Source organism: Haliotis rufescens, unplaced genomic scaffold (assembly GCF_023055435.1).
Source record: "Haliotis rufescens isolate VD_foot unplaced genomic scaffold, xgHalRufe1.0.p SCAF_7, whole genome shotgun sequence".
Classification (NCBI taxonomy): domain Eukaryota; kingdom Metazoa; phylum Mollusca; class Gastropoda; order Lepetellida; family Haliotidae; genus Haliotis; species Haliotis rufescens.
Genome location: NW_025964361.1, coordinates 48,417,474 through 48,544,080, shown reverse-complemented (window position 1 = coordinate 48,544,080; position 126,607 = coordinate 48,417,474). Strand labels below are relative to the sequence as shown.

Below are 126,607 nucleotides of genomic sequence, written 5' to 3'. Positions count from 1 at the left end.
GTTCGTCTTTGATTTATTTGTTGTTTAACGCCACACTTAGCAATATTCCAGCTATATGATGGCGGTCTGTCAATAATCGAGTCTGGACCAGGCAATCCAGTGATTGATATCATGAGCATATTGGGATCGATGACATGCATCAACCAAGTCAGAGAGCCTGACCACCCGATCCCGTTAGTCGCCTCTTACGACAAGCATAGTCGCCTTTTCGGCAAGCATGGGTTGCTGAAGACCTATTCAACCTCGGATCTTCACGGGTCTTGTATCTTTGAATCACAAACTGACCACAACCAGCGAATAGCATATCTGCACTATGGGTACATGTATTTATAAAAACAAAACCCTTCAAGTTGTCAAGGACATGTTTCGCACCTCTGATTTACAACATCTAGACACGAGGGCTGACAGAATCAGATTTTCCTCTCACAATAATTATATGCACAATAATGACGGAATATGAGACGGAATCCATCAACGTGAAGGACAAGTTGCTCCTTCATTCATGTTAAGCATAGCGTTACAGGGAACAAACATCTTTATAACACCTCCATGTCGGAATGATGAGATCTGATTGGTTCACGTGATCTTGATAAAATACTGTGTAATCCGCCTTGGAGGGGAATAAATTTCTCAGCGGGAGAATAAATCCTTTATACCCCAGACCGCCTCCGTGGTCTAGTGGTAGAGCGTCCGCCCGGAGAGTGGGAGGTCCGGGGTTCGATCCCTGGCCGAGTCATACCAAAAGACGTTAAAAGATGGTACTTGTTACCCTGTCTTGCGCTCAGCATTAAGGGGCTAAAACAAGGACTGGTCGCCTCGGAGTCAGCATACTGTGTCTAAGTGGTGTATTCATGTTAAACTGGAATGGTATCTCAGTGGGCTAGCACTACAAATTGGCATCAGTCGGGACTAGTACAAGCAGCCACACACACGTGCATGCACTATGCAGTTGCAATAATCTTGGACGCGACGTTAAACCACATTTCACATCACCTCATGCCCCTAATCCCTTATAACCCGCTTCAAAGCAAAAAAGCAGCACGCTTTTTCCGAGTCAATGAAAGTCACGTAATTTTTTTAAAATGTCATATTAAAATATGACGGTAAGATAAATTCGTTGTTGCAGCAGGATCACTCGGGGTACATGGATTTTTATACGTCCCTCTTTTGTTTTTTTCCGACTCGTGGTATAAAACCTAAAGCGGCTGCATAAAAATGCTGAGTGAGTGAGTGAGTGAGTGAGTGGGTGAGTGAGTGAGTGAGTGAGTGAGTGAGTGGGTGGGTGGGTGGGTGAGTGAGTGAGTGAGTGAGTGAGTGAGTGAGTCCCAGAACTAAAGGACCCGTTAAGATGCGGGTTAGAATAAGTCTTCAGCAACCCATGCTTGCCGTAAAAGGCGACTATGCTTGTTGTAAGAGGATCGGGTGGTCAGGCTCGCTGACTTTGTTGATGCATGTCATCGGGCCCAATTGCGTGGATCGATGCTCATGATATTAATCACTGGATTGTCTGGTCCAGATTCGGCTATTTACAGACCGCCGTCATATAGCTGGAATATTGCTGAGTCCGGCGTTAAACAACAAACCAACCAACCCTGAACAAAAGCCTTTTCTTTTCTCTTCGGCCCAGCCCTTATCGTAATGTTATGGCCCTAAATGATGGAAGTCTAGATTATCCACAAGTTATGAATCTCTCATTTCGTTGGGGCTCATTTTCAATTTAAATGGAGTTGTTTGTTTATCAGAATTATATTTTTTAATAGACTATGTTTTAATGTTTGCCCGGAATAGGCCCAAGCGTCGGGTTGCTGCTCTTCGCATAGAAACAGGGCGTTGTGAGAAACCTACCAGAAAGAGAGTTTTTTCCCAAAATGCTGCAATAACTGTGTTGAAGATGATTGTCCCGTTTTACTTAACTTTCTTCTGTATTCAGACCTACGTTTCAGGTTATATTATTTGACAATATATTTTAATGACGAATATGGTGTTTTATCTGATGTACAAAAGTCCTGGGTTTTTTTAATTTCTAACAGGGACATAACGGTTAATACTGCCAAAAATATTTATCGACGGTGAGCATTATTATATTATTAATGCCTATGCATGAAAATATGTCATGTTATAATGTATATACATAGTCTCTCCTAATTCCATTGGGAACGCCATGTGTAATTGTGTCTGTTTTAAAGCGTGTAAATTGTTGCACATAAATTTTAAATAAAATATCTCTCTGTCTGTCTGTATATATTGCTGGCGAGCAAAAATAGGATAAATATATCTGATAATCTAGGTACGAATCATCACCACATAGCGGTACAAGTGGACGAGGTATTTCATTATTCTAAAGAATTGTTCAACATCTGAATGCAAGTTTTTCATTTGCCAGCATCGGTGACGCTTATATATTAGTCCTTTTCAGATGACAACAGGTGATCATTCAACGCAAGTCAATTTTTCAAAATTTATAAATGAATTTGCAACTTAATCCAAGAAACATATACAATAAGTGATGTGATATCTACTTGTAAAACGACAGGGTGGATAATTCGTTTCACCTTAACAATATACAAAACACATATTTAAAATAATTCAGGGAGTGACTCGTCTCTTTCATGGGTCACAACGAAAACACCCAAAACGAGTATTTCCCACTAGCGGTTTTCCCGACGTTTGGACACCGTGACCATAGACATGTCAGCTCCTCTGGTGGCGATACATATCTCCTGCAATAAATACTCCCGGAAATAATGGAAACACCCATACAGTGACACCTCGTTAGTCCGGAAACCCGGCTCTCTGATCACACTGTTAGGGACATCTAGATTCATACAAGTGGACAACATCCGTTGACATTCATGGAAGGTTATCGCAAATATGTCACTCAACCAAGGCAACAAAACCATCACCATCAGAGTCCGTTGTAAGATTCCAACTATACCACGAGCATGTGTTTATGAATCACTACACTTTGAATCGCAAAATGTTTTAAGTTATTGTTTAAATAATTGTCTCCAATGAGAGTTTCAATGTACTCTCATACAATCCCTGGCGTTTTCTCTGGGAACATTGCGGTTTCACCGTAAGAGCTGTGGCGGAAACTCCCCAACAACTGATATAATGATATGAAAGTTGTGCTGGTGGGAACGTATACTCGCCATCATAATGTTAAAAAGCAGTGGTTTCATAAGAGGAGGGGCGGTTGGGTAGCCTAGTGGTTAAAGCGTTAGCTCGTCACACCGAAGACCCGGGCTCGTTTCCCCATGGGATACAATATGTGAAGCCCATTTTTGGTGTCCATGGCCGTGATATTACTGGAATACTGGTAAAAGCGGCGTAAAACCATACTCACTCACTCACTCACTCATAAGAAAAAATCAGCAAAATAATTAATCATGCCTTTTAATGCACAATTAACAACGTCGTGTGTCTCGCGACGAAACACGTAGTCAATAGTGGTGGTCGTCCAAGCTGCAGCGTGACTTAGAAGCCCGATTGAGACTAACATCTGCTAAAAAGCACGACTATCACGTAAATATCTGTAAAATATACAAAACATGAAGCCAGCATACCAGGGAGAATATAGATGTCTTCCATGTCAAAAGAACAACAACAGGGTATTCGTATCATCAGCGTAGCGTCAAATGCTTTATAACAATGTCCGAATGTCGGTTTTTGTCCATTCGTGTATAATAATGACAAGGCTTTCATATAACTAGCCTCCCAGCAGCTCGTATGTTGAGGTGAGGTGAAATGGGGTTTAACGTCGCGTTCAAGATTATTGCACTTACATAGCGACGTGCACACGTGTGTGTGGCTGTTGTAATAACTTTATAGCGCTAGCACACTGACGTACCATGCCGGAGTTTAACATGAATACCCGACTCAAACACAGTATACTGTCTCCGAGCCTACCAGTTTCTTCTGTTATCCAATTAATGCCGAGCGCCAGGCGCGGTAACAACAAGAACCATCTTTTAACGTCTTTTGGTATGACGCGGTTTGGGATCGAATCCCAACATTCCGCTCTCCTGGCAGTCGCTCTACCACTGGACCAGGGAGGCTGTCTCGCAGGTTGATGGTGCAGGGTATTAGTTCTATGTAGTTATGTAGTTAAGGGGTGTCGACTTATGTTTTACTTCGAATATTTCAAACTGTTCCTGCTGACAAGTTCATTATATGCATCAATGTAAACAGCCAGCCAAAATAAGTAAACACTTAAAAAATTGGATTTGACAAACAATTACAAACGTTATCAAAACGTCACTAGGCTGAAAACAGTGCAAACTTAAAATCTAAAACATCATCGATGGGATCCAGACTCAATTATATACAGACCGCCATCATATAGCTGGCATATTGTTGAGTGTGGCGTCAAAGAACAACCAAACAAGCAAACATCGCCATCGAATAACCATTTCTTTTTCGTTTCATGTTTAGCTATCGAAATGTGAGTGCATATACAGTAAACTACGGTTATAACGAACACGCTTATAACGAACTTACTTTTTGGTCCCGACTATTTGCTGTAGTTATGCTGTATATATGCTTATAACGAACTACGGCTATAACGAACTAAAATTAGTAGTCCCTTTGAGTTCGTTATAACCGTAGTTTACTGTACGTACTTTTGCCCGGCAGTTCGCTTCACGACAATAGCAACTTTCTACTTTCATTTGTACAAACTTGTCCAGTCATTCTGTAGTATAGACTATACATGGCTCGACTTTAAACAAAATGCAATAAAATCAACCTCATGTTCCTAGCATTCAGTGGGGTTACTTTTCAATGTATCAAAAGTACAGAAATGTATAAATGACGGAAAATCACAATTCATGTTTTGATGTGTCTCTGACGCGGTCACCTGAGTGTGCATGTTATGGTGCACACATATTGTTAAATGTTTGTACTGGGTTCGGGTGAGGACACATTTTATTATAGCCCATAAACATTCTCGCTAATTATTTCATTGAGAACAAATTAGCGTTGCTGTATAATATTTCTGTCGACCTGTCTTCGAAACCCTATAAACTAGTTCCCGAGTGCGACCAAAGTTTCACCGACTCTCTCCGCGGTGCTTGTATTGTAGATAACACCAGCGCGGAAGGGTGGATGAGGATTTGAAGAGGATAATAAATTCCTGGTACAGAGGCGATGACACGGCTTGGTCCCCCCCATGTGCTCCTCATTCACGATGAAGAGGGACAAATTCCCGCCAAATGAGCAACACGTTGTAAATCTCAAACAAGTTAAATAAGTCCCCCCTCAAACGATTCGTCTCGATCAGTGCGCTTATTACTGCGTTGCGATGACAGAAGATTCTGAAGCAGATCAAACACCGCCGCCTTGGCTCACATCAGCATCACAATGGTCCAGTGTTGACCACGGACAACGGGTATAGATATGCGTGCTTAATTGCTCAGAACAAATGACGTCAGTTTGCGCGGGTTTGTATCATACAACAACGCGGTAGTTTTGTTTCTCCTTTCTCGCCTGTATTGAAGATCTCATTAGAGACAATTTATCACTTTGCGGTAACAAAAACCTTGTGATTTCAAGTAAAGGGCGGGACAAAAGGTGTGTGATGTGGGTGAGTGAGGGTGAGGATCACACGGACAATGACTACCTGTGCCCCCCCCCCCCCCCCCCCCCCCCCCCCACGGAACAAGGTGTGAAACAGACATGCCTCATTTGTACGCTGCTTTAATTTTGCCATTAAAATTCAATTTTCCCTACTTTTCATCTTCAAAGGGTTTACATGTATTTAAGTAGAGTCCTTCGTCCGTTACAGGGAATTTTTGGAGCTTGGAGCCGTTGTTTTATTTCGACAGAACATAAGAAAATTCAAATAATGATAATAATAATAATAAGTATTATCATATAAGCAGATTTCATATAAGCGAACACCTGGTGACAAAACTGTTTCTTTACGGGTTTCGTGAGTGAAGGTGTCTCAATTGGCCTTTCATTGCGATTGTACTTTCGACTTGTTTGAATTTCTTTCCTTGCAGAGATTTACAGATACACTTAGAGCATTCGCGTGCATAATTCACGACGGCAATCAACACCATTGAACAGAACACTTTCCCGACATTCCTCTAAAGGGGGGGGGGGGGGGGGGATCTCCCCACACTGACTGTCATGTGATAAAGTTTAGTTTTCAATTTACGCAAACGTCTTTACATAAAGAGGTTGAACTATTCTGTGATCATGTCACGTCTACCCGTACCAGCATCAGACAATAAGGCCTCAGAGTCAAGCAGAAATAGAATACAGTTTTCAGTCAGCGCATCAAGGCATACACTCGCCGCGAATAGATGCATGATTGCTGATGCGGCGTTAAGCAATAATCACTCACTCAAGACATAAAAACCAAAGAAAATTAGCAACCTTTAATCCAAGAGAGGGCAAACTACTATTATTACTCTTTATTACGTCGGCCGGTTTACTGTTTCTTCTAGGCCTAACACTAACGATAAATCGACCACTAAGTAGAGAAACACAAAGCTGCATGGGTTTTAAATAAAAAATATATCCTGAAATAGATATATGTGAAATGAGTCTGTGCGGAGCCATGACAGCTGATTATAACACCGAGTTTATGATTGTAACAGGATGCGGGTTACCTGCGTCATTTGTAATTATAATATCACTTATGACAGCTTGTTAAACATCAAGCTACCAACAGTTATTTATGAACACATTTGCTAGTCACATATGGAGCACGACAATTAATTACCACATTCGCATGTCATATTCGTAATTCTTTCCTCAGATAAACGAAGCCGATTAAAATTTAAAAGTGTTCAGGATACTGGTTGTATTCAACTGGAATTTACCATCTGGGGTCAATATATTCACAAGATTTGTTGTTTACCGCCACAATATATGTTCCAGCTCTTTGACGACGGCATGTTGATAATGGAGTTTGGATCAGACAATCCTGTGATTGATATTATGAACATCGTTCCATGCCGTTGGGAGTACAATGACATCTTGTGAAAAACAGAACAGTGGCCAAACCATTTCCATCACCACAAGCAGCATCCTCTAAAGGAAAGCATTGTACAGTTCGGACTGTATCATGAGATGTGTTTATGAATCACTAGCAAATAGTGATGATACCTAACAAAGAATTGATCCGGGGATGTTAAAATAGAAATCACTTAACCTGATTTACAAAGTACAATGGAAATACTTACTCTGTTTATGTCTACCCCTTCATATTGAGATCCGATTTATGTTTTATGACATTTAAAGGACGGTGACATAGGATAGTGGTTAAAGCTTTTAGTCGTCACTCCGAGAACCCGGGTTCGATTCTCCTCCCGTTTCTAGTTTCTCTGTTGTTTATGTCTGGAATAACGATGGCGAAACACTGGCGAAACAATGTTATACGAAGCATTGGATTCAGTATGGTATTCTCTGTTTTAAACTTTACAATCCTTAATCTTTAAACAAATTTATTTATTCAAATTCTTTATTTTCTGTACACGCTCGGCTTCCCTGTACACCAGGCTATTCTTACACAACCAACACCTAGGCCTGTTTGGTTTGATAAAGACAATCAACACATGAAGATCCGTGTTAGAATTGGTCTTCGGCAACCTTTTCTTGTCGTAAGAGGCGAGTAACGGGATCGGGTGGTCAGGCTCGCTGACTTGGTTGGTGCATGTCAGGGTATCCCATTTGCATAGATCGGTGCTCATGAAGTCAGTCACTGGGTTGTCAGATCCAGGCTTGATTATTTACAGATCGCCGTCATATAGCTGGCATGCGGCGTAAAACAACAAATAAACAAACAAACAAAACAATACAGTCTTTCGTAGCTGTCATTGTAAACATTATACGATGTTAAATGACAGCCATTGATTTACATTGTCCTTTTATTGACAGCATTTTTAACAGAAAAATGTCAGATTTACATACTCAGGTTTCAGAGATCGTTGCACACATTTACTGAAACGTGGGCCTCTAGTTGTTTTCACAATTAATCAATTAACACCGTCATCTCACTTGTGTTTCCTGATACTGTAAATTAAGTAAACCTCAAGTGGATTTTAATCGCTTAGCTGACATATTTCAGTTACGAAATATATGATATATCAGGTATATAGCAGGTAAATGTTAGAACCGGAGGTATTTAATGTATATTACACCAATATAAATTATTTATTAATGTTAATTTTAATAATTTAACCTATCGTTTTATGTAATTTTAAGATTATTAATGTCTCATAGGCCATGCGGGGCGTTGCCTACATTGTCTACACCTCGACATACATTGCGTGTATAATACTTGACACTTTAATAAAACTATCTTCTTCTCCTTCTTCTATAAGTAATATGGAAAGTGACCATCTTCCAACTTCCTCTCAGTTAAGCTATAGTCTATGTTAACAATCTCGCCAGTTCATCTGATAACAGACATGTTATACTTAGCCCTGTATTTGTGTTGTGACTTGTACCATATGTTTCTTCAGGTGCAAAAAAATTGATTTTCTTTTGCATGTGTTTGTGATGGGTGCCACCGTTGAGGCAGGATACGCTCACCTTTTCGTGAACACCTGGTGCTATCACTATTTGATAGTTATTAAACACATGGTTGTGATGCAGTCAGAATCGTGCGTTCAGAAGAGATTTACTTCGGAATATGGAAAGGGTTTTGTTTACTAAAAAAAGAAATCTACTGATAATGTTGACGCCGCGACATCCGTAAAGAATTGAAAAAAGTGTTGGAGTCGTTTAAACAAAACACCCGACAGTACTTGCCTATAAGACACTTATTGCTTAAAAATAGTCAATAAAAGATATTGCCAAGTGTTACAAAACAAGTGTAAAACAAAATAATGAATAAATAAATATAAAAAATATTAAGTCTATAACATGACGTGTTCAAGATACAAGATTCACATTTTGCCTTCTTTTGTACATTATTAAAATAAATGCAGTTAGTTCTCTAGATGTCATTAAAAACAAAATGATCATTGAGTGTTAACTGTAAATATATAATTGCAAGGACAAGCTATTAATAAGCATGATCATATTCTCGTTGATCATTTCCGCATGTAAACAGAAATTTGGATCTTTCAATAGATAGAGGGCGACAGAGAATGATTTTAGATCTGCAATCGCCATTTACCGAAAGCACATTGGGAAGACGCCGTTAGATAGGGTTGTATGTTGAGCCCTCTGTTGCTGTTCATATAAATAAGCTGGCAACAGAAATAGACAATGTTCATGCTATATTTGCAAGGGAAATTATTGACCAAATTAAACGTTTGCCTTTTGCAGAGGATGGATGTTGTCTTACTTGCTGCTAATGTTGTGATTAACAGAGAAATTCAAACATTGTAAAATTATTCTGTGACATATGAGGCATTGACGATTATATGAAAAATATTATTGTTTATAGTAATGGTGGATGTTTGAAGAAAGTTGGAATATGGTATAACCAAGACCATGTCAGTAATTTAACAATAAAAGTATTTAGGTGTCATGTTCACTTCAATGTGTATCTGGCTCAACGCATGTGATACTATTACGTCACAGCTCGAAAGGCATGTCACCGATGTTTTTTTAAATTGCCTCGACAATGTCCTGATATTTCTCTTAGGAAGTAACCACCATTTCTTACACCACAATTTCACCCATACTGTCTTATGGTCTTGATATTTGGGACACGCCTTTAGGGAATCCATAGTTAAAGACCAACCCGTTTGTCTTAAAAGATACCTTGATCTAAGTACATATAGTTCGGTAAATGCTGTTTTAGATGAAGTCAGCCCACAGAATCTGTGTACACATAGTTTTACAAGATGTGTAAGCTCCTGGTGTAGATTTATCAGCAAGGGCCCAAGAAGGCATGCTACACAACATTGAAAACTCAAGATGGGTAAGTCAGGGTACGCTGAGAAAGATTTGACACGTGTGTTGTTTAAACTTCGTTACCTGTCACATAATTTAAAAGTGCACAAACAACGTTATAGTAAAGCCGGTGTAGATTACAGCTTGCTGCTCTGTGGAAACTGGAATATGTGGTCACTGAAGATCAGTATAATCTTTTACTGATATGTCCATATGCCAGTAGAAACCATTTTATTCCTTACTAGTATTTTCATTACCATACTCACCAGGGGCCTGTTCCACAAAGCGATCTTAGAGCTACGACTGTCGTAAGCCTGTGTTAAAATATGGGAGTTACGATCATCTTAGCGCTAAAATCGCTTTGTGGAACGGGCCCCTGAACAAGAAGGAAATTGATGATGTCTATAAACACTGTACATTATAAGATATTGCTCTTATATTTGAAAAATATGCTTAAGAACTGACGATGAGAAAGTTAAGTATATACACAATGTGGCTACATTGTCATATATCAGATATAAGACCAATATACATTGACAACTAATTGTGTATTATAGGTAATGGTGCACTTGGTCTCCCATCTGATATATGACTAAGTAGCCACACCAAAAGACGTACACCGGCCTCTTATACAGAAGAAAGAAAATCTATTTTCTATTTTTTTACATAATGTGAAAACGTAAAAGAAAGGTATCAAAGAAATTCATTAGCGTTTAACATCAAACACTTCAAGGGACAATAGTATACATGTTTTCACCATATGAATATCGCATCCCACCTTGGTTGACGCCCCCTGCGTGCGGCACATTGTGGCGGTATATGGTAGCGAGGTAATTACAAGTACAACATGCATATCGCCACTTGTAATTATGACGAGCTAGAGGCGTGACCCAAGGGGTGCAGGTCATTAGGGTTAGATGCTGGCGGTACTGTTAAAAGTTCATTAAGGAAACTCTCTCTGAAGGAGTATACATGCTTAGCCTGCCTGTTAACAGTTGATTGGAATACCAATAATGAGCCGTGGAGAGAGAGAGAGAGAGAGAGCGAGAGAGAGAGAGAGAGAGAGAGAGAGAGAGAGAGAGAGAGAGAGAGAGAGAGAGAGAGAGAGAGAGAGAGAGAGAGTCTTAATCACACTATAACAAATAATATATTAACTTAGGTATTATTTCATTCGTAATGTACGCAAAATATATGTTATCTCCCCGAAACCAGTCTTCTCATTGATATAGCATTTATAAGACATTAAACCACAGTCTTATCACGGACTCACGGAGAGAGAGAGATATTACATATAACCATATACCATTCTACGCATGAAAACATCAGCAATTACACAATATATATATATATATATATATATATATATATATATATATATATATATATATGTTATCCTATCATGAAGGGAGGTATATAACGTCATTCGTCCTATCAGATGCCATAATTATTGATGCTGATGTTCCCATAAAGATCACAAAGGGCCAATGTCTTTGTTGTTGTAATATAGTTCCGTATGTCCCCTACTAGAGTCCAAACACAGTCGTAGTGACAAATCCAAGAACCAACACTCACTGAGGACTGTAGAGGACGTCAGTGGCATATCGTTATTCATGCAGATGTGTGGCTAGTTCTACCGAACAACGCAAGTGAAAGTCGACAAGTTCGAGTTCCGCATCAGTCGAAACTACAGTGACATCAGTTGTTCGCAAAATGAATGAACATGTCATTTTTGTGTCTTGTCAACAAAATAAAAGCATTATGGAATATCTTAAAAGATTCTATCATCTACTGATACCACACGGACAGGTTTGGTTTCTGAACACTTAATAACATTTTATATGTCATATTCATAAAAACAAAAAAATCTTTTCGATATTTGTAAGAAATCTCTGCCAATGGCAGAGTCCGACTATACCAGTGTGTGAGTATGCTTGATAGGCTACACACGTTGTACCCATGTCAGGAATTCAAACCCGTGACCGGGTGAAAGTGAACGCTTTTACCACAGGGCTACCCTTATTGGCTTACAACTAGGTTAGGTCTTCGGTCCCTTTTGAAGCATGCAAACTGTATCCAACTTACACAAAAGCTAAGTAATGTGTATACCACAAATAAACATAGGAAACTGAATTAAACCATGCATATCTATTCTTCTCCAATATAATAAAGATCAAAACGTATATTCTTAAACAACGTATACAGAAATAGACCTTCAGCAATTAGTAAGTGATATAGGGTCCTTTATTCATCAAGTAGTGTAGGCTATAGGCCCATTCTCCATCACAGAATATACAAGGTGGGTGTGAGTGAGTACGGTTTTACGCCGCTTTTAGAAATGGGCGTCGCACATTGTACCCACGACGGGAATCGAACCCGGGTCTTCGGCGTGACGAGCAAATGCTTTAACCACTAGGCTACCCGACGGCCCCTACAGGGTGAGAGGTGTTTATTGTACAATATACACTATATAGGTAATTTTCACAAGTTGCAACGGCATTGCTTTGTAAGTAAAGGTAGCTGAGTTTTGAACAGGTGATACATCAGCTGAAGCCACACAAACATTATATAATGTAGGGTACCTATAGAATTTATGTGGTATACATTTACATCTGAAATGATGACAGTGGCTACAAACTTTTACAAAATGATATTCATGTTGTACTAGACCCATGTGACAAGCCAAACGCAACCTGTGAGATATTAGCTCTTTTTATCTCCAAGTCTTAATTCGAAGCAAGTTGGAACAACATCTCAAGAGAACAAGTGCAGTCATGTACTTTCTAAAATCAGATCGTTTTTATGATATTATATATACAATTCATATTGTATTACTTTGTGATGTCGTTTCAGGTTTTATGTAAAATGACGTATGTGCGGGCCAGTGGTCTTGTGTTATCAGCTCATCACCTTCCCGAGGAACACGACATATTGCACAATTTCCGACTAAAGCTTTGACCACCGTAAACTTGATGCATCGTGATACGTGTGCTATTGCACGTTATGGGATGGGAAGTTCAGATGGTCAACTCTTTTGCGAGAAAAACAGTAACCTGAAAAATGAAATTCGTTAAAATATATTTACTCATATTCTAATCAAATATGTATTGAAACAGCATTACATCTATGTTAATGTTGGAAGACGTGAAAGCCCTACATTAAACTACATAGACGTGTGCCTATATCTGTTTAAAATGTATTTAATCTTTACACATTTTTACACGTTGCACAAAGGGAAATTTCATTTACAACATGATTGTATATATTAACTGTAGCTTATAAAACGTTTTGGTTTTTTTTCGTTTCATTTTGTCTCGTTGTCCCTCATACTGAAACTGCAGCCATAATCTTAATTTCTAAGTAGATTATACTTTTGTTTTCCCTTTTTTGAGTACACTTGATTGTTGAAATGACAATAAGACTGTTTACACACCAATGTCTGTATAAGTTTGTCGTTTCTTTAACCCAATGTGTGTTCGTTTAATATCTCATACACCCTCACGGAGCAGCCCCAGACATCAAGATATGATAATCCGTGCATGTAATATATGTTTGCATACGATGTTTTCGATTTGATGTGCATATTTTTGACACCGTTCAAACATGTTTATATTTCATAAATTAAATCTGTACTGGTAAACAAGCAAAAAATTGCTTATATAAATACCTCTCCGGGAAAAACGATTTAGCTGGCTAATTAATATAAAAAACGTTAATGTTAAATATAAATGTAACATACAATAACAAATAATTTGTAACCATAAACTCGAGCTTGTGGTCACCAGGCAGTGTTACAATTCGACTTGACTTCAACAGCAAATTGTGAGATAAATTAAATAACACTTCTGTGTGTATACCTCGTTCAATCAATATTTTAGTAAATCATTTACTTAGAATAAATATATTTCGTGTATAGAACTACTTGAATATCTTTGCCACCTGGTCCACTATTTTAAATTCTGTCTACCGCCGATTTCTCGCTGGACGGTCTGCAATCTGTACCTGTCAATCAACAGTCCTACACGCTAACAAGATTACCTGGTCAGTTGATTGCTTCAGATGGGGGTGATCGGGTAAAATAGTTCCACAATAAACTCCTGCGATCGTGTTGTTTTAACACCTGTCATGGAGCTGTGAAACAACAAACATTGAAGGAGCAATAAAACGGTCATGAAAATGAAGGTGTGTTTTTCTTACAACAGTGATTGTGTATTCCAGTGTGTCAGAACAAAAGTATGTTAATAATTTGAAAATATAGTAAGATTTAGGGTATCAATATATGTGTTCCGTCATTAGAAGATAAAACAAGGATGATTTATCAATAATTGTAAGAGTGTCTGTGAAAACAGTAAATATTTTACAGTGGATATTAATATAGATATATTTATTTTAAACAATATTCCGTTCAAAGAAAAGGGTTGATTTAACAGAAAAACTAAAATTGGAAAGAACGATTCTCCTTTCAGGAACATTTGAATGATTAACATGTTTTGGAAAGGCATTTAGAAGTGATACAAATAAGGAAGAGAATTTATGGATGTCAACTTCTTTATTATGAGAGACACAACGTTTTGGAGTATTTGCTTACTCCTTCGTCAGTTGAATGAATGATGTGAAGCAGAGAGCATATATGTATATATGTAATATTGTGTTCCTCGTAATAAAGAAATTGGCATCTATAAATTTTCTACCTTATGTGTAACACTATTAACATGTTGCTTGTGAAGAATCACCTCGCATCCGAATAATCATCTTTGTAGGTTTATTCTTATTGCACATTTGGAAAGCAGGAAATATAACTTAAGGGATAAAACTAATCTTCAAAAAGTGAAGTGTAAAGCAATAGCATGTGCAGATTCGTTTATACCAGCGCCAACAAAACTCTGGCATATGTTTCCAGAAAACAAGACATGGGCAGAGGCCGTTACAGTTGAAGAACCTGCTCCAGGGAAGGGGGGATCATGGGGTATACTGGACATTAAATTATGGAAACAGGTCATGTCAATTTATTCACAGTCGCCTCAGGCTTGTCTGCAGTGATCTCAACAACGCATATCAGCATAATAAAAAACAATATACACTAAAGATGCTTTACATGTCTGTGTGTGTACAAATTACTTAATTCTTCGAAATGAAATTTATTTTATCAAACTGGTTACTCTTTACAAACAGTGCTATACGTAAATTCATATTTGAGTAAGGAAGACTAAATCCAAATATTCGACTCTATTCTTTGTCTTAAAAACTTTGTCTTCAAACTGACAGATGATCTGAATAATTTAAACTGCAAATAAATATAACATATGCACACATAGAATGGCATGTATTATTTCATTTGCAACATTCGACCTTAACGGATGTATTAATTGTACAGCAAACTGCGGTTATGTACGAACTCAAAAAGACCACTAAATCTAGTTCGATATAACCCTAGTTCGTTATAAGCATATATACAACATATATACAGCAAGTGTCCGGAAAAAAACCCAACAACAGTTTATTATAAGCGTGTTCGTTATAAACGTAGTTTACTGTATCATGTTTACCAATCCAATTTGATATTTTTTGTGAATAAAATATGTTTAAACAGAGACCATAAAATAAATGATAATTTTAAGGTCTCTGATTTTTAATCATTCTTGTGAAGTTAGGAATAAAGCACCCGAACGCATACGTCTGACCAAGAAACGCATACACACAATTCCTGGTCCCAACAAGCGAAATTTGACAAGTGTTAATTGTGTGACGACAAAACATGTCAGTGTATTTTAACAGTTTATGAATATGTTTAATTAAAAGTAATAATCTAGTTAAGGTCATACCCATACTTAAGTCACGTACAAGTCACGTATTGCAAAACATGCAAAAGACGAACTATTTGGTTAAAAAAAGAGTGGCCCCCCAAACCTTTTCAAAATGCAAAATAGTACTTGTTGCGGGGAGGTTGGGTTTTAATTTTCATGCAATATATGTTATTTATAAACTGAATATAAAGGCTCTCATGCACGATATATAACAAGTCTGCACTATGATACTCATATCTGCCAAATGAAAATTAATAAGGAGGAAACAAATATTTTCACATTTAGTCCTTCACAGTAGTGTTCTCTAAACAACGTGTTCAGTGAAGAATTTGCGTCATTAAAATTCTTCAATTCATTCTTCTTGCAAATTAATTTCAATTAAACTGACATTTATATATATTGATATAAATAGTTTACGATCTCCTTGCAAAACATCGAGTTCATTAAACGTTTTACAGCGTGTTTTTATAAGACTGCCAGTGAGGCCTGACGGTCGCCATATATTCTAAACAGGCGTATTCCGTCAGGACTAGAGCCATGATACGGCCAGGAGACCGACTGTCTGACAGAGTACCTGCATGCCAATGTTATGATACAACAGGACTGTGTACGACCATCGTCTTTGTCACCCATTAGATTGATGCTAACAATATTTGTTTTATGTGCAAAGGTTCGGTATTTTATTTATTCGTGAGGAAATAAATGACACAATATCTGACATTATTTGTATGAAAGATGCACTGAATAAACATAAAATGAACATATTGAACATAACGAAGCATATATTACGTAAACATTTGTTTGTGATGGGTGCCACCGGTGGGGCAGGAGACGCTCATCTTTTCGCGGACACTTGCTGTCATCACTATTTGATAGTGATTCATGAACACATGCTCATGATATAGTCGGAATCCTATAATACACTCTGCTTTTAGCAGAAATTATCTTGCTTATCGAAATGTTATTTCTCGCAATCAACAAGGAAATTCATAAATCTTCCCACGATTTCATTGGCAAAAGTATATGATTCGAATAGCAGTTATAATAAGCTAAATACGTTTTGGATAACATGAAAGTGAGACTACACAATCCTTTAGCCCGGACATCACTAGCTCCAGCTTGCGGGTACAGATTAAGTTTATGTTTTGTATATATATATTCAACATAAACATGGTTATGTAAAATATACATATTGAAAATAACGAAGCATTATATATGACTAAATATAAAATCACCAACTGTATTCTGTTTTTTCCTGAAACGGTACTTCTATAAGCAATATTTTACTTGCTGACAATCTGGATTTCATTTATGAAATAAAAGTATGTTTTAACCAATTATAAACTTTGGCACTCTTGGTGTGGTAGATAAAAACAGAATTGTTTTTTGGAGGCATTCACGTCAGTTGTTAACCAACAACCGATCAACCAGTTTCATGTTAGTAAATGTCAAATCCAGTAACTTAATAACGCTATAATTATATCATCACTTATTGAAACATTGAATAGATACTTGATGAGCACTAGCAGATTAAATAATTAATAATTATCAAAAATGCAAACTGATTTTACAAAGACGTTCTATACTACAAACTTTCAGAAAAGATATTTATCTATATTACTTGTTATTATTATTAATGAAAATTTATGTTAATTGTAAAAAAATGGAATTAAATTCCTTCCTCGAGCCGAGGCCGATCTGTCGCGAATTCTTTTATAAAGGCAAGCATACTTTCCATATACAATATGTTTTTATTTAACATATGTCTACAGTTTTCTGATATTGTGATGCAAAATTGTTTCTTGGGTAAAAAGTGATATGGAACTAACATTAAAATTATTATGACACACAACTTTTGTTATTTGTTAAAAAAATATTTTAAACATATTTTTTTGCACAAAAATATAAAAATGGACTGGTAAACAAGCGAAGCGCTTACGCCCCATTACACATAAGACATGGTGCAATTAATACATCAGTGAAGGTTAAATGTAACAAATGAATTATAAAAGCTAAGCTAGTGTGTATATGTAATAAATATATAAAAATATATTTTAAGTTATCGATTCATTGACTCATTTTAGTATCACAATTGTACGAAACAAATATTGTTCATATGGTAATTTGACGGTAATTCGTTAGACATTTCATCGGTCTATCATAATATTTTTTTTATGAAACCTCATTTATTGCAGTATTAATAACTGTTTACATTGTACACTCGGACATTACCCGAGAACACTACACTGATACAGAATGTACACAAAATTGCCTAATTTCGCTGTATATACATTCACACACCTATGATATAACAGACAAAGGTACACGTGCAGATAGACAGAGTTTAGTCAATACTGTATATCTCAGACCCATAATAGTGAATGAATATGAGAATGTATTCAGTGTTAAACTACATTTTATTCACGAATTTGTTACATGAAGAGGATTGATCGTTTTGTTTAGGATTTTACAAAACAATTTACTTTAATATTTATTACAAAGAACAACATCTCCTGTTGAAGCAGAACGATTATCAAAACACTGTCTTCTCACTTGGGAATATTGCTCACTAGTACGTGTATATGAAATTCTTCTTCAAATTAGTGAAGGGCTCTTGCATGGCAGAATAAACTGTATGAAAATGTAATGTTTAACTAAGAGTTTGTTTCGGTAACTGTGACGGTAGAAAAAAAGGAATAAACTATGTAAATGTAGGCGATAACACTATTTACCTTGAAAGTAATGCATGATGTAATTTATCTAACCTAAAATGAGTTAGGCGATGGTAACACATGTTACTATCTATTTGACAAATGTTTCATTTTTTAATTAATGGCACATAGTGCATTAACTATCTTTTTCTGTGGCGTTGGAGACAATGCGCTTGATAAAGATACAACATGTCACACAATGAATATGAAATCATATTAAAAACATAGCTGTGGTCATTATAATTTCGTATCTCTGACGAACTAAAAGAGGACTAACATATCCGTGTATGGATACCATGTTGACAGACATTTGAACTTGACTCCGCGATTCAAAAGTAACACTATAGGTTGATCTATTTCGAATTCGTTTCTCTTCATTTAGAAACTAAATGGACACGGAAATTCTGAAATCAACCTACGACTTTATTTGAATTTGAATAGTTATAATGATATAAATAGATTCTGGATAGAATATTGGAATTGTGATACTGCATTCCTTTAGCTCGGACACCTCTGGCTGAAAGGTTACAGATTAATTTTATGTATTGTACAGGTATATGTCACATTAAGATATATATTTGAATTCAACAGTTGTAATGTGTTTTCCCGGAGCGGTATCTATATAACAATGGTTTGTTTGTTTACCAATTTGAATTTCATTTATGAAATAAAATATTGTTTAAACCAAGTTTAAAATAGTATTTTAATATTATGGGATGATGACCTCATGTACTTCAGTCTGTGTGCAAATAGAAACCATAGTAGTTTATTACATACTGTATGTAATTACAGTATTATTTGGACAACCAAATGGAAAAAGGTGTTGAAATACATGGTTACACCAATAAGCTGGTTACATAATCTCTGATCAAATAACTTAATGCATTTATGAAAAACAATGTTTGTTACAATTTAATATTACAGAGACAAATGTTTCAATAAATTTAAACACCATTTAAAGTAGAGGTTTAAAAGATTAAGATTTTCTGACATGACAACCATGGTTTCTGATAATGAGTTGTGTATTTATTTGAGATTATTTAACAAGATTACACATATACCATTTGACACTGTAATTGAACTTTTCCCTTAATAAACATGTTCCGTGTTGTTTTACAAGGTTAAGACACCGATTACTACATGACACATCATGTTCTAGACAGGATTATCATCAAAAACGGTTTCCGAAAAAATGTCCAATCCGTCGGACAGACCGACCGACAGACAAGTCACGAGACGATGTTGTGAGTTTCATCGCCATTTCACAGCAGTATGTTGATGTCATAACGCGGCTCGGTCATACATGCGTGACACTGATTACGTCACGCCTCGGCACCTCGCGGTCACCTGGCCACCAGTCGGCTGTGACGGTGTTTGGACGCCAGGTATTGTTCCCTGATTACAGGTGGGATTGGATCAGAGACTAAGTGGGTTTTTATTGCCCGTTACGGATGGCCTGGCTCAGCGTTTGTTGACGGTCCTTCTTGGTGTTTGATGGGACGGGTCGGCGGACGGCGCCGCGACATCATCAGTTGTCGATGTTCATTTAGTGCCATGAGTGGTCTTGTACACATATACAAGTGTCATGTCGATTGTCCAGTGTCACGTATAACATGTTTATACCGCTACAGACATGGTGGCTCAGCGATTGTGATAACCGTGACTGTTGAATTTAATAATTAATCTGTGACGTACGAAACAGTCATACTGGTTGTATTCTGTCAATTTCCACATCAAATTGTTCGTGGTAAATACAAGAAAAACATTATTATATTCATTCTAAGGATGAGTTTTAGAATAGATAAATGTTGAATTGGCGCTGTTTTATAACTCAGTGTCGCACTGATTGACTTGGATTTCAACATCAGTAATATTTTATTATTTCTTGTCAAATAAAATAAGCTGAAATAATTAAATCAAAATTTCAAATCCATAATCAAATCTGTCTTAATTGTGTCAAAATGCTTCAAGACATAGACGAAACTCTATGTGTACGTTGTTAATGGGTTGTATACATGTGATCACGTGTATCTTCACAGTGCTATATATAAATTCATATTTGAGAAGGAAGACCAAATCCAAATATTAGATTCTATTTGAAACTGGTAGATTTTTATTAATTAAATAACTTGATTAAATATACTGCAAATATATTCATCACATAGACAGATAAGATATAGTTTATTAACGTGTCACAAAGTGTACATTTAAAATAAACTTATATATAAAATAGAATATAAAACACTTTCCAGCAAATACTGGTTCATGCGACACGACAAAAATCGTTAAAAATCTTTATTATAGAATAATTGTTTTGGAACACTATTTCCGTTTTTCATAAGAGGCATTAATCAAAAATAATAATAACAAACACATCCAATACCATACCCTCCTTGAAGATGTGAATATTCCTTATTAGGTTTAAGGAAAGCTATAAATATCACGCGATAATAACTTAGTTGTATTGTTTTCTTCGTTTAAATGAAGATTAACATATACAGGTAAACGATGACATGATGTACGATGGAGGTGGGTTGTGCGTGTGTGTGTACATATACCCTTACTGAACTACAGTAAACTACGGTTATAACGAACTCGAAGGGGCCACTAACTTTAGTTTGTTATAACCGTAGTTCGTTATAAGCATATATACAGCATATCTATAGCAAATAGTCGGGACAAAAAAATCAGTTCGTTATATCCGTCAGTTCGTTATAAGCGTGTTCGTTATAAACGTACTTTACTGTATTTACTTAGCTATTTTATGTCATGATTGTCCCGTGACAATTTTTACTGATTATAGTATTTGGACAAATATAAAACGGCAATGACAAAGAAAACCAGTGTCGATTATCCGCGGAAACAACCCATTGGGCTACAGACAAATTATTATGGATCAGTGATGACACAAGGTGTTTTTACTGCTTATATGCAAAATGTTAACTGATTGAATACGTACGGATTTGCATGAAGCTTTATGTTATGGATTGGTCTGTTGCTGTACCATATTGTCACCGTTATCATCACTTGTTTGTATCGGAAAGGTATATATATATATATATATATATATATATATATATATATATATATATATATATATATAAATGTATATTAGTGTGCTTTTGTTAAAAGTGCATCAACATATGTGCAGGCACCATGCCTGTATATGTATATATATATATATATATACAGGCATGGTGCCTGCACATATGTTGATGTACTTTTAACAAAAGCACACTAATATACATTTATGAAATAATAAACATTTATGCAAGGTCATATATTTGAGATTTATAAAGTTGATGACCTTGCGGGTATGGTTTATAATTCATATTGGTATATTCCCTTAAGTATATTTATTTATTTTATGATGCAACTTTGTTGCATTATGTATCCGACTTTTATGATTACTTGGAGAAGTAACTATATCACACAATTAGCTCTCTGTTTATTAAACTATTCCCTGTCATATTTAACATTTTGATCAATTATTTTGTTTAAATCAATGTTAGGTAAGCGCCATGACGTGGCCGCACACAGATCCAGCCGGTACCCGCCATGTCCCACCTCGTGCTGCACGTGAAGCACCTGTCATGTAGATGTCGATATACATGTCACCTGTCTGGGAATGATATGAACACGCGGTAATGACTACAAGCCCGTATTTTACAGCTCTCTACATTTATTGCCCTTCATGAGTGTTTGACATCTTGGCTGGACCTCACGGTGTTGCAGTCAAGGAGAGCCGGGGCTGGGAACCTGTGTGTGTGTGTGTGTGTGCTTGGAACCTGTGTGTGTGGGGCTGTGAACCTGGGTGTGTGGGGCTGTGAACCTGGGTGTGTGGGGCTAGGAACCTGGGTGTATGGGGCAAGGAACCTGGGTGTGTGGGGCAAGGAACCTGGGTGTGTGGGGCTAGGAACCTGGGTGTATGGGGCAAGGAACCTGGGTGTGTGGGGCAAGGAACCTGGGTGTGTGGGGCTGGGAACCTGGGTGTGTGGGGCAAGGAACCTGGTCGTGTGGGGCTGGGAACCTGGGTGTGTGGGGCTGGGAACCTGGGTGTGGGGGGAACCTGGGTGTGTGGGGCAAGGAACCTGGGTGTGTGGGGCTGGGAACCTGGTCGTGTGGGGCTGGGAACCTGGGTGTGTGGGGCTTGGAACCTGGGTGTGTGGGGCTGTGAACCTGGGTGTTTAGGGTGGGAACCTGGGTGTGTGGGGCTTGGAACCTGGGTGTGTGGGGCTGGGAACCTGGGTGTGTGGGGCTGTGAACCTGGGTGTGTGGTGCTGTGAACCTGGGTGTGTGGGGCTTGGAACCTGGGTGTGTGGGGCTAGGAACTTGGGTGTGTCAGGCTTAGAACCTGGGTGTGTGGGGCTAGGAGCCTGGGTGTGTGGGGCTGGGAACCTGGGTGTATGGGGCTAGGAACCTGGGTGTGTGGGGCAAGGAACCTGGGTGTGTGGGGCTAGGAACCTGGGTGTGTGGGGCTGGGAACCTTGTTGTGTGGGGCTTGGAACCTGGGTGTGTGGGGCTTGGAACCTGGGTGTGTCAGGCTAGAACCTGGGTGTGTGGGACTAGGAGCCTGGGTGTGTGGGGATGGGAACCTGGGTGTGTGGGGCAAGGAACCTGGGTGTGTGGGGCTGGGAACCTGGGTGTGTCAGGCTAGAACCTGGGTGTGTGGGACTAGGAGCCTGGGTGTGTGGGGATGGGAACCAGGGTGTGTGGGGCAAGGAACCTGGGTGTGTGGGGCTGGGAACCTGGGTGTGTGGGGCAAGGAACCTGGGTGTGTGGGGCTGGGAACATCTCCAACTTTCACGGTCCTCAATCCTGTAATACTCACGCTCCATATCGATCGCTGCCTTTTGTGAAACACGTTGCTATAATTTAAGACGCGTTTTGAATATTTTCGTTTTGGATTATACCAGATTTCAGTATCATGTTACAAGTGATTTGTAAATACGTTCAAACAAGTACATTCTAACTTCAAGTGTATTGATTAACGGTAGTAAATTGATGGTGGTGTTTAATCTATAAACACAATAAAAGTACGAAACCACAAAGATGAATAAGACTTTCTCATGTAACCATTAATGATACATGGTCCGGCATGGGACGTTTTCTTTGCAAGTTCAGTGTGTGTTTCTCGTTACTAGTTGCAACAAAGCAATTGGAAGTACAGAGAGATGGAGAATGGGAAGCACGTGCATTCTATCTTTGGATATATCTACCAGACCTCGCCATGGTAGACACTTGTGTCGTCACGTCATCTTACGTCACGCCGCGTCACAGTCCTTTTGTACTTCTAAGTGCTGTGCGGAGATATATGGATGGGAGGAATTTAGAAAAGGGGCTACTTCACAGAAGATGAGGATACATGTCGCGTACTGATGTTTATGACCCTCTCCCCCTACCCCACCCCCTACACCATCCCCGCTGCACAACATCAGACACCCACCGCAGCACCGTACAGTTTCTGTTTTCCTATGTTCTAGTGGATAGATACAGCAAGTTTGATATTTCATAGTAAGAAGTGGTAAATCCATAGAATTATCTCCCTTGTTCATCATCTAAATGCCACTTAAAGAATTTGCACCTCGCGTGTCGTATTGATACGTTTCCAGATTGTGTAGGTCGATGCTCATGATGTCAATCATGACATAGTCTTGTCCAGACTCGATTATTTACAGGCTGGAATATTTCTATGTGCGGCGGTAAACAACAAATAAACAAACTCAAAAGTACGAGAATCTGTACTTTACCAAGAAAGTGTTATCCCAAACATAACATTTGTAACATTTGATACGTTGAACTCATGTTGTATTAACAAATAAAACACTTGAACGTGGGGTGTAAAGCAAGCAGATCCAAGTCCTTTTATGATTCACAACAACCAGATATGCATGTCCATGCACCAAATGAAACATATAAAGATTGAGTCCTAGAAAGTGTGTGAATGTGTAAAGTTTTCCACCGCTGTAAGTCATAGTGCACCAGGAAAGGGCTCAACATATAGTACTCAAGTGGGGATCGAACCCATATCTTCAGCTTCAACCACAAGGCCACCCCATCACAACTTAAAGTTCCCAGTAAGGATACTTCCTACATTTATTTATTTAGAAATGACTTAGTGAACATAATTATCTGATATCAATACAAGGTCGGCTTTACAATCAGGACTCTTATCTAAATAAAATCAGATATCCGATAAAATACTTCACATCCGCTTTCGTTTGACTTTCAATACATCGCCCGGGTACTTGGTAACGATGGATGAACTACGTCTGTGTGCCTATAAATACCATTGACTTCCTACAACATCGGCAGACATCAGTGGGGCTCGCTTTGTTTCGTTAAGAGAATATTTTTTCTCTGTGACAGCTTCTGAGGCTAATGCACACTCACGCCCCGAGAGGAGTGTAGGTTGCGTCAGTTACCTGTTAATAACAAGCTCGCAACTCGGGTTTCTAATCATAAACAGATGCCGCATCACCTTGTGCTAAATATGACGAGTTTCGCCGAGTTAGGGCACTGATCATGTTAACTTCATCCCACGCGCAGCCACCTGGTGGCGACATCTTCTCCACATCCGGGTACTGCTGATTGATGCCGGATATTGAAACAAAGACCTTCTTTCCTTACTTTCAATTTCTATATTTTTCACTCTCACTTCCAAGCTGTTCAAAACGCCACAACATGTATGTTTGTCCGTTTGACAGTCAGAAGTGTCGATTGCAATCTAACGCTTCTTAGTTTAAACCGCTGCATTCACGTAACCCAGTACATTACACACATTCGTATCGGTAGTGGCTGAAGATATCCACACGCGTGTATGCATTCATATGTGTGCATACACGTGCAGTGTATGCAAATGTATGCATTATAGACTAGTTGTGCATTCACCTAGGTATTGATATGATAACTGATAACTATATCGACAGTGGTTTGAGATATTAACGTAGCATTAGACGTAAAAATACATATAAAGGCAAATGTATGCATTCACCTAGATAGTTATACATATACATGTAGACTCTCTGTGTCGTGTAATTAGCACCCTCTTCCATTTTCACTCATCCCTCTCCCTTCTCTCTATCCTTCTCGCGCTGTTACCAGCACCGTCTCCCACTTTCACTCATCCCTCTCCCTTCTCTCTATCCTTCTCGCGCTGTTACCAGCACCGTCTCCCACTTTCACTCATCCATCTCCCTTCTCTCTATCCTGTCGTGTTATCAGCACCGTCTCCCACTTTCACTCATCCATCTCCCTTCTCTCTATCCTTCTCGCACTGTTACCAGCATCGTCTCCCACTTTCACTCATCCCTCTCCCTTCTCTCTATCCTGTCGTGTTATCAGCACCGTCTCCCACTTTCACTCATCCCTCTCCCTTCTCTCTATCCTGTCGTGATATCAGCACCGTCTCCCACTTTCACTCATCCCTCTCCCTTCTCTCTATCCTGTCGTGTTATCAGCACCGTCTCCCACTTTCACTCATCCATCTCCCTTCTCTCTATCCTGTCGTGTTATCAGCACCGTCTCCCACTTTCACTCATCCCTCTCCCTTCTCTCTATCCTTCTCGCACTGTTACCAGCATCGTCTCCCACTTTCACTCATCCATCTCCCTTCTCTCTATCCTGTCGTGTTATCAGCACCGTCTCCCACTTTCACTCATCCCTCTCCCTTCTCTCTATCCTGTCGTGTTATCAGCACCGTCTCCCACTTTCACTCATCCATCTCCCTTCTCTCTATCCTGTCGTGTTATCAGCACCGTCTCCCACTTTCACTCATCCCTCTCCCTTCTCTCTATCCTTCTCGCACTGTTACCAGCATCGTCTCCCACTTTCACTCATCCATCTCCCTTCTCTCTATCCTGTCGTGTTATCAGCACCGTCTCCCACTTTCACTCATCCATCTCCCTTCTCTCTATCCTTCTCGCACTGTTACCAGCACCGTCTCCCACTTTCACTCATCCCTCTCCCTTCTCTCTATCCTTCTCGCGCTGTTACCAGCACCGTCTCCCACTTTCACTCATCCCTCTCCCTTCTCTCTATCCTGTCGTGTTATCAGCACCGTCTCCCACTTTCACTCATCCATATCCCTTCTCTCTATCCTTCTCGCGCTGTTACCAGCACCGTCTCCCACTTTCACTCATCCCTCTCCCTTCTCTCTATCCTGTCGTGTTATCAGCACCGTCTCCCACTTTCACTCATCCATCTCCCTTCTCTCTATCCTTCTCGCGCTGTTACCAGCACCGTCTCCCACTTTCACTCATCCCTCTCCCTTCTCTCTATCCTTCTCGCGCTGTTACCAGCACCGTCTCCCACTTTCACTCATCCCTTTCCCTTCTCTCTATCCTGTCGTGTTATCAGCACCATGTACACACACGTCGATGTCGTGGTCAAGTAGACGCTGTAAATCTGTCGTCGGTGATGGTTGGAGAAGTTCAAGAGACACCTGTTATAAATCCCGACCCCTTCTACCTGTTCCCTGGCCCCCCTATATCTGCCGCCCGGGTGCCTGCTGGGGGAGGGGGTTGTCAGGATGGAACACACGAGAGAAGGACAGAAAGCAACGCCGGGGAATATATGTTTATGTGTTTATAGGATTTGTATCAAACAGTTTCCTTATGAACTCAGAGAAAGTAAGATAACATTATCAACCACTTTATAAAGAGAAACATATTTGAGACCAACCATTCAAATTTTGGTGGGCCGGAAGGTGGTGTTTAATGGGTCGAATAATTGAATTCTTTACAACACATTTGTCCATTCCATGCCAAGAGAACAATTATTTAATGTGTAAAATCTGAGGATACCCCCCCCCCCCCCCCAACTCCACCCCACCCCACCCCGCTCCCACCACCACCACCGAGTTTGTTCCTGGAACAAATTATTTTCAAAAAAAACCCCCCAAAAAACACAGGACAACCCCCACCCCCGCCCCAGAATATCACATGGTCCGGCCTTTGAACGTGGATATCGTAGTGCAGATCTTATTCACACTTTAATTAAAGCAACACTACCTTTTCCATATCCAAATGAAAGCTCTGCATCAAGCAGTCCATTGACGCAATGTTGTGTTCTTACTGTATTCGTGCTTTCCCCATCTACCAGGATGGATCGAAGGAAGTATATGTCACCGACATGTGATCACCTCAATGGAGGGATATGTGTCGTGAAACATAAGTAAATAAAAAGACATATGCTGCTGGGAAATGTTTGTTTGTTTGTTTGTTTGTTTGTTTGTTTGTTGTTTCTCGCCACACTCAGCACTAGTCCAGCTGTATGACGGTGTCGAGTATGATCATGCCCATCATATAGTCGGAATCGTGCAATAGACGTTGATTTTGGCTGAAATTTCACATGGATATTGAAAGGGTTTTGCCGCTTCCTTTTATAAATCGTGTCTGGGTCAGCCACTTTACCGGGAAATGTGGAACTGATTCGCTTGGAATGATATTAGAACCAGCCAGTCATATCACGTTCTTTACATCGTCGTGACAAGGACGTTTGATATTAAAAATAATTCCAATGTAAAACTAGTGTAAGCAAGATATAAAATATTTCTCATAGTGAATGAAAACCACGTTTTGTCCAAACAATAGTAAATTCCCTACGAAGATCCCTGGCAGAGTAATTCCCAGTATACGCCATGTCTCCGACCCCACTGAGATGAGGATGCGATGGTTACAAGGAGTGACCCCGGCAATCTCATCGTATCCCGACGTTACTCATACTATTGACCACCAGTCCTCGCGGTGATATAAATATCTATATTCCAACTTATACGTTTCTCAACGTATACACACACATCAAACTTGACTTTGACCTGTGACCCCGGAGAACTATACAAACAGTACAACGATGTAATGAAAGGAAACACCCGATTCCGTCTTACTCGAATGTATCCCATGTTATCTGATAGTCTTACCTGTAAATGAAACCTGGTCAGTGCGCCAGGAGAGTCGTACATCCTTCATGGTGTCTTTCAAAGTAATGATTGACTTACATTCTCATCGCTCCAAATTTACTTCATTTATAGATGTTATAAATCCGATACTAGTCCCCCCCATGCTGCAAATTACCCAATGGTTTTATATTCATGCGATCGTTTTATTGTAGGACTGCTATGGTTATATGACTATAGCCTTCACGCTGTCATCCAGTGAACTTAACTGTACACAAGTTCACACTGTTTTGATAGATTCAAGTGCAATAAAAGTAATAACTACTAATGATCTTGAAATATTACTTCATAAAAAGTGTTGTTTTCCGGAACTGTTCATTTTATCACGAAAAACATTAATTTATGGAAATTTACTATTAATTGTTTGATAGGCATTACTTAGAAGTTGACGGATGACAAAGTGACACAATGTATGGACGACATTACAGTAATTAAAAAAGTTGTTATCCATAAATTGTGTCTACTTTGGAAATTTACTATATTTGTAAAATTAATTTCAAAAATTAAAAATAATGTAATTAAACAAATTCCCGCATGCACAGATATAATTTAAAAATGTGTGCAGTATTTTGTCACTGTCACGTATTCTCCTCAAAGTGCATCGAGGACGACAGATTGGATTATTGTTGTTGGTTCAGTAAATATCGAATTCTGAGTGGAATTAAGTAGATATCTAGAGCTGAGACAAAGGGACTACAGATACACCTTGTGTTTGTACATCGCTGAGTAACAAGCGGGTAACGTGGACGCGAAATTAATATATCTTGGTCGTGAAACTGTTTACATAACGACAAAACTGTTTGCAAAACGACAGGGAAGTAAACAGACCTAGGTATATGACCTCAACGGCATTTAAAACTTCTACTGATAACATCGCTTAACTTTCCTACTTCATATAATGCAAGAAAATTATATCGTAGGAAATCGTACAACATGGCAGAACTTTTGTACACATAATGATGATGATGATGATGATGATGATGATGATGATGATGATGATGATGATAGAGGTTGAATATTACTGATTAATATATCAGTTTAAAACATTACAGGATTAGGCCAACCGAGAATGTACAAATATAAACAATAACTTTATGTATAATAAGTCGGTTCTCTCTCACATAATTCTGAAAGCACGAGGATGACAACACGTCATCAATGATGACACTGATGGAGGTAGAAAATCTAAGTGTGTGACAATCCCACATTTAACCAGATGACATACAGTCTGATTTATCACCCGATGATAATTCTGTACACATAATTAATACAAAGTCATGTAAGCGTTATTAACATGCACGCAATGGCTTTCTCAAAGGTTACACACTTCAACTAAATAGCTGGATAAAAGAAAGTACAAACCCAAGTTGGATGGTGGTTAAAATGAACAAACAATATATGGTTATGCGGTGGTTATGTATTTGAAACCGGTGGTGTTTAGGACATTATGGTTGCAATGTGTTCAGCTGATAACGTTTTGATAACGTATTTTGGTCATCTATATTTTCAAGAGAACAATTTCTTTTGCCCGTTAGTGTATCATCCGTCCGATGTCTTTTTTTAATTTTTTAATATTTTTCTGGCTCCGATTAATCTCCCACCTGACTGTAACAAATAACAATGAACCATGTCCGTGTTGAATTGTGTTATACTGACTGTTCTTTTGACTGATTATACCCACGTCACACTCATACCAGCCGGCCTGTAATTGAAGTAAGTAGAGGGATATGGATTCAATACCATCTCGCATTAACACATAGTCATCAGCCACCACCACCACCCCCCTCACAATACCCCTCCTTCCCTTGCTAACGCGGCGTTTATGAAGTAAGTGTGCTCATCTTGTGCTGTTCGGTCATGCCTCGTTACCAATACACTGTCACCCACACACCATCCCCGCGCTTGGGGGCAGGAACTCGCAGTCACGTGGTTCAAACGGTATTGTAGAAACATTGTCTGTGGGGTTACATACCGCCCGTTGCTTATGCCCTGGATATGTTCATAATTATATATGTATCGGTGCTTGTGATTTGTAGAAAGAGCTGTGCAAGACAATCGAAACATGGAACACTCAGATCAGGGCGGCGTTCTTTAAAAGTGGACATATTGGGCAGAAAATGATGATTACCTCGCATGATGATTGATGCCTCCAGGTGTAATACATTGAGGAGAATCAAACTATGAATCTATTTCACGCTTGTGTAATAACTGAAATTCCTATAAGATTAAAGTATTACTGTTGTTGCTATTCTTTGGAATGGATTAAATTTTGAAATTGTAATTTAAAATTTCTGGAGTTGACGTACGGGTTCTCAGAGAAAGTGAATATGATAGTTTAAAAATATTTTATGAGAGCGAGAACAGTATTAGGGGTTAAATGACTATATGGTCTTGACATGTTTGAAACAAACCCCAATTCCATATACAGTAAACTACGTTTATAACGAACTCAAAGGGACCACTTATTTTAGTTCGTTATAACCGTAGTTCGTTATAAGCATATATACAGCATAACTACAGCAAATTTTAGGGACAAAAAAGTAAGTTCGTTATATCCGTCAGTTCGTTATAAGCGTGTTCGTTATAACCGTAGTTTACTGTAGTTCGGAATGTTCTGACTATTTTGCAAAGTATCGCGATTTTCAAGTCTGTACGATTTGATTCACTGCCCCTGCATTCCATGGCGACCAACTACTGATGATACAAAGGATTACCATAAAATTGTTTACTAGGATTGATATGTCTCCAAACTTCTTTTGAAACTAATTTTATACACGATCCAATTTTAGTAAGAATGAAGTCCTCCATCCAACAGGCTCGTTAGCAAACTAGACTACAGAACCAAATAAATGTCATATTTCATTTATTTGGAAATTTTTACTGTTGATTCCGATGTTGTGAGTAGAGGCTTGTCACATTTAATATTAGAGTGACTGGGCTATAAAGTTGGAAATAGGTCGTGGAGCCAATAAATCTAGCGTTCTGTATTTGCATAGAACTAGGCATATCAGCACACCTTCTGCCGTGCTGGACGTAAGCGAAGTTACCTTGGGAGAAAATAATTTACACACAAAGTCCTAATAGGTTTCTAATTTACCAGCAGCTTGGTATTTCGGTAATTTATCAGGCACATTTACCGCAGCAGCAGGTTCGAGTTCTAGAATCATGAATCGGAAATAGCGTTAGCATGAGTTTCGAGCCATGGATTCTGCCTTAACTGCAAACCCATGTTTGATGGTTGGTAAAAAGAAAACCAACAAGAAATGGTTATTCGATTGTGATGTATTTGATGCGGGTACCACAGCTATATTTTCAAATTTGGTTATGCAGTGTTTAGGCGATTGTTTCAGCATAGCAACATTTTGAAACGTTTGTAACTTGTTGGTCAAAGCCAATATTCAAGCTTATACTTTCCTTTGTCCGGCAGTTTATGCACAAACATTGTTTTATAGAAGGTGTATTTTCTACATATTATTTCAATGTCATTCATGCTGAAATTGGATGGTGAAAGTGTTCCGTGATTTTTATATGGAAAGGGCCTTGTCCTGTTTGGGACATTATTACGAATTCTGGAGATGGCAGCGAATAGTATATAACTATGGATGATCATATTAGAATATATCTACGGTTACATGTGTCTGTTTAGAAATATGCATGACAGCTGTAGAGTTAACATCAATAAGTGACACTAGTGAACAAAACTAATATTTCTCTTTTGAAATGTTTGCAGATCCCAAAAATATTACGAAATGCTAAAATTGTATCTTATTTCAAAGACCTGTTCGCCATTTTATATCTATTTTGTATTAAAAAAATATTATGTTTAATTCAAGTACACAATTTACGTCATTGTTCCTGATTGGTTTATAATATTCTAATTGATGTTTTTATCTACTATTTCAACACTATCTGTAGTAGGCATAGTGGGACGTGTGTAGTGCTAAATCTACTTAAATACTGAGCAAATAAGTGTGCCAATACCTCATTTAACCCATGCTGAAATAAATCACGCTCTGGTGGTTGAAATAGGAGGCATGTATTTGATCACGGACCTATATATACAAGTCCGTGATTTGATGTAGTATATATGTATATTTATTCAATATAGTCCCTTTATTGCTCCATTCATATCCCTTACTGCGAATCATGTTGTAAATTGTAGGACAATTGTACAGTGATGGTACTAACTGTGGACAAAGATCTACATTACCCACAGTAGTTGATCCAAGTATGTTGATCTAGTTATATTAAACATGTAAATAGTAAACGTGTGTATACTTTATAGGACGGCCGCCTAAGTACCCGGCTTTTCGAGTTGGGGGCGATCAAAACTAAGAAAGCTAAATATCCATAAAAAAAAGTTTTGACAATGAAATTTAAATTGCTTCAGTGCAGAGAGAGAGAGAGAGAGAGAGAGAGAGAGAGAGAGATATTACATACAACCACAAGCTACGCATGAGAGAGAGTCTACACCACACTATAACAAATAATATATTAACTTAGGTATTATTTCATTCGTAATGTACGCAAAATATATGTTATCTCTCCTAAACCAGTCTTCTTATTTGTCCAGCATGTATAAGACATTAAACCACAGTGTTAACACGGACAAGCACAAACATTGCATTCCGGAGGCACATGTGGTTTTAGCAATGGGATATATGCAAAATATCACTTAAATTTGAAACTTTATGCGCCAAAGGTATTCCTAGTCCTACCTCTGCCACGCGAAAGAAACCACAAAAAGAAATAAATTCGATATTCAACCAATACAATTTAATATTTATACTGATTCGGGATAATGTTTGTAGTTTGAATTTATAAACGATCGTTGTTCGGGAAAAATGTTAAATGTGATTGATACGGAATAAATTAATGAGATTAAAAATAAACAATGAACCGTTCATTATTTGAAATCTACACATATGGACATTTTCCATCAGATGACATTGACATCCACAACATCAACAGCAATACATGTCACTTAGAGGGTGAAGTATCGGCAGCCGCTGTTATGAACAATCCCCTTTGTCGTTCAGATCTGTATCAATGAAAGGCGCGTGCAAATCTAAAGCACACGTGCCTATTTGGTAATATGTTATAAACATGACATATATCTTTATCAGGCCGTTTGATCTGCAGTGGCCGGGCCATGACTCATTTTATTAAGTACGTAAAGAAGGAAATGAGAGTTGGGATCAGTGAGAGGAGGAGGGGGGCGAGCGAACGCCGGGCGGGACATGATGCAAGAGTTACCAACACCAGATTCACGTGTTCATGTGTCAACACGGCCTAGATACAACTTAGGCTCAGTGTCCATGTGTCCGAGTGTCCAGTTAGATGGAACATTATCATGTCCACTTGTCTAATCAGCTACAGTTGAACTTCAAAGTCGGTACTAACTGTAGTTACTGATATATTTGTCGTGTACGGTTGAGCCCCGGAAAGAGATGGCCGCCCGCTGATCGGTCCTTTGATAGAGACGCTCTTACACGCCTTGAACATAATGCGCTGCAGGCACAAGGAGCTGTAACTGTGATAGGTCTGTTCTATAACATAGATACTTGCAATTGACGGGAGATTTGAATTTCACACTACGATATGGATATTTGTGCTTTAACTCGAACCTGAATAGATGAGAGTCTGGGGAATGAATGTTGCACCAGTCTATCATAGCCACTGATAGCATCAGACCATTAGACAAGCGCTTGTAACATAAGATATAGAACATTTCTGAAGACCACGATTATTTATATTAATCGGATACCATGGAATCAGTTAAAAATGAAACATATGATTTAATTAATTCTCTTTATTTACCTCTGGTTTTAACTATGAATAAATATTTTCCATTGTGCAATTGTAAAGCAATTGTAAAGACGCCCGAGAGTATTAGCATTCTGTGGGAGAGAGACTGTTATATATGTATGGATGTATGTATACGCTAAAACATGGTGTTAACACTTGATTTAACAAAAAAGACAAATACACGGCTGGTCCCTTAACGCTCTCTATTCGGAAATAAAACACTAAAAAATAAAGAGGGTGATGTCTGAATTTAAAAAGAAAAGAAACCTCCGAGTTGATTAATTTAATTAATAATATAATATAATGTGAGAAGCAATTGTTCAAAATATACTCGAGGTCGTCCAATCGTCCTGATCAATACATCAGCTCGATCAAACATAAATTTGTATATACATCATGAACAAAATTAGTGAAAAATTCGAAATAATATTTACTAAGGTTATGTTTCAATTAATCTGGGGAAACATTTTTACAAAAGAAGATATTGTTTTATTCTCGTGTCATAATACTGTATACTAAAAACAGTATCATTTGGCGACATCTTGTATATATAATATCCTACAGAAAGGTCTCCGAAAAACGTGAGTCGGAACTCATTAAGGAAAATATTAACATTTTTGAAGTTAACATCCATATTGCATGAAAAGTTGAATGTTTATTGTGGTGAAAATTGTTGTTGGTTGAAAAGCTATATACTGTCTAACCATTGTACGAGATATGATAATTAGCATAAGAACCGTACAAAACAGCTGTTACAAGGGCAACATCAGTATCCAGAACTCATAGAATTGACAATATGTGACTGCAGGCTCGGAGTCGACAGACATTGCTTACTTCAATCAGTTTAACATGATAAATTTGTGTTTTGGGAATATTACTCAAATACTTATCAAAAAGATGAATGCATATAATTATATCCGTGTTTATACATACATTGTAAATTAGTAACTAAAGAGAATATCAAACAAATTGATTTAATTTAAAATAAATAATTGATAGACCTGTTACAATTTTCATTTTGAATTAAATATTTTATAAAATAGTATGGCGGGATAACTGGAAGATTTCACAGTTACAGAACAGAATTCATTGGATTTCTTTCAAATTTTATATGGTTAATAATTATAATCTTATTTTTGAAATAGTAATTCAGTTATTTAGTATTATGGCCTGTCCAGGTCTGTTAATTATGTGAAGTATATGAACTGTGACACAGCAATAGGAAAACGTTTTATTCCTGTTGTTGTTCGACACTGGAACACTAGGCATCTCCCCTCCTCGTCCCACCTCTACTCGAGTGTTGTAACCCCCCATAAAACAAGCTCAGGGCGGGGTTACACAGAGATTCGGCCGATTATTCTCCAAATACATGTACACAAATGCGAGTTTGATAAAGTTTTATGGTCAAATATTGGCTCCGAAAATCCACATACAATCAGCCGTAGTGAACTATGATGTAAAGAAATTATCGTGTAAACTATGCACAGAGATAAACTCTCTGTCATCGTTGACGCTCGCACTCCCCGTTGTTAATAGTTTCAGGGTTAAATTATCTCAGCGATTGCCGTTATAAACTGGCTGGCAAAAGAAATTATAAAAAGGTTTGATGGTGTCTAAAGTTAACAAACAAGAAATGGCTATTCGATGGTGATGTAGTGATACAGGTATCATAGCTGTGCTTCGGGCCTCAAGTTAACAGTGCGATTTTTACGGCCAAATAACTTTTTGATAACATTTGTAATGTTTTTTTGTCAAGTCCAAGTGTATGCCTTCATTTTCCCGGCAGTTTTCTTGTTTTATGTTGAAAAAAAACCTATTGTTTCATACGAATATCGTTTTGTCATTCACGTACTCCAGCTCTTGATGTTTCAATCAATTCACATTGAAGAGCTGAAACAATGACACAGAAAGACCGCAATTATAGATGTCCAGGGACTTGACAGACTATTGCGTCAATGCGTACGGATATATTGATATTTTGATATATTGTCAAGGTCAACGATGAAATGCGTTATGATATATATATTCAATTATACAATTTACAAGTTAACACTATCAAACCGTGCATCTGTGCACAATGCCTTACTTGTATGAAAGAACAAGAAATTGGAATTAACAAAATTATGCACCTATACATTAAAAAACCGAGACATGAGACCGTGCACACTTGAATATATATTTCAATATCCATATATGTGTATATAGTTTCTGATGGGGAAGCAATGTAAATAAACAAATAGATGAGATGAAACTGCACCTGTGCGTCTCATCGGCATTAGGGTTCAAAATACGATATTTTCTGACGAATATCTACTGGATGACGTAATAAGAAAACTTTTCTGAACTAAAACGTTAGGGATCATGAACATTGTTGGGGATATTTATGACATTGTGTGCTCAGTCTTCTCTACGAAGCAAAATATCCCCATAAATATTCACGATCGCTAATGCTTTTGTTAAGTATGTATACAGAATACTATGTTTCAAATAAGATGCCCAGAAACTATAGATCGGCACTAGCCAAGTTTAGATGTGGTGTGGCTCCTATTGGAGTGGAAACCGGTCGATACGAAGGTGTACCTGTCAATAATAGAAGATGTTTTCACTGTAATGACAGCGTAGAAGACGAGGTCCATGTTTTGTTTCACTGCGCATTATATGATGATATCAGGGCAACTCTTTTTAATGAATGTATTGCTAAATCTTATAATGTTTTAGATATGCCTGATGTCGACAAACTTTGTTTTATTTTCAGTGACTCCAGTGTGTGTTTTATACTTGCCAAAGTCTGCTTTTTAATTCTTAACCGTAGAAAACATCTTTTATATGGATAACTTTTTACTATATCATCTTTATATCATTTATGTATGAATTCTGTGATAATTCGTCTCTCATAATTCTATTGAATGGTTCTGTACATTTTATCTATGTCAAGTTGTATAAAGCTGTTTTATGTATGTACAGGAGTGAGACGTTAATAAACTATTGTCTATATAAAAGCAGGTCTTGTTTTAACATGGCTTAGCACATGTCCCAAGCGACAATAATAAACTGTAGAAAAACATAGATTTTTAAAATTCTCTTGGTGTCTTATTTTGTTGATTAACATTATTCGGTTATATTTTTTCCCTTGATGTTTTGTCATCAGTGTATAACGTCGAGATAGGGTGAAGTAAAAGGTGTATATTTGCTCCTCGACATAACGAGCTGACCTTTATTTGAAACTTGCAACAAAATCCCGTGCATCATTGTCCGAAGGTACTAGAACGAAATGAAGCGACAATTTTATGAGGGTTTATTCCAGCTCGAAGCTGTAAACAACAGATTATAGTATATGGACCCTGTGTTATAGACAAATTTATTTACTTCACCTCGCAGAGGTCATGAGGTGAAATTAATCGCTTCATAGGAATAATTAAAAGTAAAGGTTTCACTATTTACGAGCAATCTGATGGGCCGTGATTAAAATGAACATTATAAATTAACCGTTTACTACTGTTCGCGAGCGGAATCTTTATTGAAATGCGAAAACAGAGTCTTGTTTAGATCAGTGGCTGGTTAATTAGGTGTAAACTTAGGTTATATATAGGTTAAACAAATTATTTAATTTAATATAAACGATCAATGAACAAACAGGGTGCTTATCTGAACATCTCTACTTACAGACATATCTATCGATTATAGCATTTAGACACAACAACAACAACAATAATAATAATAATAATAATAACGGCCATTGAGAGTTGGACTGGTGTCATTTGGTGGATGATGGAATAAGAAGCAAAACGACGCAATTTGTACCTGATCTTATAAAATATGAAATATTTTGTATGCTTGTATATTCTGATTTAACTCTCATAACGTGTCACCTATAGACCTTGCAGGAGATAGACAGGGGAGTATTTAGACATAATTGCGTAAATGAATTCTTGTTTTACATTACACGACTGTACGTTATTACATCACAAACAGAACTCACATGTATAATGAAATTACTAATTTCGCTTGCATTTGGGCTTTGTCGCACATTCATTAGATTTTCGATGTCCATATAATGTCAGTATGATATAAAGCGTATATAAAGAAGTTAAATTGATTTCATATTTTTTGTAGTTTTATGTTTTAAATAAAAATAATGGTGATTTATTTGATAATGTTATGTTGATTGCTAGAAATCACAACCTGTCATCGCATGTCAATCAACACGACTGTCTAGGGTTGTAAAAATGTAGCCGAGGTACTCGTCTCGGGCGTAGATATCCTAAACTAGTGACAGTACATCACGGAAACTGGTGTCAGCGGCTGCCACAGCACTTTCACACTCTTGCCCACTGAAACAAACACCTACCTCAGACATACCGTCGACCTGACCAGCCCGCTGTCGCCGCGAGTCCATTGGTCGATAAGGCCGGGAGGCGGGGCTTAGGCAGCAGACGGGGCGGAGCTTCCACCCATATCCCGCATGTAAATAGCGGGTCGAACATCAGTCTGTACTTACATCCGATTCAACAAGGATTTATCAGTGACAGCCTGTACACTCAATTCGTCTTCTGATATATCACATTTTAATCTTCTATCTATCGACACGAGGAAAAGCTGGAGAAATATTTCCGTATCGTCAGTTTCTTGGAGCTTTTACTGGTGACTTGTGATATTTTGTCGGGTCAACTCCCGTACATCACCGCCATATACTGAGACTTTCTACATAAGCATGGCCCTGTGTCACGAGAATAGTGCCGCGATGTTCGCTTCCCGACCCTCGCCAAACACCTACAGCTACCCTAGTTTTGGGTACCCCACCCAGGGAGGATACGGTCAGGATTATGGACAATACGCTATGACCGACCCTAGTGCTCTTCAACAGTCCTGGATGTACGGCAGTGCACCCCGCCCTGCTCACGGGGGGATCGAAGACTGGGGTCAGGCCTACACTGTCCCCACCACCAGCGCCGCCCTCCAGCAGGGGCCCTACAACTACTCCTACCGCACCCACGAGACGGGGTACCCCCAGCCAGTAGTCACACAGGCGGACAGTCCTCACCTAACAGTTCTAGACAATCCTCACCCCCAGGATTCCTGTTCACCGCCCGGCACAACAGCAAGTCTCAGCCCCGGGGGTAGCAACAACGCCAAGCAACTCCGAGCACCCTTCGAATGGATGAAATGTTCACAACAAGCTCCTGCTCCTGGTAAGTTAAATTTTCATTTTTTTAAAAATAATGACAAACCTGCGATCAATATATGTGGGAAAACAGGTTTGTACAGAGCCTTGTACTGAACCTTATAACGAGTCGATTAATAAAATTTATCGTATTAATTACATTTTATATTACAATGTTGAACAGGTAGACGTGTAAAAAAGGATTTTCAGCTTTCGACTGTGCACGTCACACATTTTAAATTAAATAGCTTGAAATTTGCATTTTGTATTTTTGAATAAATTCACAAATGAACTATCCACAAATTTAGTGTACTCTAAAACAACATTTTTGCTAATCCAATCAAGGTTGAAGTAAGTTAATCCATTAATCAAGGAGTCGCGACAGTGTAGTTAGTGTCTGTCTCAGTCATCAGAGGTTTCTTGATCACTTTACAATCGGGATCAACGCGCCTTTCAGAAATAAAAACAATATTTTTACAATTCCATATCATCTAGCTTAAGGCACCTTTCTCTCTCAATAACACTAATCCCCTCAATGAAGCGTGTCGGGGGGAATCTCATGCATACACCGCCATGTTTCCCATCTCGCACCTTCCTGTTTACTACCCCCCTGCGTCTCCTTCTCACCTGACATAGGTGTGCTAATTACCCCCCATCCATACGGCCACACACCAAACCCCATCCTGACACTTATATATATACTTGATTTTTTTTACTAAATTTTTCATTTTGAAACTTATTTCTATGAATTTAAGACGAATGAATGGATATCAGTAATCTAGTAAATATATTATTAAAAATATAATAGATCTTTGACATAATAAAATTCAAACGTCATCTGTTTACCTAAAATACAATTGTTTATTTTGTGATAATTTTGATCAATATCTTTAGACGTTATCATTTTCCCCATGACTTCACAAACAGATAACATTACCTCGAATTTCGGACGAAATCCCGATTTCTCACGATAAGTTGCCAATGTGTTTTTAAGTACCTGATTTAAGTAATATTTTATTGATGGGTCGAAGGGGTTAAAGAACTAGTGATCCTAATCTTTGAAGTGACCGCGTCCAGTGGACTGACCTCACCCGGGCGTATCGATCTGTGACGTTGCTGTCTTTGTCAACGTAGGTAAAGTTAGCGATGCATTGCCAACTCGTAACGCTGGAGTCATTTGAACCTCATTAGGGGCGGAGTAGGCGGGTATGTGAATGTCCTAATGCTAGTCCTATGGGTAGCATGTATGTACAGTGTAAACTTCAATCAGTTACAATAAGGAATCTTGCATCGTGACCATTTCTATTGTTTGGTAAGTCTTGTGGCGGCTTTAAAGAATACCGCAAACATTCACGGAATGTTGACTTTCGCTCTGGGAGTTCTCCTCTCGCCGTCATTACAACCTCATTTTCATTATACCTATAACACCCAGGAAATTTACAATCTTGTCAAGGAATAATTGAATTTGTAAAACTTTCACAGCGTGGTGCTAATGCGTTGAATAGGACAAAACGTATAGAGACATCAAACGATACTGCGAGAGGGAGGGGCAATCAGTGTTTCTGATGACTTATTAGAACTGGGGATGTTGATAGGAAGCGAATATTGAAATGAATTGGGCTTAAATAAGCATACATGTTACCATAAAGAGGTTAGGCATTAAAAAACACATATTTTAAACAAATGTCAAATCATAACGGTGAAAGTTTAAAATACCTCTTGAGTAACTGTCGTCAGACTGTCTGGAACTTACCAATCATCACCGTTTTGTTTTCATTCTACATTTATTCATTCTTTGTTTAATGGCCTAATCCCTCCCCAGACGTAGTCATTACCCTCTCCTAGTTAATTAACGCCAGATCTTGCTTTAATCCGTTTAATCTTCGAGGTGATCATCCTTTACGCTAATCGCGATTAATCCATCAAAGATCACACCCCACGGTCCGTGAAGTATCATGGCTACTCATCCTTAGTTTTAGCGCTGTGAGATAGCGGGGCCTCTCACAACTACTTGTGCAGACCATAGTAACTGTTCATCAATTTGTAGGACTTATTCGTGTCATACTTGTACCCGAGGCTCTGTGCACAATACACACTATCTAGAAGGCTTTGTCCCGGGGACCATGTTTGGTATACCCGCTTCAACCCAGTGATACCCCAACCTCCATAGAGAGGGACAGCGTTCTTATCTACAAGCTTAGGGTGAACTTCGGGCAAAGTGGTTATTTGCAAATCTCACACCCGCATTCTATCATAAAGTCAATCTGTAATCACACACGTTTCGAGCGTGAATCTATCAAAAAACAATCCTGAGATACGATTACCAACAAGATTTCTAAGTAAAGATTTATAGGGTAAGAATAGCAGTGGAAGCACGAAGCGTAGTATCATGGTAAAGGCATGAAAGACCAACAGTGGTTTGAACGTGTTCTGGTGTTTGACTAAGGATGTCAACTGATTTGCTTGGATCAATTAGTTACACGTATTTTTTCGTATTTTAATGTTAAAACCGTGGGCTCAATTGACGCTGAAGGTGTAAACGAGGCTCCCATTTCACTCGGAAGGTTTAACCTTAATCGTTAGCTGCCTGGCCTTTCATCCTGAGATCAAGCGAGAGGCTCCTGTGTGCGATGTGTCAAATGAAAGCCTGACTCCTGGTCTCCAGGAGATGGCGTAGGGGTGGATTACCGTGGAATGTCGTCACAGCCAGCACCGGATGGTTGCTGATAGCTCACTGAAATCAATATTGGCCCCGAAACTACAATTACAAATCTAATCTAGCGTGTGTACAAAAGTCAGGACTACTCTGCCCCTGTCAAAGAGAAATCGGTGGTGTGTTCGCGTGGCGGCAATATAACGCTTAAGAGGAACAACGCTTAGAACAAACATTTGCTGGGCTTGGTCCTGTCAATGAACTTTCTAAGACGACAAAATTTATTACACATATTTCCTGATTTCTCTGAATCCCATGCTGTCGTTGTCCTTTGTCAATGGTGTTTTATGCTTGTTCTTATGTATATATTCTTTATTGCAGGTAAGACACGCACCAAGGACAAGTACCGCGTTGTTTACAGTGATCACCAGCGTCTGGAACTGGAGAAGGAGTTTCACTACAGCCGATACATCACCATCCGCCGTAAAGCCGAGCTCGCCAACCAACTCCAACTGTCCGAGAGACAAGTCAAGATCTGGTTCCAGAACCGTCGGGCCAAGGAAAGGAAACAGAACAAAAAGAAGGACAGCACTGACAAGATGTCCCCTGATTCCCCCTCCGAGATGTCCGGTATCCCACCCCAGTACTCTCAGGTCTCCCCCACCATGCCCAGCCTCCCCCCGGTGACGTCACAGCACCAGCTTCTCGTGCCATCACATTCCATGTATGACGCTAAGCCAGAACATCATTCACCAACCTCATCCGTTCTCTCTAGTCACGTGCAAGTTCCGGTCACTATGGCACACACGCATTCGCCACTTCCCGTGACCAAATGTGAAAATGACTATTAGTTTGTGAGAAAGAAATTGACTTTTATAACGAGAACAAACGAGATTTATAGACACTGCGGCTCATCCACTTTACACCCGAAGTCTGCAATATGAGATTTTACTTACGGAGGTTATGTGCAAATAAACATTGACTCTGTGTTGTGCAGTACGACTGTTGTGCTAGTGTCTGTGACTGTCACCAAGGACTACAGCTAAAGTGATTTCAAGGACACATGGCATTATGTGATTTTAAGATTTTGCATTGTATTTGTCCGGGGTACATGAATTATGTAAATAAGAAACGAGAGGGTGCCCTTTGACGACTGTAAATACATTTTTTGTCACCATGTCAAATATTTATGAAAAAAAGTTGAAATTACAACTTTTAATATAAAACACAAATCTGAAAAGTTTTGTCTGTTTTTCTGTCTCCAACGTCTTCAAATATGGTTTATGAACCGACGACTGAACCGAAGCGACAAACAAACAAGTTACGAGGAGCGTTAAGCTTCTACGGACATATTCAATCTCAATAAACGAGATATGCTCATTTTCTAGTATCGATGAATCGCTATATGGCTGATATATTGCCGATGCGATGAAAAATTCACTCACTCACTAGTATTGATGAAAACTGTATATTGAGACACTCATTACCAAAAAGAGCATTGTGCGCGATAACGCGTTTGTACACATTCCCTCACTGACTAGCCTCATCACGACAGCTATTCACGAACGTCGGTTCTTGAATCTTGAATCTCAAGGTGACGGACGTCACCGGTGGGTCAGGATACGCTCAACTTTTCGAGAATACCAGGGTATCCTCAGTATTTGATCTAGTCGGAATATACTCGTGATCTAGTCGGAATATAGTCATGATCTCAATGTTTGGTGATGGCAACCCTGCGCAGTCCTTCGTTTGGATGAAGTCGTTGGCCTGGAAAGTAAACCTTCCCACTCGAAAAACCATATGTGTGATTTTGCATCAAAATTAAATATGAAATGTAGATTATGCATTGAATTTAATGAGACGATCCAACACATTGTCAGTGGATTGTCAGCTTTGGCATAAACTAGTTTATTTGAAGAGCTTGACTCAAACTCAAACTCATTTATTCTCAGAAAAACCACCCACGGTGGTACATGAGATACAATTATATACACTTTTTATTATGTACAAAATGACAGCATTTAACAAGAATAGGATTCGTGGATACCAATACAATTTACCAATTGAATTGAACACATTGTTAAGGAATTTAGATAGGCCTTTTAGATCTCTTACACTTTTTGTGGTCATAATTTTCTTAAAAAGGGACATGTTTGGAAATTGAAGATAATGCTTATTTAAGAGTTCATATCGCTGTTGGGGAAAAGCTACACATCGGAATAGGTTGTGAAATTCATCTCCCACAGCGATTGAATCACAGAGTGGACACTGGCGGTCAGCCAGTTTCAAAGGGTAATCTATGGTTAGTAGTTCTGAATTTTAATATAGGTAGAAATATTGATTTTGAGAGCAATAGATATTTCTCAAATGACGGTTGATTCTTCAAGTACTGTTAATACGACCCTTTGGAATACAGTACACTACGGTTATAACGAACACGCTTATAACGAACTTACGGATATAACGAACTTACTTTTTTGGTCCCGACTATTTGCTGTAGTCATGCTGTATATATGTTTATAACGAACTACGGTTATAACGAACTAAAATAAGTAGTCCCTTATTCGTTATAACCGTACTTTACTGTATTTTCAACCATTGAGGCCAGCCATGGCGTGGAACATTCCGATGGGTTTTGAAATACATATGACAGGTCGCAATTATCTAATACATTCTCAATAAATTTTAACCATGGGACATTTTCAACTTCTGTATGGATAGCAAACATGTATTTGTAAAGCATCTGGGACGGTTTATGATACACTTCTTAACGCAGTATCTTAAGCGACGCGATCATTTTAATACCGTCTTCACTATGTTAGTGGTTTAGACACAGGTCCATCCATGGTACGATCCAGAACATGTAGATGGCGTCATGGGAAATGATAAATACAAAAAATTCTTTGGAATAGGCCCGTATACAGCCTCACACCTATCCTGGCCAACAAACCTGATCTTGTCCTTTTTGTTACATCCAATGAAATCAGAATTTTCTATCCCTCTTGACACTGATATGATTGACAAGATTCAGGAAAAACATGGCAAATATGCGGACTATGCATACGAAATGCCATGATTGCATCCAAAGTACTAAGTTGTCCGACTCCCCATTGATCTCGATTCCTTAGTTTTGGTACCTCTCAATCAGATGAAGAGTACCCGGGTGGCTGCCAGCAATACAGATCTTCTGATAACCTTGGTAATGCTGCAGTGCTTGGGGTCGTCCAATTCGTAGTCCCATTTGCTGTTTGGGTCGCCTGTAATATCGCCAGTCCTGCAATTCATGTTTATATACACCTTTAAAACACACGTAAAAATTCAATTAATTTGAATGAGAAATGAAATCGGGTTAAGTAAACGCAGTGTTGTCGGTGTTGCTGTCTTTAAGAAATGAGAAAAAGTTGAATTCTAATCTGTCCCTCTAACACTGGTAAGACTTCAGAGCTCAATATCACGTTCTGTGTAAAAAGGGAAGATTTTTAGATGTAACAGGTAACATTTTCAGGAATACCGTCTGCTCTTAGTACCTTATAGTTTTCTGGCTTTCAGACGGCCCTGTGGCGCAACGGTAGCGCGTCTGACTCCAGATCAGAAGGTTGCGTGTTCAAATCACGTCGGGGTCAATTTAATGTTTTGCAAATTTGAGTGAGAAATAAAATTGGGATCCTGACAAAATCGGGTTAGGGGTCAAATTGTCGGTGTTGTTGTTGTCTTTAAGAAATGAGAAACAAATGAATTGTCATCTATCACCCTTACACTGGTATGAATTCAGAGCACAATATCACGTTCTGTGTAAAAAGGGAAGATTTTTAGATGTAACAGGTAACATATAGAGGAATACCGTCTACTCTTAGTACCTTATAGTTTTCTGGCTTTCAGACGGCCCTGTGGCGCAACGGTAGCGCGTCTGACTCCAGATCAGAAGGTTGCGTGTTCAAATCACGTCGGGGTCAATTTAATGCTTGCAAATTTGAGTGAGAAATGAAACGGGATCGTGAAAAAGTCGGGTTAGGGGTCAAATTGTCGGTGTTGTTGTTGCTTTTAGAAATGAGAAACAAATGAATTGTCATCTATCACCCTTACACTGGTATGAATTCAGAGCACAATATCACGTTCTGTGTAAAAAGGGAAGATTTTTAGATGTAACAGGTAACATATTAAGGAATACCGTCTACTGTTAGTACCTTATAGTTTTCTGGATTTCAGACTACCCTGTGGCGCAACGGTAGCGCGTCTGACTCCAGATCAGAAGGTTGCGTGTTCAAATCACGTCGGGGTCAATTTAATGTTTTGCAAATTTGAGTGAGAAATGAAACGGGATCGTGAAAAAGTCGGGTTAGGGGTCAAATTGTCAATGTTGTTTTTGCTTTAAGAAATGAATTGTAATCTATCTCCCTGATGAATTCAGAGCACAATATCACGTTCTGTGTAAAAAGGGAAGATTTTTAGATGTAACAGGTGACATATTAAGGAATACCGTCTACTCTTAGTACCTTATAGTTTTCTGGCTTTCAGACGACCCTGTGGCGCAACGGTAGCGCGTCTGACTCCAGATCAGAAGGTTGCGTGTTCAAATCACGTCGGGGTCAATTTAATGTTTTGCAAATTTGAGTGAGAAATGAAACGGGATCGTGACAAAATCGGGTTAGGGGTCAAATTGTCGATGTTGTTTTTGCTTTAAGAAATGAATTGTCATCTATCACCCTTACACTGGTATGAATTCAGAGCACAATATCACGTTCTGTGTAAAAAGGGAAGATTTTTAGATCTAACAGGTAACATATTAAGGAATACCGTCTACTCTTAGTACCTTATAGTTTTCTGGCTTTCAGACGGCCCTGTGACGCAACGGTGGCGCGTCTGACTCCAAATCCGAAGGTTGAGTGTTCAAATTACGTCGGGGTCAATTTAATGTTTTGCAAATTTGAGTGAGAAATGAAACGGGATCGTGACAAAATCGGGTTAGGGGTCAAATTGTCGATGTTGTTTTTGCTTTAAGAAATGAATTGTCATCTATCACCCTTACACTGGTATGAATTCAGAGCACAATATCACGTTCTGTGTAAAAAGGGAAGATTTTTAGATGTAACAGGGAACATATTAAGGAATACCGTCTACTCTTAGTACCTTATAGTTTTCTGGCTTTCAGACTACCCTGTGGCGCAACGGTAGCGCGTCTGACTCCAGATCAGAAGGTTGCATGTTCAAATCACGTTGGGGTCAATTTAATGTTTTGTAAATTTAAGTGAGAAATGAAACGGGATCGTGACAAAATCGGGTTAGGGGTCAAATTGTCGATGTTGTTTTTGCTTTAAGAAATGAATTGTCATCTATCTCCCTGATGAATTCAGAGCACAATATCACGTTCTGTGTAAAAAGGGAAGATTTTTAGATGTAACAGGTGACATATTAAGGAATACCGTCTACTCTTAGTACCTTATAGTTTTCTGGCTTTCAGACGACCCTGTGGCGCAACGGTAGCGCGTCTGACTCCAGATCAGAAGGTTGCGTGTTCAAATCACGTCGGGGTCAATTTAATGTTTTGCAAATTTGAGTGAGAAATGAAACGGGATCGTGACAAAATCGGGTTAGGGGTCAAATTGTCGATGTTGTTTTTGCTTTAAGAAATGAATTGTCATCTATCACCCTTACACTGGTATGAATTCAGAGCACAATATCACGTTCTGTGTAAAAAGGGAAGATTTTTAGATGTAACAGGGAACATATTAAGGAATACCGTCTACTCTTAGTACCTTATAGTTTTCTGGCTTTCAGACGGCCCTGTGACGCAACGGTGGCGCGTCTGACTCCAAATCCGAAGGTTGCGTGTTCAAATTACGTCGGGGTCAATTTAATGTTTTGCAAATTTGAGTGAGAAATGAAACGGGATCGTGACAAAATCGGGTTAGGGGTCAAATTGTCGATGTTGTTTTTGCTTTAAGAAATGAATTGTCATCTATCACCCTTACACTGGTATGAATTCAGAGCACAATATCACGTTCTGTGTAAAAAGGGAAGATTTTTAGATGTAACAGGGAACATATTAAGGAATACCGTCTACTCTTAGTACCTTATAGTTTTCTGGCTTTCAGACTACCCTGTGGCGCAACGGTAGCGCGTCTGACTCCAGATCAGAAGGTTGCATGTTCAAATCACGTCGGGGTCAATTTAATGTTTTGTAAATTTAAGTGAGAAATGAAACGGGATCGTGACAAAATCGGGTTAGGGGTCAAATTGTCGATGTTGTTTTTGCTTTAAGAAATGAATTGTCATCTATCTCCCTTACACTGGTATGAATTCAGAGCACAATATCACGTTCTGTGTAAAAAGGGAAGATTTTTAGATGAAACAGGGAACATATTAAGGAATACCGTCTACTCTTAGTACCTTATAGTTTTCTGGCTTTCAGACTACCCTGTGGCGCAACGGTAGCGCGTCTGACTCCAGATCAGAAGGTTGCATGTTCAAATCACGTTGGGGTCAATTTAATGTTTTGTAAATTTAAGTGAGAAATGAAACGGGATCGTGACAAAATCGGGTTAGGGGTCAAATTGTCGATGTTGTTTTTGCTTTAAGAAATGAATTGTCATCTATCTCCCTGATGAATTCAGAGCACAATATCACGTTCTGTGTAAAAAGGGAAGATTTTTAGATGTAACAGGTGACATATTAAGGAATACCGTCTACTCTCAGTACCTTATAGTTTTCTGGCTTTCAGACGGCCCTGTGGCGCAACGGTAGCGCGTCTGACTCCAGATCAGAAGGTTGCGTGTTCAAATCACGTCGGGGTCAATTTAATGTTTTGCAAATTTAAGTGAGAAATGAAACGGGATCGTGAAAAAGTCGGGTTAGGGGTGAAATTGTCGATGTTGTTTTTGCTTTAAGAAATGAATTGTAATCTATCTCCCTTATGAATTCAGAGCACAATATCACGTTCTGTGTAAAAAGGGAAGATTTTTAGATGTAACAGGTAACATATAGAGGAATACCGTCTACTATTAGTACCTTATAGATTTCTGGCTTTCAGACGGCCCTGTGGCGCAACGGTAGCGCGTCTGACTCCAGATCAGAAGGTTGCGTGTTGAAATCACGTCGGGGTCAATTTAATGTTTTGCAAATTTGAGTGAGAAATGAAACGGGATCGTGAAAAAGTCGGGTTAGAGGTCAAATTGTCAATGTTGTTTTTGCTTTAAGAAATGAATTGTAATCTATCTCCCTTATGAATTCAGAGCACAATATCACGTTCTGTGTAAAAAGGGAAGATTTTTAGATGTAACAGGTAACATATAGAGGAATACCGTCTACTCTTAGTACCTTATAGATTTCTGGCTTTCAGACGGCCCTGTGGCGCAACGGTAGCGCGTCTGACTCCAGATCAGAAGGTTGCGTGTTCAAATCACGTCGGGGTCAATTTAATGTTTTGCAAATTTAAGTGAGAAATGAAACGGGATCGTGACAAAATCGGGTGAGGGGTCAAATTGTCGATGTTGTTTTTGCTTTAAGAAATGAATTGTCATCTATCACCCTTACACTGGTATGAATTCAGAGCACAATATCACGTTCTGTGTAAAAAGGGAAGATTTTTAGATGTAACAGGTAACATATAGAGGAATACCGTCTACTCTTAGTACCTTATAGTTTTCTGGCTTTCAGACGGCCCTGTGGCGCAACGGTAGCGCGTCTGACTCCAGATCAGAAGGTTGCGTGTTCAAATCACGTCGGGGTCAATTTAATGTTTTGCAAATTTAAGTGAGAAATGAAACGGGATCGTGAAAAAGTCGGGTTAGAGGTCAAATTGTCGATGTTGTTTTTGCTTTAAGAAATGAATTGTCATCTATCTCCCTTCGATGGTATGAATTCAGAGCACAATATCACGTTCTGTGTAAAAAGGGAAGATTTTTAGATGTAACAGGTAACATATTAAGGAATACCGTCTACTATTAGTACCTTATAGATTTCTGGCTTTCAGACGGCCCTGTGGCGCAACGGTAGCGCGTCTGACTCCAGATCAGAAGGTTGCGTGTTGAAATCACGTCGGGGTCAATTTAATGTTTTGCAAATTTGAGTGAGAAATGAAACGGGATCGTGAAAAAGTCGGGTTAGGGGTCAAATTGTCAATGTTGTTTTTGCTTTAAGAAATGAATTGTAATCTATCTCCCTTATGAATTCAGAGCACAATATCACGTTCTGTGTAAAAAGGGAAGATTTTTAGATGTAACAGGTAACATATAAAGGAATACCGTCTACTCTTAGTACCTTATAGTTTTCTGGCTTTCAGACGACCCTGTGGCGCAACGGTAGCGCGCCTGACTCCAGATCAGAAGGTTGCGTGTTCAAATCACGTCGGGGTCAATTTAATGTTTTGCAAATTTGAGTGAGAAATGAAACGGGATCGTGACAAAATCGGGTTAGGGGTCAAATTGTCGATGTTGTTTTTGCTTTAAGAAATGAATTGTCATCTATCTCCCTTACACTGGTATGAATTCAGAGCACAATATCACGTTCTGTGTAAAAAGGGAAGATTTTTAGATGTAACAGGTAACATATAGAGGAATACCGTCTACTCTCAGTACCTTATAGTTTTCTGGCTTTCAGACGGCCCTGTGGCGCAACGGTAGCGCGTCTGACTCCAGATCAGAAGGTTGCGTGTTGAAATCACGTCGGGGTCAATTTAATGTTTTGCAAATTTGAGTGAGAAATGAAACGGGATCGTGAAAAAGTCGGGTTAGAGGTCAAATTGTCAATGTTGTTTTTGCTTTAAGAAATGAATTGTAATCTATCTCCCTGATGAATTCAGAGCACAATATCACGTTCTGTGTAAAAAGGGAAGATTTTTAGATGTAACAGGTGACATATTAAGGAATACCGTCTACTCTTAGTACCTTATAGTTTTTTGGCTTTCAGACGGCCCTGTGGCGCAACGGTAGCGCGTCTGACTCCAGATCAGAAGGTTGCGTGTTCAAATCACGTCGGGGTCAATTTAATGTTTTGCAAATTTAAGTGAGAAATGAAACGGGATCGTGAAAAAGTCGGGTTAGGGGTGAAATTGTCGATGTTGTTTTTGCTTTAAGAAATGAATTGTCATCGATCTCCCTTACACTGGTATGAATTCAGAGCACAATATCACGTTCTGTGTAAAAAGGGAAGATTTTTAGATGTAACAGGTAACATATAGAGGAATACCGTCTACTCTCAGTACCTTATAGTTTTCTGGCTTTCAGACGGCCCTGTGGCGCAACGGTAGCGCGTCTGACTCCAGATCAGAAGGTTGCGTGTTGAAATCACGTCGGGGTCAATTTAATGTTTTGCAAATTTGAGTGAGAAATGAAACGGGATCGTGAAAAAGTCGGGTTAGAGGTCAAATTGTCAATGTTGTTTTTGCTTTAAGAAATGAATTGTAATCTATCTCCCTGATGAATTCAGAGCACAATATCACGTTCTGTGTAAAAAGGGAAGATTTTTAGATGTAACAGGTAACATATAGAGGAATACCGTCTACTATTAGTACCTTATAGATTTCTGGCTCTCAGACGGCCCTGTGGCGCAACGGTAGCGCGTCTGACTCCAGATCAGAAGGTTGCGTGTTCAAATCACGTCGGGGTCAATTTAATGTTTTGCAAATTTGAGTGAGAAATGAAACGCGATCCTGACAAAATCGGGTTAGGGGTCAAATTGTCAATGTTGTTTTTGCTTTAAGAAATGAATTGTCATCTATCACCCTTACACTGGTATGAATTCAGAGCACAATATCACATTCTGTGTAAAAAGGGAAGATTTTTAGATGTAACAGGTAACATATTAAGGAATACCGTCTACTCTTAGTACCTTATAGTTTTCTGGCTTTCAGACGGGACTGTGGCGCAACGGTAGCGCGTCTGACTCCAGATCAGAAGGTTGCGTGTTCAAATCACGTCGGGGTCAATTTAATGTTTTGCAAATTTAAGTGAGAAATGAAACGGGATCGTGAAAAAGTCGGGTTAGAGGTCAAATTGTCGATGTTGTTTTTGCTTTAAGAAATGAATTGTCATCTATCTCCCTTCGATGGTATGAATTCAGAGCACAATATCACGTTCTGTGTAAAAAGGGAAGATTTTTAGATGTAACAGGTAACATATTAAGGAATACCGTCTACTATTAGTACCTTATAGATTTCTGGCTTTCAGACGGCCCTGTGGCGCAACGGTAGCGCGTCTGATTCCAGATCAGAAGGTTGCGTGTTGAAATCACGTCGGGGTCAATTTAATGTTTTGCAAATTTGAGTGAGAAATGAAACGGGATCGTGAAAAAGTCGGGTTAGGGGTCAAATTGTCAATGTTGTTTTTGCTTTAAGAAATGAATTGTAATCTATCTCCCTTATGAATTCAGAGCACAATATCACGTTCTGTGTAAAAAGGGAAGATTTTTAGATGTAACAGGTAACATATAAAGGAATACCGTCTACTCTTAGTACCTTATAGTTTTCTGGCTTTCAGACGACCCTGTGGCGCAACGGTAGCGCGTCTGACTCCAGATCAGAAGGTTGCGTGTTCAAATCACGTCGGGGTCAATTTAATGTTTTGCAAATTTGAGTGAGAAATGAAACGGGATCGTGACAAAATCGGGTTAGGGGTCAAATTGTCGATGTTGTTTTTGCTTTAAGAAATGAATTGTCATCTATCTCCCTTATGAATTCAGAGCACAATATCACGTTCTGTGTAAAAAGGGAAGATTTTTAGATGTAACAGGTAACATATAGAGGAATACCGTCTACTCTCAGTACCTTATAGTTTTCTGGCTTTCAGACGGCCCTGTGGCGCAACGGTAGCGCGTCTGACTCCAGATCAGAAGGTTGCGTGTTGAAATCACGTCGGGGTCAATTTAATGTTTTGCAAATTTGAGTGAGAAATGAAACGGGATCGTGAAAAAGTCGGGTTAGAGGTCAAATTGTCAATGTTGTTTTTGCTTTAAGAAATGAATTGTAATCTATCTCCCTTATGAATTCAGAGCACAATATCACGTTCTGTGTAAAAAGGGAAGATTTTTAGATGTAACAGGTAACATATAGAGGAATACCGTCTACTCTTAGTACCTTATAGATTTCTGGCTTTCAGACGGCCCTGTGGCGCAACGGTAGCGCGTCTGACTCCAGATCAGAAGGTTGCGTGTTCAAATCACGTCGGGGTCAATTTAATGTTTTGCAAATTTGAGTGAGAAATGAAACGCGATCCTGACAAAATCGGGTTAGGGGTCAAATTGTCAATGTTGTTTTTGCTTTAAGAAATGAATTGTCATCTATCACCCTTACACTGGTATGAATTCAGAGCACAATATCACATTCTGTGTAAAAAGGGAAGATTTTTAGATCTAACAGGTAACATATTAAGGAATACCGTCTACTCTTAGTACCTTATAGTTTTCTGGCTTTCAGACGGGACTGTGGCGCAACGGTAGCGCGTCTGACTCCAGATCAGAAGGTTGCGTGTTCAAATCACGTCGGGGTCAATTTAATGTTTTGCAAATTTAAGTGAGAAATGAAACGGGATCGTGACAAAATCGGGTGAGAGGTCAAATTGTCGATGTTGTTTTTGCTTTAAGAAATGAATTGTCATCTATCACCCTTACACTGGTATGAATTCAGAGCACAATATCACGTTCTGTGTAAAAAGGGAAGATTTTTAGATGTAACAGGTAACATATAGAGGAATACCGTCTACTCTTAGTACCTTATAGTTTTCTGGCTTTCAGACGGCCCTGTGGCGCAACGGTAGCGCGTCTGACTCCAGATCAGAAGGTTGCCTGTTCAAATCACGTCGGGGTCAATTTAATGTTTTGCAAATTTAAGTGAGAAATGAAACGGGATCGTGAAAAAGTCGGGTTAGAGGTCAAATTGTCGATGTTGTTTTTGCTTTAAGAAATGAATTGTCATCTATCTCCCTTCGATGGTATGAATTCAGAGCACAATATCACATTCTGTGTAAAAAGGGAAGATTTTTAGATGTAACAGGTAACATATTAAGGAATACCGTCTACTCTTAGTACCTTATAGTTTTCTGGCTTTCAGACGGGACTGTGGCGCAACGGTAGCGCGTCTGACTCCAGATCAGAAGGTTGCGTGTTCAAATCACGTCGGGGTCAATTTAATGTTTTGCAAATTTAAGTGAGAAATGAAACGGGATCGTGAAAAAGTCGGGTTAGAGGTCAAATTGTCGATGTTGTTTTTGCTTTAAGAAATGAATTGTCATCTATCTCCCTTCGATGGTATGAATTCAGAGCACAATATCACGTTCTGTGTAAAAAGGGAAGATTTTTAGATGTAACAGGTAACATATTAAGGAATACCGTCTACTATTAGTACCTTATAGATTTCTGGCTTTCAGACGGCCCTGTGGCGCAACGGTAGCGCGTCTGATTCCAGATCAGAAGGTTGCGTGTTGAAATCACGTCGGGGTCAATTTAATGTTTTGCAAATTTGAGTGAGAAATGAAACGGGATCGTGAAAAAGTCGGGTTAGGGGTCAAATTGTCAATGTTGTTTTTGCTTTAAGAAATGAATTGTAATCTATCTCCCTTATGAATTCAGAGCACAATATCACGTTCTGTGTAAAAAGGGAAGATTTTTAGATGTAACAGGTAACATATAAAGGAATACCGTCTACTCTTAGTACCTTATAGTTTTCTGGCTTTCAGACGACCCTGTGGCGCAACGGTAGCGCGTCTGACTCCAGATCAGAAGGTTGCGTGTTCAAATCACGTCGGGGTCAATTTAATGTTTTGCAAATTTGAGTGAGAAATGAAACGGGATCGTGACAAAATCGGGTTAGGGGTCAAATTGTCGATGTTGTTTTTGCTTTAAGAAATGAATTGTCATCTATCACCCTTACACTGGTATGAATTCAGAGCACAATATCACGTTCTGTGTAAAAAGGGAAGATTTTTAGATGTAACAGGTAACATATAGAGGAATACCGTCTACTCTTAGTACCTTATAGTTTTCTGGCTTTCAGACGGCCCTGTGGCGCAACGGTAGCGCGTCTGACTCCAGATCAGAAGGTTGCCTGTTCAAATCACGTCGGGGTCAATTTAATGTTTTGCAAATTTAAGTGAGAAATGAAACGGGATCGTGAAAAAGTCGGGTTAGAGGTCAAATTGTCGATGTTGTTTTTGCTTTAAGAAATGAATTGTAATCTATCTCCCTGATGAATTCAGAGCACAATATCACGTTCTGTGTAAAAAGGGAAGATGTTTAGATGTAACAGGTAACATATAGAGGAATACCGTCTACTCTTAGTACCTTATAGTTTTCTGGCTTTCAGACGGCCCTGTGGCGCAACGGTAGCGCGTCTGACTCCAGATCAGAAGGTTGCGTGTTCAAATCACGTCGGGGTCAATTTAATGTTTTGCAAATTTGAGTGAGAAATGAAACGGGATCGTGACAAAATCGGGTTAGAGGTCAAATTGTCAATGTTGTTTTTGCTTTAAGAAATGAATTGTCATCTATCTCCCTTACACTGGTATGAAATCAGAGCACAATATCACGTTCTGTGTAAAAAGGGAAGATTTTTAGATGTAACAGGTAACATATAAAGGAATACCGTCTACTCTTAGTACCTTATAGTTTCCTGGCTTTCAGACGGCCCTGTGGCGCAACGGTAGCGCGTCTGACTCCAGATCAGAAGGTTGCGTGTTCAAATCACGTCGGGGTCAATTTAATTTTTTGCAAATTTAAGTGAGAAATGAAACGGGATCGTGAAAAAGTCGGGTTAGAGGTCAAATTGTCGATGTTGTTTTTGCTTTAAGAAATGAATTGTCATCTATCTCCCTTACACTGGTATGAATTCAGAGCACAATATCACGTTCTGTGTAAAAAGGGAAGATTTTTAGATGTAACAGGTAACATATAGAGGAATACCGTCTACTCTTAGTACCTTATAGTTTTCTGGCTTTCAGACGGCCCTGTGGCGCAACGGTAGCGCGTCTGACTCCAGATCAGAAGGTTGCGTGTTCAAATCACGTCGGGGTCAATTTAATGTTTTGCAAATTTGAGTGAGAAATGAAACGGGATCGTGAAAAAGTCGGGTTAGGGGTCAAATTGTCAATGTTGTTTTTGCTTTAAGAAATGAATTGTAATCTATCTCCCTTATGAATTCAGAGCACAATATCACGTTCTGTGTAAAAAGGGAAGATTTTTAGATGTAACAGGTAACATATAAACGAATACCGTCTACTCTTAGTACCTTATAGTTTTCTAGCTTTCAGGCGGCCCTGTGGCGCAACGGTAGCGCGTCTGACTCCAGATCAGAAGGTTGCGTGTTCAAATCACGTCGGGGTCAATTTAATGTTTTGCAAATTTGAGTGAGAAATGAAACGGGATCGTGACAAAATCGGGTTAGGGGTCAAATTGTCGATGTTGTTGTTGCTTTAAGAAATGAATTGTCATCTATCTCCCTTACACTGGTATGAAATCAGAGCGGAATATCACGTTCTGTGTAAAAAGGGAAGATTTTTAGATCTAACAGGTAACATATTAAGGAATACCGTCTACTCTTAGTACCTTATAGTTTTCTGGCTTTCAGACGGCCCTGTGGCGCAACGGTAGCGCGTCTGACTCCAGATCAGAAGGTTGCGTGTTCAAATCACGTCGGGGTCAATTTAATGTTTTGCAAATTTAAGTGAGAAATGAAACGGGATCGTGAAAAAGTCGGGTTAGAGGTCAAATTGTCGATGTTGTTTTTGCTTTAAGAAATGAATTGTCATCTATCTCCCTTACACTGGTATGAATTCAGAGCACAATATCACGTTCTGTGTAAAAAGGGAAGATTTTTAGATGTAACAGGTAACATATAGAGGAATACCGTCTATTCTTAGTACCTTATAGTTTTCTGGCTTTCAGACGGCACTGTGGCGCAACGGTAGCGCGTCTGACTCCAGATCAGAAGGTTGCGTGTTCAAATCACGTCGGGGTCAATTTAATGTTTTGCAAATTTAAGTGAGAAATGAAACGGGATCGTGAAAAAGTCGGGTTAGAGGTCAAATTGTCAATGTTGTTTTTGCTTTAAGAAATGAATTGTAATCTATCTCCCTGATGAATTCAGAGCACAATATCACGTTCTGTGTAAAAAGGGAAGATTTTTAGATGTAACAGGTAACATATAGAGGAATACCGTCTACTCTTAGTACCTTATAGTTTTCTGGCTTTCAGACGGCCCTGTGGCGCAACGGTAGCGCGTCTGACTCCAGATCAGAAGGTTGCGTGTTCAAATCACGTCGGGGTCAATTTAATTTTTTGCAAATTTAAGTGAGAAATGAAACGGGATCGTGAAAAAGTCGGGTTAGAGGTCAAATTGTCGATGTTGTTTTTGCTTTAAGAAATGAATTGTCATCTATCTCCCTTACACTGGTATGAATTCAGAGCACAATATCACGTTCTGTGTAAAAAGGGAAGATTTTTAGATGTAACAGGTAACATATAGAGGAATACCGTCTATTCTTAGTACCTTATAGTTTTCTGGCTTTCAGACGACCCTGTGGCGCAACGGTAGCGCGTCTGACTCCAGATCAGAAGGTTGCGTGTTCAAATCACGTCGGGGTCAATTTAATGTTTTGCAAATTTAAGTGAGAAATGAAACGGGATCGTGAAAAAGTCGGTTTAGGGGTCAAATTGTCAATGTTGTTTTTGCTTTAAGAAATGAATTGTCATCTATCTCCCTTACACTGGTATGAATTCAGAGCACAATATCACGTTCTGTGTAAAAAGGGAAGATTTTTAGATGTAACAGGTAACATATAGAGGAATACCGTCTACTCTTAGTACCTTATAGTTTTCTGGCTTTCAGACGGCCCTGTGGCGCAACGGTAGCGCGTCTGACTCCAGATCAGAAGGTTGCGTGTTCAAATCACGTCGGGGTCAATTTAATGTTTTGCAAATTTGAGTGAGAAATGAAACGGGATCGTGAAAAAGTCGGGTTAGAGGTCAAATTGTCAATGTTGTTTTTGCTTTAAGAAATGAATTGTAATCTATCTCCCTGATGAATTCAGAGCACAATATCACGTTCTGTGTAAAAAGGGAAGATTTTTAGATGTAACAGGTAACATATAGAGGAATACCGTCTACTCTTAGTACCTTATAGTTTTCTGGCTTTCAGACGGCCCTGTGGCGCAACGGTAGCGCGTCTGACTCCAGATCAGAAGGTTGCGTGTTCAAATCACGTCGGGGTCAATTTAATTTTTTGCAAATTTAAGTGAGAAATGAAACGGGATCGTGAAAAAGTCGGGTTAGAGGTCAAATTGTCGATGTTGTTTTTGCTTTAAGAAATGAATTGTCATCTATCTCCCTTACACTGGTATGAATTCAGAGCACAATATCACGTTCTGTGTAAAAAGGGAAGATTTTTAGATGTAACAGGTAACATATAGAGGAATACCGTCTACTCTTAGTACCTTATAGTTTTCTGGCTTTTCTGTGGCGCAACGGTAGCGCGTCTGACTCCAGATCAGAAGGTTGCCTGTTCAAATCACGTCGGGGTCAATTTAATGTTTTGCAAATTTAAGTGAGAAATGAAACGGGATCGTGAAAAAGTCGGGTTAGAGGTCAAATTGTCGATGTTGTTTTTGCTTTAAGAAATGAATTGTCATCTATCTCCCTTACACTGGTATGAATTCAGAGCACAATATCACGTTCTGTGTAAAAAGGGAAGATTTTTAGATGTAACAGGTAACATATTAAGGAATACCGTCTACTATTAGTACCTTATAGATTTCTGGCTTTCAGACGGCCCTGTGGCGCAACGGTAGCGCGTCTGACTCCAGATCAGAAGGTTGCGTGTTCAAATCACGTCGGGGTCAATTTAATGTTTTGCAAATTTAAGTGAGAAATGAAACGGGATCGTGACAAAATCGGGTGAGAGGTCAAATTGTCGATGTTGTTTTTGCTTTAAGAAATGAATTGTCATCTATCTCCCTTATGAATTCAGAGCACAATATCACGTTCTGTGTAAAAAGGGAAGATTTTTAGATGTAACAGGTAACATATAAAGGAATACCGTCTACTCTTAGTACCTTATAGTTTTCTGGCTTTCAGACGACCCTGTGGCGCAACGGTAGCGCGTCTGACTCCAGATCAGAAGGTTGCGTGTTCAAATCACGTCGGGGTCAATTTAATGTTTTGCAAATTTGAGTGAGAAATGAAACGGGATCGTGACAAAATCGGGTTAGGGGTCAAATTGTCGATGTTGTTTTTGCTTTAAGAAATGAATTGTCATCTATCTCCCTTACACTGGTATGAATTCAGAGCACAATATCACGTTCTGTGTAAAAAGGGAAGATTTTTAGATGTAACAGGTAACATATAGAGGAATACCGTCTACTCTTAGTACCTTATAGTTTTCTGGCTTTCAGACGGCCCTGTGGCGCAACGGTAGCGCGTCTGACTCCAGATCAGAAGGTTGCGTGTTCAAATCACGTCGGGGTCAATTTAATGTTTTGCAAATTTGAGTGAGAAATGAAACGGGATCGTGAAAAAGTCGGGTTAGGGGTCAAATTGTCAATGTTGTTTTTGCTTTAAGAAATGAATTGTAATCTATCTCCCTTATGAATTCAGAGCACAATATCACGTTCTGTGTAAAAAGGGAAGATTTTTAGATGTAACAGGTAACATATAGAGGAATACCGTCTACTCTTAGTACCTTATAGTTTTCTGGCTTTCAGACGGCCCTGTGGCGCAACGGTAGCGCGTCTGACTCCAGATCAGAAGGTTGCGTGTTCAAATCACGTCGGGGTCAATTTAATGTTTTGCAAATTTGAGTGAGAAATGAAACGGGATCGTGACAAAATCGGGTTAGGGGTCAAATTGTCGATGTTGTTTTTGCTTTAAGAAATGAATTGTCATCTATCTCCCTTACACTGGTATGAAATCAGAGCACAATATCACGTTCTGTGTAAAAAGGGAAGATTTTTAGATGTAACAGGTAACATATAAAGGAATACCGTCTACTCTTAGTACCTTATAGTTTCCTGGCTTTCAGACGGCCCTGTGGCGCAACGGTAGCGCGTCTGACTCCAGATCAGAAGGTTGCGTGTTCAAATCACGTCGGGGTCAATTTAATTTTTTGCAAATTTAAGTGAGAAATGAAACGGGATCGTGAAAAAGTCGGGTTAGAGGTCAAATTGTCGATGTTGTTTTTGCTTTAAGAAATGAATTGTCATCTATCTCCCTTACACTGGTATGAATTCAGAGCACAATATCACGTTCTGTGTAAAAAGGGAAGATTTTTAGATGTAACAGGTAACATATAGAGGAATACCGTCTACTCTTAGTACCTTATAGTTTTCTGGCTTTCAGACGGCCCTGTGGCGCAACGGTAGCGCGTCTGACTCCAGATCAGAAGGTTGCGTGTTCAAATCACGTCGGGGTCAATTTAATGTTTTGCAAATTTGAGTGAGAAATGAAACGGGATCGTGAAAAAGTCGGGTTAGGGGTCAAATTGTCAATGTTGTTTTTGCTTTAAGAAATGAATTGTAATCTATCTCCCTGATGAATTCAGAGCACAATATCACGTTCTGTGTAAAAAGGGAAGATTTTTAGATGTAACAGGTAACATATTAAAGAATACCGACTACTCTTAGTACCTTTTTTTTCTGGCTTTCAGACGGCCCTGTGGCGCAACGGTAGCGCGTCTGACTCCAGATCAGAAGGTTGCGTGTTCAAATCACGTCGGGGTCAATTTAATTTTTTGCAAATTTAAGTGAGAAATGAAACGGGATCGTGAAAAAGTCGGGTTAGGGGTCAAATTGTCGATGTTGTTTTTGCTTTAAGAAATGAATTGTCATCTATCTCCCTTACACTGGTATGAATTCAGAGCACAATATCACGTTCTGTGTAAAAAGGGAAGATTTTTAGATGTAACAGGTAACATATAGAGGAATACCGTCTACTCTTAGTACCTTATAGTTTTCTGGCTTTCAGACGGCCCTGTGGCGCAACGGTAGCGCGTCTGACTCCAGATCAGAAGGTTGCGTGTTCAAATCACGTCGGGGTCAATTTAATGTTTTGCAAATTTGAGTGAGAAATGAAACGGGATCGTGAAAAAGTCGGGTTAGGGGTCAAATTGTCAATGTTGTTTTTGCTTTAAGAAATGAATTGTCATCTATCTCCCTGATGAATTCAGAGCACAATATCACGTTCTGTGTAAAAAGGGAAGATTTTTAGATGTAACAGGTAACATATAGAGGAATACCGTCTACTCTTAGTACCTTATAGTTTTCTGGCTTTCAGACGGCCCTGTGGCGCAACGGTAGCGCGTCTGACTCCAGATCAGAAGGTTGCGTGTTCAAATCACGTCGGGGTCAATTTAATGTTTTGCAAATTTGAGTGAGAAATGAAACGGGATCGTGACAAAATCAGGTTAGGGGTCAAATTGTCAATGTTGTTTTTGCTTTAAGAAATGAATTGTCATCTATCTCCCTTACACTGGTATGAAATCAGAGCACAATATCACGTTCTGTGTAAAAAGGGAAGATTTTTAGATGTAACAGGTAACATATAAAGGAATACCGTCTACTCTTAGTACCTTATAGTTTCCTGGCTTTCAGACGGCCCTGTGGCGCAACGGTAGCGCGTCTGACTCCAGATCAGAAGGTTGCGTGTTCAAATCACGTCGGGGTCAATTTAATTTTTTGCAAATTTAAGTGAGAAATGAAACGGGATCGTGAAAAAGTCGGGTTAGAGGTCAAATTGTCGATGTTGTTTTTGCTTTAAGAAATGAATTGTCATCTATCTCCCTTACACTGGTATGAATTCAGAGCACAATATCACGTTCTGTGTAAAAAGGGAAGATTTTTAGATGTAACAGGTAACATATAGAGGAATACCGTCTACTCTTAGTACCTTATAGTTTTCTGGCTTTCAGACGGCCCTGTGGCGCAACGGTAGCGCGTCTGACTCCAGATCAGAAGGTTGCGTGTTCAAATCACGTCGGGGTCAATTTAATGTTTTGCAAATTTGAGTGAGAAATGAAACGGGATCGTGAAAAAGTCGGGTTAGAGGTCAAATTGTCAATGTTGTTTTTGCTTTAAGAAATGAATTGTCATCTATCTCCCTTACACTGGTATGAATTCAGAGCACAATATCACGTTCTGTGTAAAAAGGGAAGATTTTTAGATGTAACAGGTAACATATAGAGGAATACCGTCTATTCTTAGTACCTTATAGTTTTCTGGCTTTCAGACGGCACTGTGGCGCAACGGTAGCGCGTCTGACTCCAGATCAGAAGGTTGCGTGTTCAAATCACGTCGGGGTCAATTTAATGTTTTGCAAATTTAAGTGAGAAATGAAACGGGATCGTGAAAAAGTCGGTTTAGGGGTCAAATTGTCAATGTTGTTTTTGCTTTAAGAAATGAATTGTCATCTATCTCCCTTACACTGGTATGAATTCAGAGCACAATATCACGTTCTGTGTAAAAAGGGAAGATTTTTAGATGTAACAGGTAACATATAGAGGAATACCGTCTACTCTTAGTACCTTATAGTTTTCTGGCTTTCAGACGGCCCTGTGGCGCAACGGTAGCGCGTCTGACTCCAGATCAGAAGGTTGCGTGTTCAAATCACGTCGGGGTCAATTTAATGTTTTGCAAATTTGAGTGAGAAATGAAACGGGATCGTGAAAAAGTCGGGTTAGAGGTCAAATTGTCAATGTTGTTTTTGCTTTAAGAAATGAATTGTAATCTATCTCCCTGATGAATTCAGAGCACAATATCACGTTCTGTGTAAAAAGGGAAGATTTTTAGATGTAACAGGTAACATATAGAGGAATACCGTCTACTCTTAGTACCTTATAGTTTTCTGGCTTTCAGACGGCCCTGTGGCGCAACGGTAGCGCGTCTGACTCCAGATCAGAAGGTTGCGTGTTCAAATCACGTCGGGGTCAATTTAATGTTTTGCAAATTTGAGTGAGAAATGAAACGGGATCGTGACAAAATCGGGTTAGGGGTCAAATTGTCGATGTTGTTTTTGCTTTAAGAAATGAATTGTCATCTATCTCCCTTACACTGGTATGAAATCAGAGCACAATATCACGTTCTGTGTAAAAAGGGAAGATTTTTAGATGTAACAGGTAACATATAAAGGAATACCGTCTACTCTTAGTACCTTATAGTTTCCTGGCTTTCAGACGGCCCTGTGGCGCAACGGTAGCGCGTCTGACTCCAGATCAGAAGGTTGCGTGTTCAAATCACGTCGGGGTCAATTTAATTTTTTGCAAATTTAAGTGAGAAATGAAACGGGATCGTGAAAAAGTCGGGTTAGAGGTCAAATTGTCGATGTTGTTTTTGCTTTAAGAAATGAATTGTCATCTATCTCCCTTACACTGGTATGAATTCAGAGCACAATATCACGTTCTGTGTAAAAAGGGAAGATTTTTAGATGTAACAGGTAACATATAGAGGAATACCGTCTACTCTTAGTACCTTATAGTTTTCTGGCTTTTCTGTGGCGCAACGGTAGCGCGTCTGACTCCAGATCAGAAGGTTGCCTGTTCAAATCACGTCGGGGTCAATTTAATGTTTTGCAAATTTAAGTGAGAAATGAAACGGGATCGTGAAAAAGTCGGGTTAGAGGTCAAATTGTCGATGTTGTTTTTGCTTTAAGAAATGAATTGTCATCTATCTCCCTTACACTGGTATGAATTCAGAGCACAATATCACGTTCTGTGTAAAAAGGGAAGATTTTTAGATGTAACAGGTAACATATTAAGGAATACCGTCTACTATTAGTACCTTATAGATTTCTGGCTTTCAGACGGCCCTGTGGCGCAACGGTAGCGCGTCTGACTCCAGATCAGAAGGTTGCGTGTTCAAATCACGTCGGGGTCAATTTAATGTTTTGCAAATTTAAGTGAGAAATGAAACGGGATCGTGACAAAATCGGGTGAGAGGTCAAATTGTCGATGTTGTTTTTGCTTTAAGAAATGAATTGTCATCTATCTCCCTTATGAATTCAGAGCACAATATCACGTTCTGTGTAAAAAGGGAAGATTTTTAGATGTAACAGGTAACATATAGAGGAATACCGTCTACTCTTAGTACCTTATAGTTTTCTGGCTTTCAGACGGCCCTGTGGCGCAACGGTAGCGCGTCTGACTCCAGATCAGAAGGTTGCGTGTTCAAATCACGTCGGGGTCAATTTAATGTTTTGCAAATTTGAGTGAGAAATGAAACGGGATCGTGAAAAAGTCGGGTTAGGGGTCAAATTGTCAATGTTGTTTTTGCTTTAAGAAATGAATTGTAATCTATCTCCCTTATGAATTCAGAGCACAATATCACGTTCTGTGTAAAAAGGGAAGATTTTTAGATGTAACAGGTAACATATAGAGGAATACCGTCTACTCTTAGTACCTTATAGTTTTCTGGCTTTCAGACGGCCCTGTGGCGCAACGGTAGCGCGTCTGACTCCAGATCAGAAGGTTGCGTGTTCAAATCACGTCGGGGTCAATTTAATGTTTTGCAAATTTGAGTGAGAAATGAAACGGGATCGTGACAAAATCGGGTTAGGGGTCAAATTGTCGATGTTGTTTTTGCTTTAAGAAATGAATTGTCATCTATCTCCCTTACACTGGTATGAAATCAGAGCACAATATCACGTTCTGTGTAAAAAGGGAAGATTTTTAGATGTAACAGGTAACATATAAAGGAATACCGTCTACTCTTAGTACCTTATAGTTTCCTGGCTTTCAGACGGCCCTGTGGCGCAACGGTAGCGCGTCTGACTCCAGATCAGAAGGTTCCGTGTTCAAATCACGTCGGGGTCAATTTAATTTTTTGCAAATTTAAGTGAGAAATGAAACGGGATCGTGAAAAAGTCGGGTTAGAGGTCAAATTGTCGATGTTGTTTTTGCTTTAAGAAATGAATTGTCATCTATCTCCCTTACACTGGTATGAATTCAGAGCACAATATCACGTTCTGTGTAAAAAGGGAAGATTTTTAGATGTAACAGGTAACATATAGAGGAATACCGTCTACTCTTAGTACCTTATAGTTTTCTGGCTTTCAGACGACCCTGTGGCGCAACGGTAGCGCGTCTGACTCCAGATCAGAAGGTTGCGTGTTCAAATCACGTCGGGGTCAATTTAATGTTTTGCAAATTTGAGTGAGAAATGAAACGGGATCGTGAAAAAGTCGGGTTAGGGGTCAAATTGTCAATGTTGTTTTTGCTTTAAGAAATGAATTGTAATCTATCTCCCTGATGAATTCAGAGCACAATATCACGTTCTGTGTAAAAAGGGAAGATTTTTATATGTAACAGGTAACATATTAAAGAATACCGTCTACTCTTAGTACCTTATAGTTTTCTGGCTTTCAGACGGCCATGTGGCGCAACGGTAGCGCGTCTGACTCCAGATCAGAAGGTTGCGTGTTCAAATCACGTCGGGGTCAATTTAATGTTTTGCAAATTTGAGTGAGAAATGTAACGGGATCGTGACAAAATCGGGTTAGGGGTCAAATTGTCGATGTTGTTTTTGCTTTAAGAAATGAATTGTCATCTATCTCCCTTACACTGGTATGAAATCAGAGCACAATATCACGTTCTGTGTAAAAAGGGAAGATTTTTAGATGTAACAGGTAACATATAGAGGAATACCGTCTACTCTTAGTACCTTATAGTTTTCTGGCTTTCAGACGGCCCTGTGGCGCAACGGTAGCGCGTCTGACTCCAGATCAGAAGGTTGCGTGTTCAAATCACGTCGGGGTCAATTTAATGTTTTGCAAATTTGAGTGAGAAATGAAACGGGATCGTGAAAAAGTCGGGTTAGGGGTCAAATTGTCAATGTTGTTTTTGCTTTAAGAAATGAATTGTAATCTATCTCCCTTATGAATTCAGAGCACAATATCACGTTCTGTGTAAAAAGGGAAGATTTTTAGATGTAACAGGTAACATATTAAAGAATACCGACTACTCTTAGTACCTTTTTTTTCTGGCTTTCAGACGGCCCTGTGGCGCAACGGTAGCGCGTCTGACTCCAGATCAGAAGGTTGCGTGTTCAAATCACGTCGGGGTCAATTTAATTTTTTGCAAATTTAAGTGAGAAATGAAACGGGATCGTGAAAAAGTCGGGTTAGGGGTCAAATTGTCGATGTTGTTTTTGCTTTAAGAAATGAATTGTCATCTATCTCCCTTACACTGGTATGAATTCAGAGCACAATATCACGTTCTGTGTAAAAAGGGAAGATTTTTAGATGTAACAGGTAACATATAGAGGAATACCGTCTACTCTTAGTACCTTATAGTTTTCTGGCTTTCAGACGGCCCTGTGGCGCAACGGTAGCGCGTCTGACTCCAGATCAGAAGGTTGCGTGTTCAAATCACGTCGGGGTCAATTTAATGTTTTGCAAATTTGAGTGAGAAATGAAACGGGATCGTGAAAAAGTCGGGTTAGGGGTCAAATTGTCAATGTTGTTTTTGCTTTAAGAAATGAATTGTCATCTATCTCCCTGATGAATTCAGAGCACAATATCACGTTCTGTGTAAAAAGGGAAGATTTTTAGATGTAACAGGTAACATATAGAGGAATACCGTCTACTCTTAGTACCTTATAGTTTTCTGGCTTTCAGACGGCCCTGTGGCGCAACGGTAGCGCGTCTGACTCCAGATCAGAAGGTTGCGTGTTCAAATCACGTCGGGGTCAATTTAATGTTTTGCAAATTTGAGTGAGAAATGAAACGGGATCGTGACAAAATCGGGTTAGGGGTCAAATTGTCAATGTTGTTTTTGCTTTAAGAAATGAATTGTCATCTATCTCCCTTACACTGGTATGAAATCAGAGCACAATATCACGTTCTGTGTAAAAAGGGAAGATTTTTAGATGTAACAGGTAACATATAGAGGAATACCGTCTACTCTTAGTACCTTATAGTTTCCTGGCTTTCAGACGGCCCTGTGGCGCAACGGTAGCGCGTCTGACTCCAGATCAGAAGGTTGCGTGTTCAAATCACGTCGGGGTCAATTTAATTTTTTGCAAATTTAAGTGAGAAATGAAACGGGATCGTGAAAAAGTCGGGTTAGAGGTCAAATTGTCGATGTTGTTTTTGCTTTAAGAAATGAATTGTCATCTATCTCCCTTACACTGGTATGAATTCAGAGCACAATATCACGTTCTGTGTAAAAAGGGAAGATTTTTAGATGTAACAGGTAACATATAGAGGAATACCGTCTACTCTTAGTACCTTATAGTTTTCTGGCTTTCAGACGGCCCTGTGGCGCAACGGTAGCGCGTCTGACTCCAGATCAGAAGGTTGCGTGTTCAAATCACGTCGGGGTCAATTTAATGTTTTGCAAATTTGAGTGAGAAATGAAACGGGATCGTGAAAAAGTCGGGTTAGGGGTCAAATTGTCAATGTTGTTTTTGCTTTAAGAAATGAATTGTAATCTATCTCCCTTATGAATTCAGAGCACAATATCACGTTCTGTGTAAAAAGGGAAGATTTTTAGATGTAACAGGTAACATATAAACGAATACCGTCTACTCTTAGTACCTTATAGTTTTCTAGCTTTCAGGCGGCCCTGTGGCGCAACGGTAGCGCGTCTGACTCCAGATCAGAAGGTTGCGTGTTCAAATCACGTCGGGGTCAATTTAATGTTTTGCAAATTTGAGTGAGAAATGAAACGGGATCGTGACAAAATCGGGTTAGGGGTCAAATTGTCGATGTTGTTGTTGCTTTAAGAAATGAATTGTCATCTATCTCCCTTACACTGGTATGAAATCAGAGCGGAATATCACGTTCTGTGTAAAAAGGGAAGATTTTTAGATCTAACAGGTAACATATTAAGGAATACCGTCTACTCTTAGTACCTTATAGTTTTCTGGCTTTCAGACGGCCCTGTGGCGCAACGGTAGCGCGTCTGACTCCAGATCAGAAGGTTGCGTGTTCAAATCACGTCGGGGTCAATTTAATGTTTTGCAAATTTAAGTGAGAAATGAAACGGGATCGTGAAAAAGTCGGGTTAGAGGTCAAATTGTCGATGTTGTTTTTGCTTTAAGAAATGAATTGTCATCTATCTCCCTTACACTGGTATGAATTCAGAGCACAATATCACGTTCTGTGTAAAAAGGGAAGATTTTTAGATGTAACAGGTAACATATAGAGGAATACCGTCTACTCTTAGTACCTTATAGTTTTCTGGCTTTCAGACGGCCCTGTGGCGCAACGGTAGCGCGTCTGACTCCAGATCAGAAGGTTGCGTGTTCAAATCACGTCGGGGTCAATTTAATGTTTTGCAAATTTGAGTGAGAAATGAAACGGGATCGTGACAAAATCGGGTTAGGGGTCAAATTGTCGATGTTGTTGTTGCTTTAAGAAATGAATTGTCATCTATCTCCCTTACACTGGTATGAAATCAGAGCGGAATATCACGTTCTGTGTAAAAAGGGAAGATTTTTAGATCTAACAGGTAACATATTAAGGAATACCGTCTACTCTTAGTACCTTATAGTTTTCTGGCTTTCAGACGGCCCTGTGGCGCAACGGTAGCGCGTCTGACTCCAGATCAGAAGGTTGCGTGTTCAAATCACGTCGGGGTCAATTTAATGTTTTGCAAATTTAAGTGAGAAATGAAACGGGATCGTGACAAAATCGGGTTAGGGGTCAAATTGTCGATGTTGTTTTTGCTTTAAGAAATGAATTGTCATCTATCTCCCTTACACTGGTATGAATTCAGAGCACAATATCACGTTCTGTGTAAAAAGGGAAGATTTTTAGATGTAACAGGTAACATATAGAGGAATACCGTCTACTCTTAGTACCTTATAGTTTTCTGGCTTTCAGACGGCCCTGTGGCGCAACGGTAGCGCGTCTGACTCCAGATCAGAAGGTTGCGTGTTCAAATCACGTCGGGGTCAATTTAATTTTTTGCAAATTTAAGTGAGAAATGAAACGGGATCGTGAAAAAGTCGGGTTAGAGGTCAAATTGTCGATGTTGTTTTTGCTTTAAGAAATGAATTGTAATCTATCTCCCTTACACTGGTATGAATTCAGAGCACAATATCACGTTCTGTGTAAAAAGGGAAGATTTTTAGATGTAACAGGTAACATATAGAGGAATACCGTCTACTCTTAGTACCTTATAGTTTTCTGGCTTTCAGACGGCCCTGTGGCGCAACGGTAGCGCGTCTGACTCCAGATCAGAAGGTTGCGTGTTCAAATCACGTCGGGGTCAATTTAATGTTTTGCAAATTTGAGTGAGAAATGAAACGGGATCGTGAAAAAGTCGGGTTAGGGGTCAAATTGTCAATGTTGTTTTTGCTTTAAGAAATGAATTGTAATCTATCTCCCTTATGAATATAGAGCACAATATCACGTTCTGTGTAAAAAGGGAAGATTTTTAGATGTAACAGGTAACATATTAAAGAATACCGACTACTCTTAGTACCTTTTTTTTCTGGCTTTCAGACGGCCCTGTGGCGCAACGGTAGCGCGTCTGACTCCAGATCAGAAGGTTGCGTGTTCAAATCACGTCGGGGTCAATTTAATTTTTTGCAAATTTAAGTGAGAAATGAAACGGGATCGTGAAAAAGTCGGGTTAGGGGTCAAATTGTCGATGTTGTTTTTGCTTTAAGAAATGAATTGTCATCTATCTCCCTTACACTGGTATGAATTCAGAGCACAATATCACGTTCTGTGTAAAAAGGGAAGATTTTTAGATGTAACAGGTAACATATAGAGGAATACCGTCTACTCTTAGTACCTTATAGTTTTCTGGCTTTCAGACGGCCCTGTGGCGCAACGGTAGCGCGTCTGACTCCAGATCAGAAGGTTGCGTGTTCAAATCACGTCGGGGTCAATTTAATGTTTTGCAAATTTGAGTGAGAAATGAAACGGGATCGTGACAAAATCGGGTTAGGGGTCAAATTGTCAATGTTGTTTTTGCTTTAAGAAATGAATTGTCATCTATCTCCCTTACACTGGTATGAAATCAGAGCACAATATCACGTTCTGTGTATAAAGGGAAGATTTTTAGATGTAACAGGTAACATATAAAGGAATACCGTCTACTCTTAGTACCTTATAGTTTCCTGGCTTTCAGACGGCCCTGTGGCGCAACGGTAGCGCGTCTGACTCCAGATCAGAAGGTTGCGTGTTCAAATCACGTCGGGGTCAATTTAATTTTTTGCAAATTTAAGTGAGAAATGAAACGGGATCGTGAAAAAGTCGGGTTAGAGGTCAAATTGTCGATGTTGTTTTTGCTTTAAGAAATGAATTGTCATCTATCTCCCTTACACTGGTATGAATTCAGAGCACAATATCACGTTCTGTGTAAAAAGGGAAGATTTTTAGATGTAACAGGTAACATATAGAGGAATACCGTCTACTCTTAGTACCTTATAGTTTTCTGGCTTTCAGACGGCCCTGTGGCGCAACGGTAGCGCGTCTGACTCCACATCAGAAGGTTGCGTGTTCAAATCACGTCGGGGTCAATTTAATGTTTTGCAAATTTGAGTGAGAAATGAAACGGGATCGTGAAAAAGTCGGGTTAGGGGTCAAATTGTCAATGTTGTTTTTGCTTTAAGAAATGAATTGTAATCTATCTCCCTTATGAATTCAGAGCACAATATCACGTTCTGTGTAAAAAGGGAAGATTTTTAGATGTAACAGGTAACATATAAACGAATACCGTCTACTCTTAGTACCTTATAGTTTTCTAGCTTTCAGGCGGCCCTGTGGCGCAACGGTAGCGCGTCTGACTCCAGATCAGAAGGTTGCGTGTTCAAATCACGTCGGGGTCAATTTAATGTTTTGCAAATTTGAGTGAGAAATGAAACGGGATCGTGACAAAATCGGGTTAGGGGTCAAATTGTCGATGTTGTTGTTGCTTTAAGAAATGAATTGTCATCTATCTCCCTTACACTGGTATGAAATCAGAGCGGAATATCACGTTCTGTGTAAAAAGGGAAGATTTTTAGATCTAACAGGTAACATATTAAGGAATACCGTCTACTCTTAGTACCTTATAGTTTTCTGGCTTTCAGACGGCCCTGTGGCGCAACGGTAGCGCGTCTGACTCCAGATCAGAAGGTTGCGTGTTCAAATCACGTCGGGGTCAATTTAATGTTTTGCAAATTTAAGTGAGAAATGAAACGGGATCGTGAAAAAGTCGGGTTAGAGGTCAAATTGTCGATGTTGTTTTTGCTTTAAGAAATGAATTGTCATCTATCTCCCTTACACTGGTATGAATTCAGAGCACAATATCACGTTCTGTGTAAAAAGGGAAGATTTTTAGATGTAACAGGTAACATATAGAGGAATACCGTCTACTCTTAGTACCTTATAGTTTTCTGGCTTTCAGACGGCACTGTGGCGCAACGGTAGCGCGTCTGACTCCAGATCAGAAGGTTGCGTGTTCAAATCACGTCGGGGTCAATTTAATGTTTTGCAAATTTGAGTGAGAAATGAAACGGGATCGTGACAAAATCGGGTTAGGGGTCAAATTGTCGATGTTGTTGTTGCTTTAAGAAATGAATTGTCATCTATCTCCCTTACACTGGTATGAAATCAGAGCGGAATATCACGTTCTGTGTAAAAAGGGAAGATTTTTAGATGTAACAGGTAACATATAGAGGAATACCGTCTACTCTTAGTACCTTATAGTTTTGTGGCTTTCAGACGGCCCTGTGGCGCAACGGTAGCGCGTCTGACTCCAGATCAGAAGGTTGCGTGTTCAAATCACGTCGGGGTCAATTTAATTTTTTGCAAATTTAAGTGAGAAATGAAACGGGATCGTGAAAAAGTCGGGTTAGAGGTCAAATTGTCGATGTTGTTTTTGCTTTAAGAAATGAATTGTCATCTATCTCCCTTACACTGGTATGAATTCAGAGCACAATATCACGTTCTGTGTAAAAAGGGAAGATTTTTAGATGTAACAGGTAACATATAGAGGAATACCGTCTACTCTTAGTACCTTATAGTTTTCTGGCTTTCAGACGGCCCTGTGGCGCAACGGTAGCGCGTCTGACTCCAGATCAGAAGGTTGCGTGTTCAAATCACGTCGGGGTCAATTTAATGTTTTGCAAATTTGAGTGAGAAATGAAACGGGATCGTGACAAAATCGGGTTAGGGGTCAAATTGTCAATGTTGTTTTTGCTTTAAGAAATGAATTGTCATCTATCTCCCTTACACTGGTATGAAATCAGAGCACAATATCACGTTCTGTGTAAAAAGGGAAGATTTTTAGATGTAACAGGTAACATATAAAGGAATACCGTCTACTCTTAGTACCTTATAGTTTCCTGGCTTTCAGACGGCCCTGTGGCGCAACGGTAGCGCGTCTGACTCCAGATCAGAAGGTTGCGTGTTCAAATCACGTCGGGGTCAATTTAATTTTTTGCAAATTTAAGTGAGAAATGAAACGGGATCGTGAAAAAGTCGGGTTAGAGGTCAAATTGTCGATGTTGTTTTTGCTTTAAGAAATGAATTGTAATCTATCTCCCTTATGAATTCAGAGCACAATATCACGTTCTGTGTAAAAAGGGAAGATTTTTAGATGTAACAGGTAACATATTAAAGAATACCGACTACTCTTAGTACCTTTTTTTTCTGGCTTTCAGACGGCCCTGTGGCGCAACGGTAGCGCGTCTGACTCCAGATCAGAAGGTTGCGTGTTCAAATCACGTCGGGGTCAATTTAATTTTTTGCAAATTTAAGTGAGAAATGAAACGGGATCGTGAAAAAGTCGGGTTAGGGGTCAAATTGTCGATGTTGTTTTTGCTTTAAGAAATGAATTGTCATCTATCTCCCTTACACTGGTATGAATTCAGAGCACAATATCACGTTCTGTGTAAAAAGGGAAGATTTTTAGATGTAACAGGTAACATATAGAGGAATACCGTCTACTCTTAGTACCTTATAGTTTTCTGGCTTTCAGACGGCCCTGTGGCGCAACGGTAGCGCGTCTGACTCCAGATCAGAAGGTTGCGTGTTCAAATCACGTCGGGGTCAATTTAATGTTTTGCAAATTTGAGTGAGAAATGCAACGGTATCGTGAAAAAGTCGGGTTAGGGGTCAAATTGTCAATGTTGTTTTTGCTTTAAGAAATGAATTGTAATCTATCTCCCTGATGAATTCAGAGCACAATATCACGTTCTGTGTAAAAAGGGAAGATTTTTAGATGTAACAGGTAACATATAGAGGAATACCGTCTACTCTTAGTACCTTATAGTTTTCTGGCTTTCAGACGGCCCTGTGGCGCAACGGTAGCGCGTCTGACTCCAGATCAGAAGGTTGCGTGTTCAAATCACGTCGGGGTCAATTTAATGTTTTGCAAATTTGAGTGAGAAATGAAACGGGATCGTGACAAAATCGGGTTAGGGGTCAAATTGTCAATGTTGTTTTTGCTTTAAGAAATGAATTGTCATCTATCTCCCTTACACTGGTATGAAATCAGAGCACAATATCACGTTCTGTGTAAAAAGGGAAGATTTTTAGATGTAACAGGTAACATATAAAGGAATACCGTCTACTCTTAGTACCTTATAGTTTCCTGGCTTTCAGACGGCCCTGTGGCGCAACGGTAGCGCGTCTGACTCCAGATCAGAAGGTTGCGTGTTCAAATCACGTCGGGGTCAATTTAATTTTTTGCAAATTTAAGTGAGAAATGAAACGGGATCGTGAAAAAGTCGGGTTAGAGGTCAAATTGTCGATGTTGTTGTTGCTTTAAGAAATGAATTGTCATCTATCTCCCTTACACTGGTATGAATTCAGAGCACAATATCACGTTCTGTGTAAAAAGGGAAGATTTTTAGATGTAACAGGTAACATATAGAGGAATACCGTCTACTCTTAGTACCTTATAGTTTTCTGGCTTTCAGACGGCCCTGTGGCGCAACGGTAGCGCGTCTGACTCCAGATCAGAAGGTTGCGTGTTCAAATCACGTCGGGGTCAATTTAATGTTTTGCAAATTTGAGTGAGAAATGAAACGGGATCGTGAAAAAGTCGGGTTAGGGGTCAAATTGTCAATGTTGTTTTTGCTTTAAGAAATGAATTGTAATCTATCTCCCTTATGAATTCAGAGCACAATATCACGTTCTGTGTAAAAAGGGAAGATTTTTAGATGTAACAGGTAACATATAAACGAATACCGTCTACTCTTAGTACCTTATAGTTTTCTAGCTTTCAGGCGGCCCTGTGGCGCAACGGTAGCGCGTCTGACTCCAGATCAGAAGGTTGCGTGTTCAAATCACGTCGGGGTCAATTTAATGTTTTGCAAATTTGAGTGAGAAATGAAACGGGATCGTGACAAAATCGGGTTAGGGGTCAAATTGTCGATGTTGTTGTTGCTTTAAGAAATGAATTGTCATCTATCTCCCTTACACTGGTATGAAATCAGAGCGGAATATCACGTTCTGTGTAAAAAGGGAAGATTTTTAGATCTAACAGGTAACATATTAAGGAATACCGTCTACTCTTAGTACCTTATAGTTTTCTGGCTTTCAGACGGCCCTGTGGCGCAACGGTAGCGCGTCTGACTCCAGATCAGAAGGTTGCGTGTTCAAATCACGTCGGGGTCAATTTAATGTTTTGCAAATTTAAGTGAGAAATGAAACGGGATCGTGAAAAAGTCGGGTTAGAGGTCAAATTGTCGATGTTGTTTTTGCTTTAAGAAATGAATTGTCATCTATCTCCCTTACACTGGTATGAATTCAGAGCACAATATCACGTTCTGTGTAAAAAGGGAAGATTTTTAGATGTAACAGGTAACATATAGAGGAATACCGTCTACTCTTAGTACCTTATAGTTTTCTGGCTTTCAGACGGCCCTGTGGCGCAACGGTAGCGCGTCTGACTCCAGATCAGAAGGTTGCGTGTTCAAATCACGTCGGGGTCAATTTAATGTTTTGCAAATTTGAGTGAGAAATGAAACGGGATCGTGAAAAAGTCGGGTTAGGGGTCAAATTGTCAATGTTGTTTTTGCTTTAAGAAATGAATTGTAATCTATCTCCCTTATGAATTCAGAGCACAATATCACGTTCTGTGTAAAAAGGGAAGATTTTTAGATGTAACAGGTAACATATAAAGGAATACCGTCTACTCTTAGTACCTTATAGTTTTCTGGCTTTCAGACGGCCCTGTGGCGCAACGGTAGCGCGTCTGACTCCAGATCAGAAGGTTGCGTGTTCAAATCACGTCGGGGTCAATTTAATGTTTTGCAAATTTGAGTGAGAAATGAAACGGGATCGTGACAAAATCGGGTTGGGGTCAAATTGTCGATGTTGTTTTTGCTTTAAGAAATGAATTGTCATCTATCTCCCTTACACTGTTATGAAATCAGAGCACAATATCACGTTCTGTGTAAAAAGGGAAGATTTTTAGATGTAACAGGTAACATATAGAGGAATACCGTCTACTCTTAGTACCTTATAGTTTTCTGGCTTTCAGACGGCCCTGTGGCGCAACGGTAGCGCGTCTGACTCCAGATCAGAAGGTTGCGTGTTCAAATCACGTCGGGGTCAATTTAATGTTTTGCAAATTTGAGTGAGAAATGAAACAGGATCGTGAAAAAGTCGGGTTAGGGGTCAAATTGTCAATGTTGTTTTTGCTTTAAGAAATGAATTGTAATCTATCTCCCTTATGAATTCAGAGCACAATATCACGTTCTGTGTAAAAAGGGAAGATTTTTAGATGTAACAGGTAACATATAGAGGAATACCGTCTACTCTTAGTACCTTATAGTTTTCTGGCTTTCAGACGGCCCTGTGGCGCAACGGTAGCGCGTCTGACTCCAGATCAGAAGGTTGCGTGTTCAAATCACGTCGGGGTCAATTTAATGTTTTGCAAATTTGAGTGAGAAATGAAACGGGATCGTGAAAAAGTCGGGTTAGGGGTCAAATTGTCAATGTTGTTTTTGCTTTAAGAAATGAATTGTAATCTATCTCCCTTATGAATTCAGAGCACAATATCACGTTCTGTGTAAAAAGGGAAGATTTTTAGATGTAACAGGTAACATATAAAGGAATACCGTCTACTCTTAGTACCTTATAGTTTTCTGGCTTTCAGACGGCCCTGTGGCGCAACGGTAGCGCGTCTGACTCCAGATCAGAAGGTTGCGTGTTCAAATCACGTCGGGGTCAATTTAATGTTTTGCAAATTTGAGTGAGAAATGAAACGGGATCGTGACAAAATCGGGTTGGGGTCAAATTGTCGATGTTGTTTTTGCTTTAAGAAATGAATTGTCATCTATCTCCCTTACACTGTTATGAAATCAGAGCACAATATCACGTTCTGTGTAAAAAGGGAAGATTTTTAGATGTAACAGGTAACATATAAAGGAATACCGTCTACTCTTAGTACCTTATAGTTTTCTAGCTTTCAGACGGCCCTGTGGCGCAACGGTAGCGCGTCTGACTCCAGATCAGAAGGTTGCGTGTTCAAATCACGTCGGGGTCAATTTAATGTTTTGCAAATTTGAGTGAGAAATGAAACGGGATCGTGACAAAATCGGGTTGGGGTCAAATTGTCGATGTTGTTTTTGCTTTAAGAAATGAATTGTCATCTATCTCCCTTACACTGTTATGAAATCAGAGCACAATATCACGTTCTGTGTAAAAAGGGAAGATTTTTAGATGTAACAGGTAACATATAAAGGAATACCGTCTACTCTTAGTACCTTATAGTTTCCGGCTTTCAGACGGCCCTGTGGCGCAACGGTAGCGCGTCTGACTCCAGATCAGAAGGTTGCGTGTTCAAATCACGTCGGGGTCAATTTAATGTTTTGCAAATTTGAGTGAGAAATGAAACAGGATCGTGAAAAAGTCGGGTTAGGGGTCAAATTGTCAATGTTGTTTTTGCTTTAAGAAATGAATTGTAATCTATCTCCCTTATGAATTCAGAGCACAATATCACGTTCTGTGTAAAAAGGGAAGATTTTTAGATGTAACAGGTAACATATAAAGGAATACCGTCTACTCTTAGTACCTTATAGTTTTCTGGCTTTCAGACGGCCCTGTGGCGCAACGGTAGCGCGTCTGACTCCAGATCAGAAGGTTGCGTGTTCAAATCACGTCGGGGTCAATTTAATGTTTTGCAAATTTGAGTGAGAAATGAAACGGGATCGTGACAAAATCGGGTTAGGGGTCAAATTGTCGATGTTGTTTTTGCTTTAAGAAATGAATTGTCATCTATCTCCCTTACACTGGTATGAATTCAGAGCACAATATCACGTTCTGTGTAAAAAGGGAAGATTTTTAGATGTAACAGGTAACATATAGAGGAATACCGTCTACTCTTAGTACCTTATAGTTTTCTGGCTTTCAGACGGCACTGTGGCGCAACGGTAGCGCGTCTGACTCCAGATCAGAAGGTTGCGTGTTCAAATCACGTCGGGGTCAATTTAATGTTTTGCAAATTTGAGTGAGAAATGAAACAGGATCGTGAAAAAGTCGGGTTAGGGGTCAAATTGTCAATGTTGTTTTTGCTTTAAGAAATGAATTGTAATCTATCTCCCTTATGAATTCAGAGCACAATATCACGTTCTGTGTAAAAAGGGAAGATTTTTAGATGTAACAGGTAACATATAGAGGAATACCGTCTACTCTTAGTACCTTATAGTTTTCTGGCTTTCAGACGGCCCTGTGGCGCAACGGTAGCGCGTCTGACTCCAGATCAGAAGGTTGCGTGTTCAAATCACGTCGGGGTCAATTTAATGTTTTGCAAATTTGAGTGAGAAATGAAACGGGATCGTGACAAAATCGGGTTAGGGGTCAAATTGTCGATGTTGTTTTTGCTTTAAGAAATGAATTGTCATCTATCTCCCTTACACTGGTATGAAATCAGAGCACAATATCACGTTCTGTGTAAAAAGGGAAGATTTTTAGATGTAACAGGTAACATATAGAGGAATACCGTCTACTCTTAGTACCTTATAGTTTTCTGGCTTTCAGACGGCCCTGTGGCGCAACGGTAGCGCGTCTGACTCCAGATCAGAAGGTTGCGTGTTCAAATCACGTCGGGGTCAATTGAATGTTTTGCAAATTTGAGTGAGAAATGAAACGGGATCCTGACAAAATCGGGTTAGGGGTCAAATTGTCGATGTTGTTGTTGCTTTAAGAAATGAATTGTCATCTATCTCCCTTACACTGGTATGAAATCAGAGCACAATATCACGTTCTGTGTAAAAAGGGAAGATTTTTAGATGTAACAGGTAACATATTAAGGAATACCGTCTACTCTTAGTACCTTATAGTTTTCTGGCTTTCAGACGGCACTGTGGCGCAACGGTAGCGCGTCTGACTCCATATCAGAAGGTTGCGTGTTCAAATCACGTCGGGGTCAATTTAATGTTTTGCAAATTTGAGTGAGAAATGAAACGGGATCGTGACAAAATCGGGTTAGGGGTCAAATTGTCGATGTTGTTTTTGCTTTAAGAAATGAATTGTCATCTATCTCCCTTACACTGGTATGAAATCAGAGCACAATATCACGTTCTGTGTAAAAAGGGAAGATTTTTAGATGTAACAGGTAACATATAGAGGAATACCGTCTACTCTTAGTACCTTATAGTTTTCTGGCTTTCAGACGGCCCTGTGACGCAACGGTAGCGCGTCTGACTCCAGATCAGAAGGTTGCGTGTTCAAATCACGTCGGGGTCAATTTAATGTTTTGCAAATTTGAGTGAGAAATGAAACGGGATCCTGACAAAATCGGGTTAGGGGTCAAATTGTCGATGTTGTTGTTGCTTTAAGAAATGAATTGTCATCTATCTCCCTTACACTGGTATGAAATCAGAGCACAATATCACGTTCTGTGTAAAAAGGGAAGATTTTTAGATGTAACAGGTAACATATAGAGGAATACCGTCTACTCTTAGTACCTTATAGTTTTCTGGCTTTCAGACGGCACTGTGGCGCAACGGTAGCGCGTCTGACTCCAGATCAGAAGGTTGCCTGTTCAAATCACGTCGGGGTCAATTTAATGTTTTGCAAATTTGAGTGAGAAATGAAACGGGATCGTGAAAAAGTCGGGTTAGGGGTCAAATTGTCAGTGTTGTTTTTGCTTTAAGAAATGAATTGTAATCTATCTCCCTTATGAATTCAGAGCACAATATCACGTTCTGTGTAAAAAGGGAAGATTTTTAGATGTAACAGGTAACATATAGAGGAATACCGTCTACTCTTAGTACCTTATAGTTTTCTGGCTTTCAGACGGCCCTGTGGCGCAACGGTAGCGCGTCTGACTCCAGATCAGAAGGTTGCGTGTTCAAATCACGTCGGGGTCAATTTAATGTTTTGCAAATTTGAGTGAGAAATGAAACGGGATCGTGACAAAATCGGGTTAGGGGTCAAATTGTCGATGTTGTTTTTGCTTTAAGAAATGAATTGTCATCTATCTGCCTTACACTGGTATGAAATCAGAGCACAATATCACGTTCTGTGTAAAAAGGGAAGATTTTTAGATGTAACAGGTAACATATAGAGGAATACCGTCTACTCTTAGTACCTTATAGTTTTCTGGCTTTCAGACGGCCCTGTGGCGCAACGGTAGCGCGTCTGACTCCAGATCAGAAGGTTGCGTGTTCAAATCACGTCGGGGTCAATTTAATGTTTTGCAAATTTGAGTGAGAAATGAAACGGGATCGTGAAAAAGTCGGGTTAGGGGTCAAATTGTCAATGTTGTTTTTGCTTTAAGAAATGAATTGTAATCTATCTCCCTTATGAATTCAGAGCACAATATCACGTTCTGTGTAAAAAGGGAAGATTTTTAGATGTAACAGGTAACATATAGAGGAATACCGTCTACTCTTAGTACCTTATAGTTTTCTAGCTTCAGACGGCCCTGTGGCGCAACGGTAGCGCGTCTGACTCCAGATCAGAAGGTTGCGTGTTCAAATCACGTCGGGGTCAATTTAATGTTTTGCAAATTTGAGTGAGAAATGAAACGGGATCGTGACAAAATCGGGTTAGGGGTCAAATTGTCGATGTTGTTGTTGCTTTAAGAAATGAATTGTCATCTATCTCCCTTACACTGGTATGAAATCAGAGCACAATATCACGTTCTGTGTAAAAAGGGAAGATTTTTAGATGTAACAGGTAACATATAAAGGAATACCGTCTACTCTTAGTACCTTATAGTTTTCTGGCTTTCAGACGGCCCTGTGGCGCAACGGTAGCGCGTCTGACTCCAGATCAGAAGGTTGCGTGTTCAAATCACGTCGGGGTCAATTTAATGTTTTGCAAATTTGAGTGAGAAATGAAACGGGATCGTGACAAAATCGGGTTAGGGGTCAAATTGTCGATGTTGTTGTTGCTTTAAGAAATGAATTGTCATCTATCTCCCTTACACTGGTATGAAATCAGAGCACAATATCACGTTCTGTGTAAAAAGGGAAGATTTTTAGATGTAACAGGTAACATATTAAGGAATACCGTCTACTCTTAGTACCTTATAGTTTTCTGGCTTTCAGACGGCCCTGTGGCGCAACGGTAGCGCGTCTGACTCCAGATCAGAAGGTTGCGTGTTCAAATCACGTCGGGGTCAATTTAATGTTTTGCAAATTTAAGTGAGAAATGAAACGGGATCGTGAAAAAGTCGGGTTAGAGGTCAAATTGTCGATGTTGTTTTTGCTTTAAGAAATGAATTGTCATCTATCTCCCTTACACTGGTATGAATTCAGAGCACAATATCACGTTCTGTGTAAAAAGGGAAGATTTTTAGATGTAACAGGTAACATATAGAGGAATACCGTCTACTCTTAGTACCTTATAGTTTTCTGGCTTTCAGACGGCCCTGTGGCGCAACGGTAGCGCGTCTGACTCCAGATCAGAAGGTTGCGTGTTCAAATCACGTCGGGGTCAATTTAATGTTTTGCAAATTTGAGTGAGAAATGAAACGGGATCGTGAAAAAGTCGGGTTAGGGGTCAAATTGTCAATGTTGTTTTTGCTTTAAGAAATGAATTGTAATCTATCTCCCTTATGAATTCAGAGCACAATATCACGTTCTGTGTAAAAAGGGAAGATTTTTAGATGTAACAGGTAACATATAGAGGAATACCGTCTACTCTTAGTACCTTATAGTTTTCTGGCTTTCAGACGGCCCTGTGGCGCAACGGTAGCGCGTCTGACTCCAGATCAGAAGGTTGCGTGTTCAAATCACGTCGGGGTCAATTTAATGTTTTGCAAATTTGAGTGAGAAATGAAACGGGATCGTGACAAAATCGGGTTAGGGGTCAAATTGTCGATGTTGTTGTTGCTTTTAGAAATGAGAAGCAAATGAATTGTCATCTATCACCCTTACACTTGTATGAATTCAGAGCACAATATCACGTTCTGTGTAAAAAGGGAAGATTTTTAGATGTAACAGGTAACATATTAAGGAATACCGTCTACTCTTAGTACCTTATAGTTTTGTGGCTTTCAGACGGCCCTGTGGCGCAACGGTAGCGCGTCTGACTCCAGATCAGAAGGTTGCGTGTTCAAATCACGTCGGGGTCAATTTAATGTTTTGCAAATTTGAGTGAGAAATGAAACGGGATCGTGACAAAATCGGGTTAGGGGTCAAATTGTCGGTGTTGTTGTTGCTTTAAGAAATGAGAAACAAATATATTGTCATCTATCACCCTTACACTGGTATGAATTCAGAGCACAATATCACGTTCTGTGTAAAAAGGGAAGATTTTTAGATGTAACAGGTAACATATTAAGGAATACCGTCTACTCTTAGTACCTTATAGTTTTCTGGCTTTCAGACGGCCCTGTGGCGCAACGGTAGCGCGTCTGACTCCAGATCAGAAGGTTGCGTGTTCAAATCACGTCGGGGTCAATTTAATGTTTTGCAAATTTGAGTGAGAAATGAAACGGGATCGTGAAAACGTCGGGTTAGGGGTCAAATTGTCGATGTTGTTTTTGCTTTAAGAAATGAATTGTAATCTATCTCCCTTACACTGGTATGAATTCAGAGCACAATATCACGTTCTGTGTAAAAAGGGAAGATTTTTAGATGTAACAGGTAACATATTAAGGAATACCGTCTACACTTAGTACCTTATAGTTTTCTGGCTTTCAGACGGCCCTGTGGCGCAACGGTAGCGCGTCTGACTCCAGATCAGAAGGTTGCGTGTTCAAATCACGTCGGGGTCAATTTAATGTTTTGCAAATTTAAGTGAGAAATGAAACGGGATCGTGACAAAATCGGGTGAGGGGTCAAATTGTCGATGTTGTTGTTGCTTTAAGAAATGAGAAACAAATGAATTGTCATCTATCACCCTTACACTGGTATGAATTCAGAGCACAATATCACGTTCTGTGTAAAAAGGGAAGATTTTTAGATGTAACAGGTAACATATTAAGGAATACCGTCTACTCTTAGTACCTTATAGTTTTGTGGCTTTCAGACGGCCCTGTGGCGCAACGGTAGCGCGTCTGACTCCAGATCAGAAGGTTGCGTGTTCAAATCACGTCGGGGTCAATTTAATGTTTTGCAAATTTGAGTGAGAAATGAAACGGGATCGTGACAAAATCGGGTGAGGGGTCAAATTGTCGGTGTTGTTGCTGTCTTTAAGAATTCAGAAACAAATGAATTGTAATCTATCTCCCTTACACTGGTATGAATTCAGAGCACAATATCACGTTCTGTGTAAAAAGGGAAGATTTTTAGATGTAACAGGTAACATATTAAGGAATACCGTCTACTCTTAGTACCTTATAGTTTTCTGGCTTTCAGACGGCCCTGTGGCGCAACGGTAGCGCGTCTGACTCCAGATCAGAAGGTTGCGTGTTCAAATCACGTCGGGGTCAATTTAATGTTTTGCAAATTTGAGTGAGAAATGAAACGGGATCGTGACAAAATCGGGTTAGGGGTCAAATTGTCGATGTTGTTTTTGCTTTAAGAAATGAATTGTCATCTATCTCCCTTACACTGGTATGAAATCAGAGCACAATATCACGTTCTGTGTAAAAAGGGAAGATTTTTAGATGTAACAGGTAACATATAGAGGAATACCGTCTACTCTTAGTACCTTATAGTTTTCTGGCTTTCAGACGGCCCTGTGGCGCAACGGTAGCGCGTCTGACTCCAGATCAGAAGGTTGCGTGTTCAAATCACGTCGGGGTCAATTTAATGTTTTGCAAATTTGAGTGAGAAATGAAACGGGATCGTGACAAAATCGGGTTAGGGGTCAAATTGTCGATGTTGTTGTTGCTTTTAGAAATGAGAAGCAAATGAATTGTCATCTATCACCCTTACACTTGTATGAATTCAGAGCACAATATCACGTTCTGTGTAAAAAGGGAAGATTTTTAGATGTAACAGGTAACATATTAAGGAATACCGTCTACTCTTAGTACCTTATAGTTTTGTGGCTTTCAGACGGCCCTGTGGCGCAACGTAAGCGCGTCTGACTCCAGATCAGAAGGTTGCGTGTTCAAATCACGTCGGGGTCAATTTAATGTTTTGCAAATTTGAGTGAGAAATGAAACGGGATCGTGACAAAATCGGGTTAGGGGTCAAATTGTCGGTGTTGTTGTTGCTTTAAGAAATGAGAAACAAATATATTGTCATCTATCACCCTTACACTGGTATGAATTCAGAGCACAATATCACGTTCTGTGTAAAAAGGGAAGATTTTTAGATGTAACAGGTAACATATTAAGGAATACCGTCTACTCTTAGTACCTTATAGTTTTCTGGCTTTCAGACGGCCCTGTGGCGCAACGGTAGCGCGTCTGACTCCAGATCAGAAGGTTGCGTGTTCAAATCACGTCGGGGTCAATTTAATGTTTTGCAAATTTAAGTGAGAAATGAAACGGGATCGTGAAAACGTCGGGTTAGGGGTCAAATTGTCGATGTTGTTTTTGCTTTAAGAAATGAATTGTAATCTATCTCCCTTACACTGGTATGAATTCAGAGCACAATAACACGTTCTGTGTAAAAAGGGAAGATTTTTAGATGTAACAGGTAACATATTTAGGAATACCGTCTACTCTTAGTACCTTATAGTTTTCTGGCTTTCAGACGGCCCTGTGGCGCAACGGTAGCGCGTCTGACTCCAGATCAGATGGTTGCGTGTTCAAATCACGTCGGGGTCAATTTAATGTTTTGCAAATTTGAGTGAGAAATGAAACGGAATCGTGAAAAAGTCGGGTTAGGGGTCAAATTGTCGATGTTGTTGTTGCTTTTAGAAATGAGAAGCAAATGAATTGTCATCTATCACCCTTACACTTGTATGAATTCAGAGCACAATATCACGTTCTGTGTAAAAAGGGAAGATTTTTAGATGTAACAGGTAACATATTAAGGAATACCGTCTACTCTTAGTACCTTATAGTTTTGTGGCTTTCAGACGGCCCTGTGGCGCAACGTAAGCGCGTCTGACTCCAGATCAGAAGGTTGCGTGTTCAAATCACGTCGGGGTCAATTTAATGTTTTGCAAATTTGAGTGAGAAATGAAACGGGATCGTGACAAAATCGGGTTAGGGGTCAAATTGTCGGTGTTGTTGTTGCTTTAAGAAATGAGAAACAAATATATTGTCATCTATCACCCTTACACTGGTATGAATTCAGAGCACAATATCACGTTCTGTGTAAAAAGGGAAGATTTTTAGATGTAACAGGTAACATATTAAGGAATACCGTCTACTCTTAGTACCTTATAGTTTTCTGGCTTTCAGACGGCCCTGTGGCGCAACGGTAGCGCGTCTGACTCCAGATCAGAAGGTTGCGTGTTCAAATCACGTCGGGGTCAATTTAATGTTTTGCAAATTTAAGTGAGAAATGAAACAGGATCGTGAAAACGTCGGGTTAGGGGTCAAATTGTCGATGTTGTTTTTGCTTTAAGAAATGAATTGTAATCTATCTCCCTTACACTGGTATGAATTCAGAGCACAATAACACGTTCTGTGTAAAAAGGGAAGATTTTTAGATGTAACAGGTAACATATTAAGGAATACCGTCTACTCTTAGTACCTTATAGTTTTCTGGCTTTCAGACGGCCCTGTGGCGCAACGGTAGCGCGTCTGACTCCAGATCAGATGGTTGCGTGTTCAAATCACGTCGGGGTCAATTTAATGTTTTGCAAATTTGAGTGAGAAATGAAACGGAATCGTGAAAAAGTCGGGTTAGGGGTCAAATTGTCGATGTTGTTGTTGCTTTAAGAAATGAAAAATAAATGAATTGTAATCTATCTCCCTTACACTGGTATGAATTCAGAGCACAATATCACGTTCTGTGTAAAAAGGGAAGGTTTTTAGATGTAACAGGTAACATATTAAGGAATACCGTCTACTCTTAGTACCTTATAGTTTTCTGGCTCTCCGACGGCCCTGTGGCGCAACGGTAGCGCGTCTGACTCCAGATCAGAAGGTTGCGTGTTCAAATCACGTCGGGGTCAGTTTAATGTTTTGCAAATTTGAGTGAGAAATGAAACGGGATCGTGACAAAATCGGGTGAGGGGTCAAATTGTCGGTGTTGTTGCTGTCTTTAAGAAATCAGAAACAAATGAATTGTAATCTATCTCCCTTACACTGGTATGAATTCAGAGCACAATATCACGTTCTGTGTAAAAAGGGAAGATTTTTAGATGTAACAGGTAACATATTAAGGAATACCGTCTACTCTTAGTACCTTATAGTTTTCTGGCTTTCAGACGGCCCTGTGGCGCAACGGTAGCGCGTCTGACTCCAGATCAGAAGGTTGCGTGTTCAAATCACGTCGGGGTCAATTTAATGTTTTGCAAATTTGAGTGAGAAATGAAACGGGATCCTGACAAAATCGGGTTAGGGGTCAAATTGTCAATGTTGTTGTTGCTTTAAGAAATGAGAAATAAATGAATTGTAATCTATCTCCCTTACACTGGTATGAATTCAGAGCACAATATCACGTTCTGTGTAAAAAGGGAAGATTTTTAGATGTAACAGGTAACATATTAAAGAATACCGACTACTCTTAGTACCTTTTTTTTCTGGCTTTCAGACAGCCCTGTGGCGCAACGGTAGCGCGTCTGACTCCAGATCAGAAGGTTGCGTGTTCAAATCACGTCGGGGTCAGTTTAATGTTTTGCCAATTTGAGTGAGAAATGAAACGGGATCGTGACAAAATCGGGTGAGGGGTCAAATTGTCGATGTTGTTGTTGCTTTAAGAAATGAGAAACAAATGAATTGTCATCTATCACCCTTACACTGGTATGAATTCAGAGCACAATATCACGTTCTGTGTAAAAAGGGAAGATTTTTAGATGTAACAGGTAACATATTAAGGAATACCGTCTACTCTTAGTACCTTATAGTTTTCTGGCTTTCAGACGGCCCTGTGGCGCAACGGTAGCGCGTCTGACTCCAGATCAGAAGGTTGCGTGTTCAAATCACGTCGGGGTCAATTTAATGTTTTGCAAATTTGAGTGAGAAATGAAACGGGATCGTGACAAAATCGGGTGAGGGGTCAAATTGTCGGTGTTGTTGCTGTCTTTAAGAAATCAGAAACAAATGAATTGTAATCTATCTCCCTTACACTGGTATGAATTCAGAGCACAATATCACGTTCTGTGTAAAAAGGGAATATTTTTAGATGTAACAGGTAACATATTAAGGAATACCGTCTACTCTTAGTACCTTATAGTTTTCTGGCTCTCAGACGGCCCTGTGGCGCAACGGTAGCGCGTCTGACTCCAGATCAGAAGGTTGCGTGTTCAAAACACGTCGGGGTCAATTTAATGTTTTGCAAATTTGAGTGAGAAATGAAACGGGATCGTGACAAAATCGGGTTAGGGGTCAAATTGTCAATGTTGTTGTTGCTTTAAGAAATGAGAAACAAATGAATTGTCATCTATCACCCTTACACTGGTATGAATTCAGAGCACAATATCACGTTCTGTGTAAAAAGGGAAGATTTTTAGATGTAACAGGTAACATATTAAGGAATACCGTCTACTCTTAGTACCTTATAGTTTTCTGGCTTTCAGACGGCCCTGTGGCGCAACGGTAGCGCGTCTGACTCCAGATCAGAAGGTTGCGTGTTCAAATCACGTCGGGGTCAGTTTAATGTTTTGCAAATTTGAGTGAGAAATGAAACGGGATCGTGACAAAATCGGGTGAGGGGTCAAATTGTCGGTGTTGTTGCTGTCTTTAAGAAATCAGAAACAAATGAATTGTAATCTATCTCCCTTACACTGGTATGAATTCAGAGCACAATATCACGTTCTGTGTAAAAAGGGAAGATTTTTAGATGTAACAGGTAACATATTAAGGAATACCGTCTACTCTTAGTACCTTATAGTTTTCTGGCTTTCAGACGGCCCTGTGGCGCAACGGTAGCGCGTCTGACTCCAGATCAGAAGGTTGCGTGTTCAAATCACGTCGGGGTCAATTTAATGTTTTGCAAATTTGAGTGAGAAATGAAACGGGATCCTGACAAAATCGGGTTAGGGGTCAAATTGTCAATGTTGTTGTTGCTTTAAGAAATGAGAAATAAATGAATTGTAATCTATCTCCCTTACACTGGTATGAATTCAGAGCACAATATCACGTTCTGTGTAAAAAGGGAAGATTTTTAGATGTAACAGGTAACATATTAAAGAATACCGACTACTCTTAGTACCTTTTTTTTCTGGCTTTCAGACAGCCCTGTGGCGCAACGGTAGCGCGTCTGACTCCAGATCAGAAGGTTGCGTGTTCAAATCACGTCGGGGTCAGTTTAATGTTTTGCCAATTTGAGTGAGAAATGAAACGGGATCGTGACAAAATCGGGTGAGGGGTCAAATTGTCGATGTTGTTGTTGCTTTAAGAAATGAGAAACAAATGAATTGTCATCTATCACCCTTACACTGGTATGAATTCAGAGCACAATATCACGTTCTGTGTAAAAAGGGAAGATTTTTAGATGTAACAGGTAACATATTAAGGAATACCGTCTACTCTTAGTACCTTATAGTTTTCTGGCTTTCAGACGGCCCTGTGGCGCAACGGTAGCGCGTCTGACTCCAGATCAGAAGGTTGCGTGTTCAAATCACGTCGGGGTCAATTTAATGTTTTGCAAATTTGAGTGAGAAATGAAACGGGATCGTGACAAAATCGGGTGAGGGGTCAAATTGTCGGTGTTGTTGCTGTCTTTAAGAAATCAGAAACAAATGAATTGTAATCTATCTCCCTTACACTGGTATGAATTCAGAGCACAATATCACGTTCTGTGTAAAAAGGGAATATTTTTAGATGTAACAGGTAACATATTAAGGAATACCGTCTACTCTTAGTACCTTATAGTTTTCTGGCTCTCAGACGGCCCTGTGGCGCAACGGTAGCGCGTCTGACTCCAGATCAGAAGGTTGCGTGTTCAAATCACGTCGGGGTCAATTTAATGTTTTGCAAATTTGAGTGAGAAATGAAACGGAATCGTGAAAAAGTCGGGTTAGGGGTCAAATTGTCGATGTTGTTGTTGCTTTAAGAAATGAAAAATAAATGAATTGTAATCTATCTCCTTTACACTGGTATGAATTCAGAGCACAATATCACGTTCTGTGTAAAAAGGGAAGATTTTTAGATGTAACAGGTAACATATTAAGGAATACCGTCTACTCTTAGTACCTTATAGTTTTCTGGCTTTCAGACGGCCCTGTGGCGCAACGGTAGCGCGTCTGACTCCAGATCAGAAGGTTGCGTGTTCAAAACACGTCGGGGTCAATTTAATGTTTTGCCAATTTGAGTGAGAAATGAAACGGAATCGTGAAAAAGTCGGGTTAGGGGTCAAATTGTCGATGTTGTTGTTGCTTTAAGAAATGAAAAATAAATGAATTGTAATCTATCTCCCTTACACTGGTATGAATTCAGAGCACAATATCACGTTCTGTGTAAAAAGGGAAGGTTTTTAGATGTAACAGGTAACATATTAAGGAATACCGTCTACTCTTAGTACCTTATAGTTTTCTGGCTCTCCGACGGCCCTGTGGCGCAACGGTAGCGCGTCTGACTCCAGATCAGAAGGTTGCGTGTTCAAATCACGTCGGGGTCAGTTTAATGTTTTGCAAATTTGAGTGAGAAATGAAACGGGATCGTGACAAAATCGGGTGAGGGGTCAAATTGTCGGTGTTGTTGCTGTCTTTAAGAAATCAGAAACAAATGAATTGTAATCTATCTCCCTTACACTGGTATGAATTCAGAGCACAATATCACGTTCTGTGTAAAAAGGGAAGATTTTTAGATGTAACAGGTAACATATTAAGGAATACCGTCTACTCTTAGTACCTTATAGTTTTCTGGCTTTCAGACGGCCCTGTGGCGCAACGGTAGCGCGTCTGACTCCAGATCAGAAGGTTGCGTGTTCAAATCACGTCGGGGTCAATTTAATGTTTTGCAAATTTGAGTGAGAAATGAAACGGGATCCTGACAAAATCGGGTTAGGGGTCAAATTGTCAATGTTGTTGTTGCTTTAAGAAATGAGAAATAAATGAATTGTAATCTATCTCCCTTACACTGGTATGAATTCAGAGCACAATATCACGTTCTGTGTAAAAAGGGAAGATTTTTAGATGTAACAGGTAACATATTAAAGAATACCGACTACTCTTAGTACCTTTTTTTTCTGGCTTTCAGACAGCCCTGTGGCGCAACGGTAGCGCGTCTGACTCCAGATCAGAAGGTTGCGTGTTCAAATCACGTCGGGGTCAGTTTAATGTTTTGCCAATTTGAGTGAGAAATGAAACGGGATCGTGACAAAATCGGGTGAGGGGTCAAATTGTCGATGTTGTTGTTGCTTTAAGAAATGAGAAACAAATGAATTGTCATCTATCACCCTTACACTGGTATGAATTCAGAGCACAATATCACGTTCTGTGTAAAAAGGGAAGATTTTTAGATGTAACAGGTAACATATTAAGGAATACCGTCTACTCTTAGTACCTTATAGTTTTCTGGCTTTCAGACGGCCCTGTGGCGCAACGGTAGCGCGTCTGACTCCAGATCAGAAGGTTGCGTGTTCAAATCACGTCGGGGTCAATTTAATGTTTTGCAAATTTGAGTGAGAAATGAAACGGGATCGTGACAAAATCGGGTGAGGGGTCAAATTGTCGGTGTTGTTGCTGTCTTTAAGAAATCAGAAACAAATGAATTGTAATCTATCTCCCTTACACTGGTATGAATTCAGAGCACAATATCACGTTCTGTGTAAAAAGGGAATATTTTTAGATGTAACAGGTAACATATTAAGGAATACCGTCTACTCTTAGTACCTTATAGTTTTCTGGCTCTCAGACGGCCCTGTGGCGCAACGGTAGCGCGTCTGACTCCAGATCAGAAGGTTGCGTGTTCAAAACACGTCGGGGTCAATTTAATGTTTTGCAAATTTGAGTGAGAAATGAAACGGGATCGTGACAAAATCGGGTTAGGGGTCAAATTGTCAATGTTGTTGTTGCTTTAAGAAATGAGAAACAAATGAATTGTCATCTATCACCCTTACACTGGTATGAATTCAGAGCACAATATCACGTTCTGTGTAAAAAGGGAAGATTTTTAGATGTAACAGGTAACATATTAAGGAATACCGTCTACTCTTAGTACCTTATAGTTTTCTGGCTTTCAGACGGCCCTGTGGCGCAACGGTAGCGCGTCTGACTCCAGATCAGAAGGTTGCGTGTTCAAATCACGTCGGGGTCAGTTTAATGTTTTGCAAATTTGAGTGAGAAATGAAACGGGATCGTGACAAAATCGGGTGAGGGGTCAAATTGTCGGTGTTGTTGCTGTCTTTAAGAAATCAGAAACAAATGAATTGTAATCTATCTCCCTTACACTGGTATGAATTCAGAGCACAATATCACGTTCTGTGTAAAAAGGGAAGATTTTTAGATGTAACAGGTAACATATTAAGGAATACCGTCTACTCTTAGTACCTTATAGTTTTCTGGCTTTCAGACGGCCCTGTGGCGCAACGGTAGCGCGTCTGACTCCAGATCAGAAGGTTGCGTGTTCAAATCACGTCGGGGTCAATTTAATGTTTTGCAAATTTGAGTGAGAAATGAAACGGGATCCTGACAAAATCGGGTTAGGGGTCAAATTGTCAATGTTGTTGTTGCTTTAAGAAATGAGAAATAAATGAATTGTAATCTATCTCCCTTACACTGGTATGAATTCAGAGCACAATATCACGTTCTGTGTAAAAAGGGAAGATTTTTAGATGTAACAGGTAACATATTAAAGAATACCGACTACTCTTAGTACCTTTTTTTTCTGGCTTTCAGACAGCCCTGTGGCGCAACGGTAGCGCGTCTGACTCCAGATCAGAAGGTTGCGTGTTCAAAACACGTCGGGGTCAGTTTAATGTTTTGCCAATTTGAGTGAGAAATGAAACGGGATCGTGACAAAATCGGGTGAGGGGTCAAATTGTCGATGTTGTTGTTGCTTTAAGAAATGAGAAACAAATGAATTGTCATCTATCACCCTTACACTGGTATGAATTCAGAGCACAATATCACGTTCTGTGTAAAAAGGGAAGATTTTTAGATGTAACAGGTAACATATTAAGGAATACCGTCTACTCTTAGTACCTTATAGTTTTCTGGCTTTCAGACGGCCCTGTGGCGCAACGGTAGCGCGTCTGACTCCAGATCAGAAGGTTGCGTGTTCAAATCACGTCGGGGTCAATTTAATGTTTTGCAAATTTGAGTGAGAAATGAAACGGGATCGTGACAAAATCGGGTGAGGGGTCAAATTGTCGGTGTTGTTGCTGTCTTTAAGAAATCAGAAACAAATGAATTGTAATCTATCTCCCTTACACTGGTATGAATTCAGAGCACAATATCACGTTCTGTGTAAAAAGGGAAGATTTTTAGATGTAACAGGTAACATATTAAGGAATACCGTCTACTCTTAGTACCTTATAGTTTTCTGGCTCTCAGACGGCCCTGTGGCGCAACGGTAGCGCGTCTGACTCCAGATCAGAAGGTTGCGTGTTCAAATCACGTCGGGGTCAATTTAATGTTTTGCAAATTTGAGTGAGAAATGAAACGGAATCGTGAAAAAGTCGGGTTAGGGGTCAAATTGTCGATGTTGTTGTTGCTTTAAGAAATGAAAAATAAATGAATTGTAATCTATCTCCTTTACACTGGTATGAATTCAGAGCACAATATCACGTTCTGTGTAAAAAGGGAAGATTTTTAGATGTAACAGGTAACATATTAAGGAATACCGTCTACTCTTAGTACCTTATAGTTTTCTGGCTTTCAGACGGCCCTGTGGCGCAACGGTAGCGCGTCTGACTCCAGATCAGAAGGTTGCGTGTTCAAATCACGTCGGGGTCAGTTTAATGTTTTGCAAATTTGAGTGAGAAATGAAACGGGATCGTGACAAAATCGGGTGAGGGGTCAAATTGTCGGTGTTGTTGCTGTCTTTAAGAAATCAGAAACAAATGAATTGTAATCTATCTCCCTTACACTGGTATGAATTCAGAGCACAATATCACGTTCTGTGTAAAAAGGGAAGATTTTTAGATGTAACAGGTAACATATTAAGGAATACCGTCTACTCTTAGTACCTTATAGTTTTCTGGCTTTCAGACGGCCCTGTGGCGCAACGGTAGCGCGTCTGACTCCAGATCAGAAGGTTGCGTGTTCAAATCACGTCGGGGTCAGTTTAATGTTTTGCCAATTTGAGTGAGAAATGAAACGGGATCGTGACAAAATCGGGTGAGGGGTCAAATTGTCGATGTTGTTGTTGCTTTAAGAAATGAGAAACAAATGAATTGTCATCTATCACCCTTACACTGGTATGAATTCAGAGCACAATATCACGTTCTGTGTAAAAAGGGAAGATTTTTAGATGTAACAGGTAACATATTAAGGAATACCGTCTACTCTTAGTACCTTATAGTTTTCTGGCTTTCAGACGGCCCTGTGGCGCAACGGTAGCGCGTCTGACTCCAGATCAGAAGGTTGCGTGTTCAAATCACGTCGGGGTCAGTTTAATGTTTTGCCAATTTGAGTGAGAAATGAAACGGGATCGTGACAAAATCGGGTTAGGGGGTCAAATTGTCGATGTTGTTGCTGTCTTTATGAAATCAGAAACAAATGAATTGTAATCTATCACCCTTACACTGGTATGAATTCAGAGCACAATATCACGTTCTGTGTAAAAAGGGAAGATTTTTAGATGTAACAGGTAACATATTAAGGAATACCGTCTACTCTTAGTACCTTATAGTTTTCTGGCTTTCAGACGGCCCTGTGGCGCAACGGTAGCGCGTCTGACTCCAGATCAGAAGGTTGCGTGTTCAAATCACGTCGGGGTCAATTTAATGTTTTGCAAATTTGAGTGAGAAATGAAACGGAATCGTGAAAAAGTCGGGTTAGGGGTCAAATTGTCGATGTTGTTGTTGCTTTAAGAAATGAAAAATAAATGAATTGTAATCTATCTCCCTTACACTGGTATGAATTCAGAGCACAATATCACGTTCTGTGTAAAAAGGGAAGATTTTTAGATGTAACAGGTAACATATTAAGGAATACCGTCTACTCTTAGTACCTTATAGTTTTCTGGCTCTCAGACGGCCCTGTGGCGCAACGGTAGCGCGTCTGACTCCAGATCAGAAGGTTGCGTGTTCAAATCACGTCGGGGTCAATTTAATGTTTTGCAAATTTGAGTGAGAAATGAAACGGGATCGTGACAAAATCGGGTGAGGGGTCAAATTGTCGGTGTTGTTGCTGTCTTTAAGAAATCAGAAACAAATGAATTGTAATCTATCACCCTTACACTGGTATGAATTCAGAGCACAATATCACGTTCTGTGTAAAAAGGGAAGATTTTTAGATGTAACAGGTAACATATTAAGGAATACCGTCTACTCTTAGTACCTTATAGTTTTCTGGCTTTCAGCCGGCCCTGTGGCGCAACGGTAGCGCGTCTGACTCCAGATCAGAAGGTTGCGTGTTCAAATCACGTCGGGGTCAATTTAATGTTTTGCAAATTTGAGTGAGAAATGAAACGGGATCGTGAAAAAGTCGGGTGAGGGGTCAAATTGTCGGTGTTGTTGCTGTCTTTAAGAAATGAGAAACAAATGAATTGTAATCTATCTCCCTTACACTGGTATGAATTCAGAGCACAATATCACGTTCTGTGTAAAAAGGGAAGATTTTTAGATGTAACAGGTAACATATTAAGGAATACCGTCTACTCTTAGTACCTTATAGTTTTCTGGCTTTCAGCCGGCCCTGTGGCGCAACGGTAGCGCGTCTGACTCCAGATCAGAAGGTTGCGTGTTCAAATCACGTCGGGGTCAATTTAATGTTTTGCAAATTTGAGTGAGAAATGAAACGGGATCGTGAAAAAGTCGGGTGAGGGGTCAAATTGTCGGTGTTGTTGCTGTCTTTAAGAAATGAGAAACAAATGAATTGTCATCTATCTCCCTTACACTGGTATGAATTCAGAGCACAATATCACGTTCTGTGTAAAAAGGGAAGATTTTTAGATGTAACAGGTAACATATTAAGGAATACCGTCTACTCTTAGTACCTTATAGTTTTCTGGCTTTCAATCGGCCCTGTGGCGCAACGGTAGCGCGTCTGACTCCAGATCAGAAGGTTGCGTGTTCAAATCACGTCGGGGTCAATTTAATGTTTTGCAAATTTGAGTGAGAAATGAAACGGGATCTTGACAAAGCGGGTTAGGGGTCAAATTGTCGGTGTTGTTGTTGCTTTAAGAAATGAGAAACAAATGAATTGTCATCTATCACCCTTACACTGGTATGAATTCAGAGCACAATATCACGTTCTGTGTAAAAAGGGAAGATTTATAGCTGAACAGGTAACATATTAAGGAATACCGTCTACTCTTAGTACCTTATAGTTTTCTGGGTTTCAGACGGGCCTGTGGCGCAACGGTAGCGCGTCTGACTCCAGATCAGAAGGTTTCGTGTTCAAATCACGTCGGGGTCAATTTAATGTTTTGCAAATTTGAGTGAGAAATGAAACGGAATCGTGAAAAAGTCGGGTTAGGGGTCAAATTGTCGGTGTTGTTGTTTTAAGAAATGAGAAACAAATGAATTGTAATCTATCTCCCTTACACTGGTATGAATTCAGAGCACAATATCACGTTCTGTGTAAAAAGGGAAGATTTTTAGATGTAACAGGTAACATATTAAGGAATACCGTCTACTCTTAGTACCTTATAGTTTTCTGGCTTTCAGACGGCCCTGTGGCGCAACGGTAGCTCATCTGACTCCAGATCAGAAGGTTGCGTGTTCAAATCACGTCGGGGTCAATTTAATGTTTTGCAAATTTGAGTGAGAAATGAAACGGGATCCTGACAAAATCGGGTTAGGGGTCAAATTGTCGATGTTGTTGTTGTCTTTAAGAAATGAGAAATAAATGAATTGTAATCTATCTCCCTTACACTGGTATGAATTCAGAGCACAATATCACGTTCTGTGTAAAAAGGGAAGATTTTTAGATGTAACAGGTAACATATTAAGGAATACCGTCTACTCTTAGTACCTTATAGTTTTCTGGCTTTCAGCCGGCCCTGTGGCGCAACGGTAGCGCGTCTGACTCCAGATCAGAAGGTTGCGTGTTCAAATCACGTCGGGGTCAATTTAATGTTTTGCAAATTTGAGTGAGAAATGAAACGGGATCGTGAAAAAGTCGGGTGAGGGGTCAAATTGTCGGTGTTGTTGCTGTCTTTAAGAAATGAGAAACAAATGAATTGTAATCTATCTCCCTTACACTGGTATGAATTCAGAGCACAATATCACGTTCTGTGTAAAAAGGGAAGATTTTTAGATGTAACAGGTAACATATTAAGGAATACCGTCTACTCTTAGTACCTTATAGTTTTCTGGCTTTCAGCCGGCCCTGTGGCGCAACGGTAGCGCGTCTGACTCCAGATCAGAAGGTTGCGTGTTCAAATCACGTCGGGGTCAATTTAATGTTTTGCAAATTTGAGTGAGAAATGAAACGGGATCGTGAAAAAGTCGGGTGAGGGGTCAAATTGTCGGTGTTGTTGCTGTCTTTAAGAAATGAGAAACAAATGAATTGTCATCTATCTCCCTTACACTGGTATGAATTCAGAGCACAATATCACGTTCTGTGTAAAAAGGGAAGATTTTTAGATGTAACAGGTAACATATTAAGGAATACCGTCTACTCTTAGTACCTTATAGTTTTCTGGCTTTCAATCGGCCCTGTGGCGCAACGGTAGCGCGTCTGACTCCAGATCAGAAGGTTGCGTGTTCAAATCACGTCGGGGTCAATTTAATGTTTTGCAAATTTGAGTGAGAAATGAAACGGGATCTTGACAAAGCGGGTTAGGGGTCAAATTGTCGGTGTTGTTGTTGCTTTAAGAAATGAGAAACAAATGAATTGTCATCTATCACCCTTACACTGGTATGAATTCAGAGCACAATATCACGTTCTGTGTAAAAAGGGAAGATTTATAGCTGAACAGGTAACATATTAAGGAATACCGTCTACTCTTAGTACCTTATAGTTTTCTGGGTTTCAGACGGGCCTGTGGCGCAACGGTAGCGCGTCTGACTCCAGATCAGAAGGTTTCGTGTTCAAATCACGTCGGGGTCAATTTAATGTTTTGCAAATTTGAGTGAGAAATGAAACGGAATCGTGAAAAAGTCGGGTTAGGGGTCAAATTGTCGGTGTTGTTGTTTTAAGAAATGAGAAACAAATGAATTGTAATCTATCTCCCTTACATTGGTATGAATTCAGAGCACAATATCACGTTCTGTGTAAAAAGGGAAGATTTTTAGATGTAACAGGTAACATATTAAGGAATACCGTCTACTCTTAGTACCTTATAGTTTTCTGGCTTTCAGACGGCCCTGTGGCGCAACGGTAGCTCATCTGACTCCAGATCAGAAGGTTGCGTGTTCAAATCACGTCGGGGTCAATTTAATGTTTTGCAAATTTGAGTGAGAAATGAAACGGGATCCTGACAAAATCGGGTTAGGGGTCAAATTGTCGATGTTGTTGTTGTCTTTAAGAAATGAGAAATAAATGAATTGTAATCTATCTCCCTTACACTGGTATGAATTCAGAGCACAATATCACGTTCTGTGTAAAAAGGGAAGATTTTTAGATGTAACAGGTAACATATTAAGGAATACCGTCTACTCTTAGTACCTTATAGTTTTCTGGCTTTCAATCGGCCCTGTGGCGCAACGGTAGCGCGTCTGACTCCAGATCAGAAGGTTGCGTGTTCAAATCACGTCGGGGTCAATTTAATGTTTTGCAAATTTGAGTGAGAAATGAAACGGGATCGTGAAAAAGTCGGGTGAGGGGTCAAATTGTCGGTGTTGTTGCTGTCTTTAAGAAATGAGAAACAAATGAATTGTAATCTATCTCCCTTACACTGGTATGAATTCAGAGCACAATATCACGTTCTGTGTAAAAAGGGAAGATTTTTAGATGTAACAGGTAACATATTAAGGAATACCGTCTACTCTTAGTACCTTATAGTTTTCTGGCTTTCAATCGGCCCTGTGGCGCAACGGTAGCGCGTCTGACTCCAGATCAGAAGGTTGCGTGTTCAAATCACGTCGGGGTCAATTTAATGTTTTGCCAATTTGAGTGAGAAATGAAACGGGATCGTGAAAAAGTCGGGTGAGGGGTCAAATTGTCGGTGTTGTTGCTGTCTTGAAGAAATGAGAAACAAATGAATTGTAATCTATCTCCCTTACACTGGTATGAATTCAGAGCACAATATCACGTTCTGTGTAAAAAGGGAAGATTTTTAGATGTAACAGGTAACATATTAAGGAATACCGTCTACTCTTAGTACCTTATAGTTTTCTGGCTTTCAGCCGGCCCTGTGGCGCAACGGTAGCGCGTCTGACTCCAGATCAGAAGGTTGCGTGTTCAAATCACGTCGGGGTCAATTGAATGTTTTGCAAATTTGAGTGAGAAATGAAACGGGATCTTGACAAAGCGGGTTAGGGGTCAAATTGTCGGTGTTGTTGTTGCTTTAAGAAATCAGAAACAAATGAATTGTCATCTATCACCCTTACACTGGTATGAATTCAGAGCACAATATCACGTTCTGTGTAAAAAGGGAAGATTTTTAGATGTAACAGGTAACATATTAAGGAATACCGTCTACTCTTAGTACCTTATAGTTTTCTGGCTTTCAGCCGGCCCTGTGGGGCAACGGTAGCACGTCTGACTCCAGATCAGAAGGTTGCGTGTTCAAATCACGTCGGGGTCAATTTAATGTTTTGCAAATTTGAGTTAGAAATGAAACGGGATCGTGACAAAATCGGGTGAGGGGTCAAATTGTCGATGTTGTTGTTGCTTTAAGAAATGAGAAATAAATGAATTGTAATCTATCTCCCTTACACTGGTATGAATTCAGAGCACAATATCACGTTCTGTGTAAAAAGGGAAGATTTTTAGATGTAACAGATAACATATTAAGGAATACCGTCTTCTCTTAGTACCTTATAGTTTTCTGGCTTTCAGACGGCCCTGTGGCGCAACGGTAGCGCGTCTGACTCCAGATCAGAAGGTTGCGTGTTCAAATCACGTCGGGGTCAATTTAATGTTTTGCAAATTTGAGTTAGAAATGAAACGGGATCGTGACAAAATCGGGTGAGGGGTCAAATTGTCGATGTTGTTGTTGCTTTAAGAAATGAGAAATAAATGAATTGTAATCTATCTCCCTTACACTGGTATGAATTCAGAGCACAATATCACGTTCTGTGTAAAAAGGGAAGGTTTTTAGATGTAACAGGTAACATATTAAGGAATACCGTCTACTCTTAGTACCTTATAGTTTTCTGGCTTTCAGACGGCCCTGTGGCGCAACGGTAGCGCGTCTGACTCCAGATCAGAAGGTTGCGTGTTCAAATCACGTCGGGGTCAATTTAATGTTTTGCAAATTTGAGTGAGAAATGAAAGGGGATCTTGACAAATTCGGGTTAGGGGTCAAATTGTCGGTGTTGTTGTTGCTTTAAGAAATGAGAAATAAATGAATTGTAATCTATCTCCCTTACACTGGTATGAATTCAGAGCACAATATCACGTTCTGTGTAAAAAGGGAAGGTTTTTAGATGTAACAGGTAACATATTAAGGAATACCGTCTTCTCTTAGTACCTTATAGTTTTCTGGCTTTCAATCGGCCCTGTGGCGCAACGGTAGCGCGTCTGACTCCAGATCAGAAGGTTGCGTGTTCAAATCACGTCGGGGTCAATTTAATGTTTTGCAAATTTGAGTGAGAAATGAAACGGGATCCTGACAAAATCGGGTTAGGGGTCAAATTGTCGATGTTGTTGTTGCTTTAAGAAATGAGAAATAAATGAATTGTAATGTATCTCCCTTACACTGGTATGAATTCAGAGCACAATATCACGTTCTGTGTAAAAAGGGAAGATTTTTAGATGTAACAGGTAACATATAGAGGAATACCGTCTACTCTTAGTACCTTATAGTTTTCTGGCTTTCAGACGGCCCTGTGGCGCAACGGTAGCGCGTCTGACTCCAGATCAGAAGGTTGCGTGTTCAAATCACGTCGGGGTCAATTTAATGTTTTGCAAATTTGAGTTAGAAATGAAACGGGATCTTGACAAAGCGGGTTAGGGGTCAAATTGTCGGTGTTGTTGTTGCTTTAAGAAATGAGAAATAAATGAATTGTCATCTATCACCCTTACACTGGTATGAATTCAGAGCACAATATCACGTTCTGTGTAAAAAGGGAAGGTTTTTAGCTGAACAGGTAACATATTAAGGAATACCGTCTACTCTTAGTACCTTATAGTTTTCTGGCTTTCAGACGGGCCTGTGGCGCAACGGTAGCGCGTCTGACTCCAGATCAGAAGGTTGCGTGTTCAAATGACGTTGGGGTCAATTTAATGTTTTGCAAATTTGAGTGAGAAATGAAACGGAATCGTGAAAAAGTCGGGTAAGGGGGAAATTGTCGGTGTTGTTGCTTTAAGAAATGAGAAACAAATGAATTGTAATCTATCTCCCTTACACTGGTATGAATTCAGAGCACAATATCACGTTCTGTGTAAAAAGGGAAGATTTTTAGATGTAACAGGTAACATATTAAGGAATACCGTCTACTATAAGTACCTTATACTTTTATGGCTTTCAGCCGGCCCTGTGGCGCAACGGTAGCGCGTCTGACTCCAGATCAGAAGGTTACGTGTTCAAATCACGTCGGGGTCAATTTAATGTTTTGCAAATTTGAGTGAGAAATGAAACGGGATCCTGACAAAATCGGGTTAGGGGTCAAATTGTCGATGTTGTTGTTGCTTTAAGAAATGAGAAATAAATGAATTGTAATGTATCTCCCTTACACTGGTATGAATTCAGAGCACAATATCACGTTCTGTGTAAAAAGGGAAGATTTTTAGATGTAACAGGTAACATATAGAGGAATACCGTCTACTCTTAGTACCTTATAGTTTTCTGGCTTTCAGACGGCCCTGTGGCGCAACGGTAGCGCGTCTGACTCCAGATCAGAAGGTTGCGTGTTCAAATCACGTCGGGGTCAATTTAATGTTTTGCAAATTTGAGTTAGAAATGAAACGGGATCTTGACAAAGCGGGTTAGGGGTCAAATTGTCGGTGTTGTTGTTGCTTTAAGAAATGAGAAATAAATGAATTGTCATCTATCACCCTTACACTGGTATGAATTCAGAGCACAATATCACGTTCTGTGTAAAAAGGGAAGGTTTTTAGCTGAACAGGTAACATATTAAGGAATACCGTCTACTCTTAGTACCTTATAGTTTTCTGGCTTTCAGACGGGCCTGTGGCGCAACGGTAGCGCGTCTGACTCCAGATCAGAAGGTTGCGTGTTCAAATGACGTTGGGGTCAATTTAATGTTTTGCAAATTTGAGTGAGAAATGAAACGGAATCGTGAAAAAGTCGGGTTAGGGGTCAAATTGTCGGTGTTGTTGCTTTAAGAAATGAGAAACAAATGAATTGTAATCTATCTCCCTTACACTGGTATGAATTCAGAGCACAATATCACGTTCTGTGTAAAAAGGGAAGATTTTTAGATGTAACAGGTAACATATTAAGGAATACCGTCTACCCTTAGTACCTTATAGTTTTCTGGCTTTCAGACGGCCCTGTGGCGCAACGGTAGCGCGTCTGACTCCAGATCAGAAGGTTGCGTGTTCAAATCACGTCGGGGTCAATTTAATGTTTTGCAAATTTGAGTGAGAAATGAAACGGGATCCTGACAAAATCGGGTTAGGGGTCAAATTGTCGATGTTGTTGTTGCTTTAAGAAATGAGAAATAAATGAATTGTAATGTATCTCCCTTACACTGGTATGAATTCAGAGCACAATATCACGTTCTGTGTAAAAAGGGAAGATTTTTAGATGTAACAGGTAACATATTAAGGAATACCGTCTACTCTTAGTACCTTATAGTTTTCTGGCTTTCAGACGGCCCTGTGGCGCAACGGTAGCGCGTTTGACTCCAGATCAGAAGGTTGCGTGTTCAGATCACGTCGGCGTCAATTGAATGTTTTGCAAATTTGAGTGAGAAATGAAACGGGATCCTGACAAAATCGGGTTAGGGGTCAAATTGTCGGTGTTGTTGTTGCTTTAAGAAATGAGAAACAAATGAATTGTCATCTATCACCCTTACACTGGTATGAATTCAGAGCACAATATCACGTTCTGTGTAAAAAGGGAAGATTTTTAGCTGAACAGGTAACATATTAAGGAATACCGTCTACTCTTAGTACCTTATAGTTTTCTGGGTTTCAGACGGGCCTGTGGCGCAACTCCAGATCAGAAGGTTGCGTGTTCAAATGACGTCGGGGTCAATTTAATGTTTTGCAAATTTGAGTGAGAAATGAAACGGAATCGTGAAAAAGTCGGGTTAGGGGTCAAATTGTCGGTGTTGTTGCTTTAAGAAATGAGAAACAAATGAATTGTAATCTATCTCCCTTACACTGGTATGAATTCAGAGCACAATATCACGTTCTGTGTAAAAAGGGAAGATTTTTAGATGTAACAGGTAACATATTAAGGAATACCGTCTACTCTTAGTACCTTATAGTTTTCTGGCTTTCAGACGGTAGCGCGTCTGACTCCAGATCAGAAGGTTGCGTGTTCAAATCACGTCGGGGTCAATTTAATGTTTTGCAAATTTGAGTGAGAAATGAAACGGGATCCTGACAAAATCGGGTTAGGGGTCAAATTGTCGGTGTTGTTGTTGTCTTTAAGAAATCAGAAACAAATGAATTGTCATCTATCACCCTTACACTGGTATGAATTCAGAGCACAATATCACGTTCTGTGTAAAAAGGGAAGATTTTTAGAAGTAACAGGTAACATATTAAGGAATACCGTCTACTCTTAGTACCTTATAGTTTTCTGGCTTTCAGACGGTAGCGCGTCTGACTCCAGACCAGAAGGTTGCGTGTTCAAATCACGTCGGGGTCAATTTAATGTTTTGCAAATTTGAGTGAGAAATTAAACGGAATCGTGAAAAAGTCGGGTTAGGGGTCAAATTGTCGGTGTTGTTGCTGTCTTTAAGAAATGAGAAACAAATGAATTGTAATCTATCTCCCTTACACTGGTATGAATTCAGAGCACAATATCACGTTCTGTGTAAAAAGGGAAGATTTTTAGATGTAACAGGTAACAAATTAAGGAATACCGTCTACTCTTAGTACCTTATAGTTTTCTGGCTTTCAGACGGCCCTGTGGCGCAACGGTAGCGCGTCTGACTCCAGATCAGAAGGTTGCGTGTTCAAATCACGTCGGGGTCAATTTAATGTTTTGCAAATTTGAGTGAGAAATGAAACGGGATCCTGACAAAATCGGGTTAGGGGTCAAATTGTCGGTGTTGTTGTTGCTTTTAGAAATGAGAAACAAAGTATTGTCATCTATCACCCTTACACTGGTATGAATTCAGAGCACAATATCACGTTCTGTGTAAAAAGGGTAGAATTTTAGATGTAACAGGTAACATATTAAGGAATACCGTCTACTCTTAGTACCTTATAGTTTTCTGGCTTTCAGACGGCCCTGTGGCGCAACGGTAGCGCGTCTGACTCCAGATCAGAAGGTTGCGTGTTCAAATCACGTCGGGGTCAATTTAATGTTTTGCCAATTTGAGTGAGAAATGAAACGGGATCGTGACAAAATCGGGTTAGGAGTCAAATTGTCGGTGTTGTTGCTGTCTTTAAGAAATGAGAAACAAATGAATTGTAATCTATCACCCTTACACTGGTATGAACTCAGAGCACAATATCACGTTCTGTGTAAAAAGGGAAGATTTTTAGATGTAACAGGTAACAAATTAAGGAATACCGTCTACTCTTAGTACCTTATAGTTTTCTGGGTTTCAGACGGCCCTGTGGCGCAACGGTAGCGCGTCTGACTCCAGATCAGAAGGTTGCATGTTCAAATAACGTCGGGGTCAATTAAATGTTTTGCAAATTTGAGTGAGAAATGAAACGGGATCCTGACAAAATCGGGTTAGGGGTCAAATTGTCGGTGTTGTTGTTGCTTTTAGAAATGAGAAACAAACAAAAATGGAAGATTTTTAGATGTAACAGGTAACAAATTAAGGAATACCGTCTACTCTTAGTACCTTATAGTTTTCTGGCTTTCAGACGGCCCTGTGGCGCAACGGTAGCGCGTCTGACTCCAGATCAGAAGGTTGCGTGTTCAAATCACGTCGGGGTCAATTTAATGTTTTGCAAATTTGAGTGAGAAATGAAACGGGATCCTGACAAAATCGGGTTAGGGGTCAATATGTCGGTGTTGTTGTTTCTTAAGAAATGAGAAACAAATGAATTGTCATCTATCTCCCTTACACTGGTATGAATTCAGAGCACAATATCACGTTCTGTGTAAAAAGGGAAGATTTTTAGATGTAACAGGTAACATATTAAGGAATACCGTCTACTCTTAGTACCTTATAGTTTTCTGGCTTTCAGACGGCCCTGTGGCGCAACGGTAGCGCGTCTGACTCCAGATCAGAAGGTTGCGTGTTCAAATCACGTCGGGGTCAATTTAATGTTTTGCCAATTTGAGTGAGAAATGAAACGGGATCGTGACAAAATCGGGTTAGGAGTCAAATTGTCGGTGTTGTTGCTGTCTTTAAGAAATGAGAAACAAATGAATTGTAATCTATCACCCTTACACTGGTATGAACTCAGAGCACAATATCACGTTCTGTGTAAAAAGGGAAGATTTTTAGATGTAACAGGTAACAAATTAAGGAATACCGTCTACTCTTAGTACCTTATAGTTTTCTGGGTTTCAGACGGCCCTGTGGCGCAACGGTAGCGCGTCTGACTCCAGATCAGAAGGTTGCATGTTCAAATAACGTCGGGGTCAATTAAATGTTTTGCAAATTTGAGTGAGAAATGAAACGGGATCCTGACAAAATCGGGTTAGGGGTCAAATTGTCGGTGTTGTTGTTGCTTTTAGAAATGAGAAACAAACAAAAATGGAAGATTTTTAGATGTAACAGGTAACAAATTAAGGAATACCGTCTACTCTTAGTACCTTATAGTTTTCTGGCTTTCAGACGGCCCTGTGGCGCAACGGTAGCGCGTCTGACTCCAGATCAGAAGGTTGCGTGTTCAAATCACGTCGGGGTCAATTTAATGTTTTGCAAATTTGAGTGAGAAATGAAACGGGATCCTGACAAAATCGGGTTAGGGGTCAATATGTCGGTGTTGTTGTTCCTTAAGAAATGAGAAACAAATGAATTGTCATCTATCTCCCTTACACTGGTATGAATTCAGAGCACAATATCACGTTCTGTGTAAAAAGGGAAGATTTTTAGATGTAACAGGTAACATATTAAGGAATACCGTCTACTCTTAGTACCTTATAGTTTCCTGGTTTTCAGACGGCGCCACGGTAGCGCGTCTGACTCCAGATCAGAAGGTTGCGTGTTCAAATCACGTCGGGGTCAATTTAATGTTTTGCAAATTTGAGTGAGAAATGAAACGGGATCCTGACAAAATCGGGTTAGGGGTCAAATTGTCGGTGTTGTTGTTGCTTTTAGAAATGAGAAACAAAGTATTGTCATCTATCACCCTTACACTGGTAAGAATTCAGAGCAGAATATCACGTTCTGTGTAAAAAGGGAAGATTTTTAGATGTAACAGGTAACATATTAAGGAATACCATCTACTCTTAGTACCTTATAGTTTTCTGGCTTTCAGACGGCCCTGTGGCGCAACGGTAGCGCGTCTGACTCCAGATCAGAAGGTTGCGTGTTCAAATCACGTCGGGGTCAATTTAATGTTTTGCAAATTTGAGTGAGAAATAAAATTGGGATCCTGACAAAATCGGGTTAGGGGTCAAATTGTCGGTGTTGTTGTTCCTTAAGAAATGAGAAACAAATGAATTGTAATCGATCTCCCTTACACTGGTATGAATTCAGAGCACAATATCACGTTCTGTGTAAAAAGGGAAGATTTTTAGATGTAACAGGTAATATATTAAGGAATACCGTCTACTCTTAGTACCTTATAGTTTTCTGGCTTTCAGACGGCCCTGTGGCGCAACGGTAGCGCGTCTGACTCCAGATCAGAAGGTTGCGTGTTCAAATCACGTCGGGGTCAATTTAATGTTTTGCAAATTTGAGTGAGAAATGAAAGGGGATCCTGACAAAATCGGGAAAGGGGTCAAACTGTCGGTGTTGTTGTTGCTTTTAGAAATGAGAAACAAACAAAAAGGGAAGATTTTTAGATGTAACAGGTAACATATTAAGGAATACCGTCTACTCTTAGTACCTTATAGTTTTCTGGCTTTCAGACGGTAGCGCGTCTGACTCCAGATCAGAAGGTTGCGTGTTCAAATCACGTCGGGGTCAGTTTAATTTTTGCAAATTTGAGTGAGAAATGAAACGGGATCCTGACAAAATCGGGTTAGGGGTCAAATTGTCGGTGTTGTTGTTGTCTTTAAGAAATGAGAAACAAATGAATTGTCATCTATCACCCTTACACTGGTATGAATTCAGAGCACAATATCACGTTCTGTGTAAAAAGGGAAGATTTTTAGATGTAACAGGTAACATATTAAGGAATACCGTCTACTCTTAGTACCTTATAGTTTCCTGGCTTTCAGACGGCCCTGTGGCGCAACGGTAGCGCGTCTGACTCCAGATCAGAAGGTTGCGTGTTCAAATCACGTCGGGGTCAATTAAATGTTTTGCAAATTTGAGTGAGAAATGAAACGGGATCGTGACAAAATCGGGTTAGGGGTCAAATTGTCGGTGTTGTTGTTCCTTAAGAAATGAGAAACAAATGAATTGTCATCTATCACCCTTACACCGGTATGAATCCAGAGCACAATATCACGTTCTGTGTAAAAAGGGAAGATTTTTAGATGTAACAGGTAACATATTAAGGAATACCGTCTACTCTTAGTACCTTATAGTTTTCTGGCTTTCAGACGGCCCTGTGGCGCAACGGTAGCGCGTCTGACTCCAGATCAGAAGGTTGCGTGTTCAAATCACGTCGGGGTCAATTTTATGTTTTGCAAATTTGAGTGAGAAATGAAACGGGATCGTGACAAAATCGGGTTAGGAGTCAAATTGTCGGTGTTGTTGCTGTCTTTAAGAAATGAGAAACAAATGAATTGTAATCTATCTCCCTTACACTGGTATGAATTCAGAGCACAATATCACGTTCTGTGTAAAAAGGGAAGATTTTTAGATGTAACAGGTAACAAATTAAGGAATACCGTCTACTCTTAGTACCTTATAGTTTTCTGGCTTTCAGACGGCCCTGTGGCGCAACGGTAGCGCGTCTGACTCCAGATCAGAAGGTTGCGTGTTCAAATCACGTCGGGGTCAATTTAATGTTTTGCAAATTTGAGTGAGAAATGAAACGGGATCGTGACAAAATCGGGAAAGGGGTCAAATTGTCGGTGTTGTTGTTGCTTTTAGAAATGAGAAACAAACAAAAATGGAAGATTTTTAGATGTAACAGGTAACATATTAAGGAATACCGTCTACTCTTAGTACCTTATAGTTTTCTGGCTTTCAGACGGCCCTGTGGCGCAACGGTAGCGCGTCTGACTCCAGATCAGAAGGTTGCGTGTTCAAATCACGTCGGGGTCAATTTTATGTTTTGCAAATTTGAGTGAGAAATGAAACGGGATCCTGACAAAATCGGGTTAGGGGTCAAATTGTCGGTGTTGTTGTTCCTTAAGAAATGAGAAACAAATGAATTGTAATCTATCTCCCTTACACTGGTATGAATTCAGAGCACAATATCACGTTCTGTGTAAAAAGGGAAGATTTTTAGATGTAACAGGTAACATATTAAGGAATACCGTCTACTCTTAGTACCTTATAGTTTCCTGGTTTTCAGACGGCCCTGTGGCGCAACGGTAGCGCGTCTGACTCCAGATCAGAAGGTTGCGTGTTCAAATCACTTCGGGGTCAATTTAATGTTTTGCAAATTTGAGTGAGAAATGAAACGGGATCCTGACAAAATCGGGTTAGGGGTCAAATTGTCGGTGTTGTTGTTGCTTTTAGAAATGAGAAACAAAGTATTGTCATCTATCACCCTTACACTGGTATGAATTCAGAGCACAATATCACGTTCTGTGTAAAAAGGGAAGATTTTTAGATGTAACAGGTAACATATTAAGGAATACCGTCTACTCTTAGTACCTTATAGTTTTCTGGCTTTCAGACGGCCCTGTGGCGCAACGGTAGCGCGTCTGACTCCAGATCAGAAGGTTGCGTGTTCAAATCACGTCGGGGTCAATTTAATGTTTTGCAAATTTGAGTGAGAAATGAAACGGGATCGTGACAAAATCGGGAAAGGGGTCAAATTGTCGGTGTTGTTGTTGCTTTTAGAAATGAGAAACAAACAAAAATGGAAGATTTTTAGATGTAACAGGTAACATATTAAGGAATACCGTCTACTCTTAGTACCTTATAGTTTTCTGGCTTTCAGACGGTAGCGCGTCTGACTCCAGATCAGAAGGTTGCGTGTTCAAATCACGTCGGGGTCAATTTAATGTTTTGCAAATTTGAGTGAGAAATGAAACGGGATCCTGACAAAATCGGGTTAGGGGTCAAATTGTCGGTGTTGTTGTTGTTGTCTTTAAGAAATGAGAAACAAATGAATTGTCATCTATCACCCTTACACTGGTATGAATTCAGAGCACAATATCACGTTCTGTGTAAAAAGGGAAGATTTTTAGATGTAACAGGTAATATATTAAGGAATACCGTCTACTCTTAGTACCTTATAGTTTTCTGGCTTTCAGACGGCCCTGTGGCGCAACGGTAGCGCGTCTGACTCCAGATCAGAAGGTTGCGTGTTCAAATCACGTCGGGGTCAATTTAATGTTTTGCAAATTTGAGTGAGAAATGAAAGGGGATCCTGACAAAATCGGGAAAGGGGTCAAACTGTCGGTGTTGTTGTTGCTTTTAGAAATGAGAAACAAACAAAAAGGGAAGATTTTTAGATGTAACAGGTAACATATTAAGGAATGCCGTCTACTCTTAGTACCTTATAGTTTTCTGGCTTTCAGACGGTAGCGCGTCTGACTCCAGATCAGAAGGTTGCGTGTTCAAATCACGTCGGGGTCAGTTTAATGTTTTGCAAATTTGAGTGAGAAATGAAACGGGATCCTGACAAAATCGGGTTAGGGGTCAAATTGTCGGTGTTGTTGTTGTCTTTAAGAAATGAGAAACAAATGAATTGTCATCTATCACCCTTACACTGGTATGAATTCAGAGCACAATATCACGTTCTGTGTAAAAAGGGAAGATTTTTAGATGTAACAGGTAACATATTAAGGAATACCGTCTACTCTTAGTACCTTATAGTTTCCTGGCTTTCAGACGGCCCTGTGGCGCAACGGTAGCGCGTCTGACTCCAGATCAGAAGGTTGCGTGTTCAAATCACGTCGGGGTCAATTAAATGTTTTGCAAATTTGAGTGAGAAATGAAACGGGATCGTGACAAAATCGGGTTAGGGGCAAATTATCGATGTTGTTGTTGCTTTAAGAAATGAGAAATAAATGAATTGTAATCCATCACCCTAACACTGGTATGAATTCAGAGCACAATATCACGTTCTGTGTAAAAAGGGAAGATTTTTAGATGTAACAGGTAACAAATTAAGGAATACCATCTACTCTTAGTACCTTATAGTTTCCTGGCTTTCAGACGGCCCTGTGGCGCAACGGTAGCGCGACTGACTCCAGATCAGAAGGTTGCGTGTTCAAATCACGTCGGGGTCAATTTAATGTTTTGCAAATTTGAGTGAGAAATGAAACGGGATCCTGACAAAATCGGGTTAGGGGTCAAATTGTCGGTGTTGTTGTTCCTTAAGAAATGAGAAACAAATGAATTGTCATCTATCACCCTTACACCGGTATGAATCCAGAGCACAATATCACGTTCTGTGTAAAAAGGGAAGATTTTTAGATGTAACAGGTAACATATTAAGGAATACCGTCTACTCTTAGTACCTTATAGTTTTCTGGCTTTCAGACGGCCCTGTGGCGCAACGGTAGCGCGTCTGACTCCAGATCAGAAGGTTGCGTGTTCAAATCACGTCGGGGTCAATTTAATGTTTTGCAAATTTGAGTGAGAAATGAAACGGGATCGTGACAAAATCGGGTTAGGGGTCAAATTGTCGGTGTTGTTGTTGCTTTTAGAAATGAGAAACAAAGTATTGTCATCTATCACCCTTACACTGGTATGAATTCAGAGCACAATATCACGTTCTGTGTAAAAAGGGTAGAATTTTAGATGTAACAGGTAACATATTAAGGAATACCGTCTACTCTTAGTACCTTATAGTTTTCTGGCTTTCAGACGGCCCTGTGGCGCAACGGTAGCGCGTCTGACTCCAGATCAGAAGGTTGCGTGTTCCAATCACGTTGGGGTCAATTTAATGTTTTGCCAATTTGAGTGAGAAATGAAACGGGATCGTGACAAAATCGGGTTAGGAGTCAAATTGTCGGTGTTGTTGCTGTCTTTAAGAAATGAGAAACAAATGAATTGTAATCTATCTCCCTTACACTGGTATGAATTCAGAGCACAATATCACGTTCTGTGTAAAAAGGGAAGATTTTTAGATGTAACAGGTAACATATTAAGGAATACCGTCTACTCTTAGTACCTTATAGTTTTCTGGCTTTCAGACGGCCCTGTGGCGCAACGGTAGCGCGTCTGACTCCAGATCAGAAGGTTGCGTGTTCAAATCACGTCGGGGTCAATTTAATGTTTTGCCAATTTGAGTGAGAAATGAAACGGGATCGTGACAAAATCGGGTTAGGAGTCAAATTGTCGGTGTTGTTGCTGTCTTTAAGAAATGAGAAACAAATGAATTGTAATCTATCTCCCTTACACTGGTATGAATTCAGAGCACAATATCACGTTCTGTGTAAAAAGGGAAGATTTTTAGATGTAACAGGTAACATAATAAGGAATACGGTCTACTCTTAGTACCTTATAGTTTTCTGGCTTTCAGACGGCCTTGTGGCGCAACGGTAGCTCGTCTGACTCCAGATCAGAAGGTTTCGTGTTCAAATCACGTCGGGGTCAATTAATGTTCTTCAAATTTAAGTGAGAAATGAAACGGTGGCTTGACAAAATCGGGTTTGGGGTCAAATTGTTGGTGTTGTTGCTGTCTTTAAGAAATGAGAAACAAATGAATTGTAATTTCTCTCTCTTACACTGGTATGAATTCGGTGGACAATATCACGTTGTGTGTAAAAAGGGAAGGTTTTTAGATGTAAAAGGTAACATTTTAAGGAATGCAGTCTACTCTTAGTACCTTATAGTTTTCTGGCTTTCCGGCGGCCCTGTGGCGCAACGGTAGCGCAGATCAGAAGGTTGCGTGTTTAAACCGTTCAACCACGTCGGGGTCGTGAAACGGGATCGTGAAAAAGTCGGGTTTGGGGTCAAATTGTCGATGTTGTTGCCGTCTTGAAGAAAAATATAGTTTATCTATCTCTATAATATTAGTAAGAATTCTGAGAGAAAACTGTTCAACCTTGGGAAAAGGCAAGGCACTGTGACCCAATGTGAATGTGAATAACAATAAACAACAACAACAGCAACAGCAACAACAACAAAAGTATCGCTAAGAACAGTCCTTATAACATGACTGAAGTGTGTATGAAAATGATTAAAGTATGTGGACTTGATAAATCCTGACTTCTCTGACTTTTATTAATTATTTGGATATTGGTCCCTTTGGAGAGACCAAACGTTATGACATTGATGCTATAAATCTTCCTTTGTTTGACATGTACACCAAGAATAGGAACTCATCCAGAAGATCAGGGGTCGAGCTGCAATTGTGAATATGTCTCACCTGGTCGAGAAGTAAGGAGTAATTGTGATATCATTTCATATCAACTTGTTAAAAGTGACAATGTTAGGATGTGTGTACATAGAAAGAAAGGCATGTATTGTGGTTTCATTGATTTCCAAAAAGAACAACATTTTGATTATCTCACAATTGCCCTAGTGTTTTTGTTCAATCTAACTAAAGTATATATAAGCGACAAAAGAGTCAAGTCAAAAGTTGACAGTACTGATGTATGGTTTTGGCAGTTTTCTTCATTTAACCTATTGAATTGACGCGTGAAGATCCGGGGTAGAATAGGTCTTCAGCAACCAATGCTTGCCGTAAAAGGCGACTATGCTTGTCGCAAGAGGCGACTAACGGGATCGGGGTAAAATCGTCCACGTAAACTATCGCGCCATCTTATGTATATATTGCTTGTAAATTTGTACATCTAATGCCGAATATCCGAGTCACAGTGTAAATAAAGTGTTGTTCTGTTCTGTTCTGTTCTGAGGGTATCGAGTGGATAGGCTCGGTGACTTGGCTGATTGGCGTGACATCGTAGCACGACGGAGTTAATCGTTGCTGAGTTTGGTGTTTTGCAACAAACCAAAAACTTAAAATATCTGACATTGAAATTAAAGCTACAAAACACAAACCACAATCCACAATCACAAGAGTCCGTTGTGTGATTCAAACTATTAAAATGAGTTAACTCTCGAATAGTTATGTTATGGATTATTCCATTACATTTCTCAGAATCATTCCGTAACATACTGTGCCAAATTACATAGTCAGTTTAATTATTCTTTACTTAATACTCTGGATCTCACTGCATGGAATATGATAAACAGGTAACTGCAATTTATCAAGCAACTATCAAGGACTTTTCCTGTATTTATTTCACCCAAGATGTGATGTGATGTTTGTTGTTTAAAACCGCAATCAACAATATTCGAGCTATATGACGGCAGTATGTGAGTGAGTGAGTGAGTTTGGTTTAACCCCGCTTTTAACAGTATTCCAGTTTTATTGTGGCGTGTCAGCTTAATGTGGGAGGAAAGCCCGAAGTGATGCAGGTCTTAGATGTTTACCACTTCGGTGAGACCCACGAGCACGGGTATGGTGCTGACAAACCTAGAAACTTAATCGGGGCGAACCGGGATTCGAACCCACAATCATAGGTTTTGGGCGTGCCCAAGGGACGCAACTCTGCACAGCGAATTGCGGCGCCTTAGACGACTGGGCCACCCGTGCCCCCTCGGCGGTCTGTGAATAATCGAGTCTGGACCAGACACTCCAATGATTGACATCATGAGCATCGATCCACGCAACTGGGATACGATGACCTGCATCAACCAAGTCAGCAAGTCTGACCACCCGATCCCGTTAGTCGCCTCTTACGACAAACGTAGTCGCCTTTTACGGCAAGCATGGGTTGCTGAAGACCTATTCTACCCCGGAATTAACAGTGAACCAAAGAAATCGGCAAGGAAACGTTCATATTGAGATGAGACAATGCACTAAAACTTTACAAAAAGACACCTGAACTGGGACAATTTCAATATGATATCAGCCAGGATGATCCTAAAATACTGCTTTCAAGCTGGTACACTGCTGACTTGTGGATTATGGGGTGTACATGGAACAAGTGCGTGGATCGATGCTCATGATATCAATCACTGGATTGTCTGGTCCAGACTCGGATTATTTACAGACCGCCGTCATATAGCTGGAATATTGCTGAGTGCGGCGTTAAACAACAAACCAAAACCAAAACTAGTTTTGTCAAATGGTGGCATATATGTACAAGTCACAGAAGCTTCCACTGGAATATTTTGGAAGCATATTCCAACAGTATCATGAAGTGTACCCTTTCCTGACAGAGTCTGGGTGTTTTCGTCATAGTTATCCCATGCCTATCCTGTTGACAACCCGGCTTTGCTATTCAGTCCATAAGGCAGGGGGATTCTCGCTGTGCAACTGTCTCCGCCATATCGGTTTCAATCATTTCCGTCGCATGATATCCAACACAGTGATCCAAGCGATTTAAGATTCCAATCACTTTGCGACTTCCACTGAAACTTTTCAATCCTAAAGCATGACAAAGATGTTAAGAGGGCTTAATAAAGCCTCTGGAAGTTGCGGAAAGAGCATCCTCAGCTGAAAATTGCAATTGTCTTTGCTCTAGCTGATATATTTTCTCACGGGTTCATAATTCTATATACACCGATTCACAAAACGGTGCTTCGTTGTTGATGGCTAATAATGACTTTTGTCAATATAATTACAACGTTTTTCATCTTATATTATTGAATATCTGCGAGTACCAGCACATGTCTTGCAGTCCGACTTCGCAGTGTTTTTTGCCTATCACTTCCTGGTTCGGCTTATCTACGGGTCATATCATTTTCTTTCGTATTTCAATGGTCAAGTGAATACCTCGGCTTATCTACGGGGTCGGCTTATCTGCGGTCATTTTATAGGAGGCCTTGTTCTAAAGAAACACATCACAAAGTGATGGTTTTGCGGTTCCCTAGGCAATAATGTTTGGTGAAATGTGAGTTCATTGGATGATGTTTTGAGTTTGAGGATTTCTTTTCTCAGTACAATGGCAGCTTCAACAACTCTAGCATTGTTTGTTGACTGCTGGTATTCATATTTCACTGCCTCGTCAACACCTGAAGGCTTGCAATAAACTATTTCCCCTTCTTTGTTTGAAAGATCCGTGATTACAATGTTATCTTTGATAGCAATGACCCTGGCCTTTTCTTGTTAAGTGCACTTAATTTATATGGAGAGTGAGAGGTGTTTCCCTTGGACTACAACGTATGGAATATATAGCGTCAAATGGACTGAGCACCTTGTCAATTAGGTACGGCTGGATGCCATCATAACATAATTAAGTCCATGAATGAATATTCTATTACCAATGCTAAAAGAAAACCATTCAAATTTATTCTTCAGTAGTGTGTAAAAAATACTTTAAGATATATATGGTAGATTCTAGGTAGGTTGATTCCCATTACATCCCTTCCCAAATTATCGATTTAGCTCCCAGGAAATCTTGAACAAGTAACAATGAAACATCCATACTTACATACAAGATGCCCCGTAACTGCGACTTGGTTTAACGCATAAACCACGTCGCAGTTGCGGGACATCATGTATGTAAACATGTATTGTTATATGTTCAGATGGGCAGTCAGGTAGTCTAGTGGTTAAAAGCGTTCGCTCGTCTAGTACATGGATACTATGTGTGAAGCCCATTTCTGGTGTCCCCTGGCGTAATATTGCTGGAATAATGCTAAAAGCGGCGTAAAACCATACTAATTCATTACATGTTCAGGGGTTCCTTCTCTCATCTACAAAAAAAGATGTTTGTCACACGTATTTTATGCAATCTATCTGTTGTTGAGACATTGAGATATGATGCACGTATTTCTTGCAGGTAGTTTCCCTTTTGCGAGATGTGAGATCCTACACAAGAGATAGATTAAGCTTAAGAGATAACACGGGGAGATCCTGAAACATACATGCATACAAGATAATTACAAAGTTATATTTCTATTTCTTTTGTGCGTGGTTCCAGGATTAAATAGACATCAGTGATTCGCGAACTTTCTCGGAGATTCGTTTAAATTTAAGATGTTAAAGGGGAAGTGTACACGCAAAAATCACTTTCTTTCTTATTTTTAACAAAACGGAATTTTAGAATTAGTTAGTATCAGTGTTTGAAAATATACACTCATTTTTCTCACAGTCAATGTAGCGAGCTCACAATAAGTGTGAAAATGTTATCCCCCTTAGATTATGACGTAATTGGTGCCAATTTAACTGGGTCCCTGTCTTGTCACAACGCAAAAGATATCAAGTACCAGTTTATGGTGAGACAACATGGCAGCCTGGTCCGAAGAGGTTCCCTTGACCTTTCAAGAAATCGCAAAACCATACGATTTTGAACCAAAACGAGCAAGCTTCGCGGTATGGAAACGATGAAAATCAAGTGGAAACAAGAGAAGACCCACATCACCTAATTTGTCACCCGACCCCGACTCGACATCTAAACAATTAGGCCTACCAGTGACAACGTGGTAAGAATAACACTTTGATGTGTGTATACCTAAATTACCTATATGCTCATTATTACGTTTTCAGAAGCGGAAACGTAATATTCTAAGAGATTTTTGTCACGCCTGGTGACCCGCATACTTAGTCAGCAGGCCTATTCATCCTGTCCAACCCTGTTACGACCCTATCGCCGGTATCAGCATTGTCGTCAATCTGAGTTTGTCTGTATTAGGTGTAACTATTCCCACCAATATCAATTCTCTTTGATTTTTTCCCATCCGAGTTCAAAATACCTGCCATATTTATTGATAAGTAATTGGATGTCGTACTTCACACTTCACACCGTCCCCATTTGAAAGTGAAAAGATACATTTCACTCAATTGATTTGTTTAGTGTTTGAAACCAGTTACAGCAGTAGGGCTACAGTATCTTATTCTATTTAATAGATAATTGGTTATTGGTTTGTTCTGACAACCATTCATAGAAAATGCATTGCAACTTTGCAGGGAAACTATTTATCATCTATTATGGGGCCAGTTTTTAAAAAAAAATGTTTAGAAAGAAATATCTAATATATAATTAATTATTAAAAACAGTGGGTTGTTTAACTGAGTGGACCAGATATATGTAAAATGTTTACAAAAAGCTCATTTACTGTCACAATCAATACATATAAATTATCTAAGAAACTATAAGTAAAACTTGTTGAATATTAGTGAAAAATATTTGAAATTGTAAATCTTTGTCTGGAAATTTGGACCTCCCAACCTGCCCTTTTGAGCAAAACATCTGTAACAACCACCCCCTTAAATGCAAATGAAATATGCAATCATTTTTTTATATGAGTGAGTGAGTAGGGTTTTACCCCGCTTTTAGCAATATTCCAGCAATAACACAACTGGCGTACACCAGAAAAGGGCTTCACATGTTGTGCCCATGTGGGGAATCGAACTTGGGTCTTCAGTGTGACGATCGAATGCTTTCACCACAAGGCTACCCCACCACCCGTTTTTATATTAACACTTGAAATAAAGTTTAGACAAGTATTTGTCACAAAGTGACGAAATGTCCCCCGCCTGTATATACACCATAGTACCAAATATGAAGACAATCCAGCGATTAGTTCTTGAGATATTGCGGCAACACCGTTTTCCAACTCCAAAATCAGATTTGCCTGCTGTGACCTTGAAAATGGGGTCAAGGTCACCAAAACCGACTGGTGTCTGCGGAGTCTGTATATACACCATAGTTCCAAATATGAAAACAATCCAGTGTTTAGTTCTTGAGATATCGCTGCAACACCGTTTTCCAACTCCAAAAGCAGATTTGCCTGCTGTGACCTTGAAAATGGGGTCAAGGTCACCAAAACCGACTGGTGTCTGCGGTGTCTGTATATACACCATAGTTCCAAATATGAAGACAATCCAGTGTTTAGTTCTTGAGATATCGCGGCAACACCGTTTTCCAACTCCAAAAGCAGATTTGCCTGCTGTGACCTTGAAAATGGGGTCAAGGTAACCAAAACCGACTGGTGTCTGCGGAGTCTGTATATACACCATAGTTCCAAATATGAAGACAATCCAGTGTTTAGTTCTTGAGATATCGCGGCAACATCGTTTTCCAACTCCAAAAGCAGATTTGCCTGCTGTGACCTTGAAAATGGAACCATGCAGGAAGTGAACATGTGAACGAGACAACATCGCGGATATTCATGATTATCAAGTTAAACTATGTACAAATATCACCCTACCCCTGCTAAAATACATTTCTTAAATACTACTGTGGTTAGAATAAACTAAAACAGCAAACTTACCTGATCGAGTTACTTCAACTTTACGGCGTTTGTTTACAAAAACATCCCAGTCAGGGTCTTGATGAGAGTGCTGTCCCTTGAGCCAGTTTCCATATAAGGATCGTACACCATCCGTTTCCGAACAGTTTCAGCACAGGACCATATGTAACTAATAATAGTAACAAAAACTGCCTCTACAATATTTTGGCGAGTTTTTTTTATTGTTATTATTAGTTACATATGGTCCTGTGGTTTCAGAACCAGCAGGTATCTAAACTCTCACAGAAGAAGACAGCGACTCAGCAAGAGCCAATATGCGCAACACAAATGAACGAATAAGCGCAATTCATACAACGGACCCTTCCAACCATAATCGCGAATCTTACAGTATGTTATCAGTGCACTGTTGTCTTCTCAGTCGCGATTTTGGAAAACGAAATAATTTTAGAGTAATTGTGCTTAGCGTTGTATCTTGGACAGCTCGGCACCGAACAAAACAATAGCTAGGCTGCGCATCTGAGAAGATAGAACCACACACCTACATACACCACGTGAAACGCGTCTAATAAAGTCTTATGACGTCATTCCTTGCAAGGGGCATAAGCCATGGTGTGTTTATTATGGAATTAGAACTCTCTGTAAATGTGAAAAATATGAACCGATTTTATGCATAAAATAAATTAGATACTTGTGATATTTTAATTGTTTTGCCTCCGAAACTACTAGGTAAATACTTTTCATGATGAAAAAGTACAAGAAAAATAGGTTAATTTTCGTGTGAACTTGCCCTTTAAGAATACAAGCACATTTAGCCTTATTTTATAAAATCAGTATCAATACGCATATTTAATGAACTAGTATTGTGTCCAAAGGTTATTTACTTGTCCTTGTGATTGTTCACTATCCCCAGGATAACATAGTCATCACATGCTGCAGTCTGAAATAATATCGAACCAATATCAGTTGAATAATTTCACTGTGCAACAGATGGACTTGGTGTTGCTTGAGCTGACCATTGTTAAGTGAGGGTAGGAAGTTATGGATGAACAACTTCTTTATTACAATAAGAGCGACGTTTCGGTGTAGGTTCTAACATCGTTATCAAGCAAGTGATCTCCAGAGTATGGTTGACAAGTATATATACAGGTAGGAGGCAGTGTTTATACAGTAGAGTAGATATCAGATATAGTTATACTGCAGTGGAGAAGCCTGTTATGTACACACAAGGGTAGTAACGACAATCATCGGTGAAGTCAGTGACGTAAACAAAGAATGAAGCCAGTAATATAAACAACAGGATTATGGCCGATTGTGGTCTTTGATGAGTTGATGGTACGCCGGGGGTGTGTTATGGCCTTGGTCACGGTTGATTGACGGTTGGCGTCTTTTGATGTTGATGGCTTCTTGTAGTTTTCTAATTTTGATCCTTTGAGTTGTAGGTGAGGGCTTTGACTTTATCCTACTGAATGCTGTGGCTTGGGTTGTCACGGATGTGGTCTGATAGAGCTGATTTAGAGTCATCTTTGGAGACTGAGCTTGGATGTTCTTTAATTCGGGTTTGTGGGGCCTAGATGTTTCTCCTATGAACATTGTTGTTTGCAAGGTTAAGCGGTGCACGGCTGTCATCCTAGCTTTGTTTATAAATAATTCGGTTGCACGTGTATTATTAACCGAATGCAAAGAACGTCGTAAAATGTGAGTTCCGTATACCGCAACAATACGACAGACTTGCGACATAATTGCCTCGTCCCGCAACGTCATTGCTTCTTATTTACACATATATGTTTTTATCACATAATGAGTAGGGTTCTCGGCAGGATAAAGCCAACGGATAAAAACGATATCCGTTGGGGTCATATGGGGATAGAGTGGCTGAGTATTAAAGGTCAAGAGGGGACTATTTTCAGTGTTTTCCAACAAATATGGCATGGCCATTGTCATTCAGTGATCGAGTCAGAATTAACCATCGGGAATCTGGAGAAACTACTGGGATAATTGCTTTCATTATCAAAAGCATAGTCTAATATACTGAAAATCAGCGTCTAACTGTGACGTAGCAAAGCATTTTACAAGTTTGAGCAACTTTGGAGATATAAATTGCGAAATAATTTAGCGAGGACACTGACCGTGCCGGATCAGTTTCCATATCTGTGATTATAGACCTCTGCAGCTTGGAACCTTTCCCCCAAATAAAACAGTTGGATTTGGCCGAAATATGTCCGAATTGTTACCGTGTGTCGTTTTGTCGATATGTGTACATGTGACTGCACTTCGCAACGTTATGACAGGACGTACAGACTATAAAAAAACGTGACGTCTCATTGACTAGGGTTAGAGTAGCTTCCCTTTGATAAAGGGCGGTTACTCTGGCGGACAGACGATGGATTGCCGCGAAAGGCAAGTAGAAACACTTTGTGTAGGCAATTATTGTTCGCATATATGTAGTTACGCCACTGTTGAGAAACATGTTTCAGTTGGAACTATATTGACTGTTGTCACTGTCCGACTGACACGTCACTTACCTTATGACGTAATGTATATTAATGCACACATTTCAGGAAAGCTTGCAATGTTTAGGTAATGTCTGTGAGAGATGGGATGGGAAGATATTTTTCGAGCACAGAATTATGAAGAACAGAAGTATGACATTACGGGATAAAAAGGTTATGACGCTTGTGTGTTTGGGGAAGATAAATGTCCTGTTTTAGGAATATACACAATGTATGTAGCCAAGGCTCGCTAAATACAATGCTTATTCGTCCTTTCGAATTCTATATATTAATCTTCAATGCTTGCTATATCTATCTATAAAGAACAACAGTTTCATTGATCCATTGTTCATAACAATAACGTGACCAACATAAATAATAACATCACCATTTATTTTCAACAGCGGTTTAATTGTTTATCTTCCAAGAATGGATAAAAAGTTATAATAAAATTTCAATCAAGGGATTTCCATGAATAATCGATGACGTCATTGGGAAAACACCCAGCTTATTTTACCTCCATCACAAAAGCTCTCATTGTCTAAGCGAAGATTTGTGTCTTAAGTAAGATAACGTTGCGATAGGTTTAAGACAGCTTAAAAAATAACTCATATGGCAGTTAAAATTTTGGTCGTAAGCCGCTAAAAGTTTGCTTAGATAGGACAGTCGGGTCAGACAAGGGTGTTAGTTCTCAACTACAGTTTTTCAGTAGTCATTAGCGATCTTGCACAGGCAAAGAACATTCTTGATTGTGGTATCAGTGTTGGTACGGCCAAAAGTAAAAGTCTCCTTTTACATGCTGATGAATATGCACTATTTGTCTCTGATGAACTCAGTGTACAACTTGACGCAGTACCGAGCTGGCGCTCAAAAAGGCGATTGTTCATTAACTCTGGGAATAACAAAATCGTTCACTGTCGGTCACCCCAAAAACATATGCCGCTAGTTTATATGAGCAGAAATGACGTAATCAAGTGCACTCATGCCTACAACTATCCAGGCAAAATACCTCCCTCAACTTCCATCAATGAAGATTGAATCAAGGAGATAGAAAAACCTATACTGTCAGATAGACGTATTACCATTGCTGAACTTGAGAAAGACACAGGTCTAAGTCACGGATTCATTGAAACTGTTATTCATGAACATTTACACATGAATAAAACCCCTGCTCTTTGGAAGCTAAAGTTTCTCAATTCTGATCTAAAGGGCAAAGAGAACTCACATTGCCAGAGAAAATTTAGACCATATTGAGGAGAATTTCGTCAAATTCAAAAAGAGATTAGTAACGGGTGATGAAACATGGGTCTACCACTATTATCAAAACGTCTCCACTTCTCTGGCACAAAAGAAAAACAGGTCTTCAAGATAAGTGAATGAAGTTATGGCCATTCTAATCTGGGATGCAAAAGATGTGATCCTTGTTGATAACTTGGAAAGTCAAAAGACGATTATCGGTGCCTACTATGCTGATTTGCTTCATCGCCTGGGAGTTTCTTTCAAAGAAAAGCAGCTGCTGGAGTTCTATTTTTTCATGACAGTGCCTCTTCTCACGCCTCCCGACTTGCAAAGGCTGCTGTGCGACAATGTGGGTTCGGAGAGCTTAAACACCCTCCATACTCGCCAGTCCCGGCACCAAGTGATTTCCCCGTTTCCTAAACTGAAAACACACCTTCGTGGAAAGCGCTATGACGACAGCGATGACCTGAAAGCTGATGTAAATGGGTTTTTTAAGGTGGCTTCAAACAACTCTTTCCTGACTGGAATTGGAAAGCTTCACTTTCGATATGAGAAGTGTATTGAACAGCAGGGAGATTATGTTGAAAAATAAAATTAAAAACACTTTCACAATTGTTGACTTAAAACAATATATAACAAATGGAATATTAAACCGTATTTATAGCTCTTGGAAAAATGGATTCCTTAAATGTTTTACTAAATTCGTATTTGCCAAGCTTGTTCTGTATAAGGCACAACAGAGACTAATGCTTTGAAGTTTCAGCGTTTAGGCAAATTTACAATCTCCCGCCTAATTGCTAGCCTAGCCACTCTGATTTTATGGTGTATATGCCAACGTGAACATTGAATTAATTTGCCCATAAAAATAGGATAGTAAACAAATGTAAACGTTGGAAATCGCGTCGAAATTGAGCTAGTAATTTACTTGGTTTATATGAAGCCGACACTTTTGTGGTAGTATAGCCCTGTAAATCAAGCTCGGAGCTCTGTAGTGGCGATGCCACCAATCCGTTTATTACAGCTATTGCCGGGCTGGGTGCTTAGTATATTTACATTCTGTCAGCAAATTTAGATTTTACTCAATGAAATACATCGCCTATACTGTAATAAACAAACTTCAGACGGATCAGTATTTTATTGTGAGAATATATAAGGACAATACTATTCTCCTCTCACAAGAACGCCGGGGACAGCGGGACAAGCACGGTCAGGATAGAACTCTGGAAATGTGTCCGTGGAACAATTTCTGTTCAGAATTCATAACTGCTACAAGGATACATGGTTACCACCGTGGTTTCAATTCGTTTTGATAAGGTTGGATAATATTCCCCATTGGAGGTTTGTGCTGGATACTAGTTCTCCTTGGATGGAATCTTCAGTTGAAACGAAACTGGATACGGTATTGGTTGTCGATTTGATATATATTGTTGAAATCTTGTTATAATCAATCCAAGGACAAACGACTCTCGGTAATGCAATGTGTTTCAATTTGATTAAACGACGTTGTTCACATTCTGCAACCAATGTTAATGAAACAAATACTGTTGAACAGAGATACTACAGTTGATTATTTGTTATCGTATGTTTACTTTGAAATTGTTCCCATGTTTATTTATCTAGTAAGTCAATAGCCCTGTCTGAATGTGTGTATGTTGAGTATGTGTGTCTGTGTACGTTCCTAGGACGGAGCAGGGACCAGGCGATCCTTGGAACTCATTGCAACATCGAGTCCAGGATATGCAAACACACTCATAGACACGGCGGAAATTTGTCCTTATTTACGGGCCACTTATGACGGATACAAACGCCCTGCCTTCAATAAATCTGCCTGATTTATTACCGCAATAAACCTCATTCGACATCAAGAGTCATTTTATACATTTTTATGTACGTTGGACTCACGATAAGGCATTCGAAAATGGCGCCTGTCCACAAGCGCTCGGAGATCTGCTAACATTGTGGCACTTGAAGATGGTGATATATGGTTGGTGGCGCCCTCTTGTGGATGTCCTTGTCGCAAAGTCTCACGTTATTTGTTTTGGAACGAGAATGTCATTAGATATTCTGGTTTTCAAATGTGCCATGAAACCTTGCAGGTAGAAACTCCGACCGGGAGTGTCACCGTGGTAATAACAGTATCACGACAGAAACGTTTAAAGACCCGTTTCTCAATACGAAAATATGTTTGAATCATATTTGAATGTTGCAGGATTAGACTGAATAACTAGACTGAATAACTAGACTGAACAACCTTGGCCAAACCTATCCAGTGATCCACATTATAAAACGCTATTTCGAATACAGAGAAGAGAGAACCAACGTGTCTATTTAAGGATGCACAGAGCCACACAATCAGCTAAACCATATCTAAATGTTTCAATAACTATTATAATTTTCGGAGTTGATTTTCAAATCCACACTGACAGTGAATCTAAACGTTACACGAAGGATTGGGTGGTTCACAAATCTGTAGATCGCTGTACGGGTTCACTCTGTTGGCCCAAAGTAAGTTCAGGATAATGAACCAAAGCCATTAAACATAATATTGTTCACAACTACAATGTCTAAATTCGTGTACAGGGCCTGACACAGCTAAGGGTAAGTATACAATTTCTGTGTTTTGTGGAACTATTTTATTCATACTGTTAACACAAATGAAAAAGATACGATGTAATTGAAGCAATAAAATTGGTGATATTAACACATGTAATTACAGTAAAGTACGGATATAACGAACTCAAAGGGACTACTAATTTTAGTTCGTTATAACCGTAGTTCGTTATAAGCATATATACAGCATAACTACAGCAAATAGTCGGGACCAAAAAGTAAGTTCGTTATATCCGTCAGTTCGTTATAAGCGTGTTCGTTATAACCGTAGTTTACTGTATACGCATTACATTACATTAACTTGTGCCGCAAAACCCTGTCTCTCCAGATGGTTCGGTCACGGGGAGGACATCGTCTGGAATAACGAATTCTTGGTACTGAGTGACGAACGTTGTCTTTAATGTAACGGATTTCGTCAAAAGAAAAGAATTTCGGAAAATCGGCGTCCAAATCATAGATATTTCTCTGTATAGGATAACTGTTAGTTTTTTAATTTCTGTTTTTCTTTTGTAAATTCAAAGCGCGACAGTGAAGGAAAAGATTCCTGTGTATTAGTTTTATCTGTGAACAAGTGCGGCTGTGCGCAATTAGACCACTATCTCGAACACTTGATGCCATCACTGATTTTCATTGATCCATTCATATAATTTTCAACACTATTTTGCCTTTTACACCCAATGGAGTCGTTTTCGCCAAATAGTCGAAACTGTTGAATGTTATATTTCTACTCAACCTCCTGTCAGATGTTCGAACTGAAAACCCTGAAATCGTCTTTTCCCCGAGCATTTTTATTGCAAAGTTAAGATATATAAAGTAGAACTAACATCTTAGTTGGAATATATGGCTTTTGATCACTGTTCAGATGAACTGATGTCTTTTGTGTAAACATCACAGTGATCCAGTCTTAATCGTTTATTTAATACTTGTTAGAATAATGTTCGCATGATAATGTACCATCAAGACAGAACTCTGGCTAGTCTACAATTGTCTAACATACAGCTAAATCGACACAACAGAGCTAGTGTTCCAGTGCGACAAACTAGTCCATTCTCAGTAAATCAACAAGTTTCCATGTTTCATCCATTGTAGCATGATAAAATATTCAATTTTAAACTGTTTTAAACTGAATTGCGTCTAAGACATTTCTTAGAATTTGGCGGATGACAAAGTAGACTAAAGTTTATGGATAAATAGCCTCTTTATTATAGTATTACTGTAAGAGCGATGTTTCGGTACAGATCATTGTGCCGTTTTCAAGCAAGACTGAATAATGAACATTGTACAAAATAGTGTATGGTAAGTGACAGGTTAACAGTAACAAGAATGATCATTGATGAGTGGGATTAACATAAGTAGGGTAAGTAATAACACCAGAAGAAGAATATTGTAGCGACATGATGAATAGAGAACGCACGATGAGGAAGCCAGATAAACAGTAAGACAATTAAATCGTCATTCTGATTAAAATAAATTCTTTATCCAGTTAGTAATAAGACATGAGTATATGTTGTGTAAGCATAAGTTGGTTTGTCAAGGATGTGTTAAATTCTTTTATTTCATCTTCACTTCAACAGAGAAAAATCAGGAATACTAAAAATAGGATGGGAATCTTATTTACTTATTTCTATTTGAATATCTGCATTCACACATGTTATTTTTAGATATTTGACAAAAATATTCGTTTTTATATCGAATTCATTTTCATTAACGCGAAATATGTATACATGCAAAGCAACAGTTAGTTATGTTATATATTTTGGTGACAGTTCTATGTTAGGTAACTATCTTGTCAACAGTAGTACGAAGTTCATGTATGTCAAATGACTACTGTTATGCATTTCCTGTTAAATATGTATTTGTGACTAAATATTTTGACACACACTTGCGATGTTAACTGACTGTACAGTTATGCTTTTCGTGTTAAGAATATAGTTATGACCTTACGACGAAATCCTTACGACACTGAATGCCTGATGAATATATATAATACCTTTAAGCAATAACGTTCTTCGTTATATCCCTGCATAAAACCACACCCAACAACATGAAAAGGATTATAGAGTTGATTCAGCGTGTGTCAATAAAATACTTCTTCTTACGAAACGCATTAGTTTATCTCAGTTACATTTAGATTGCATATATTATTGTTTGCGGTATTTCAGAATATTATTGTTTATTGATTTTATGAATTGTTTGTGTTGTTGGCTAAAGGTCTAATATGCAGTGTTTAGTTTCAATAATGTTCTTCTTATAAACCGTATGCCCCCCCCCCCCCCCCCCCCCCTCCCCAAATAAATACTGATCTTATTTCATATTTGATTTTGTTAATTCCCAGTAAGATCAGGTTTGATGAATACTTATACTTTCATTTGTTTGGTATAATAACAAAATATTGCAGAATCACGTGGGTGTATCTTGCGTTGTTGTATGCAGTGGGTATCTATGTGCTAGACTATATTTTGAGATTAACTAATATATGTGATTAAGAACTGGAAGTTAATGTGAAAAGTCATCAATAATTATTTTGACAGCATACTTTCTCTAGGAAATGTCTTATCCATTTACTACCTACTACAGAACATGTCCACTTATGTACCGTCCATAAATATATGCATGGCATATTGATCACGGATTTGATTCAAGTTAAATGTGACTGATGTATGTCTATCGGACAAATAAAAGTGTCAAACTTCTAAATCACATGCTGTGACATGCAACAACCCGCCGCAATGAGTGGTACGCAGGTATGGCTTTGGTCAAATCGAGTCTGTTTTTGAGGATAATTGAGACTGGTTGTTCCCTGTCATTATAGATAATGGATTGCATTTTGTACTTCACTGTAATTCATATTCACACAAATGGATTTAGATTCTCCAAATTTCAGAAGGAATGTTTCTTCCGCTCCCCGTTCAAGCATTTTCCCTTCTACCCCTCCCTCTCACTTCACTCCCTCTCACTACACCCCTTCATTTATCTCCCTCCCGTCACTTCCCGCCCCCTCACTCCACCCTCCTCCCCTCCATCCGCTCCCCTTCTTCCTCCTTCTCTACGTATCCTGCTGATAAGACAACCAATTATTTATATATATAATTTTGGTACCCTCCACCAGATTTATTCATTTATCACTTCGTTAATTCCATCGTTGGATCTTTCTTTCCTTAGTTAAAACATATTTTATCAACAAAACACAATAGGCCTAGCCATGAAGTAATTCACTTATGAAATCCTGTCCTTATTGGAATATCAAGAAATTGACATCAATCAAA

At 39.5% G+C, this 126,607-nt stretch overlaps 1 protein-coding gene and 188 non-coding genes across 189 annotated transcripts; all 189 read left to right on the top strand.

The window, feature by feature from the left end:
- The first annotated feature begins 38,632 nt into the window (after nt 1-38,632).
- LOC124129929 (homeobox protein CHOX-CAD-like) lies at nt 38,633-43,190 on the top strand. Its single transcript, XM_046493284.2, has 2 exons — nt 38,633-39,325; nt 42,332-43,190. The coding sequence occupies exons 1-2, from the start codon at nt 38,848-38,850 to the stop codon at nt 42,799-42,801; spliced, it is 948 nt and encodes a 315-aa protein (XP_046349240.1). The 5' UTR covers nt 38,633-38,847; the 3' UTR covers nt 42,802-43,190.
- A 2,311-nt stretch (nt 43,191-45,501) lies between these two features.
- On the top strand, nt 45,502-45,573 carry Trnaw-cca. The gene has a single exon. It is a non-coding gene; the product is annotated as a tRNA-Trp (tRNA).
- Nucleotides 45,574-45,831: 258 nt separating this feature from the next.
- Nucleotides 45,832-45,903, top strand: Trnaw-cca. The gene has a single exon. It is a non-coding gene; the product is annotated as a tRNA-Trp (tRNA).
- A 252-nt stretch (nt 45,904-46,155) lies between these two features.
- Nucleotides 46,156-46,230, top strand: Trnaw-cca. The gene has a single exon. It is a non-coding gene; the product is annotated as a tRNA-Trp (tRNA).
- Nucleotides 46,231-46,467: 237 nt separating this feature from the next.
- On the top strand, nt 46,468-46,539 carry Trnaw-cca. The gene has a single exon. It is a non-coding gene; the product is annotated as a tRNA-Trp (tRNA).
- An 871-nt stretch (nt 46,540-47,410) lies between these two features.
- On the top strand, nt 47,411-47,482 carry Trnaw-cca. The gene has a single exon. It is a non-coding gene; the product is annotated as a tRNA-Trp (tRNA).
- Nucleotides 47,483-48,041: 559 nt separating this feature from the next.
- On the top strand, nt 48,042-48,116 carry Trnaw-cca. Its single transcript has one exon. It is a non-coding gene; the product is annotated as a tRNA-Trp (tRNA).
- Nucleotides 48,117-48,670: 554 nt separating this feature from the next.
- Nucleotides 48,671-48,742, top strand: Trnaw-cca. The gene has a single exon. It is a non-coding gene; the product is annotated as a tRNA-Trp (tRNA).
- A 237-nt stretch (nt 48,743-48,979) lies between these two features.
- On the top strand, nt 48,980-49,051 carry Trnaw-cca. The gene has a single exon. It is a non-coding gene; the product is annotated as a tRNA-Trp (tRNA).
- A 237-nt stretch (nt 49,052-49,288) lies between these two features.
- On the top strand, nt 49,289-49,360 carry Trnaw-cca. The gene has a single exon. It is a non-coding gene; the product is annotated as a tRNA-Trp (tRNA).
- Nucleotides 49,361-49,605: 245 nt separating this feature from the next.
- On the top strand, nt 49,606-49,677 carry Trnaw-cca. The gene has a single exon. It is a non-coding gene; the product is annotated as a tRNA-Trp (tRNA).
- A 244-nt stretch (nt 49,678-49,921) lies between these two features.
- Trnaw-cca lies at nt 49,922-49,993 on the top strand. The gene has a single exon. It is a non-coding gene; the product is annotated as a tRNA-Trp (tRNA).
- Nucleotides 49,994-50,230: 237 nt separating this feature from the next.
- Trnaw-cca lies at nt 50,231-50,302 on the top strand. Its single transcript has one exon. It is a non-coding gene; the product is annotated as a tRNA-Trp (tRNA).
- A 245-nt stretch (nt 50,303-50,547) lies between these two features.
- On the top strand, nt 50,548-50,619 carry Trnaw-cca. Its single transcript has one exon. It is a non-coding gene; the product is annotated as a tRNA-Trp (tRNA).
- Nucleotides 50,620-50,856: 237 nt separating this feature from the next.
- Nucleotides 50,857-50,928, top strand: Trnaw-cca. The gene has a single exon. It is a non-coding gene; the product is annotated as a tRNA-Trp (tRNA).
- Nucleotides 50,929-51,173: 245 nt separating this feature from the next.
- Trnaw-cca lies at nt 51,174-51,245 on the top strand. Its single transcript has one exon. It is a non-coding gene; the product is annotated as a tRNA-Trp (tRNA).
- Nucleotides 51,246-51,482: 237 nt separating this feature from the next.
- On the top strand, nt 51,483-51,554 carry Trnaw-cca. Its single transcript has one exon. It is a non-coding gene; the product is annotated as a tRNA-Trp (tRNA).
- Nucleotides 51,555-51,801: 247 nt separating this feature from the next.
- Nucleotides 51,802-51,871, top strand: Trnaw-cca. The gene has a single exon. It is a non-coding gene; the product is annotated as a tRNA-Trp (tRNA).
- A 244-nt stretch (nt 51,872-52,115) lies between these two features.
- On the top strand, nt 52,116-52,187 carry Trnaw-cca. Its single transcript has one exon. It is a non-coding gene; the product is annotated as a tRNA-Trp (tRNA).
- Nucleotides 52,188-52,424: 237 nt separating this feature from the next.
- Trnaw-cca lies at nt 52,425-52,496 on the top strand. The gene has a single exon. It is a non-coding gene; the product is annotated as a tRNA-Trp (tRNA).
- A 237-nt stretch (nt 52,497-52,733) lies between these two features.
- On the top strand, nt 52,734-52,805 carry Trnaw-cca. The gene has a single exon. It is a non-coding gene; the product is annotated as a tRNA-Trp (tRNA).
- Nucleotides 52,806-53,042: 237 nt separating this feature from the next.
- Nucleotides 53,043-53,114, top strand: Trnaw-cca. Its single transcript has one exon. It is a non-coding gene; the product is annotated as a tRNA-Trp (tRNA).
- A 247-nt stretch (nt 53,115-53,361) lies between these two features.
- Trnaw-cca lies at nt 53,362-53,431 on the top strand. Its single transcript has one exon. It is a non-coding gene; the product is annotated as a tRNA-Trp (tRNA).
- Nucleotides 53,432-53,676: 245 nt separating this feature from the next.
- Nucleotides 53,677-53,748, top strand: Trnaw-cca. The gene has a single exon. It is a non-coding gene; the product is annotated as a tRNA-Trp (tRNA).
- A 246-nt stretch (nt 53,749-53,994) lies between these two features.
- Trnaw-cca lies at nt 53,995-54,064 on the top strand. The gene has a single exon. It is a non-coding gene; the product is annotated as a tRNA-Trp (tRNA).
- A 244-nt stretch (nt 54,065-54,308) lies between these two features.
- Nucleotides 54,309-54,380, top strand: Trnaw-cca. Its single transcript has one exon. It is a non-coding gene; the product is annotated as a tRNA-Trp (tRNA).
- Nucleotides 54,381-54,617: 237 nt separating this feature from the next.
- On the top strand, nt 54,618-54,689 carry Trnaw-cca. The gene has a single exon. It is a non-coding gene; the product is annotated as a tRNA-Trp (tRNA).
- Nucleotides 54,690-54,934: 245 nt separating this feature from the next.
- Nucleotides 54,935-55,006, top strand: Trnaw-cca. The gene has a single exon. It is a non-coding gene; the product is annotated as a tRNA-Trp (tRNA).
- A 237-nt stretch (nt 55,007-55,243) lies between these two features.
- Nucleotides 55,244-55,315, top strand: Trnaw-cca. The gene has a single exon. It is a non-coding gene; the product is annotated as a tRNA-Trp (tRNA).
- Nucleotides 55,316-55,560: 245 nt separating this feature from the next.
- On the top strand, nt 55,561-55,632 carry Trnaw-cca. Its single transcript has one exon. It is a non-coding gene; the product is annotated as a tRNA-Trp (tRNA).
- A 245-nt stretch (nt 55,633-55,877) lies between these two features.
- Trnaw-cca lies at nt 55,878-55,949 on the top strand. The gene has a single exon. It is a non-coding gene; the product is annotated as a tRNA-Trp (tRNA).
- Nucleotides 55,950-56,186: 237 nt separating this feature from the next.
- On the top strand, nt 56,187-56,258 carry Trnaw-cca. The gene has a single exon. It is a non-coding gene; the product is annotated as a tRNA-Trp (tRNA).
- Nucleotides 56,259-56,503: 245 nt separating this feature from the next.
- Nucleotides 56,504-56,575, top strand: Trnaw-cca. Its single transcript has one exon. It is a non-coding gene; the product is annotated as a tRNA-Trp (tRNA).
- A 245-nt stretch (nt 56,576-56,820) lies between these two features.
- Nucleotides 56,821-56,892, top strand: Trnaw-cca. The gene has a single exon. It is a non-coding gene; the product is annotated as a tRNA-Trp (tRNA).
- Nucleotides 56,893-57,129: 237 nt separating this feature from the next.
- On the top strand, nt 57,130-57,201 carry Trnaw-cca. Its single transcript has one exon. It is a non-coding gene; the product is annotated as a tRNA-Trp (tRNA).
- Nucleotides 57,202-57,446: 245 nt separating this feature from the next.
- On the top strand, nt 57,447-57,518 carry Trnaw-cca. The gene has a single exon. It is a non-coding gene; the product is annotated as a tRNA-Trp (tRNA).
- Nucleotides 57,519-57,763: 245 nt separating this feature from the next.
- On the top strand, nt 57,764-57,835 carry Trnaw-cca. Its single transcript has one exon. It is a non-coding gene; the product is annotated as a tRNA-Trp (tRNA).
- A 237-nt stretch (nt 57,836-58,072) lies between these two features.
- Trnaw-cca lies at nt 58,073-58,144 on the top strand. Its single transcript has one exon. It is a non-coding gene; the product is annotated as a tRNA-Trp (tRNA).
- A 554-nt stretch (nt 58,145-58,698) lies between these two features.
- Trnaw-cca lies at nt 58,699-58,770 on the top strand. The gene has a single exon. It is a non-coding gene; the product is annotated as a tRNA-Trp (tRNA).
- Nucleotides 58,771-59,007: 237 nt separating this feature from the next.
- Nucleotides 59,008-59,079, top strand: Trnaw-cca. The gene has a single exon. It is a non-coding gene; the product is annotated as a tRNA-Trp (tRNA).
- Nucleotides 59,080-59,324: 245 nt separating this feature from the next.
- Nucleotides 59,325-59,396, top strand: Trnaw-cca. The gene has a single exon. It is a non-coding gene; the product is annotated as a tRNA-Trp (tRNA).
- A 237-nt stretch (nt 59,397-59,633) lies between these two features.
- Nucleotides 59,634-59,705, top strand: Trnaw-cca. The gene has a single exon. It is a non-coding gene; the product is annotated as a tRNA-Trp (tRNA).
- A 245-nt stretch (nt 59,706-59,950) lies between these two features.
- Trnaw-cca lies at nt 59,951-60,022 on the top strand. Its single transcript has one exon. It is a non-coding gene; the product is annotated as a tRNA-Trp (tRNA).
- A 245-nt stretch (nt 60,023-60,267) lies between these two features.
- Nucleotides 60,268-60,339, top strand: Trnaw-cca. Its single transcript has one exon. It is a non-coding gene; the product is annotated as a tRNA-Trp (tRNA).
- A 235-nt stretch (nt 60,340-60,574) lies between these two features.
- Nucleotides 60,575-60,646, top strand: Trnaw-cca. The gene has a single exon. It is a non-coding gene; the product is annotated as a tRNA-Trp (tRNA).
- A 245-nt stretch (nt 60,647-60,891) lies between these two features.
- Nucleotides 60,892-60,963, top strand: Trnaw-cca. The gene has a single exon. It is a non-coding gene; the product is annotated as a tRNA-Trp (tRNA).
- A 237-nt stretch (nt 60,964-61,200) lies between these two features.
- On the top strand, nt 61,201-61,272 carry Trnaw-cca. The gene has a single exon. It is a non-coding gene; the product is annotated as a tRNA-Trp (tRNA).
- Nucleotides 61,273-61,517: 245 nt separating this feature from the next.
- Nucleotides 61,518-61,589, top strand: Trnaw-cca. Its single transcript has one exon. It is a non-coding gene; the product is annotated as a tRNA-Trp (tRNA).
- Nucleotides 61,590-61,834: 245 nt separating this feature from the next.
- Trnaw-cca lies at nt 61,835-61,906 on the top strand. The gene has a single exon. It is a non-coding gene; the product is annotated as a tRNA-Trp (tRNA).
- A 245-nt stretch (nt 61,907-62,151) lies between these two features.
- Trnaw-cca lies at nt 62,152-62,223 on the top strand. Its single transcript has one exon. It is a non-coding gene; the product is annotated as a tRNA-Trp (tRNA).
- A 245-nt stretch (nt 62,224-62,468) lies between these two features.
- Nucleotides 62,469-62,540, top strand: Trnaw-cca. Its single transcript has one exon. It is a non-coding gene; the product is annotated as a tRNA-Trp (tRNA).
- A 237-nt stretch (nt 62,541-62,777) lies between these two features.
- Nucleotides 62,778-62,849, top strand: Trnaw-cca. The gene has a single exon. It is a non-coding gene; the product is annotated as a tRNA-Trp (tRNA).
- A 245-nt stretch (nt 62,850-63,094) lies between these two features.
- On the top strand, nt 63,095-63,166 carry Trnaw-cca. The gene has a single exon. It is a non-coding gene; the product is annotated as a tRNA-Trp (tRNA).
- A 554-nt stretch (nt 63,167-63,720) lies between these two features.
- Nucleotides 63,721-63,792, top strand: Trnaw-cca. Its single transcript has one exon. It is a non-coding gene; the product is annotated as a tRNA-Trp (tRNA).
- A 237-nt stretch (nt 63,793-64,029) lies between these two features.
- Nucleotides 64,030-64,101, top strand: Trnaw-cca. Its single transcript has one exon. It is a non-coding gene; the product is annotated as a tRNA-Trp (tRNA).
- Nucleotides 64,102-64,338: 237 nt separating this feature from the next.
- Nucleotides 64,339-64,410, top strand: Trnaw-cca. The gene has a single exon. It is a non-coding gene; the product is annotated as a tRNA-Trp (tRNA).
- Nucleotides 64,411-64,655: 245 nt separating this feature from the next.
- On the top strand, nt 64,656-64,727 carry Trnaw-cca. Its single transcript has one exon. It is a non-coding gene; the product is annotated as a tRNA-Trp (tRNA).
- Nucleotides 64,728-64,972: 245 nt separating this feature from the next.
- Trnaw-cca lies at nt 64,973-65,044 on the top strand. The gene has a single exon. It is a non-coding gene; the product is annotated as a tRNA-Trp (tRNA).
- A 237-nt stretch (nt 65,045-65,281) lies between these two features.
- Nucleotides 65,282-65,353, top strand: Trnaw-cca. Its single transcript has one exon. It is a non-coding gene; the product is annotated as a tRNA-Trp (tRNA).
- A 245-nt stretch (nt 65,354-65,598) lies between these two features.
- Trnaw-cca lies at nt 65,599-65,670 on the top strand. Its single transcript has one exon. It is a non-coding gene; the product is annotated as a tRNA-Trp (tRNA).
- Nucleotides 65,671-65,905: 235 nt separating this feature from the next.
- On the top strand, nt 65,906-65,977 carry Trnaw-cca. Its single transcript has one exon. It is a non-coding gene; the product is annotated as a tRNA-Trp (tRNA).
- Nucleotides 65,978-66,222: 245 nt separating this feature from the next.
- On the top strand, nt 66,223-66,294 carry Trnaw-cca. The gene has a single exon. It is a non-coding gene; the product is annotated as a tRNA-Trp (tRNA).
- A 237-nt stretch (nt 66,295-66,531) lies between these two features.
- On the top strand, nt 66,532-66,603 carry Trnaw-cca. The gene has a single exon. It is a non-coding gene; the product is annotated as a tRNA-Trp (tRNA).
- A 245-nt stretch (nt 66,604-66,848) lies between these two features.
- Nucleotides 66,849-66,920, top strand: Trnaw-cca. Its single transcript has one exon. It is a non-coding gene; the product is annotated as a tRNA-Trp (tRNA).
- A 245-nt stretch (nt 66,921-67,165) lies between these two features.
- On the top strand, nt 67,166-67,237 carry Trnaw-cca. The gene has a single exon. It is a non-coding gene; the product is annotated as a tRNA-Trp (tRNA).
- Nucleotides 67,238-67,474: 237 nt separating this feature from the next.
- On the top strand, nt 67,475-67,546 carry Trnaw-cca. The gene has a single exon. It is a non-coding gene; the product is annotated as a tRNA-Trp (tRNA).
- Nucleotides 67,547-67,791: 245 nt separating this feature from the next.
- Trnaw-cca lies at nt 67,792-67,863 on the top strand. Its single transcript has one exon. It is a non-coding gene; the product is annotated as a tRNA-Trp (tRNA).
- A 245-nt stretch (nt 67,864-68,108) lies between these two features.
- On the top strand, nt 68,109-68,180 carry Trnaw-cca. The gene has a single exon. It is a non-coding gene; the product is annotated as a tRNA-Trp (tRNA).
- A 245-nt stretch (nt 68,181-68,425) lies between these two features.
- Nucleotides 68,426-68,497, top strand: Trnaw-cca. The gene has a single exon. It is a non-coding gene; the product is annotated as a tRNA-Trp (tRNA).
- A 245-nt stretch (nt 68,498-68,742) lies between these two features.
- Trnaw-cca lies at nt 68,743-68,814 on the top strand. The gene has a single exon. It is a non-coding gene; the product is annotated as a tRNA-Trp (tRNA).
- A 245-nt stretch (nt 68,815-69,059) lies between these two features.
- Trnaw-cca lies at nt 69,060-69,131 on the top strand. The gene has a single exon. It is a non-coding gene; the product is annotated as a tRNA-Trp (tRNA).
- Nucleotides 69,132-69,366: 235 nt separating this feature from the next.
- Nucleotides 69,367-69,438, top strand: Trnaw-cca. The gene has a single exon. It is a non-coding gene; the product is annotated as a tRNA-Trp (tRNA).
- A 245-nt stretch (nt 69,439-69,683) lies between these two features.
- On the top strand, nt 69,684-69,755 carry Trnaw-cca. The gene has a single exon. It is a non-coding gene; the product is annotated as a tRNA-Trp (tRNA).
- Nucleotides 69,756-70,000: 245 nt separating this feature from the next.
- Trnaw-cca lies at nt 70,001-70,072 on the top strand. The gene has a single exon. It is a non-coding gene; the product is annotated as a tRNA-Trp (tRNA).
- Nucleotides 70,073-70,317: 245 nt separating this feature from the next.
- Nucleotides 70,318-70,389, top strand: Trnaw-cca. The gene has a single exon. It is a non-coding gene; the product is annotated as a tRNA-Trp (tRNA).
- Nucleotides 70,390-70,626: 237 nt separating this feature from the next.
- On the top strand, nt 70,627-70,698 carry Trnaw-cca. Its single transcript has one exon. It is a non-coding gene; the product is annotated as a tRNA-Trp (tRNA).
- Nucleotides 70,699-70,943: 245 nt separating this feature from the next.
- Trnaw-cca lies at nt 70,944-71,015 on the top strand. Its single transcript has one exon. It is a non-coding gene; the product is annotated as a tRNA-Trp (tRNA).
- A 245-nt stretch (nt 71,016-71,260) lies between these two features.
- On the top strand, nt 71,261-71,332 carry Trnaw-cca. The gene has a single exon. It is a non-coding gene; the product is annotated as a tRNA-Trp (tRNA).
- A 245-nt stretch (nt 71,333-71,577) lies between these two features.
- On the top strand, nt 71,578-71,649 carry Trnaw-cca. Its single transcript has one exon. It is a non-coding gene; the product is annotated as a tRNA-Trp (tRNA).
- A 245-nt stretch (nt 71,650-71,894) lies between these two features.
- On the top strand, nt 71,895-71,966 carry Trnaw-cca. The gene has a single exon. It is a non-coding gene; the product is annotated as a tRNA-Trp (tRNA).
- A 245-nt stretch (nt 71,967-72,211) lies between these two features.
- Nucleotides 72,212-72,283, top strand: Trnaw-cca. The gene has a single exon. It is a non-coding gene; the product is annotated as a tRNA-Trp (tRNA).
- Nucleotides 72,284-72,518: 235 nt separating this feature from the next.
- Nucleotides 72,519-72,590, top strand: Trnaw-cca. Its single transcript has one exon. It is a non-coding gene; the product is annotated as a tRNA-Trp (tRNA).
- A 245-nt stretch (nt 72,591-72,835) lies between these two features.
- On the top strand, nt 72,836-72,907 carry Trnaw-cca. Its single transcript has one exon. It is a non-coding gene; the product is annotated as a tRNA-Trp (tRNA).
- A 237-nt stretch (nt 72,908-73,144) lies between these two features.
- On the top strand, nt 73,145-73,216 carry Trnaw-cca. Its single transcript has one exon. It is a non-coding gene; the product is annotated as a tRNA-Trp (tRNA).
- Nucleotides 73,217-73,461: 245 nt separating this feature from the next.
- Nucleotides 73,462-73,533, top strand: Trnaw-cca. The gene has a single exon. It is a non-coding gene; the product is annotated as a tRNA-Trp (tRNA).
- A 245-nt stretch (nt 73,534-73,778) lies between these two features.
- Trnaw-cca lies at nt 73,779-73,850 on the top strand. The gene has a single exon. It is a non-coding gene; the product is annotated as a tRNA-Trp (tRNA).
- Nucleotides 73,851-74,087: 237 nt separating this feature from the next.
- Nucleotides 74,088-74,159, top strand: Trnaw-cca. The gene has a single exon. It is a non-coding gene; the product is annotated as a tRNA-Trp (tRNA).
- Nucleotides 74,160-74,404: 245 nt separating this feature from the next.
- Nucleotides 74,405-74,476, top strand: Trnaw-cca. The gene has a single exon. It is a non-coding gene; the product is annotated as a tRNA-Trp (tRNA).
- A 245-nt stretch (nt 74,477-74,721) lies between these two features.
- Trnaw-cca lies at nt 74,722-74,793 on the top strand. The gene has a single exon. It is a non-coding gene; the product is annotated as a tRNA-Trp (tRNA).
- Nucleotides 74,794-75,030: 237 nt separating this feature from the next.
- Nucleotides 75,031-75,102, top strand: Trnaw-cca. The gene has a single exon. It is a non-coding gene; the product is annotated as a tRNA-Trp (tRNA).
- A 244-nt stretch (nt 75,103-75,346) lies between these two features.
- Trnaw-cca lies at nt 75,347-75,418 on the top strand. The gene has a single exon. It is a non-coding gene; the product is annotated as a tRNA-Trp (tRNA).
- A 237-nt stretch (nt 75,419-75,655) lies between these two features.
- Trnaw-cca lies at nt 75,656-75,727 on the top strand. The gene has a single exon. It is a non-coding gene; the product is annotated as a tRNA-Trp (tRNA).
- A 237-nt stretch (nt 75,728-75,964) lies between these two features.
- Nucleotides 75,965-76,036, top strand: Trnaw-cca. Its single transcript has one exon. It is a non-coding gene; the product is annotated as a tRNA-Trp (tRNA).
- Nucleotides 76,037-76,280: 244 nt separating this feature from the next.
- On the top strand, nt 76,281-76,352 carry Trnaw-cca. Its single transcript has one exon. It is a non-coding gene; the product is annotated as a tRNA-Trp (tRNA).
- Nucleotides 76,353-76,595: 243 nt separating this feature from the next.
- Nucleotides 76,596-76,667, top strand: Trnaw-cca. Its single transcript has one exon. It is a non-coding gene; the product is annotated as a tRNA-Trp (tRNA).
- Nucleotides 76,668-76,904: 237 nt separating this feature from the next.
- On the top strand, nt 76,905-76,976 carry Trnaw-cca. Its single transcript has one exon. It is a non-coding gene; the product is annotated as a tRNA-Trp (tRNA).
- A 245-nt stretch (nt 76,977-77,221) lies between these two features.
- Nucleotides 77,222-77,293, top strand: Trnaw-cca. Its single transcript has one exon. It is a non-coding gene; the product is annotated as a tRNA-Trp (tRNA).
- Nucleotides 77,294-77,530: 237 nt separating this feature from the next.
- Nucleotides 77,531-77,602, top strand: Trnaw-cca. Its single transcript has one exon. It is a non-coding gene; the product is annotated as a tRNA-Trp (tRNA).
- A 245-nt stretch (nt 77,603-77,847) lies between these two features.
- Trnaw-cca lies at nt 77,848-77,919 on the top strand. Its single transcript has one exon. It is a non-coding gene; the product is annotated as a tRNA-Trp (tRNA).
- A 245-nt stretch (nt 77,920-78,164) lies between these two features.
- On the top strand, nt 78,165-78,236 carry Trnaw-cca. Its single transcript has one exon. It is a non-coding gene; the product is annotated as a tRNA-Trp (tRNA).
- Nucleotides 78,237-78,481: 245 nt separating this feature from the next.
- Nucleotides 78,482-78,553, top strand: Trnaw-cca. The gene has a single exon. It is a non-coding gene; the product is annotated as a tRNA-Trp (tRNA).
- A 554-nt stretch (nt 78,554-79,107) lies between these two features.
- On the top strand, nt 79,108-79,179 carry Trnaw-cca. The gene has a single exon. It is a non-coding gene; the product is annotated as a tRNA-Trp (tRNA).
- A 245-nt stretch (nt 79,180-79,424) lies between these two features.
- On the top strand, nt 79,425-79,496 carry Trnaw-cca. Its single transcript has one exon. It is a non-coding gene; the product is annotated as a tRNA-Trp (tRNA).
- A 236-nt stretch (nt 79,497-79,732) lies between these two features.
- Trnaw-cca lies at nt 79,733-79,804 on the top strand. The gene has a single exon. It is a non-coding gene; the product is annotated as a tRNA-Trp (tRNA).
- A 245-nt stretch (nt 79,805-80,049) lies between these two features.
- On the top strand, nt 80,050-80,121 carry Trnaw-cca. The gene has a single exon. It is a non-coding gene; the product is annotated as a tRNA-Trp (tRNA).
- Nucleotides 80,122-80,366: 245 nt separating this feature from the next.
- Trnaw-cca lies at nt 80,367-80,438 on the top strand. The gene has a single exon. It is a non-coding gene; the product is annotated as a tRNA-Trp (tRNA).
- A 245-nt stretch (nt 80,439-80,683) lies between these two features.
- Trnaw-cca lies at nt 80,684-80,755 on the top strand. The gene has a single exon. It is a non-coding gene; the product is annotated as a tRNA-Trp (tRNA).
- Nucleotides 80,756-80,992: 237 nt separating this feature from the next.
- On the top strand, nt 80,993-81,064 carry Trnaw-cca. The gene has a single exon. It is a non-coding gene; the product is annotated as a tRNA-Trp (tRNA).
- Nucleotides 81,065-81,320: 256 nt separating this feature from the next.
- On the top strand, nt 81,321-81,392 carry Trnaw-cca. The gene has a single exon. It is a non-coding gene; the product is annotated as a tRNA-Trp (tRNA).
- Nucleotides 81,393-81,648: 256 nt separating this feature from the next.
- Trnaw-cca lies at nt 81,649-81,720 on the top strand. Its single transcript has one exon. It is a non-coding gene; the product is annotated as a tRNA-Trp (tRNA).
- A 245-nt stretch (nt 81,721-81,965) lies between these two features.
- Trnaw-cca lies at nt 81,966-82,037 on the top strand. Its single transcript has one exon. It is a non-coding gene; the product is annotated as a tRNA-Trp (tRNA).
- A 256-nt stretch (nt 82,038-82,293) lies between these two features.
- On the top strand, nt 82,294-82,365 carry Trnaw-cca. The gene has a single exon. It is a non-coding gene; the product is annotated as a tRNA-Trp (tRNA).
- A 257-nt stretch (nt 82,366-82,622) lies between these two features.
- Nucleotides 82,623-82,694, top strand: Trnaw-cca. Its single transcript has one exon. It is a non-coding gene; the product is annotated as a tRNA-Trp (tRNA).
- A 245-nt stretch (nt 82,695-82,939) lies between these two features.
- Nucleotides 82,940-83,011, top strand: Trnaw-cca. Its single transcript has one exon. It is a non-coding gene; the product is annotated as a tRNA-Trp (tRNA).
- A 256-nt stretch (nt 83,012-83,267) lies between these two features.
- Nucleotides 83,268-83,339, top strand: Trnaw-cca. The gene has a single exon. It is a non-coding gene; the product is annotated as a tRNA-Trp (tRNA).
- A 256-nt stretch (nt 83,340-83,595) lies between these two features.
- On the top strand, nt 83,596-83,667 carry Trnaw-cca. Its single transcript has one exon. It is a non-coding gene; the product is annotated as a tRNA-Trp (tRNA).
- A 245-nt stretch (nt 83,668-83,912) lies between these two features.
- Nucleotides 83,913-83,984, top strand: Trnaw-cca. Its single transcript has one exon. It is a non-coding gene; the product is annotated as a tRNA-Trp (tRNA).
- Nucleotides 83,985-84,240: 256 nt separating this feature from the next.
- Nucleotides 84,241-84,312, top strand: Trnaw-cca. Its single transcript has one exon. It is a non-coding gene; the product is annotated as a tRNA-Trp (tRNA).
- A 256-nt stretch (nt 84,313-84,568) lies between these two features.
- Nucleotides 84,569-84,640, top strand: Trnaw-cca. Its single transcript has one exon. It is a non-coding gene; the product is annotated as a tRNA-Trp (tRNA).
- Nucleotides 84,641-84,885: 245 nt separating this feature from the next.
- Trnaw-cca lies at nt 84,886-84,957 on the top strand. The gene has a single exon. It is a non-coding gene; the product is annotated as a tRNA-Trp (tRNA).
- Nucleotides 84,958-85,213: 256 nt separating this feature from the next.
- On the top strand, nt 85,214-85,285 carry Trnaw-cca. Its single transcript has one exon. It is a non-coding gene; the product is annotated as a tRNA-Trp (tRNA).
- Nucleotides 85,286-85,542: 257 nt separating this feature from the next.
- On the top strand, nt 85,543-85,614 carry Trnaw-cca. The gene has a single exon. It is a non-coding gene; the product is annotated as a tRNA-Trp (tRNA).
- A 254-nt stretch (nt 85,615-85,868) lies between these two features.
- Nucleotides 85,869-85,940, top strand: Trnaw-cca. Its single transcript has one exon. It is a non-coding gene; the product is annotated as a tRNA-Trp (tRNA).
- A 256-nt stretch (nt 85,941-86,196) lies between these two features.
- Trnaw-cca lies at nt 86,197-86,268 on the top strand. Its single transcript has one exon. It is a non-coding gene; the product is annotated as a tRNA-Trp (tRNA).
- A 257-nt stretch (nt 86,269-86,525) lies between these two features.
- On the top strand, nt 86,526-86,597 carry Trnaw-cca. The gene has a single exon. It is a non-coding gene; the product is annotated as a tRNA-Trp (tRNA).
- A 256-nt stretch (nt 86,598-86,853) lies between these two features.
- Trnaw-cca lies at nt 86,854-86,925 on the top strand. The gene has a single exon. It is a non-coding gene; the product is annotated as a tRNA-Trp (tRNA).
- Nucleotides 86,926-87,182: 257 nt separating this feature from the next.
- Nucleotides 87,183-87,254, top strand: Trnaw-cca. The gene has a single exon. It is a non-coding gene; the product is annotated as a tRNA-Trp (tRNA).
- Nucleotides 87,255-87,508: 254 nt separating this feature from the next.
- Nucleotides 87,509-87,580, top strand: Trnaw-cca. Its single transcript has one exon. It is a non-coding gene; the product is annotated as a tRNA-Trp (tRNA).
- Nucleotides 87,581-87,836: 256 nt separating this feature from the next.
- Trnaw-cca lies at nt 87,837-87,908 on the top strand. Its single transcript has one exon. It is a non-coding gene; the product is annotated as a tRNA-Trp (tRNA).
- A 257-nt stretch (nt 87,909-88,165) lies between these two features.
- On the top strand, nt 88,166-88,237 carry Trnaw-cca. The gene has a single exon. It is a non-coding gene; the product is annotated as a tRNA-Trp (tRNA).
- Nucleotides 88,238-88,493: 256 nt separating this feature from the next.
- On the top strand, nt 88,494-88,565 carry Trnaw-cca. Its single transcript has one exon. It is a non-coding gene; the product is annotated as a tRNA-Trp (tRNA).
- A 256-nt stretch (nt 88,566-88,821) lies between these two features.
- Trnaw-cca lies at nt 88,822-88,893 on the top strand. Its single transcript has one exon. It is a non-coding gene; the product is annotated as a tRNA-Trp (tRNA).
- A 257-nt stretch (nt 88,894-89,150) lies between these two features.
- Trnaw-cca lies at nt 89,151-89,222 on the top strand. The gene has a single exon. It is a non-coding gene; the product is annotated as a tRNA-Trp (tRNA).
- A 254-nt stretch (nt 89,223-89,476) lies between these two features.
- Trnaw-cca lies at nt 89,477-89,548 on the top strand. The gene has a single exon. It is a non-coding gene; the product is annotated as a tRNA-Trp (tRNA).
- A 256-nt stretch (nt 89,549-89,804) lies between these two features.
- Trnaw-cca lies at nt 89,805-89,876 on the top strand. Its single transcript has one exon. It is a non-coding gene; the product is annotated as a tRNA-Trp (tRNA).
- A 257-nt stretch (nt 89,877-90,133) lies between these two features.
- Trnaw-cca lies at nt 90,134-90,205 on the top strand. Its single transcript has one exon. It is a non-coding gene; the product is annotated as a tRNA-Trp (tRNA).
- A 256-nt stretch (nt 90,206-90,461) lies between these two features.
- Nucleotides 90,462-90,533, top strand: Trnaw-cca. The gene has a single exon. It is a non-coding gene; the product is annotated as a tRNA-Trp (tRNA).
- A 257-nt stretch (nt 90,534-90,790) lies between these two features.
- Trnaw-cca lies at nt 90,791-90,862 on the top strand. The gene has a single exon. It is a non-coding gene; the product is annotated as a tRNA-Trp (tRNA).
- A 254-nt stretch (nt 90,863-91,116) lies between these two features.
- Nucleotides 91,117-91,188, top strand: Trnaw-cca. The gene has a single exon. It is a non-coding gene; the product is annotated as a tRNA-Trp (tRNA).
- A 256-nt stretch (nt 91,189-91,444) lies between these two features.
- On the top strand, nt 91,445-91,516 carry Trnaw-cca. The gene has a single exon. It is a non-coding gene; the product is annotated as a tRNA-Trp (tRNA).
- A 257-nt stretch (nt 91,517-91,773) lies between these two features.
- Trnaw-cca lies at nt 91,774-91,845 on the top strand. Its single transcript has one exon. It is a non-coding gene; the product is annotated as a tRNA-Trp (tRNA).
- Nucleotides 91,846-92,101: 256 nt separating this feature from the next.
- Trnaw-cca lies at nt 92,102-92,173 on the top strand. The gene has a single exon. It is a non-coding gene; the product is annotated as a tRNA-Trp (tRNA).
- Nucleotides 92,174-92,430: 257 nt separating this feature from the next.
- Trnaw-cca lies at nt 92,431-92,502 on the top strand. The gene has a single exon. It is a non-coding gene; the product is annotated as a tRNA-Trp (tRNA).
- A 256-nt stretch (nt 92,503-92,758) lies between these two features.
- Trnaw-cca lies at nt 92,759-92,830 on the top strand. Its single transcript has one exon. It is a non-coding gene; the product is annotated as a tRNA-Trp (tRNA).
- A 258-nt stretch (nt 92,831-93,088) lies between these two features.
- Nucleotides 93,089-93,160, top strand: Trnaw-cca. Its single transcript has one exon. It is a non-coding gene; the product is annotated as a tRNA-Trp (tRNA).
- A 256-nt stretch (nt 93,161-93,416) lies between these two features.
- Nucleotides 93,417-93,488, top strand: Trnaw-cca. Its single transcript has one exon. It is a non-coding gene; the product is annotated as a tRNA-Trp (tRNA).
- Nucleotides 93,489-93,745: 257 nt separating this feature from the next.
- Trnaw-cca lies at nt 93,746-93,817 on the top strand. The gene has a single exon. It is a non-coding gene; the product is annotated as a tRNA-Trp (tRNA).
- Nucleotides 93,818-94,074: 257 nt separating this feature from the next.
- Nucleotides 94,075-94,146, top strand: Trnaw-cca. Its single transcript has one exon. It is a non-coding gene; the product is annotated as a tRNA-Trp (tRNA).
- Nucleotides 94,147-94,403: 257 nt separating this feature from the next.
- On the top strand, nt 94,404-94,475 carry Trnaw-cca. Its single transcript has one exon. It is a non-coding gene; the product is annotated as a tRNA-Trp (tRNA).
- A 254-nt stretch (nt 94,476-94,729) lies between these two features.
- On the top strand, nt 94,730-94,801 carry Trnaw-cca. The gene has a single exon. It is a non-coding gene; the product is annotated as a tRNA-Trp (tRNA).
- Nucleotides 94,802-95,054: 253 nt separating this feature from the next.
- Trnaw-cca lies at nt 95,055-95,126 on the top strand. The gene has a single exon. It is a non-coding gene; the product is annotated as a tRNA-Trp (tRNA).
- A 257-nt stretch (nt 95,127-95,383) lies between these two features.
- On the top strand, nt 95,384-95,455 carry Trnaw-cca. The gene has a single exon. It is a non-coding gene; the product is annotated as a tRNA-Trp (tRNA).
- Nucleotides 95,456-95,712: 257 nt separating this feature from the next.
- Trnaw-cca lies at nt 95,713-95,784 on the top strand. Its single transcript has one exon. It is a non-coding gene; the product is annotated as a tRNA-Trp (tRNA).
- A 257-nt stretch (nt 95,785-96,041) lies between these two features.
- Trnaw-cca lies at nt 96,042-96,113 on the top strand. The gene has a single exon. It is a non-coding gene; the product is annotated as a tRNA-Trp (tRNA).
- A 254-nt stretch (nt 96,114-96,367) lies between these two features.
- Trnaw-cca lies at nt 96,368-96,439 on the top strand. Its single transcript has one exon. It is a non-coding gene; the product is annotated as a tRNA-Trp (tRNA).
- A 253-nt stretch (nt 96,440-96,692) lies between these two features.
- On the top strand, nt 96,693-96,764 carry Trnaw-cca. The gene has a single exon. It is a non-coding gene; the product is annotated as a tRNA-Trp (tRNA).
- Nucleotides 96,765-97,021: 257 nt separating this feature from the next.
- Trnaw-cca lies at nt 97,022-97,093 on the top strand. The gene has a single exon. It is a non-coding gene; the product is annotated as a tRNA-Trp (tRNA).
- Nucleotides 97,094-97,350: 257 nt separating this feature from the next.
- On the top strand, nt 97,351-97,422 carry Trnaw-cca. Its single transcript has one exon. It is a non-coding gene; the product is annotated as a tRNA-Trp (tRNA).
- A 257-nt stretch (nt 97,423-97,679) lies between these two features.
- On the top strand, nt 97,680-97,751 carry Trnaw-cca. The gene has a single exon. It is a non-coding gene; the product is annotated as a tRNA-Trp (tRNA).
- Nucleotides 97,752-98,006: 255 nt separating this feature from the next.
- On the top strand, nt 98,007-98,078 carry Trnaw-cca. Its single transcript has one exon. It is a non-coding gene; the product is annotated as a tRNA-Trp (tRNA).
- A 256-nt stretch (nt 98,079-98,334) lies between these two features.
- Nucleotides 98,335-98,406, top strand: Trnaw-cca. The gene has a single exon. It is a non-coding gene; the product is annotated as a tRNA-Trp (tRNA).
- Nucleotides 98,407-98,662: 256 nt separating this feature from the next.
- Trnaw-cca lies at nt 98,663-98,734 on the top strand. Its single transcript has one exon. It is a non-coding gene; the product is annotated as a tRNA-Trp (tRNA).
- A 256-nt stretch (nt 98,735-98,990) lies between these two features.
- On the top strand, nt 98,991-99,062 carry Trnaw-cca. The gene has a single exon. It is a non-coding gene; the product is annotated as a tRNA-Trp (tRNA).
- Nucleotides 99,063-99,318: 256 nt separating this feature from the next.
- On the top strand, nt 99,319-99,390 carry Trnaw-cca. Its single transcript has one exon. It is a non-coding gene; the product is annotated as a tRNA-Trp (tRNA).
- Nucleotides 99,391-99,968: 578 nt separating this feature from the next.
- Nucleotides 99,969-100,040, top strand: Trnaw-cca. Its single transcript has one exon. It is a non-coding gene; the product is annotated as a tRNA-Trp (tRNA).
- A 256-nt stretch (nt 100,041-100,296) lies between these two features.
- Trnaw-cca lies at nt 100,297-100,368 on the top strand. The gene has a single exon. It is a non-coding gene; the product is annotated as a tRNA-Trp (tRNA).
- Nucleotides 100,369-100,947: 579 nt separating this feature from the next.
- On the top strand, nt 100,948-101,019 carry Trnaw-cca. Its single transcript has one exon. It is a non-coding gene; the product is annotated as a tRNA-Trp (tRNA).
- Nucleotides 101,020-102,538: 1,519 nt separating this feature from the next.
- Nucleotides 102,539-102,610, top strand: Trnaw-cca. The gene has a single exon. It is a non-coding gene; the product is annotated as a tRNA-Trp (tRNA).
- Nucleotides 102,611-102,865: 255 nt separating this feature from the next.
- On the top strand, nt 102,866-102,937 carry Trnaw-cca. Its single transcript has one exon. It is a non-coding gene; the product is annotated as a tRNA-Trp (tRNA).
- Nucleotides 102,938-103,194: 257 nt separating this feature from the next.
- Nucleotides 103,195-103,266, top strand: Trnaw-cca. Its single transcript has one exon. It is a non-coding gene; the product is annotated as a tRNA-Trp (tRNA).
- Nucleotides 103,267-103,461: 195 nt separating this feature from the next.
- On the top strand, nt 103,462-103,533 carry Trnaw-cca. The gene has a single exon. It is a non-coding gene; the product is annotated as a tRNA-Trp (tRNA).
- A 255-nt stretch (nt 103,534-103,788) lies between these two features.
- Trnaw-cca lies at nt 103,789-103,860 on the top strand. The gene has a single exon. It is a non-coding gene; the product is annotated as a tRNA-Trp (tRNA).
- Nucleotides 103,861-104,117: 257 nt separating this feature from the next.
- Trnaw-cca lies at nt 104,118-104,189 on the top strand. The gene has a single exon. It is a non-coding gene; the product is annotated as a tRNA-Trp (tRNA).
- Nucleotides 104,190-104,384: 195 nt separating this feature from the next.
- Nucleotides 104,385-104,456, top strand: Trnaw-cca. The gene has a single exon. It is a non-coding gene; the product is annotated as a tRNA-Trp (tRNA).
- Nucleotides 104,457-105,030: 574 nt separating this feature from the next.
- Nucleotides 105,031-105,102, top strand: Trnaw-cca. The gene has a single exon. It is a non-coding gene; the product is annotated as a tRNA-Trp (tRNA).
- Nucleotides 105,103-105,358: 256 nt separating this feature from the next.
- Nucleotides 105,359-105,430, top strand: Trnaw-cca. The gene has a single exon. It is a non-coding gene; the product is annotated as a tRNA-Trp (tRNA).
- Nucleotides 105,431-105,937: 507 nt separating this feature from the next.
- Nucleotides 105,938-106,009, top strand: Trnaw-cca. The gene has a single exon. It is a non-coding gene; the product is annotated as a tRNA-Trp (tRNA).
- A 255-nt stretch (nt 106,010-106,264) lies between these two features.
- Nucleotides 106,265-106,336, top strand: Trnaw-cca. The gene has a single exon. It is a non-coding gene; the product is annotated as a tRNA-Trp (tRNA).
- Nucleotides 106,337-106,593: 257 nt separating this feature from the next.
- Nucleotides 106,594-106,665, top strand: Trnaw-cca. The gene has a single exon. It is a non-coding gene; the product is annotated as a tRNA-Trp (tRNA).
- Nucleotides 106,666-106,860: 195 nt separating this feature from the next.
- Nucleotides 106,861-106,932, top strand: Trnaw-cca. Its single transcript has one exon. It is a non-coding gene; the product is annotated as a tRNA-Trp (tRNA).
- Nucleotides 106,933-107,187: 255 nt separating this feature from the next.
- On the top strand, nt 107,188-107,259 carry Trnaw-cca. Its single transcript has one exon. It is a non-coding gene; the product is annotated as a tRNA-Trp (tRNA).
- A 255-nt stretch (nt 107,260-107,514) lies between these two features.
- Trnaw-cca lies at nt 107,515-107,586 on the top strand. The gene has a single exon. It is a non-coding gene; the product is annotated as a tRNA-Trp (tRNA).
- Nucleotides 107,587-108,097: 511 nt separating this feature from the next.
- On the top strand, nt 108,098-108,169 carry Trnaw-cca. Its single transcript has one exon. It is a non-coding gene; the product is annotated as a tRNA-Trp (tRNA).
- A 508-nt stretch (nt 108,170-108,677) lies between these two features.
- Trnaw-cca lies at nt 108,678-108,749 on the top strand. The gene has a single exon. It is a non-coding gene; the product is annotated as a tRNA-Trp (tRNA).
- A 255-nt stretch (nt 108,750-109,004) lies between these two features.
- On the top strand, nt 109,005-109,076 carry Trnaw-cca. The gene has a single exon. It is a non-coding gene; the product is annotated as a tRNA-Trp (tRNA).
- Nucleotides 109,077-109,331: 255 nt separating this feature from the next.
- Nucleotides 109,332-109,403, top strand: Trnaw-cca. Its single transcript has one exon. It is a non-coding gene; the product is annotated as a tRNA-Trp (tRNA).
- A 255-nt stretch (nt 109,404-109,658) lies between these two features.
- On the top strand, nt 109,659-109,730 carry Trnaw-cca. Its single transcript has one exon. It is a non-coding gene; the product is annotated as a tRNA-Trp (tRNA).
- Nucleotides 109,731-109,987: 257 nt separating this feature from the next.
- On the top strand, nt 109,988-110,059 carry Trnaw-cca. Its single transcript has one exon. It is a non-coding gene; the product is annotated as a tRNA-Trp (tRNA).
- Nucleotides 110,060-110,316: 257 nt separating this feature from the next.
- Trnaw-cca lies at nt 110,317-110,388 on the top strand. Its single transcript has one exon. It is a non-coding gene; the product is annotated as a tRNA-Trp (tRNA).
- Nucleotides 110,389-126,607: the final 16,219 nt, after the last annotated feature.

Excerpts from the sequence above, each read along its gene's own strand:
- LOC124129929 (XM_046493284.2), top strand. The coding sequence starts at position 38,848 with ATGGCCCTGTGTCACGAGAATAGTGCCGCGATGTTCGCTTCCCGACCC. Across the intron at positions 39,326-42,331 it reads ACAACAAGCTCCTGCTCCTG|GTAAGACACGCACCAAGGAC; the intron begins GTAAGTTAAATT and ends TCTTTATTGCAG.